This window comes from Podarcis cretensis (assembly GCF_951804945.1).
Source record: "Podarcis cretensis genome assembly, chromosome: 8".
Classification (NCBI taxonomy): Eukaryota; Metazoa; Chordata; class Lepidosauria; order Squamata; family Lacertidae; genus Podarcis; species Podarcis cretensis.
In genome coordinates this window covers 20347899-20488908 of record NC_137177.1, presented here as the reverse complement: position 1 = coordinate 20488908, position 141010 = coordinate 20347899, and the positions used below count along the sequence as shown (strand labels likewise).

The following is a 141010-nucleotide window of genomic DNA, read 5'->3' as shown; positions in this document are numbered from 1 at the left end:
AAGCGTTCGACAACCAAGGTTCCACTGTATTGCCCTTTTTATTTATATATTGTTTTTATTCTTACATTTCAGTTCCTTCTGAGTTGATATGATTTTATTATTTTCTGCAGTGATTTAAATAAATTTTTATGACATATCATTCTTACTTTTGTTCTGACTCAGGTCCTTTCTTGTTACCACTGCTAACTCACCCAAGGCCGAGGCAGAAATTTGATTCAGTCACATTTAAAGCTGAATTTATCAAATCCACACTTTCTGAAACAATATGAGAACCAAAAAAACAACTGTCCTTCAAAATTCACACTTAACCAAATTTGGCAAACGCAGTTCATACACAATGTTAATAAAAATGCATATATTAGGGCAAATTGTGCATAAAAATGAATATATTTGTGAAAATAACATACAAAATGCATTATATTATGGGGAAATGCTTGCAAAAATGCACACACCAGTCAAAAGTGTATATTAAAATCTGTTTTTAGGAGAAATTCACACTAAAATGCTGAAGCAAGCTCAATAGAGCTAAATATAGGGTTTCTAAAATAATAATAATAATAATAAATATTTGAATGGTTTAAAATGGAGGTGCTCCTTTGTAGACAAAAGCGCCACACAGAAAAACATGATCTTTGTGACCTATGTGTGCAATAACATACTTGTGTATACACTGCTTTAGTCTTTAAGGTACCACAAAACTGTTTCCCCACACTGCCACGGATAACAATTTTATATCTGACGTCCATTGCTTGACTATTTTTCAGTTGATAATAATACAGTGTTCATCACAAACAATGCAGTTAAGTATTAATGTAACTAATGGGTCACTGAAGAGTCAGCCTTGTTATTGTCAGCTCAGGATTGCTTCTACACAATATAATTCGACAAAATCCATTTTTGTGATTTTTGTTGTTGTTTTCCAAAGGAGAAACTATGGTGTAATTGCCTACATCTCTGCTCAGAAATAAGTTGAAAATAAGCAGATCTGCAGTCCTTGTGTACAGTGGTGCCGCGCAAGACGAAATTAATCCGTTCTGTGAGGCTCTTCGTATAGCGTTTTTTTCGTCTTGCGAAGCAAGCCCATTGACAGCTTAGCGGATTAGCGCTATTAGCAGTTTAGCGGCTTTTAGCGGATCAGCTGATAAGCGGCTTATCAGCGGATCAGCTGATAAGCAGCTTAGGGCTTAGGAAAAGGGGGGGAAGGGGGAAAACCCCACAGGAACTCGCAAGACATTTTCGTCTTGCGAAGCAAGCCCATAGGGAAATTCGTTTTGCGAAGCGCCTCCAAAACGGAAAACCCTTTCGTCTAGCGGGTTTTCCGTCTTGCGAGGCATTCGTCTTGCGGGGCACCACTGTATTAAGAAAGACCAGCCGCCCACAGAGAAATATGCTCCTTTTAGAAGTCTCTGGCCTTCCAGGCATGTAGGACCTCAGCAACGTTTGTTTCCACCTTCCCGCTGGGCATCTTCAGATCATCAGAGCTGTCGTCATTGAAGTTTCCACATGGGGCACACAGCTTCCCTGCGAGGGACTTCCTGACTTTCACTCTCACCTCTCCACTGGGATGAAGGAAAACCTGCACCTGAGAGGCCTGGTCAATCTGCATCCCATCGTGAACTTTGCTCACAGACACCTCTTTAGAGACCTTGTATGGCAGGCTTACTGGACGTCCATTTACCTGGAACACGTAAAGATTGGGGCATGAGATCTTGTTTTGATGAAGGCCAAGAAGCCAGCAAGAACCTCAGAATTCACACTGACTAATAAAGGCAAAAGCCAATTAACATGTAGAATACACCAGAGGCTAACTTTGCATTAAGCATCTAAAGTCAGCAAAACATTGGAACCAACTCTAAATAAACTTAAGCTACATCTACTAAATAACAACACCAAGTCAACTTCACCATTCACTTATTAGTAACTCCCTAGGTATTCACAACCAGAGTTAAATAATGGTAAAGGGCTCCATAATCACTGCAGATGGTGACAGCAGTCACAACATTAAAAGACGCCTGCTTCTTGGGAGAAAAGCAATGACAAACCTAGACAGCATCTTAAAAAGAGACATCACCTTGCCGACAAAGGTCCATATAGTTAAAGCTATGGTTTTTCCAGTAGTGATGTATGAAAGTGAGAGCTGGACCATAAAGAAGTCTGATGGCCGAAGAATTGATGCTTTTGAATTATGGTGTTGGAGGAGACTCTTGAGAGTCCCATGGACTGCAAGAAGATCAAACCTATCCATTCTTAAGGAAATCAGCCCTGAGTGCTCACTGGAAGGACAGATCGTGAAGCTGAGGCTCCAATACTTTGGCCACCTCATGAGAAGAGAAGACTCCCTGGAAAAGACCCTGATGTTGGGAAAGATTGAGGGCACAAGGAGAAGGAGACAACAGAGGACGAGATGGCTGGACAGTATTCTCGAAGCTACAAACATGAGTTTGACCAAACTGCGGGAGGCAGTGGAAGACAGAAGTGCCTGGCATGCTCTGGTCCATGGGGTCATGAAGAGTCAGACATGACTAAACGACTAAACAACAACAACCACAAAAGGATAGATTGCCCCAACTCTTTGACTGGCAGGAATGCAGGTATTCTTCTTATGAATGAGAGCACAGAACTGGGGACACGTAGTTATTCTGCAGTCGTCCTTTAATCTCAATTAAAAGATCACAAAGGTATATGTGGAGAAGCCGAATTTCATCCACCGTTGAAGAGCAAAGGAATCAGCAAAGAAATCATCATAACCCTATGGCCTTTCAGATGCTGGCCTTCAACTTCCATCAGCCCAAGCCAGCATGGCCAATGAATCATGAGAGCTGCAGTACAACAACATCTGGAAGCTATCTCTGCTTTAGCCTTCCACTGTTGAATGAGATGGATGATTTCTTGAGAAATACGCCCTTTTGGTTGAATTAGGCCCTGTGCCTTAACAGCTGCTAAGCGGGCAAAAATTGATGAAAAATGTAATTCTCCATCAAGGAGGTGCAGTGATGGAAAACCTCCGGCGATCCAAAAATGATGCTTTCCTGTCATAAACCATGAGATTGCCCCCATTACTCTTCAGCAGCATATTGTTAATAATGAGCAGGCACTGAGCGATTTCATTTTTCGCATTGGCAGGGGACTCTGTCTTGTGAGTGCCTCTAAAAATAGTCTTGGAAAGATCAGAGGTAAACGATTTAAGAGGACCTACCTTAATCTTCCAGCTAGTCAGACTGCGCAACCTTTAATTATTTCCATGAATTAATTACCGTATACTTCCCCAACCAAGCAAATGCCAATTAGTATATAAAAAGGGGTTGTGTAATAGTCCAGAGAATCTCTTTTATGATGGGAAGCAGCCAATCCGCTTGGCAACATAGGAAGGTGACTTAGACCAAGTCAGGCCATTGGGGACATCTAGTTCATTATTGTCCACAATGACTGGCAGAAGCTCACCAGGGTTTCAGGCAGGGAATATTCCCAGTTCTAACTCAGACTGGACCTGGGACATTTTGCATGCCAAGCAAATGCTCTGCCACTGTCAGGGATTGTACTGAAGAAGAGGAAGAATGGTAGAAATCTTTCCCCCCCCCCCTTCTCCTGTAGCTTCCAGAGAGGAGGAAGGCAGCCTTGAATTACAGCAGGGCTTTGAGGAAGACAGCAGCTCAGAGACAGGCAAACAGCAGAGATATGTTGTGTTAGGAGAAGGAGGGATGGAGGCAGAGAAACTAGCTGACACATCACTGGACAGCATACCCAACCCCCCCTCCCAAAATGCAGTGTTTGTTAAGAGTGCTAGAACAAAGAGCACATGGACAATTGTCCATGGACAGACGCTGTAGAAGCAGGTGTTGTTGCAAGAGAGGGAAGGGGGAGGAGCTCAGTGCGAGCAGCTCCATTATGACCGAAATTCTTTGTCTTTTACCGTTATGACTGAATAAATCATACATAATAACTTTCTTGTTTTCTCCCTGCCCCTTGGTGCCATTGGGGGGAGGGGAGGATTCCTCAAGCCTGACAGCCACTGAGCTGTGGTCCTGCACTTTATTGTGAAGGAAGCCTCAAGTAGGATTATTGTAAACAAGGAATACTTTGAATTATCATTGGCTATTTCAGGGGCTGTGGCTTCAGAGGTATACCACGTGACAATTGGCTGAGGTCATTTTGAAAATACTGTGAATTTCCTGCAAGTTCTAACTCCCCAAACTATTGTGGATACGTCCCAGGGACATCCCATCAACCCCAGTTAACAAAGCAAATGGTCAGGGATGATGCAAGTTGTCACCCCGTAACATCTGGAGGGCCACAGATCTGCCATCCCTGATGTATACTTTCAGACTTCACAAACAATCAAAGTTGAACAACTGACTTTTAAAAACTAAGACATTTAAGGGGGGTCCAAGTTATTTGAGGGCTTCTTCCTCTCTGTTTACAGCAGCCTATGATAAGCCCACGCATCATGGAAGCAAATAATAAGCTGCAGTGACTAGTAGTGAGCACATAGACAAGTCATAAGAAGATATATATATATTATTAGGACCTAGATATATTTTTCCCCATGGCATACTCCATCCTGAACTCTACTTACCCATGTCCTGTTGTTCTTTTTGACAGTAATGGCTGCATCAGGGAAGAAAACGTAGACTGCTCTTCCAGCTACCAAGCCATCCTCATTGTCCTTTCCAATGCTCACGGACACCCTGAACCAGAAGGGGGCACTTTTGTCACAAACAGAGGCCAAATCATAAACTCCATCGCAGAAGTACTTCCCTGAGGCACCATCAAATGAACTGAGCTGGGCTCCAGGGGTGAGTTTGCACTCGCCCTCCAGATGTTCCATGCTCTCACAGGCACGACGACCATCCTTAAGTGCGCAGGTGTCTATTTGGCAGCTGCTGTTAACGCAGGTAAGTTTGCCCAAATCACCGCAGGTGCATTTCTCCATGCAACTGCTTGAGAATTTGCTCTCTCCAGCCTGTTGGGAAATCCCCGGATAAAGAAATAAAGTTAGGGGAGTTGGAAAATAATGCAAACATTCCAACAGCAATTTCTTTTTATTTAATGGTGTTGGCTTATTTAGATTGTTCACATGCTGATTCCCCATGTAAGAGATGCACAAGTTTATTTCTGACCTAAGGAAAATGAACCCAGTGTACGTTACCCCTATTCCAAACTCCACTCAGTAGCAAGGCTACTGATGGCTGAGCTGGCCTGAGATTGACAGAGAGAAAACAAGACTTTGAAGCAGAGTTTCATTTACACCACCCTTTTTGTCAACTTAAGTTGCACAGGGTTACACTAGTCATGTGACTGACCAGGTGGCACTGGGAAGTTTTATCTCAAGCAGCAAAATGTTCTAGCCAGCCCTGGGCTTAGCCGAGGCTCAGCTGGAGATCTGCCTATTCTGAATTCACTCATCCAAATGGATCCTGGGTTTAGATTGTGCCTTGAAGAGGGTTTTCAGCATTGGATCCACAGCGACCTTCTTCAGACCAGTAACAACTACTTCATCTTATAAAAATGTGTTTTATTTATTTAAGAATGTAAGATCACTACTAGATTAAAGGACTATCTTGTCCAGCATTCTGTTCTCACAGTGGCCAACCAAATGCCCACAGGAAAGCCATAAGAATGACATGAGCGCAGTCGCAATTATCCCTTCCATTAGAAGTATGTGTGTTATTTGTAAAATCATATCCTTCATTGTTGATCAATCTGTTTCGGTTTCTCTCCATTTCCCAATCAGTTCTCCACACTTCCACATGTCTTTGTGAATGTTTATTATAAAAGGCCTTGTGAAAATTCATCAGCGTTTTAGTGAAAATTTCTCCTTATACATTTTTAACACAGTTTTGCCTAATATATACAACTTTGCAAAGCATGCATCTTGCATGTGGTTTTCACAAATATGTGCATTTCTATACACACATTATTTGGCCGGGGAACTACATTGCAAAATTCAGAGAAGCGCGAATTTCAAAAGATTGCAATGTTTCAGTTCTCATATTGTCTTGGAAAGTAGGTTCACCTTTATATGCGAACTGAATCAAATTTCTCTCCCATCCTTATAAACCACTTGCACTGGCCCCTCTATATGGGAACCCCGATAACTAGGATACAAAGACTTACTTTGAGATAGAGACCATCATGCACGCAGCCACATTTGTCTGTAGGCACACATGTGTCCCCATCAAACAAGTAGCCATCATCACATTGACAGCCTTCAAAGCATTTTCTGGTGCACTGGAGTGGAGTGGATAAGCTGGCACAGCTGAAATCGCAAACTGGTTTTGTACATGTCTCATAGTGACTATTGGCTGGACAGGTGAGGGCTACAGAGAGAGAGAGAGAGCAGAAAAAGTAATGTTTGACAAACATGGAATAGGGAGGCTTTCCAAAATGAAAACAATTATTTTCAACCATTTTGCTTCATCAGTATTATGGCACAGAAGCTTCTGACACTATAGTTGACTTGGAAATGTTCGCAAACATTCCAACCTCTCAGGGAATAAATATGTAAATCAAAAATATTGGTAATATTAGGTAATTGTTGTTTTGAGGTATCCTATGTTGGGTTGAGATATCCCATGCCAGGCAGAGTGCCAATGTGCATTACTTAACAATGTGAACCAGAGCTGCTGCATTTATAGGCCCTCTCACAAGGAACTCAGAGTCAAGAAAGATTGCAAAATAAGGCAGCGGGTTGAAAAACAGGAACCCCATAGAAAGATAAGAGGGAGAAAAAGTTTGAGGAAAAAGGTGAGAGAACAAGTGATTACATAGCACTGAAACTTACATAACTCAACCAATAGCTCAGATTACTTTGGGTTTGGGGGGGGACTCACTACTGAAAAGGCAGAGATGAAGAAACCTTTACATCCAACTTACGACAGAAGGACTTTGTTCTCCAGGCTCCAACCTTGACTCCAGCAGACTGGCATGCAGCTGCATAGGCTTGAAGGCTCCGGCAGAGATACTCCTGCTCCCCTTTGGCCGCAGTCAAGTCATACAGGCATTGCTCAAGATAATCCGAGGGGCTTACTAATGAGGAGCAGTCTTTGAATGGCCCTGTCTCTGACGTGATCATTCCACAGGAGTCATCATTCTCATATGGTGCTGTCTGGACTGTATCAAAAGTGGGGCATTCCTCACCACAGCCATTGGAGCAGATGGCACCATCCAGAGGGACCTGCCAGGAGGCCCCAAACTCATCCACCGTTTGTGCAGATTCCCCACTAGGCAGCATTAAATCATCCCTCTCATCACCATTGAAATTGCCACCCAAACCACACATGTGTCCCTGGTAAGTACTGGGGACAGACACACGGACGTAGGAAGAGGTATCATAAAGGACTGTGAGGCCAAAGGATGCATGGACAATTATATTGATTCCCTCCTGAGTGATCCAGAGTTTCCCCTCGTCTCTATTCACTGGCAAAGTGCAGAATTCTTCATCCATCTGCATGAGCCAAGAAGAAAGAAGCATATTCATGGGGTCAGCTCTGAGCACACGCAAATTCTCAAGCACACACAAATACAAAAGACACATACATCCTTTTGCACATGCTGTTTTTCATTCCAGTGATCTAAATAAATGTCATCATTTTTTTTTAAAAAAACACCAATTTAATTATTACACCAAATGCGTTTCCTGTAATTTTATGACTGCAAGCTGCCCTGGACTCTCTATGCATAAGAAGGACATGTTATTAATTTGAAATAATAGGTAAAGGTAAAGGACCCCTAGACGGTTGAGTGCAGTCAAAGGTGACTATGGGGTGTGGCGCTCATCTTGCTTTCAATCCAAGGGAGTCGGCGTTTGTCCACGGACAGCTTTCCGGGTCATGTGGCCAGCATGACTAAACTGCTTCTGGCACAACTGGACACTGTGACGGAAACCAGAGCACACAGAAACTTCGTTTACCTATTTGCACTGTGTACTTTCGAACTGTTAGGTTGGCAGGAGTTGGGACAGGGCAACGGAAGCTCACTCCACCAAGCGGATTCAAACCGCTGCCCTTCCAATCGGAAGCCCAAGAGCCTCAGTGGTTTAGACCTCAGCGCCATCCGCATCCCTTTTATTTCAAATAATATGATATGAGTAGCCCATACATACCATAGCTATCCATTTACTTCCCCTTTCAAGGACAATAGTGTGCTGATGAACAGAGATCACAACCTTCCTTATCTGAGCAAGGTGTCCATTTCCAAGCTTCTCATTCTCCACCAAAATGGAGAAATTCTGTAGCCGAGGCTCTGTGCTGCAGACTTTGGCTAAGGTGTAAGCGCAGGAGCCATGAAAGCGAAAACTTTGTCCATCAAAGGAAATATAAAGGGGGTCACCAAGTGCTATAGCTGTACCATATCCCACAGGGTGACAGCCTTGGATGCCGTTCTCCACCCTGCACTCCTCATGCGCTCCACAGGAGAACTGCTGGCACTTGGTGGCTCCATTGTCCAGGCAGCGGCACTTCTCCTGGCAGGAGCTACTGGGATAAAACTCCTCTCCCTTTTTGTAGTATCTGCCCTGGTGCACACAGCCACACTCTGCAAGACGCACGCACTGATCCCCACTGAGCACGAATCCAGGATCACAAAAGCACCCTTCAGTACATGGTGCATCGCATGGTCCACCACACTTTATGATGGAGGAACGGTTCTGGCATGTGCTGGGACAACCGTTTCCACAGAGCTCATAGTGGGAATTGGGTTGACAGGGAAGTCCTGGAAGTAAAGAATAAAGACAATTATACCAGCCTTTGGAATATAACTAAGACTCAGCAAAAGTACCATCAAAGTGTTATTATGTGAAGACTTTTGGGCACCATGTGGTTCAAAATGTTCTCTTAACACACACACTGCAAAAAAAAATACATGTGATTTGCTTATTCTAGTGCTTATTCTGTTTCATCTGAGTCAGGAGGGGCTGTGACTGTTATGAACTGGTGCCTAGATTCAGTGGTGGGCTGGATGAGGGACAAAAAACGTAGGTTTGTCATGAAGTAGTGATCCTGTGAGCAAGTATCGCTGGGTGGGGCCCCTCAGGCAGGTGGTAACAATTAGTTCCCAAAGTCGGAGCATTTGAAGGGGCTGGCTTTTTGCCAGCATTCCCCAAACCCTATAAATCTTTGAGTTAACCTTCCAGCTAAGGGAGAGAACATGCCATGTTTTCAACTTGCTGTTTGATGTTCTGTGGCTGGTGCCAAAGCAGAAACCAATAAAGCCTGGCAACCTGTTCAGTGCCTGTGTGTGATTGATTAGTAGCTTGGAGGGAGGACTTGGGAAAGTGACCCCCTCCTTGACACTCATTTCTGGAGATGAGTGAAAATGAAGCACCCCTATGTATTTGGGAGAATGGTAACTGCTAATTTAACAATGCAATACCTTCTTTGTGCTCATGCAGCAGGTCAAGAAATGTTTTTAACAGGGTGAAATGTTTTTAACAGGGAGAAATGTAAAGTATTGCACTTGGGCAAAAAAAAAAAGAGAGGCACAAATACAAGATGGGTGACAGCTGGCTTGAGAGCAGTACATGTGAAAAGGATCTAGGAGTCTTGGTTGACCACAAACTTGACATGACCCAACATTGTGACGCAGCAGCTAAAAAAGCCAATGCAATTCTGGGCTGCATCAATAGGAGTATAGCATCTAGATCAAGGGAAGTAATAGTGCCACTGTATTCTGCTCTGGTCAGACCTCACCTGGAGTACTGTGTCCAGTTCTGGGCACCACAGTTCAAGAAGGACACTGACAAACTGGAACGTGTCCAGAGGAGGGCAACCAAAATGGTCAAAGGCCTGGAAACGATGCCTTATGAGGAACGGCTAAGGGAGCTGGGCATGTTTAGCCTGGAGAAGAGGAGGTTAAGGGGTGATATGATAGCCATGTTCAAATATATAAAATGATGTCACATAGAGGAGGGAGAAAGGTTGTTTTCTGCTGCTCCAGAGAAGCGGACACGGAGCAATGGTTCCAAACTACAAGAAAGAAGATTCCACCTAAATATTAGGAAGAACTTCCTGACAGTAAGAGCTGTTTGACAGTGGAATTTGCTGCCAAGGAGTGTGGTGGAGTCTCCTTCTTTGGAGGTCTTTAAGCAGAGGCTTGACAACCATATGTCAGGAGTGCTCTGATGGTGTTTCCTGCTTGGCAGGGGGTTGGACTCGATGGTCCTTGTGGTCTCTTCCAACTCTATGATTCTATGATTCTAAGAGATCTTTCATTTTTTTTTAAAAAAAAAAACATACTCCCATTCGATTTGGCATTGGAAAATAATGTGCACAAACTGGGCATCTTGGGATGTGCAGAACTAAATCATTGTGCTAGTGCAATGCCTGCTAGGACAATGGGACTTTTCTCCATTCTCCTCCCCCTGCATGCCACCACACTCTCCCCAAATCTTTTCTAGGGAGTTGGGAAAACTCTGGGGCAAAGAAGTGAGATCATTCCATCAAGCTGACGTGACGGTCTCCTTAATGCTATGTAGAATACAGTGGTACCTCGGGTTACAGACGCTTCAGGTTACAGATGCTTCTGGTTACAGACTCTGCTAACCCAGAAATAGTACCTCAGGTTAAGAACTTTGCCTCAGGATGAGAACAGAAATCGTGTTCCGGCGATGCGGAAGCAGGAGGAGGTCCCATTAGCTAAAGTGGTGCTTTAGGTTAAGAACAGTTTCAGGTTAAGAACGGACCTCCGGAATGAATTAAGTTCTTAACCTGAGGTACCACTGTACAGCCCCAGGTCTGTGAGGCACTACAGGAAAGAACCAAAGCACAGGGAGTCATTCCACCTAGTATTCCTGCAGAGTTGCAACTCTCTAAGCAATCCTTGATACAATGTTGTCTTTTACACAGTACCCTGAAATCCTTATCAAATGATTCATGGTGGGTTGGTTTTTTTTCCAAATGCTAAGACTGCATTGCGGCCATCAACACCCAATATTTAACTGAACTCAGATCCATATTCAGAAAGTAATACAGTACTTACTGCAGAAAGAGGCTGATCTCCATTTCCCAACCTCAATGTCCAAAGATTGGCAGGCTGTCACGTAGGCACTGATGGCACTGCAGAGAGTGTCGTGATGACCCTTGTATTGGCAGGTGTCGAAAACACAATCATCAAAGTAAGGTGTTGGGTCAATGGTCTCATGGCACTGCCTGAATGGCCCATCCCTTCTCTTGAGGATCCCACAGAACTGGTCCCCCTTGTAGGTCTGCTTCTCTGCCTCACTGCATACTGGGCAGTCACTGCATCCTGCAGAGCATCCTGGGACCTCCTTCAACTTCCAGCTGTCTGCAAACTGGATTTCATCTGTTGTCTGAGCTCCATCCTTCATAGCAAAGTCATCACTGGGGTCCTGGTTGGCATTGCCACACAGTCCGCACACAGCATTGGCGTAAGTGTTGGGAATAATGACCCTGGCATAACTGTACCAGTCAAAGCTGACTCTCAGATCAAAGTCTGTTTTGATGAAGCCATGGACTCCGCTGATGTAGACCTTCAGTTTATTTTCGTAGGAGAAGGGCAGGTCCACAAAGACTCCATTCACCTGGAAAATATATGGAAGTGACCGTCACACTGAGAGTTCAGCAAATTCGGGGGGGGGGGGGAACCAACATGCACATGTTTTCACTAGCGAAAAAAATCCCTGCGGGATTTGACATCTTTCCGCATTGCAGCTGCAAGACAGAGCTGTTCCACCAGGCCTTTGGTCAGGGCGCAGCCTGACTCTCTCCTTGTCAATCTTTACAAAACTTAATCTTAATGGTTGTCATCAATTTGATTTTAATTAATTTTTATAATGAAATGTTTTTAGAATGTGGCACTATTTTATTGTTGTTAGCCGCCCTGAGCCCGGCTTTGGCTGGGGAGGGTGGGATAATAATAATAATAAATTTTATTTATATCCCGCCCTCCCCGGCCGAAGCCGGGCTCAGGGCGGCTAACAACACTAAAACAGTGCAACATTATAAAAACATTATAAAAATTAATTAAAATCAAAATTGATGGCAACCATAAACTAAAGTTTTGTAAAGATTGCCAAGGAGGGAGTCAGGCTGCGCCCTGACCAAAGGCCTGGTAGAACAGCTCTGTCTTGCAGGCCCTGCGGAAAGATGTCAAGTCCTGCAGGGCCCTTGTCTCTTGTGACAGAGCGTTCCACCAGGTTGGAGCCGCAGCCGAAAAAGCCCTGGCTCTAGTTGAGGCCAGCCTAACCTCTCTGTGGCCTGGGACCTTCAAGATGTTTTTATTTCACCTTTAAATGTGAACTAATTCAAACCATTTCTGCATCCCTAGGTGCTACCGCCTTGTATCCTTCTTCTTTGTTGCTGGTATCCAGTATAACACAATACAGAACACAATTTCCTCATTCAGCACATTTGCCTGTCCTAGCCTCACATCCTTTAGCCTTGTAAACCACAACAGAAAGACTGTTGGCATTCTAACATTAAGAATCAGATGCAATGGCTCTGCCTGAGGACCTCGTTGCACGTTGAGGTGCTGGTTGAACCAAAAATCAAGTGCTGAAGTTAAATCTGCCCCAATCTTCTTATCACCCAGCATATGTACCTTAATCTTCTGTGGATGTTCTTGGCTCAGACTGATTGTCATGTTGTAGACCTCTAGTGTCACCACTTTGGTGAAGGACACTGCCTTGCTGCCTCGGTTGTTGTTCTCCACCGTGACCAAAAACGGGGTGAGAGTGGGGTCCTTGGAGCAGACTCCGGCCATTTGATAAATGCAGGTTCCCATGAAGTCAAATCTCTTTCCATCAAAGGTGGTGTAGTGAGGGTCTCCAGTTCCTATGCAGGTGGAATAGCTGATGGGATGACAGCCCCAAATGCCATTCACTAGGGCACATCTCTCTCTGGCCTTACAGGAGGACTTGGTGCACGTAACCTTTCCTAATTTGGAGTCACACTTGCAGCGAGTACGACAGCCTTCATCAGCCCAGAACTCCTCTCCTGCGCTGTAGCGCACCCCTTTGTAAATGCAAGGGCACGTCTCCACTGGGATGCAGGCTTCAGCACTAAGGACGTAGCCCTCATCACACTGACAGGCCGCCACACAGGTATCATTGCACGTTTCGGGAGCAGTTTTGTCGGAACAGGTAGCTGGGCATGGAGTTCCACAGGACACAAAGTGGCTGTTTTCAGGGCAGGGTACTGGGGCTGGGGTGGGAACTGGAGGAATAAGAATGATCAAAGCTGGTCAGGTGTGATTTTAAAAAGTTAAGGAAAAACAAAGCTTATTCAAGGCTGCAGTCAGGAATGAAATGGTTCTGGGGCACACACTCTCTGCAGCAAATTTCCAAGTCAACCCTTTTATTATACAGTCATACCTTGGATCCCAAACGCCTTGCGAGTTGAACTTTTTGGCTCCTGAATGCTGAAAACCCAGAATTGAGTGTTCCAGTTTGCAAATGTTATTTGTGACCTGAATGTCTGATGCAGCTTCCACAGCTTCCAACTGTGTGCAGAAAGCTCCTGCAGCCAATCGGAAGCTGCACCTCGGTTGTCGAACATTTTCAGAAGTCGAACAGACTTCTGGAATGGATTCTGTTCCACAACCAAGGTACAACTGTACTGCAATCATCTAGTTACAGATAGGTAGCCGTGTTGGTCTGCCATAGTCAAAACAAAAAAAATTCCTTCCAGTAGCACCTTAAAGACCAACTAAGTCAGTTCTTGGTATGAGCTTTCGTGTGCATGCACACTTCTTCAGATACCTTCTTCCAAGTCCCTTAAAGCTCCATTAGTAGGGTCTTTTTTGTTGTGGCACCTGCCTTATTAAATGGCTTGTCGAGGAAGTTCCATTAGGTCCCATCGCTCTACTGTGTCAGGCAAGAGGTAAGAACCTGGCTTTTATATTAGGCCATTGAAAATACTACGTAAAATTTCCTAGCACCATTCTACATTGTTTTGGGGTTATTGAGATTTGTTAAAAGGGTTGCTAATTTATTAACTGGAATGAATATTAGGAATTTTGTTCTGCTCTGTTTCTTGTATTGTTTCTTAGGCTTCTTGGGTCTCTTTGGAGAAATAGGTGGGATAGATTTTTAATGCATAATAGTGTTCTAGTTGCCGTGTCGCAAAAGGGCCATCCTGGAGCAAGGAAAAGGACAAAAAGCGGCAGCTGAAACGGTTGAACTGTCAGAAGTACAGTGGTACCTCGGGTTAAGTACTTAATTCGTTCCGGAGGTCCGTTCTAACCTGAAACTGTTCTTAACCTGAAGCACCACTTTAGCTAATGGGGCCTCCTGCTGCCGCCACGCTGCCGGAGCACGATTTCTGTTCTCATCCTGAAGCAAAGTTCTTAACCCGAGGTACTATTTTTGGGTTAGCGGAGTCTGTAACCTGAAGCGTATGTAACCCGAGGTACCACTGGACCTTGCATATGAGGACATGATATATTTGGTATTTTTAAAATGCAGGGAAAGTGGGGAGAAAAAAATATCTCCCATGTTAGTGAAACTAGGCCTTCTCAATGAAATTGATTTGCATGTGGCTCAGGACTGTAAAAAAAAACACAATTAGATTTAGGCAGGGATGGTGGAATGCCTATTGCTTTATTCACCTGTGGTCACAGAACACCACAATCTCCATGCATCAGACAGATGTTCATACCTTACTCATGGAGGTTGGGGACAGGGGAAGCCATGTGACCTCAGGGACAGGGGCATGAGTTGACATCTTCCCAAAATGAAGCCTGTTGACCTTGGAAGGAGATGGGATTTGCAAGAAAAGGTTGCATCTTCACCCACAGAATGACCTCAAAGTTGATTCCTTTTTGCCACCCACAAAACCCTTGCATGCAGTTGCTGCTCTAATTAAGGATGGCAGGGTGAAAAAGTCCTTTGTGTCTTGGTTCGCGAGGCAGCAACTGAGTTGAAAACGTGAGAGCCAGTGGTATCAAGCTAAATTGCAGGCTAGGCTTGACACCCGCAAGGGCTCAATTTGGCCTCACTTGATTCTCTGAACACCTCAATCTGCGCCTCTCCTAACCCAGCTCTGGCAGCAGAGCTACTTCTGAATGCTCACAGCCTCCATCCCTTACAGTGCCTGAGGCTTTTCTTCTTGGCCTCACAAAAAGTCTTTCTGTACACAACCGTCCCTCATTTGGGGTAGCAATTGCAAATAATGTGACAGTCTTCATCAGCCCAGAACTCTTGCCCTGCATTGCAGTCCATACCTGTCGAAGTGCTGGGGCAGCTCTTGACTGGGACGCATTTCTCATCATTAAGGAGGTATCCCTCATCGCACTGGCATATTTCCACACAGGCATCTGTGCATTCATCGGGAGCAGTTCTGTCTGAACATGTGGCTGGGCAGGGATTCCCACAGGTCTCGAAGTGGCTGTTCTCAGGACAGTCTATTGGGGGGTCAGTGGGACCTGAAGAAACGCAATTTTCAAAAGTAGTCAGGTGTGATTACATATTTTAAAAATCAAGAAAAGCAAAGTAATTCAAGGCTCCAGTAAGGACGGAAAAGTTTGAGGGAGTAAAAGTCCCTCTTTCCTTCCAGTCAATAATTGTTGTTGTTGTTGTTGTTGTTGTTGTTGTTGTTGTTGTTTATACACCCCACCCATCTGAGTGGGTTGCCCCAGCCACTCTGGGCAGCTTCCAGCATATATAAAAACATAATTAAACATTAAACCTTAAAAAGCTTCCCTATACAGGGCTGCCTTCAGATGTTTCCTAAATGTTATGTAATTACTCATCTCCTTAACATCAGATGGGAGGGCATTCCACAGGGCGGGCGCCACCACCAAGAAGGCCCTCTACTTGGTTCCCTGTAAGCTTCTTTTCTTGCAGGGAGGGAACTGCCAGAAGGCCCTCGGAGCTGGACCTCAGTGTCTGGGCTGAACTACGGGGGAGAAGACACTCCTTCAGGTATACAAGGCTGAGGCTGTTTAGGGCTTTAAAGGTCAACACCAACACTTTGAATTGTGCTAGGAAATGTACTGGGAGCCAATGTAGGTCTTTCAAGACTGGTGTTATATGGTCTCAGCAGTCAAATGTTGTACTCCCTATGTAATTTGGCGTAACGCTTGCAGAGAGTCTGGCCGTCTTCATGAGCCCAGGACTCCCGCCCTGCATTGCAGTTCATACCCATAGAAGTGTTGGCGCAGCTCTCCACTGGGATGCACTTCTCATCGCTGAGGACGTAGCCTCTATTGCACTGGCAGATTTCCACACAGGTCTCTGTGCACTCAGAGGGAGCAGTTCTGTGAGAGCAGGTGGCTGGGCAAGCACTTCCACAGGCCTCAAAGTGGCTGTTCTCAGGGCAGGATAATGGAGCCACGGTTGTGTCTGGATCAAACACTGATAAAAAAAAAAGGTCAGGTGTGTTCTCAGGTCAATTAATGATTCAAAATTCCTTCACTTCTGAGGAACATTTTTCTATTGACATATTGGCTTGTACAGTGGTACCTCAGGATGCGAACAGGATCCGTTCTGGAGCCCCGTTCGCATCCAGAAGCAAACGTAACTAGTGACGGTACGTCTGTGCATGCGCGTGTTGCTTTTCGCCACTTCTGCGCATGCGCGTGATGTCGTTTTGAGTGTCTACGCATGCGTGAGCGGTGAAACCCGGAAGTAACACGCTCTGTTACTTCCAGGTTGCCGCAGAGCGCAACTCGAACACACTCAACATGAAGCATATTCAACCGAGGTATGACTGTAGTTTTGTGCCCCAGCACTTTAATTCATTGTAGCCCAGTGGCACAGGAAATAAACTGGGTACAAACAGGAACTGCCAGATGGGTTCCAATTAGCAGTCATCAAATGTGACATTAGCCTTATTTTTATGTCATTTGTGCTTTTGTGGCATGGGAATATTTGTGGCAACTGTTTGGACAGCTCACTGTACATTTTTCATCCTTAGTATTATGATGTAAATTTGGTCACATTTTCCACAGAACCTAGCTACAAACAAAGGTTTCGGGAATGATACTGTATCACCAAAAGCATGTGTACACTTCTGTGTACAGTTAACCCTATGCATTTTTGTAAACATGTGTTGGTTGGGGGACTGCAATGCAAAATCTGAAGAAGTGTGAATTTCAATGGGTAGTTGTGTTTTCGTTCATGTATTGTTCCGGAAAGTGTAAATTATGTGGGTTCATCTTTGAGTGTGATCAAATTGAATTTCTCCCCCCCATCCCTAGTTCAAATGTGGCAATAATTTCATCTGTGGGATTCCAAAGTGAAGGAGCCACATACAGATTACAGTCAAGAATAGGGCAGGAAAAGAAAAGAGTTGCAGTAGAAGGGAGAAGCAGTGGCTGTGGGGGGCATTTCTGAGGCAGAAAAACAACACAGAATTTTTTGCAAGTATGCCTATCCAAGAGTCATGACCAGGCTTCCTCAACCTCAGCCCTCCAGTTGTTTTGAGACTACAATTCCCATCATCCCTGACCACTGGTCCTGCTAGCTAGGAATCATGGGAGTTGTAGGCCAAAACATCTGAAGGGCCAAGGTTGAAGAAGCCTGGTCAAGACTATTGTCAACTATTTGTTCATTCCCTAGTAGCCTATTCAATACTTACCAGATGAGCAAAGGGCTATGGAGCCATAGCCATCACGAAATGAGCCTCCAAAAATGAAGAGTCCAAAAGGAGTGCTGGGGTGCTCCAGGGAGAGGGAACTAGCTTTTCTGCCCAAGCTGAGCTGAGCAGAGGAGTATTCTGTGGCTGGGATTGGTCTCCACTGGATATTTTCAACAGCCCTCTTCTCTAATGTGATCTCGCTGGTTTCTGAGGTTTTGGCTATAATAACTGCATAATTATCAAACCCGGCCATTCCCGCAATGCGGTATGACCTACAGTAGCTTGTCAGTGGAGGAATATTGATGAGGAATGGGTCATAGATTGTGCGTCCTCTTGATGCACCAGCAAAGAAGAAAAGGACTTGGATTCCTCTGCCAGCTGAGATGTAAAGTGCCCGAGAGGGCTGGATGCTCAACTGAATAGCTTCTCCAGCTCTCATATTATAGTTTCCTGCTGTGGGTCCGGATTGATATGTGACTGAAGTGTTTTGGGATGCAACGATATACGCCATATCGTATCTGCTCTGGAAGGACACTGGGGGCACAAGGAAGGTGGCACCCCAGCGTGAAACGGGCAGGAGCTGCTCAACAACATGGTCACAGTGTGTGTGGCTCTTGGCACAGCTGTGCCCACTCAAGACAGCCACAGGTTCACTTGATTCAACCTTGGTGCCAGATAGATCCTGCAAGCTTTGCAGCTGGATTGCTTCGAAGGCCTTGAGGTTAACAACCAGAATGCTCCCGGCGGGATAAACACGTCCTTTGAATGTCACAGAGCCCGTCAAACGGATGTCAACCCTAGTGGCTGCTTGATAGGCCACAACTGCAAACTCCTTGAAAGTGTCTGCCATTTCACCCACTGGGGTTACCACATAATACAACGTGCCCAGCTGCTTGACTGGGTACACTACCATGGCACCAGTTGAATAGTCCTTGTGGCTGCGGGAAAAGACAGAGATGTCATGGTTTGCTCGGATCGTCACAGCCCTGTCAAAGGTGTCTGTCCCCACCATCTCTGTGGAAGCTGGAAGCTCAATGGACACAGTTTCCCCTTCATTGACAGGAACGGTGTTTTGGAATGTAGCTTTGTTTGATGTGACCGTGACGGTGGTTGCAGGATGGTACCCAGTGATGAGCAACTCAAGCTTAGTATTGCGTCGATTCTGTTTGATGTTGAGCATGAAGGCTGTGACAAATTCCTTTCCTTGGGAACTTGCTGTACATGGCCCTGAGAGGAGGAAAATAGAAACAGATTGAAAATAGTATCGCAAGTCTCGTTCACAAATATATACGGAATGGTGTGGCCACATTTGGAATAATATATACTGGGGAAGAACCCCATACAGCTATGAGCATCTGAATAATCACATGGAGAAAGTGGATAGTGAAATTTACTTCCCTCTCTCATGAAACTAGGACCTAGGCTTGTCGTGAGAGATAGCTCAGTTGGTAGAGTGTGAGATTCTTACTCTCAGGCCCATGGGTTTGAACCCCATGGTGGCAGCCAGTAATAATAATAATAATAATAAATTTTATTTATATCCTGCCCTCCCCAGCCGAAGCCGGGCTCAGGGCGGCTAACAACACTAAAACAGTATGACATTATAAAACATTATAAAAATGAATTAAAATCAAAATTGATGGCAACCATAAACTAAAGCTTTGCAAAGATTGCCAGAGGAGGGGGTCAGGCTGCGCCCTGACCAAATGCCAGGTGGAACAGCTCTGTCTTGCAGGCCCTGCGGAAAGATGTCAAGTCCTGCAGGGCCCTTGTCTCTTGTGACAGAGCGTTCCACCAGGTTGGAGCCGCAGCCGAAAAAGCCCTGGCTCTAGTTGAGGCCAGCCTAACCTCTCTGAGGCCTGGGACCCTCAAGGTGTTTTTATTTGAAGATCGTAAGTTCCTCTGTGGGGCATACCAGGAGAGGCGGTCCCGTAGGTACGAGGGCCCTAGGCCGTATAGGGCTTTGAAGGTTAAAACCAGCACCTTAAACCTGATCCTGTACTCCACCGGGAGCCAGTGCAGCTGGTATAGCACCGGATGAATGTGATCTCTAAGCGAAGACCCCGTAAGGAGTCTCGCTGCGGCATTCTGCACCCGCTGGAGTTTCTGGGTCAGTCTCAAGGGCAGCCCCACGTAGAGCGAGTTACAATAATCCAGTCTGGAGGTGACCGTCGCGTGGATCACAGTGGCTAGGTCAGGGCGAGAGAGGTAAGGAGCCAACTGCTTAGCTTGGCGGAGATGAAAAAATGCCGCCTTTGTTATAGCTGCAATCTGCGCCTCCATGGAGAGGGAGGTATCGGTGCAACAAATTAGTATAAACAATAAGAGGGGACGGTTAATGCAAATGTCTTTCAATGATGACTGTGTAGCTCTATATAAGAAATATTTTTTTAAAAAAATTAAATAACTTTTAAGGAAGTGGCTCATACTGAACGTATACCAGCATCCCCTTTCACATCCATTTGTGTAGTAAATTTTCACCGTGCCAGGCCATATGAAAGCACATGCTCCCTTACTGGCCATCCCCAAAATAAGGAGGTGGCCTTTGGTCGAGTTTACTTACCACTCAATAGTGCCAGACCAGTCAAGAGGAACAATAACCTCATTGCCATAGCTGCAAAAGAATATAGGAAAGAAGTAAGACAGATTGTTTTATGCAACTCTAAATACAAATCCGACCACGTTGCCTTTCCTACAACATGAAACGCAGGGCAGTTTCCAAAGCACTTCCTCCGTCGCCACACGGATTTATGTTTGTGCAACCAAACTCTCCCCTCCTCCCCACAAATCTGCCCTAGAGGTTTGGATGAATGCCTAGAACAGATTTGTGAGGGATGGGGCAGGGGCAGGAGAGGGGGGGAAATGTTCCCTTGCACAAGCAGAAAGCCTTGCACTGATAGGATATTCACGTAACACTGCTTTGAATTCTACTGGGAACTTCCAACTATGCAGTTGCAACAATAACTTTTCAGAAACTTGATAAGAGTGTGAACTGTCCTTTAACCGTCCTTTTTCAGAACACTATGCGTCAGGCGTTCATTCGGTGGCAAACTTTGGGCTCTCAAATTTCAGTGGCGCCCTTTGTAGTGCTAAGATTTGGTGCCCCCCACCTCTCATGCTCAATTTGATATCATTGTTGCGGATCCGTGCCCTGCCCCCCCCCCCCGTGGCACCTGCAACCCAGTGCATCCAAACCAGTCCTACTGCCCTAAAACTGCCTCTGATTCATTAACCTACTGCAATGCGTTGAATGAAGGGAACTGGAGTTGGTTCAAAATTAAGCCACCATGCTCAGCAGATGGCAACATTTTGTGACTGTGTGTAAACAATAACAGTGGCTCCCAGTCTGGTTTGTGGCACAATTCCAATAGTGCAGCTTGCCTTTAAAGCACCAAACAGTTTGGAACCTAGAGGCATTCCTGAAGGACTACTTTGCCCAACTTTGTTCTGCCTCTTCTCAGATAAAGTCTTCTAAGCCCTCGCTATCTGTGCTAAAGCAAATGGTGACTAGAGAAAAGTTTTCTTGGTGGCTCACCCCAGAGAGGCTTGCACCCAGACGCCTTTTAAAATAGCAAAGCAGAAGATACAGCAATCAGAGCTGGCAGATCTTATTTCCCCTAAAGCAGCTTTTTGAAGGCCTGCCCACCCACTGCAACCCCTCTTCAGTTAAATGTCTTCTGGACTAACTAGTACCAGTGCAGGAATGGGGGAGAAGTTCGATTCAGTTTGCATTTATGGGTGACTAAATTGTCACTCTCCAAAACAATACATGATACAAAGCACAACCATTCTTTGAATTTTGCACTTCTCTAGCTAAGGGGCATGTACAAAAAAATGCATATACTTGGATAAAGTGTACATAAGAATAGCATAAATTAGTGAAAATAAGATACAAAAGTGCACTGCATTAAGGAAAATGTATATGAGGCAGAACTGCATTCAAGCATCTGTATATTCGAGGGAAATTGCATTAAAATAAAACCTTTCATGAAGATTTTTTTAAAAAGAAAGAGAAACAAAAATTGATAAATTCATCCAACACTATACTAGCAGCACCAAAATCACAAAAGGCAAGAAGGATCCTTGTTTATCTCAAACAGATCCTTCCCTTGATCAGCAGCGGATTAGAATCACAAGGCACTGTTCAAAACAATATCTTACCTTGTGCCCCTAAGTAAGCTTGTCTTGGCTGGATGAAGAAGAATTTGGTCCTCTCTCCTTTTCTCTCAGCTGCTCTTTCCCTTTTTATAGGCTGAAGGAGTTAAAGCCCATCTCCCAATTAACTATTAGGAAAGCAGCAACAGTCCATAAGGGTTGGGCTTTGGGAAAATGCAAGAGTCAAATAAAAAAACAGAGAAACTTTGCCTATCCTCTCAGCCCCAGAAAAAAAATTGCAACTGACTGGATTGGGCAATGTGCCTTATAGGTTAGCATTTAACAAATGTTTCTAAAATGTATTTGAATCTTGAAATAGGTGAAGCCAAACTTTTCCTCCTGTTTGCTGTTGTAGTTCTTAATAATTAGCAGGACATCGATGAAAGAGGCAGCTTTATCTAGACATTATTCTGTAAGAATTATGGTACTTGCTATCAACAAAACCTGGCAAGCTAGACAGCAAGTTTTTTCCTGTTTGTGCAGTTCTGCTGCTCAGGGGCAGAAGACTGAAGTGTCCTTGACCTGACTTGTTGTTTGGATAGGAAACTAACATGTTGTGGATCTTACTGCCAGGCAGATGTATTAGCAAGTTCCAGAGAAGTAGAGTTTGGCCTCTGGGAATTTTCTTCATAATCAGAAAAAAGAAAGTGTAACTGACCTTGGAATGCTCTTCTCGGCCAAAATCCAGAGAGCTAGTTCAGGGAACAGTTCAATTGGACATTTTAGTTTCCCGCTTTGAACAGCTTATCTCCATATCCGAGACTGCTTTTGAAACTTCTCTGAGTTGGGAACTGGAAACTGCTGTTTGCAAAAGAGGAAGGCCAATGCACCACTGGGCATGTGGAGCTAACTGCATGTTCTCTGGGCCATGCCCAGTTCAGTTTAAGGCTGTCCGGGAAGCCTGGGTTAAAATCAGTGCTATTTACTAGCAGGGATATTTTGCATGACACAGAATGAAGCATGCTGCTTCAGTGGCAGATCTAGACCCCCTGCGAGTGGCGGCGGATCCACCCATTGCTGCCTCTGCCATAGCTGCCTCTTCCTCTGTCTGTGAGCTCTCCTGTGCGCATCCTTTACTGCTTGCCTACTCCCTGCCTGTCAGCTCATGGAGAGGGTGCCTTCGCTTGTACATTTCCCCCCCTATCAATAATCATGTGGCCTAGGTTAGGCTAAGGCTGCAATTGGCACAAGGCGACCATGTGAGCTTTACAAGCTGGGATTTGAACCTGATATCTGAGCGTGTTATTGGGTGCATTGGGTAGGTGGGGTGGGTCTGAAAATTGGAATGCTAAAAGCAGGTGACTTCTTGAAAGTTCCTGAGGGCACGAAACACTACAGCTTGACTTTTGTGTGCTTCATTGTGTGCTGGCTACAGAGTGGTGTGCACTGGAGTTGTGCTCAGAAGTCTGGCTTTGTACTTTTTTCAGATAAAGCAAATTTCTTCCACACCATCACCTGCATCTCACCCTAACATACTTGTCAATATTTCCCTTTTTAAAAGGGAAATTCCCTTATTCCAAATAGAATTCCTCGCAAGAAAAGGGAAAAGTTGACAACTATGCATCCTAAACTGAGGGGTGGGAGAGGCGTGATTCTGTAGTTCGCCTCAGGTGCCAAAATGTATTGGGCCTGCCTGTTGGAGAAATCTGACAAAAATTGAAATGGCAGTTGAAAATGCTAATTTTCGCCTATTCATCCTATATCCATCAACCATCCTAGCTGTGAGTCCTGGAAGATCTGTTCCCTGCCTTGCTAGCCTTTTCTCACCTGGTCTGGGAGGACAGGGCATTGACTGACTGCAGCTACAAAAGCTCAACACACTCTTGGGCTGGGGTACTACTGAGGGAGTTATTGATATATTGTTGTTATTTATATATATTCTTTTATTTTTAAGTGTTGCTATGATTTATATGGAAATGGTTTGATTTTGCTGTGTACTTTTTGATGTGTCTTATTTATTTTATGGCTACTTTTGTAATAATGTAAATCTTTGTCTGCTGTAAGCCACCTTCAACATAGCTTTGTTGTTGTTGTTGTTTAGTAGTTTAGTCGTGTCCGACTCTTCGTGACCCCATGGACCAGAGCACGCCAGGCACTCCTGTCTTCCACTGCCTCCCGCAGTTTGGTCAGATTCATGTTTGTAGCTTCGAGAACACTGTCCAACCATCTCGTCCTCTGTTGTCCCCTTCTCCTTGTGCCCTCCATCTTTCCCAACATCAGGGTCTTTTCCAGGGAGTCTTCTCTTCTCATGAGGTGGCCAAAGTATTGGAGCCTCAACTTCATGATCTGTCCTTCCAGTGAGCATTGAGGGCTGATTTCCTTAAGAATGGACAGGTTTGATCTTCTTGCAGTCCATGGGACTCTCAAGAGTTCCTCCAGCACCATAATTCAAAAGCATCAATTCTTTGGTGATCAGCCTTCTTTATGGTCCAGCTCTCACTTCCATACATCACTACTGGGAAAACCATGGCTATACGGACCTTTGTTGGCAAGGTGATGTCTCTGCTTTTTAAGATGCTGTCTAGGTTTGCCATCGCCTTTCTCCCAAGGAGCAGGCGTCTTTTAATTTCGTGACTGCTGTCACCATCTGTAGTGATCATGGAGCCCAAAAAAGTAAAATCTCTCTCTGCCTCCATTTCTTCCCCTTCTATTTGCCAGGAGGTGATGGGACCAGTGGCCATGATCTTCATTTTTTTGATGTTGAGCTTCAGACCATATTTTGCGCTCTCCTCTTTCACCCTCATTAAAAGGTTCTTTAATTCCTCCTCACTTTCTGCTATCAAGGTTGTGTCATCTGCATATCTGAGGTTGTTGATATTTCTTCCGGCAATCTTAATTCCGGCTTGGGATTCATCCAGTCCAGCCTTTCGCACGATGAATTCTGCATATAAGTTAAATAAGCAGGGAGACAATATACAGCCTTGTCGTACTCCTTTCCCAATTTTGAACCAATCAGTTGTTCCATATCCAGTTCTAACTGTAGCTTCTTGTCCCACATAGAGATTTCTCAGGAGACAGATGAGGTGATCAGGCACTCCCATTTCTTTAAGAACTTGCCATAGTTTGCCATGGTCGACACAGTCAAAGGCTTTTGCATAGTCAATGAAGCAGAAGTAGATGTCTTTCTGGAACTCTCTAGCTTTAGCAATGGGAAAGCAGCTTATAAAGAAAACGATGGTGATAGCTGGAAGAGAAATCAATCCAGCAAACATGACTGGTATTTGCTGTTGCTGTTGCTTTGAGTCTGAAAGTGATATATAATTGATTGTGTATTTTCCCCCATTTGCATTGCCTTTCTTTTCATTGAATGGACTTTGATAAGGACTTAGACAAAGTAACTTCCATAATTATGTAAGACAAATAACAGGGCTTTTGTGCAGGGCTTTTTTCCAGTCTGAACTCAAGTTCTGGCACCTCTCGGGTGGGCACCATTGCCATTATAAGAGAACAAGGGAGGACTTCTGGCGCAGCCGCCATGGCAAACTGCCAATCCCATGGTAGCGGATGCCAGCCATGCAGTTAATTAAGGATAATTTGGGAGTAATTATCCTTGCAAGCCCCCGCTCCCAATTCAGGGAAGGAGGGCTTTCTCTTGCAGATCATCCAACTGCCTCTCGCTCCGATGGAATGTGGGGGCAGGAATGCAGAGTGAATGCACATATTGGAAGCTCCCCAATGTGGTCGCCATGAGCAGACATATCTGTTTCTTCTAAGATATATCTGAATTTGGACTTCGGAAACAGACCTGTTTTGGAAGAAAGAGAAAAAGAACCTGCAAAATGAATCAGCCACTGAGCGCCAAGGTTTTGATCTGGAGAGCACTCTTGTCGTCATAATTGGAATGCTATGTAAGTGCTATGTTGTTCTGTCTTTACATTATTTTTTGCTGTGCTATGAATCGGCAGGCCTTCACTGAGAAAGAATCAATTATTAATGGAGTGAAATTATTAATGGATTACAGCTGTGTATGGAATGCAGATGGATTTAACAAGATCTTATGGTTTTCTTTACGGAATGCTTGAAAGAACAGACTGTGCGAAATTCTGTGATGACTTGTAACATTGCCAATTAAAGAGAGCTCTAAAAGGTAAAGGGGCCCCTGACCGTTAGGTCCAGTCGTGGACGATTCTGGGGTTGTGGCGCTCATCTTGCTTTACTGGCCGAGGGAGCCAGCGTACAGCTTCCGAGTCATGTGGCCAGCATGACTAAGCCGCTTCTAGCGAACCAGAGCAGTGCATGGAAACGCCGTTTACCTTCCCACCAGAGCGGTACCTATTTATCTACCTGCACTTTGATGTGCTTTCGAACTGCTAGGTTGGCAGGATCAGGGACCGAGCAGCAGGAGCTCACCCCATCGCAGGGATTCGAACCCCCGCTGACCTTCTGATCTGCAAGCCCTAGGCTCTGTGGTTTAGACCACAGCGCCACCCAAAGAGAGCTCTAGTTCTGATTTATTACAGTTTGGGTGAGATGCCAGCTTGTTAGAAGATACAAGGAGATAAACACTGGAAGTGGTCCAGAAGTCTCGGCTGGGCCCTGGATTGCTTTCGGTTTCAAAGCAAAATGGAGAAGTTATGGCGTACTTATAAATGAGTTCTCAAAGGAGGGGCAATGTTGAAGAAAGTTGACTGGTTGCAACATGAAGCAAAGAAGAAGGTAAACAAATATTTCACACAGCTACAGGCTATAAATTTCCTCTGCAGGTTAATGGATATGGATTTATAAAAATATGATCAATAGTCATTACATCAGTGGCTGCTAGAACAAAGGAGTAAGATCAGAATTGTGGAACTTGGACTAATTAAGAGAATTGGCACAGGATCAAGAAATAACATCAACTCCTGATAGCCGGAACACGGGAAGTCATCCAAAAATGTTTAATTTGGAACTGTTTAATTGGCACTTTTCGCTGTATTGTGATTTGGCATGATTTGGCATTGTATTCATGTGGCCTCCATTGGATTGTTATTAATGAAAAATTAATAAAAATTATGTAAAAAAAATAAGAGAGAGAGAGAGAGAGAACGAACAAGGGAGGCGTTCTTGGTGAGTTCTGGCACCTCTTTTTCTAGGAAAAATAGCACTGCTTTTGTGGAAGATGCACAGTAGCAGTGTTGCAAGTGATGAATACAGAGTGGAAAGTAAATTCTTATCAACATCCTTACTTGCTAGAAGGACAGGGGTCTCATCCAGAAAAGCAGAGTCCCATTCAGTAGGGCTGAGTTGAGTCACCCTAAGTAGGATCACAACAGGCAAGGAAAGCGTAGTTGGAAAAAACACTGGACCAATACAGGGGATATATTCTTTATTGCAGCTGGGACTGAGGAAGGTGTCTGGTTTTGCTATTAGAAATTGGGGGTAGACCCACTGGAATTAAAGGATCTAAGTTAGTTGTGTCCATTAATTTCAGTGGGTATGTACTGAGTAGGACTGGCATTCGAAACAACCATTTGGGATCTACACAACACTTCACAACATATTTGTTTGTTTTTCATATATTTTTATTAAAGATTTCTCAGTTTACAAAAGTATGTGCATTTGTCTTTTTTTCCAAGGTGCATTTTCTACATATCAGTTTTATTAGTGTTACATTGGGAAGAAAAGGGGAGAAGAGGTGGAGGGGGCAATGAGAGTGGGGTGGCGTAGAGTGGCAATGCTTTTATTCTACTTAGTGTATGTGTGGGGTTTTGTGTCAGCGTCACTTGTGTGGATTCTCTTTACTATTCGCTTGTTGTATTTCTTTGGTGATGAGAGAGGTTGAGGGTGGCCTAGGCCTAGAGTGTGGCTGGTTGTCTTTGATTGGCTGTAGTGAAATTTGTTTTCATGTTTGTGTGTTTGGATCAGTTTAGCCAGATTGATTTGTATGCTGTTGGCGGTTTCTTGTTGTCTTGTTGTCTGTTTGTCCCCGTGTCAGTTTCAGTTTGTTGGTTAGTTTTTCTAATAAGGCTGTTTCTATGTGATACCATTGGTCCGATCCATGCTTACTCCTGACAGGTCTCTCCAGTGTCTGGCTATGATGCTTCTGGGTGCTGAGAGTAGGTGGGTTATGAGCTCTTTGTGATGTGAGTGGGATGTTTAGTAGGGCCAGTTCTGGGGTGATTTCTAATACTTGCTTAGTTATTTTGCATATTTCTTGTATGATTGATGGCCGGAAGAGTTGGATTTTGGGGCACTCCCACCACATGTGGAGGTATTCACAACACATTTGTTGAATTAAGAATGTGCCTCCAATTAATCATGCCATTAAAAAAAGAGTTTAAAATGTTAATTTTTTAAAATCTAAGTCCAATAAATCTATGGGTGGCAGACATCGCCTCAGCAGAGGTCTGCCTGCTTCTCCCAGATGGAAGGGAATACCTCTTTTGAGGTCCATGCATCTTCTGAAACTAAAACACCTTTTAAAACTATCTGTTGTTTCTTGTATGCAAATACAGTTAATAAAAATGATAAAGTTTTTAGCAATGATTTTTTAAAAAATAGAATTACAGTCTGTTTGCAAACAGTGGTAATTATTTAGCAGGCAATTTGCTGCCATGGGTTATTTTTGTGGAAAATCAGAACAATGCAGCTGAAGGCCTTGGGGCCCCAAGATGACCCAAAACATTAAAAGTTGAAAAGACGACAAGGTCCCTACAGAGTGGATTGGCAGACTAAACTACTGGACTATGCAGAGATGGCGAGAATGACTGGGAAAATCAGAAACCAGGAGGGTCAAAACTTCAACAAAGAATGGGAGAAATTTACATTATATTTGACAGACTACTGTAAATATCTGAACTCTTTGGAAGGCCTTAAATAACTCTTGCAATGTTACATAGACTTTGGATACAATGGAGGCCTGAAATTTAGGAGGATTTATGGTATGCAGTTGAAAAAGTTAACCAAAGAACCCATGGAGGGGAGGGGAGAAGTCCCGAGATTCAGAAGAATCTTGTGTAATTTTCATTATTTTTGATTTTGGATGTGAATGAATTTGTAAAATCAAATACCAATTTTTAAAAAAAAACAGCACAAAACATTAAAGGTCTTTGCAGTTTTCTGCACTGCTACTAATAGCTCCAGACTATTTTATTTCTGTTGTTTGGAGGCTAACTTTTCTCCTTTATTGCATTCAGATATTTGCTGTTGCCCTTGAAATGCCATAATGTCCCAGAAATGATGCTCTTGGGACAAAATTATCCATTCCAGTGGATGGCTGGTAAGTTCACAGTTTGAGAACTTTATGGCTTCTGATATTTTATTCTTCAGTTTGCAGGAGCATTAATAATCTTCTTTTCCATACAGCAGCATCCAGGGGGCTGAGGCGAGCAAGAATGTGATGATTACTGGTTTAGAATAATTTCCCTGCTCCTGTGATTACGCTGAACAAAATGGCGTCCCTTCACTCTGCTTTGTGTGTTGGACTCAGGAGATAGGTCCAGGTCAGAGAAGAGGGTGGGAAATGAGTATGGAATCATTCCAGGATGCAGCAGTTCTGGAATTCACAAAGAAAGGAGATTTTAAAAGGCTTACAGCTTGATCCTATACGCTGGCTTACACTGCCTATACTGTTTTGGCTTATACTGCCCAAAAACAAAGGTTGTCTTCATGCTGACATGTCTACACACCTTTGAAGGTGGGCAGTGTTGGGACCAGACCACGGGCCAGGCTAGTGAACTGGCAGCTGGGTGGGCTACAATGGGGCTGCCAACCAATAACCTGTGGACATTCGTTAGGGGTCAGGCCCAGCTGGCCAATGAGTACTGGCTGGGCCCACTCCCGGGGGAATACATTGTGGCTGATACATTGTGGCTGTAGAAACCAATGCGGGAGAGACATTACACATCATAGTACATTGTGAGCTAGTGGTGTTCTGGTGCCCAATTGCTCCAACTTTACCCTCTGCTGGCTTGAGCAGGATAAATAAACCAGGAAACTTTGACTTCCTATAACATCCAATTCAGCTGTCATCGTTTGTTGTTCTCCAGTAAGCCACAACCACTAGCCAAACACAAACCATGACTTGCCGTTCTCTTACTAAGTGTGGGAGCAACAAACCACAATCCCTGATTTGAACGTTAATAGGAAGCCCAGATTTTCTGGCTGGTTTACCCCATTCTCACCAGTGGAAAAGCAAAGCAGGAGTGACTGGGCCATGGGCACCCACATCCTCTTTTTGATCTAAACCACAACAAACCAGAAATTCAGACGTATTGTGATGTGCAAGCTCTGCCACTCTAAACATACATATGTGAAAGCAACTCCAGCTGAAATCATTCCGAATAAACATGACTAGGCTTGGGCTATGAAACAGCCTCCTCCAGTAGATGATGGATGGATGAAAGCAGGAAAGGTTCTGGGGCAAGAGAGAGAGAGAGAGAGAGAGAGAGAGAGAGAGAGAGAGAGAGAGAGAGCGCACTCAGACTTGGAGCTTTAAAGCACAGAGCTGTACCTGGAAAGCACAAGGCAAAAGGTAAGCGTGGCTCAGTCCTTCCCCTCTGTTGCCCAGTAAGGGAATTAAGATCAACAAATGGAACTTGTCTAGCCCAGTAATTATCAGCTTGTGATGACTAGGAGGTGGGTTTCACTGGCTGCATTGGCATTGTGGAATGAACTCCCTGCTTAAATATGACAGACCCAATTGTCCTGGCACTCTGCCAGCTTTTCAAAAGACACCTGTTTACACAGGCATTCCTTTAATCTCATCGCCTGGGCCTCCTGCTTTAATTGCTGCGTTGTTTTAATGTGTTTGCCTCGCTGCATATGCATACTGTTCATTTTTTTCATTTCAAAAACCGGGACACACATCTTCCGGGACACACTCCCAGGTGAGTCACTTGACCCTTGCCACAACTTCACCCTGGAAAAAGCCCTTTTTCACAGTGCATTTTGGGATGCTGCATGAGAGCACAACATGAAAGCGTGGGAGATCACAGCACCCAAAATGGCTATTGCGATCACCCACAAAAAATGGGATGTCCTGTTTTTTCCTGCACACTTAGAGGGTATCCATATGCTAATCATACATCATTAAAACAAAGAATAATTAAAAATACACCATAATTAAAACCAAAAAGAAAGAAAAATCCCATTAATTATAAATGTCCATGATTAGCACATTTATCTAAAGATTGTAGATGTGCTAATCATGGACATTTATATTTAATGGGATTTTTTTTCTTTTAGGTTTTAATTACAGTGTATTTTTAATTATTCTTTATTTTAATGATGCAGTACAATGTAGGTTCTCATGGGCAGATCTACACTTGTGGTTTTTCACTTTAAGGAAGGGTTTCAATGATGTTTTTGGACATATGATGTCCTACTTTTAATGTTCATAATGTGCTATTAAAATGCGACACCGGAAGGCACTGCAGAGCAACCAGCAACCAGCAGTAGGGAGACAGTGTTTTGACCAAAAAAAAGGGTTAAAAATGCTTTAATTTACAAGTATGCCCTGTGATGTTTTAGAACAACATATCTATAATCATTCTAATACAATGGTACCTCGGGTTCAGTACTTAATTCGTTCCGGAGGTCCGTTCTTAACCTGAAACTGTTCTTAACCTGAAGCACCACTTTAGCTAATGGGGCCTCCTGCTGCTGCTGCGCAAGCAGAGCACGATTTCTGTTCTCATCCTGAAGCAAAGTTCTTAACCCGAGGTGCTATTTGTGGGTGAGTGGAGTCTGTAACCTGAAGCATATGTAACCTGAAGCGTATGTAACCTGAAGCGTATGTAACCTGAGGTACCACGGTAACATTAAACAGGTCAGTGCAGATCCAGCCTAAGTTTGGCAAATCTCTTTGAAGCCATCTTGGCATTAAGTAGCATATCAATTAAAATATAAAAGGTAAAGGTACCCCTGCCCGTACGGGCCAGTTGTGTCCGACTCTAGGGTTGCGCGCTCATCTCGCTTAAGAGTGACTAAGCGGCATCTGGCAAGCCAGCACCAGCGCCGCACACGGAAACGCCGTTTACCTTCCCGCTTAGGGGTGCTTTCGAACTGCTAGGTGGGCAGGAGCAGGGACCGAACGACGGGAGCTCACCCCGCGGGGATTCAAACTGCCGACCTTGCGATCAGCAAGTCCTAGGCACTGAGGTTTTACCCACAGCGCCACCCGTGTTCCTAATTAAAATATAATAATAATAATAATAATAATAATAATAATAATAATAATAATAATACAGTCACAGCGATCTTACTAATATTAGAAGTCTTTGGCCTCCCAGGCATGTAGGAGCTCAGCAGTGTTTGTCTCGACCATCCCATTGGGCAGCTTCAAGTCATCAGAGCTGTTCCCATTGAAGTTTCCGCATGGGGCACACAGCTTTCCTGCGAGGGTCTTCTTGACTCCCACCGTCACCTCCCCATCAGAGCGAAGGTGAACCTGCACCTGAGAGGCCTGGTTAATTAGGATCCCGTCCTGAGTTTCGCTCACAGATATGGTTTGGGAAATCCTGTATGGCAGCCTTACCAGGCGTCCATTTACCTGGAACACATAAAGAATGGGACATGAGATCTGGCACCGAGTAAATGCCAAGAAGCCAGCAGCAGCCTGAGAACCAAAATCCATGCCAACCCCACATGCTATCAGATGGAACACCCCAGAGGCTGTCAAACTTTGCAACTGGAAGTCAAAAAACAGGGGAGCCTGTTATGAATAAACGGAAGTTGCATGCTCTAGCTCAGGTAATATTAAATGAATACAATGAAGAGAAACTGCCAATGGATGCTGCCTTTGAATTCCCACAGAAGTTGGTCTTGGAGAGATGAGACGAAAAGTTCTGAGAACAAAAGTCTTATATGATTATGAATTCTCCCCACTGATTCGCTTTAGCACTGCTGCAGAGCAAAAGAGCTAATGTCAACGATGCAGAGATCCTTCCAAGAGTCATAGGGCAACTCAGAGGCACAGAATCTGCTGGTGCCCCATTAGTCCATGCATTGGATGAAGAAGCAAGCACAACACTTGATTACAATAAAGAAGAAATGCTTCTTTAAAAAATGAGGGTTTCTCAGCAGTTCTGAATCTACAGCCCTGGCATAAACTATCAGGAGATTCCTCCCACACTGGACCAGTTCCCATGTAATGCTAAACTGTGCTCAGATCTTTTAAGCCTCATGTTGAAGTGTTACCCTCTTCTCCCCACATTCATTCAGGAGAAGGAATAAATTCACCTGCAATTTCCACTACCAGGAATTGAGATTCATTAAACAAGCCAGCTTCATCATCCATTGTTTGAAATTGGCATGTTTTGCAATTGCCAAGAATCTTTTTCTTAAGCAAAAATATATTGATCCCCAATTAGTACATAATGAGAGGCCGGGCACAGCAGGACATACAACTGAATCAAGGTTTATTCCTCTTCCTGGCTGTGCAGAAACGGGAGGGGACAGCAATCGAGCCCAATACTTTACTAATGGCTCTCAGAGCTTAACACACTGTTCCTCCTGACTTTCTCTTACCCATGTCCTGTGGTCCCTTTTAAGAGTGATGGATGCATTCTGGAAGAAAACATGGACCGCTCTCCCAACTACCAAGACATTGTCACTGTCCTTTCCGATGCTCACTGACACCCTGAACCAGTAGGGGACACTTTCATCACAAACGGTGGCAATGTCATAAACCCCACTGCAGAGGTACTTGCGCAAAGCACCATCGAAGGTAGAGAGTTGGGCTCCTGGAGTGAGTTTGCACTGGTATTCCTTGCTTTCACAGCTGCGCACACCATTTCTAAGCATGCATATCTCTTCAGCCTGGCATCTGGTTTTCTCATAAACAAGTTGACCTGTGGCATTGCAAGTTATTTTTTCCGTGCAGTTGCTTGAGAAGATGTCCTCTCCAACCTGTAGGGAAATCCCAGAACAAGGGACATAGCTGTGAGATCTGGAAAAGACTGAACATTCAAATACACTGCTTTTTTGTTGTTGTTTATTTTATTTATTTGTGAAAATTAGCTTGCTGTCCTTCCAAGATCTACATGTAGGAATAGAAAGAGACAGTGATCTAATTCCAGCAAATGCTTGTACCATAGGCACACCAGTTTTCTTTCAACATTCATGATGCTCCACCAGCAAAGCTGGCCTTACCTTAATGTACAGACCGTTATGCACACAGCCGCATTTGTTCATAGGCACACATGCATCCCCATCAGACACATAGCCGTCATTGCACTGGCAGCCTTCAAAGCAGTTCTTTGAGCACTGCACAACAGTGGACAAGCTGGCACAGGTGAAATCGCAAGATCCAGTGCAAGTCTCATAGTGGCTATTGGCTGGGCAGGTGAGGGCTGAGAAGACAAATCAAAGCCATGTTTACCAGACATTCTTCATTACATAGAATAGGAAAGAGTCTTCTTAAGAAGCAGGTTTTCTTTTCAGCTATTTTCTGTTCTCTGTATTGTGTTGTTATACATGCACACAACACTTCCCCAAGTTATGAGAAGTTCCAGGAACAGCAGGTTTCCTTTGAAGGAGAGGTCACCAAATATTTATGGCTTTTAAATAATAGTTGGGTTTCTTTACAAATATGCACGTCAAGCATAGGTGAAGTCAGAGACAGCAAAGTCTTTGTAAAAAGCTGGAAATCCACTGCCCTCATCAGATATCCAGTGAGGTATGCAATCCCTGCAAGATGTCACTAGACTTCCAAACCTCAAAGCTCTGTCTCTCACTTTTCCTTTCTCCTTTGTTGCTTCTTATCAGGGATGGGGAACCTTCTCCAGATGTTGCTCCACTACAATGCCCACCAGACACAGAAAGGATGGCCAATACATGGGGATGGTGGGAGGTGTAGTCCAGCAACATCTTGAGAACTTAACATTCCTCACATTGGGTTTTAATATACTCATCTATTTTGTGTCCTCTCCATGGATGGAAAGATAAGTGGGAGAGAAAGGCTTGAGGAAACAATGCAGAAGACAAGTAAACTCATAGCACTGAAACCAACATAGCTCAATCAAAGACTCATACTACTATGGGTATTGGAGAGACTCACTACCGAAAAGGCAGAAATGAAGAAACTTTTTCATCCAACTTACAACAGAAGGATTTTGTTCTCCAGGCTCCAATCTTGACTCCAGCAGACTGGCATGCAGCTGCATAGGCTTGAAGGCTTCGGCAGAGATATTCCTGCTCCCCTTTGGCCGCGGTCAAGTCATACAGGCATTGCTCAAGGTAATCTGAGGGGCTTACTAATGAGGAGCAGTCTTTGAATGGCCCTGTCTCTGACGTGATCATTCCACAGGAGTCATCATTCTCATACGGTGCTGTCTGGACTGTATCAAAAGTGGGGCATTCCTCACCACAGCCATTGGAGCAGATGGCACCATCCAGAGGGACCTGCCAGGAGGCCCCAAACTCATCCACCGTTTGTGCAGATTCCCCACTAGGCAGCATGAAATCGTCCCTCTCGTCACCATTGAAATTGCCACCCAGGCCACACATGTGTCCCTGGTAGGTGCTGGGGACAGACACACGGACGTAGGAAGAGGTATCATAAAGGACTGTGAGGCCAAAGGATGCATGGACAATTATATTGATCCCCTCCTGAGTGATCCAGAGTTTCCCCTCGTCTCTATTCACTGGCAAAGTGCAGAATTCTTCATCCACCTGCATGAGCCAAGAAGAAAGAAGCAAATTCATGGGGTCAGCTCTGAGCACACGCAAATTCTCAAGCACACACAAATACAAAAGACACACACATATCCTTTTGCACATGCTGTTTTTCATTCCAGTGATCTAAAGAAATGTCACCATTATTTAAAAGCAATTTAATTATTATACCAAATGGTTTTCCTGTAATTTTATGACTGCAAGCTGCCCTGGACTCTCTTTGCATAAGAAGGACATGTTATTCATTTGAAATAATAGGTAAAAGGTAAAGGACCCCTGGACGGTTGAGTGCAGCCAAAGGCGACAATGTGGTGTTGAGCTTTTTTTGCTTTCAGGCCAAGGGAGCCAGAGTTTGTCCACAGACTGCTTTCCGGGTCATGTGGCCAGCATGACTAAACCACTTCTGGCACAACGGGAAACCATGACGGAAACCAGAGCACACAGAAACGCCATTTACCTTCCTGCCTATTTATCTACTTGCACTGGCGTGCTTTCGAACTGCTAGGTTGGCAGGAGCTGGGACAGAGCAATGGGAGCTCACCCTATTGCAGAGATTCAAACCGCCAATCTTCCGATCAGCAAGCCAAGAGGCTCAGTGGTTTAGACCTCAGCACCACCCGCGTCCCTTTTATTTCAAATAATATGATATGAGTAGCCCATACATACCATAGCTATCCATTTCCTTCCCCTTTCAAGGACAATAGTGTGCTGATGAACAGAGATCACAACCTTCCTTATCTGAGCAAGGTGTCCATTTCCAAGCTTCTCATTCTCCACCAAAATGGAGAAATTCTGTAGCCGAGGCTCTGTGCTGCAGACTTTGGCTAAGGTGTAAGCACAGGAGCCATGAAAGCGAAAACTTTGTCCATCAAAGGAAATATAAAGGGGGTCCCCAAGTGCTATAGCTGTACCATATCCCACAGGGTGACAGCCTTGGATGCCGTTCTCCACCCTGCACTCCTCATGCGCTCCACAGGAGAACTGCTGGCACTTGGTGGCTCCATTGTCCAGGCAGCGGCACTTCTCCTGGCAGGAGCTACTGGGATAAAACTCCTCTCCCTTTTTGTAGTATCTGCCCTGGTGCACACAGCCACACTCTGCAAGACGCACGCACTGATCCCCACTGAGCACGAATCCAGGATCACAGGCACACCCTTCGGTACATGCAGCATCACACATTATTGGGGAGGAGACGCTCCCACATGTATCAGAGCAGGCATTTCCACAGAGTTCATAGTGGGAATTGCGTGGACAGGAAAAGCCTGGAAGGAGAGCATGAGTAGAGAGGTGTGTTATTTTCTTTCCCCCTGACCATTGTAATATACAGTGGTACCTCTGGATGCGAACAGGATCCGTTCCAGAGCCCTGTTCGCATCCTGAAGCGAATGCAATCCGTGTATGCACGTGACATCATTTTGAGCGTCTGCGCATGCGCGAGTGGCGAAACCCAGAAGTAACACACTCTGTTACTTCCGGGTCACTGCAGAGCGCAACCTGGAAATGCTCAACCTGAAGCTACTTTAACTCGAGGTATGACTGTAATACAAACTGCCTCGTATCTGCCAAGCCATGGCTACTAAGCACTGTGGCTCTATTGTACCTCTACTGTCAGAGTGTCGGGATACTGTCAGCGGCTCCCAGAAGGCTGCTCAGGAAGGTATAAAGGAAAGGAAAGGTATCTTACCCTCCTTTTTTATTTCAGTATTACACAGAGCTGCTATAAAGCCCAGTCGCTTGGATAATGCTGTTGTCCTGAGTGAATCTCCCCCTCCCCCCCACCTCTCCCACTTCCTCATTTGTCACTTCTATGGGTGCTGCTACATGCCCTCTGTCTTTGAGCTCTTTGCTCTCCTACTTTTAAGGCTTGCTGGGTTCTGGGAGATGGGGGGGGTGGTAGTCTCCACCATTTCTCCTCTGCCCAGTCCCTGACACAGAGACAGTGTACATTGCTGGGAATCACAAGTGGGGAGATGCTACTGCATTCAAGTCCTACTTTAGAGTGTCCCATAGGTGCATGACTGCAAAAAGAGGAAGCTGGACTGGATGGGCCATTGGCCGGCTCCATCATGCTCTTCTTACATTCCTATGAGCCAGTCCACTGATCCATCTAGCTCTGCAGTGTCTACCCAGACTGGCAAAAATACTCTAGGATTTCAAGCACGGTTCTCCCCCAGTGGTACCTGGAGATGCTGGGAATTGAACCTGGGATCTTCTCTATACAAAGGACAAGCTCTACTGTGGAGCTACGGTCCTTTTCCAAGAGCTTAGGGAGCTAGACAAGCCATTAATTTTACCCCGCTCTCACAGTAGCCACTTGAAGAAAGCTCCCCACGTAGAAGGAGCAACAGGATGATTCTGCTTGCCCAATTTCTGCTGTCGTCTGGGTCCCTTGAAATGCCCTGAAATCCATGCATTCTGTCTGTGCAGAATATCTGCACAGAGGATGCCCACACTCATTTCTGGAGCAAAAATGAAACTGAGATTCAGGAAGTAATACTTACTGCAGAAAGAGTCTGATCTCCATTTCTCAACCTCGATGCCCAGAGCTTGGCAAGCTGTCACATAGGCACTGATGGCACTGCAGAGAGTGTCATGATGACCCTTGTATTGACATGTGTCGAAAACACAATCATCAAAGTAAGGTGTTGGGTCAATGGTCTCATGGCACTGCCTGAATGGCCCATCCCTTCTCTTGAGGATCCCACAGAACTGGTCCCCCTTGTAGGTCTGCTTCTCTGCCTCACTGCATACTGGGCAGTCACTGCATCCTGCAGAGCATCCTGGGACTTCCTTCAACTTCCAGCTGTCTGCAAACTGGATTTCATCTGACGTCTGAGCTCCATCCTTCATAGCAAAGTCATCGCTGGGGTCCTGGTTGGCATTGCCACACAGTCCACACACAGCATTGGCATAAGTGCTGGGAATAATGACCCTGGCGTAACTGTACCAGTCAAAGCTGACTCTCAGATCAAAGTCTGTTTTGATGAAGCCATGGACTCCGCTGATGTAGACCTTCAGTTTATTTTCATAGGAGAAAGGCAGTTCCACAAAGACTCCATTCACCTGGAAAACATGGAAGTGACCATCCAGGGATTTTCAGTTAAATCAGAAAAGGATGGTGATTAACTGATATACAAATGTAGAATTATGTTATACAGGGTTTCAAAGCTGGTGAAAGAGATTAGTTGCCAGATGAGAGGGCTAAAATTATGGGCACAAGGAAAAACACATTTCTCCTATGGACAGTTAAAACAAATCTATTGCATGAAGGCAGCGCCTCTATGTTCCACTGGCTTTTAGGCAGACTTGGCCATCTCTTCTTAAATCCTCTACTGTGCTCCCCTTGGGTCAGGCTCTGCACCAGATGCCAGGGGTGGTAGCTATCCTGCCTACAGCCCAAACAGCATTGCCATTTCGGCCACTCAGCTGCATTGCAGCTGCAAAGTCCTGCTCACTCATCCTCCTCCCCTCTTGGTCCTATGCTCACTCATCCTCTTGCTCCTATGCTCACTCATCCTCTTGGTCCTTGCTCACTCATCCTCCTCCCCTCTTGGTCCTATGTAGATGGCTGCAGAGACACTTTTAGATAGGAGCTGAGTGACATCCAGCATTGCATGTGTATGAGATATAACATAGCAGCCACTCAGCACAGAGTAATTCTTCAGCTCCCATCCCTAAACTGTTGCCAGGGAAACGAGTCTGCAAGGGTGGAGGGAGGAGGGAGGAGAATGATTGGTGATGAATGAATGACTCCCTACCCTTGTACCAGCTGGTCCTCTCAAAGCAAAGTATGTAATCAACAGTTCCCCCAATCTTCTCTTGTCGCCTAGCATATATACCTTAATCTTGCGTGGATGCTCTTGGCTCAGGCTGATGGTCATGCCATAGACCTCTAATGTCACCACTTTGGTAAAGGACACTGCCTTGCTGCCTCGGTTGTTGTTCTCCACCGTGACTAAAAACGGGGTGAGAGTGGGGTCCTTGGAGCAGACTCCAGCCATTTGATAAATGCAGGTTCCCATGAAGTCAAATCTCTTTCCATCAAAGGTGGTGTAGTGAGGGTCTCCAGTTCCTATGCAGGTGGAATAGCTGATGGTATGACAGCCCCAGTTCCCATTAACTAGGGCACATCTCTCTCTGGCCTTACAGGAATCCTGCAGGCACACAGCCCTCCCTAATCTGGGGTTACATTTGCAGCGACTACGGCAGCTTTCATCAGTCCAAAACTCCTCCCCAGGACCATAGATCTTGTCGTTATAGGTACAGTTGCAGTTCTCCACTGGGATGCACGTTTCATCATTGAGGATGTAGCCCTCGTCACACTGGCAGATCGGCACACAGGTGTCATCACACGTTTCGGGAGCGGTTCGGTCAGAACAGGTGGCTGGGCAGGCATTTCCGCAGGACTCATAGTGGCTGTTCTCAGGGCAGGATATTGGAGCCAGTTCAGAATCTGATTGAAACAAGGATTAAAACCCATTCAAGTCATTTCTCAGGCCTGTAGGTCTATCAAGATGTCGTTGCTAACTGAGATAAGTAAAGGGAATAGGTAAGCGATCCCTGGATGGTTAAGTCCAGTCAAAGATGACTATGGAGTTCCGGCACTCATCTCGCTTTCAGGCCAAGGGAGCCGGCGTTTGTCCAGTTCATGTGGCCAGCATGACTAAACTACATCTGGAGCAACTGGACACCGTGACAGAAACCAGAGTGCATGGCAACGCCATTTACCTTCCCGCTGCAGCGGTACCTATTTATCTACTCGCACTGGTGTGCTTTTGAACTGCTAGGTTGGCAGGAGCTGAGACAGAACAACAGGAGCTCATCCAATTGCAGGGATTTGAACCACCAACCTTCTGATTGGCAAGCCCAAGAGGCCCAGTGGTTTAGACCTCAGAGGCACCCGCATCCTGAGATAAATGCACTCAAAGAGGGAATGAATTGTTTTATTGTCAACTGACCTGGAATTAAGTGATAGGACCACCAAATGGGATGTCAGGCCAACATGGCTACCCACAGGCCCTTTTGATAATTTGCTATTCTTTTATGGTTTCATTTTATGTATGGTTGCCGTTACGTATACTGCTTCAAAATACCAAGAGTTAAGTGGAATATAAATGCATCAAATAAATAAAATCACTGAAAAGCAATCTTATTGTAAACACTCCCATCCCAAAAACTTCAGAGAGTCACGTATGCTTTGATACATCTGTATCAGAGGACTCATTTGTGTGCCCACCTGTGACAGAAATAAAATTGCTAGGCATATGGGGCAGGGTCTTCTTGGTGGTGGCCACACATCAGTGGAATTTGCTTCCAAGTGAGATCTCTACAAATTTTTCAGTGGGCCCTAGAGGTACATTTGTTCTATATCACTTTTATGGAGTGATTTTAAGCAGGTTATTGGCTTGCAGCTGCTACTGCTTTTATTCTGTTGATAATTGTGATTTTATGACAGATTATTGTTTCTATTTCTAATGTATTTAGAGGTGTTTTTTTAAGTGCTGTTTTAAATTACCTTATGCTACATTTGCTATGTGACAAGTTTTTCCTAAAAAGTAAAATTTTAGAAAAACTATCCTAAATACACAAACAAATTTGCAATGTTACAGTTAGGCAATCAAGAAGAAAGAAGTGGGGGGGGGGATAGCAAAACTGCCAGATTATGATGAGCTTTTCTGGAGGAGACGCAAATATACACATTCACCCCTGCATGGAGATAGATGTGGGAGGGACCTGTCTATAGTGATGCTTTAAGATTGGCTTAGGTGTTGTAGCATAAGGTGTTGTGCAAAGAGATGATTGGCCATAGCACAAGAGATCACTGTAAAAGGAACTTATACTGGATAGGTGGCAGATGCAGTTTAAGAATCTCCTGGAGAAATTATCCTTGCAAGCTGGTTCCCCACCAACCCCAATACATCTACTTAGGATGTAAACCCAATATGAAACTTAAATTACCTGATAAGACAAAAGGTGGTGGAGCAAAGCCATAGCCTTCATAGTTTCGGCCACCAAAGACCAAGACGCCAAAAGGAGTTTGAGGATGTGCTACAGATATGGACTGATGCCTGGGGCCCAAGTTGTATACAGCCCATGAATAAGGTGACCTGGGAATCATTCTCCATTGAACGCCTGTGATAGCGGTCTCATCTCGGGTAATCCTCTGGGTTTCAGAGCTTTTTGCTATGATAACAACATAGTTCTCAAAATTCTTTATCCCATCAACGTGGTAGGATAGGCCATAAGCTGTTATGGCTGGGATGTTGATGAGGAATGGGTCATAGCCTGTGTTTCCCGACTTGAGGCCAGTGAAGAAGAAGAGGACCTGGATCCCAGCATTAGCAGAGATGTAAAAGGCATTGGGGAACTGGATCTCAAACTGCCTAACTTCGCCAGCCACCATGTCTTGAGAGCCTTTCTGTGCTCCCAGCTGATAGTCAACATGAGTGTCCTGGGAAGCCACCACATACACAATGTCAGGATTGGTCTGGAAAAACACCGGGGGGACGACAAAGGTGCTGCCCCAGCTGGAGACCGGCAGCAGCTGCTCGACAACATGGTCACACTGGTAATTTTGCACCACACAGACATGACCACTCAAGACAGCCACGGGTGTTGATGACTCGATCCTGGTGCCCGACAAATCATTTGAGCTTTGCAGCTGGGCAACCTGGAATGCCCGGAGATAAACTGTGATTCTTGTCCCTGCGGCGTATGATGTCCCACCAAAGATCACATTCCCTTTTAGGTAAATACGAACTGTGGCGGGAGACTGTGAGGCTATGACTGCAAATTCTTTTAAGTAGATGGGCAGTTTGGTACTTGACGGGGTTATGACATAATAGGTTGTGCCAAGCTCATGGGATGGATACAGAGCTGTGGTTGCCACGGAATACAACTTCCGGTACAGTAAGACAGCAGAAATGTCCTTGTCAGCCTGAATCAGAACAGACTGGTCGAATGTGGTGCTGCCTTTCATCTCTGCAGTCTCTGGGATCTGAACAGGCACCATTTCACCTTCTGCAACTGAATAACTTTTCCGGAAGGCCGATCGACTCACTGACACAGTTACCTCAGTCAGGTTGTGGTGGCCAGTGAGGAGCAGCTGAAAGTTTGTTTCGGAGGCTCGACTCGTCTCAAAATTTTGCATGAAGGCCGTGACAAATAGTTTCCCATAGTGCCTTGCGCTGGCGTGACCTGAAGAGGTTAGGACATAAAATACACAAAGCGATTTTGGCAAACGATAGCAATGGAATATCAAAGCAAAAAAGAAATCAGATGAAAAGAAAACTTATATATCAGGGATGCTGTTGGACTGCAATTCCCATTGCCTCTGACCATTAGACATACTGGCTGGGTTTCGATGGGAATTTGAGCCCATCTGCATTTGAAAAGACACGGGCTCCCCACCTTTGGTTCAAGTGCAAAACATTTGACCTACTATCTGCTCCATGGCACCACATTCTGCTTGGCAGCAAAACCTCCCTGGTTCTGCTTGGTTTTCTTTCAGTCTATTCTTTGGATTAGGAGAAAACCCACATGCCAATCATATGATGTCATTATGACATCACCATTGGCAGGCGAGTTGTCCTGCCTATCTGTCAAAATCCCTTGCGCAGGGTTCTGAAGTGCCCAACAGTGAACTGGCTGTCATGCGCATGGGGAGTGCAGTGAAAGGGGCATTGCCAACCCTATGCTCTGTGTTTTGGAAAATGCCCAGCATGGGATTGGAAAAGTGATTCTTTCTCACCTCCCCATCAACTGATGTGGGCAGAGGGTGGGGGGAGGGGAAAAAACCTGCTATTTGTGAGAAATCATTCTTTCAGCCAATGCATGTGGGAAAACATCTCTGCTTCCTTTGGTTGCACTCGCCTGTTCCTGGTTTGTTTTAAGTGTTTTAATGTTGAATTTTAGATTCTTGCAACCTGCCCTGGGACCTGCTGGTGAAAGGCAGGCTATAGATTGCATTGTTGTTGTTGCTTGTCTTTTTAAAAATAGGGTGCAGATTCAGAAATAAATGCATCCCCAGTCTGGATATGAATGTTCTGTATGTGCATCATCAGCACATGAGAAAGAAGCAGGAGCAATATGGGTGCTCTATGTGCAGTTTCCTAAGCTATAGGAGAGAGAGAGAGAGAGAGAGAGAGAGAGAGAGAGAACACCCAGCAGCTGAAGTGAGGAATGCATATACATCTTAATTGCTTTTGTACTAATGTCGGTCACCCCTTTTGCAAAAAAGGGGGGGTGGGCATTGACTGACTAGATTCTGTCCTCGTGATTTCTTCCTCTAAAAAAAGTGCATGATGTGGAATTGAAAGTCCGGCACGCTTCAGCTGAGCCTCAGCTCTGCTCTGGACGTATAGCAGAGTGTTGCGATCAGCGGTGTGTGCTTTGTGTGGAGGAATCTCAGGCGTGCAGAAAAACACTCCATACACAGCTTCTTTCTAATCTAAGAAGCTTTATTTATAGCGGAGAAAATAAATCAGCAGTCCGGGAGAGCGAGCAGACATGCTGTTTCTCCCTTCATAGCAAAAACAAAAGTAATCTCAGCTCACATAACAAAGTGTCAAAACCGCATATGTGCATATGTGCACACCCCCATGGACAGGACATCACTCCATGAGCTATTAACCCTGTGAGCTTTGCTTCTCCTCACACACGACTGTGCATGCACTGCTGCTGGGTACAATGGAAGGTTCTCCCTCTCCCCCCCTCCCAACCTCACCTAAATTTGTTAGGGGCTCCCTGAACCCTCCTGAGCAGATTTGGGGAAGGCACAGGTTCAGAGCAAGGAGAGAGGGGGTGTTCCATTGCACAAGGGTAAATCCTTGCGCTAATGGAACAAGTGAATTGGATACCACCTAGGGGCTGTAAGTGGGCTAAACCAGTGTATTGTCTCACACTTCTATACCCAGCCCATCATTGTGGTCTGTGAGAGGGGGCCTCTTGCAGAGAAGATCTCACCAGAAGCTCTGCACCATGTAATATAGGAAGTGGGCATTTGCCGTGTTGGCACCAACCGTCTTGAACTCACTCCTGTTACCTATCAGACAAACATCTCTATTGTCTCATTAGGGCCTAATGGAGAGCTTCTTGTTCCAGCAAGTTTTTCTAGTGCAGTCTCTCTCTCCACCCCATTGCAGTCAGTCTCTGTACTGGACTTGAAATTGTTGCTGCTTATTATTGTTAAATCACCGTGGAGTGTTTATGGGAAGTGAAGTAAATAAAACAGGCCACTGCTGTATGTGCTTAAGTTGTGGCCAGATTCAGGTACATCCAGTGGCTACAGCGGATTACTCAGTGCCAGGAAACTGTTCAAAGGTTTTCGGTGGAAGAATAGATTTCACAATATTTGCGGAATTCTGGTAGTGATTAAACAAATGCATTCAGCAGAGATAAGGGTGATGTAGGGAGGGAGGCATCTTGATAAAACTGCTTCTTTCTACAAAATATTTTGATTCTCATTGTGGTGCATCTGTTTTTACTAATTGCAGTGAAGGCCATAGCTTGCTTTTTTCTGAGTTAATGTGTAATACTGTATTTAATGTGGGATGTTTGGCCATTAGGTCTAGGCAACCTGTGACCCCTCTAGACGTTACTGGACTCCTATTCCCATCAGCCTCAGCCAGCATGGCAAATGGTGAGAGATGATGGGAGCTGTAGTCTAGTAAATATATGGAGCGTGATCCTCATTGCTGTGCTGCCTAACAATGCATACTGATAACTGCATGTGTAACCTGAAGAGGAAAAGGGATCTGATCCCAGGTTACTCACCGCTCAGGAGCATCAAACCAGCCAGAAGGGTGAGGAGCCTCAGCATCGCCATGGCTGCAAAACAAGGAATTTTGGAATAAATATTAAACAATATTTCAGGACCAGGGTTTTCTCGATTCAGAAAGCTATGGTAGCAATGATGGAGATTTTTGAAGAAACATAACCTTTGAGCTGAAGTAGGCACTACACCTATAACAAAAATCAACAGCAGCAGCATTTCCCAGTATGGAGGTGCAGTGATGGAAAAGGACTTTGTTTCTTGCAAGAACTCCAAAGGCCCATATAGCAGCAGTGGACCATATAGATATGCAGTGGAAGGGCAAGGGGCTCCTCTCTTCTGATTGCTTAACTGCAATAACAAAATAATTTGCCACCCCTCCCTAAATGGACTGCTGAAATGAAGAAAGATAGCCAGGAGGGGACTTCCGCCAGAAAGGACTGTGAGCTCAGCTCAGTTCAGGTACTGAAAACAAATCCCTAGGTTCATAATGTGCTTATACAGTAAGCACCCTGTTCTTTTAATTCTGACTGTATGTCTTTTGCAGCTGGCTGTGGTTGGTATAGCTTGAGGTTCTATTAAAAACTGGGCGATGGTCAGGCAAGGGTACTTAAGTCTAAGTGTAGGAGTGGCCAATTGTTGCTCCAACACTCCAGCTCAGAGCATAAGCCCAGGGAGGTGCGACAGCTACTTAGATACCAGAAGTGTTTGTGGTTCATTATGCACGCGCGTGTGTGTATGTGCGCTTAGTGCACCTCAGGAGCTACTGTAAGTTCGTGGTTAGTCGATAAAGAATTAAAGAATTAAACTACCAGCCATTTGTCCTCCTGGAGCTGGGTGTGCTCAGGCCAGTTAAATACCTTAAAAGACTTTTAGGAAGGCAAATTGTTATCAGATGGAGACCTGAACTGGCCACTAGATTGGAAACTAGATTGGAGGGGGAAATTAAGGCGCTCCTCTGTATACAATCTAGGTAATTTAGAATGTCTTTTGAACCTTGCTAAATCCACTAGAGGATTCTTTTTCTTTCTTTTCAAACCGTAATAGCTCATATAATAGAACTGGTTATTTAATAAGTTCATTGGATTTTATTGCAAATATTAAGCAGGTTTCAATGGGACCAATAGTAATCTCTGGTCCCAGTACGCTAGATGCTACCCTGCACTACCAACTAGAAACAAAACAGAGATCTACTTGGAGACTTAACCCACTCCTACTCCAAAAGAGAGAGATACTAGACAGAAGCAAACTAAAAAATGGGACATTCTATGTACATAATGGCCCCTTACAATATGCAGAGGCTCTATTATGTTGACATACTAAAGGCAGATGCAAATTTATTAGTCAAAACAGCTGGTGCAGAATTCAGTGGCGAAGTTGCTCACTGGGGCAAGACTGCTCATTTTGACTGAACAGGCATGCACAGCCAAACTTCCTTCTTCCTGCCCAATGCCTTGACCCTTGACAGCCTCAAATCACTCTGGGAGGCTCAGCCAAGGGGGCTGTTTGATGTGACCAAAGTACAGATCTCACCAAATTGGCCTGATTCAGTTCAAGTGTCAGACTTCAGACTTCTGCCAAATCCAGTGTACAGCCCTATTTTTGATGTGAACCTGCCTAATTTGCACTTCCCCTAAATAATCAAATCACAGCTCCCTGTTGAAATTTGTACCTCTGAATTTTGCATTGAAGTTCTCCAACCAAACAAAGTGTAATAAAAAAATGCATATGTTAGGGGAATTGCATATATTAGTGAAAATAACATGCAAAAATGTATTATATATGGGGAAACTGCATGCAAAATGGTGTATAAAAAATTGCACTGAAATGCTGCCGAATTTTAATGGGAACTTACAAAAAATAAACTAAAATTGCACACTGATCCAGAAATGTGGAGAGCAGAAGACCAGAAAACTAAGAGAAACCAGAATTGACAGATTCATCCACCCCTAGAAAGACTCACTCTGCCAAACCCCCCTCACAGGATTGTAGTGAGGGTAAAATGGGACGATGGAGAAGAATAAGGTACCTGAGCTCCTTAGAGGAATAACAGGGGAGAAATGGAAGAAAATGATCAGAATAAAAACACTCTGAATCCAAAGCAGCCTCTTACCTTCCACTTTTCAGCAATTCTAACTTGGCTTGCTGTAGGAGAGAGGAAAACTCTTTCTCTGCTGCTGTTCCCCTTTATATAGAGAGAAGGACTCAAAAAGTGAAATTCCACAGAACTGGTCTGAAAGCTCTGTCTGTGCCAGGAAGGCAGCTGCAGTTATTTTATCTGTTTGTTTTGTTTGATTTTCTCCCCCACTCCCCCTCCCAAAGGAGCCAAGCGAGAGACGGTGAGCTACAACTATATAAATCTGTATTTCTGGCTCCTCTGATTGATTTATGCAACTCTCAAGAACAGCTTGAGAGTTTTGAAAGACTGAAGTCCTCCAGATTCCACCTGACTGTAAGTTCTTGAAGAACTGCCTCCCTGCTCCTCCATCCACCTCATCCATCTGACCTAAACACATGCAGGCCCTGCGTGATTCCAGCTTCAAGAAGTCACTTCTTCTCCAGAAGAAGGGTACCAGGAGCCAGCAGCCTGTCAAGAGATAAGCTGCTCAGTATTAATTTAAACAGCCAACCTCTTGGAAAGCTTATCCCAATACAATACAGTGGTACCTCAACTTACATACGCTTCAGGTTACAGACACTGCTAACCCAGAAATAGTACCTCGGGTTAAGAACTTTACTTCAGGATGAGAACAGAAATCGCGCAGCGGCAACGCGGTGGCAGCAGGAGGCCCCATTAGCTAAAGTGGTATCTCAGGTTAAGAACAGTTTCAGGTTAAGAACGGACCTCCGGAACAAATTAAGTTCTTAACCAGAGGTACCACTGCATGTTGTTGTTGTTTAGTCGTGTCTGACTCTTCGTGACCCCATGGACCAGAGCACGCCAGTCACTTCTGTCTTCCACTGTCTCCCGCAGTTTGGTCAGACTCATGTTTGTAGCTTCGAGAACACTGTCCAACCATCTCGTCCTCTGTCGTCCCCTTCTCCTTGTGCCCTCCATCTTTCCCAGCATCAGGGTCTTTTCCAGGGAGTCTTCTCTTCTCATGAGGTGGCCAAAGTATTGGAGCCTCAGCTTCATGATCTGTCCTTCCAGTGAGCACTCAGGGCTGACCACTGCGTATCATAGTGTATATATTCGATGACAACAACAACAAGGTCTTCTGTAGTTGCAGATTCTAAACCATTCACCATGGCGGCCAACCTTTCACAAAACACATCTTCAGGGGCCGAAACTGATCTTGTGTATGTTTAGCCCAAGGTAAATACCTGCAGATCACTATTCAGATGTTATCAGAAGCCTTCTGATTTGCAGGCTGTTATACATCTTAGAAATCTAATTTATGCATTTATAAAACAGTAACTCTCTTGTAAGGTAAAAAAAAGAAAAGATAAAAGACCCCTGGACAGTTAAGTCCAGTCAAAGGTGACTATGGTGTTGTGGCGCTCATCTCGCTTTCAGGTCAAGGGCGCTGGTGTTTGTCCACAGACAGCTTTCTGGGTTATGTAGCCAGCATGACTAAAACATTTCTGGTGCAACGGAACACTGTGACGGAAACCAGAGCACATGGAAACACCGTTTATCTTCCTGCAATGGCACCTATTTATCTACTTGCACTGGTGTGCTTTTGAACTGCTAGGTTGGCAGGAACTGGGACAGAGCAACGGGAGCTCACCCCGTTATGGGGATTCAAACCACCGACCTTCTGATCGGCAAGCCCAAGAGGCTCAGTGGTTTAGACCTCAGCGCCACCTGCATCTCTCTCTTGTAAGGGCCAACCCTGTGTGTGTGTGTGTGGTCAACCTGCACACTTCCATCTGCAAAACAGGAAACTAAACAATGCCACCTGAAAGAAGAGAGATCATAGCAACACTGGTAAATGCTCCAGGCTAGATCCACACTAAGTTCATTGAGCTTTGTTCCCGTTGCAACATATGGGGCTTATGTCACAACTCACTTACCATATCAATTACAGTGGGAACTGAGTTCAACTTTTGGTGAACCAGGAAGCTGCCTTACACCAAGACAGGCCTACCTGAAGCTGCTGGGGACTGAACCTGGGTACTTTGTCATGGAAATCAGCTGCTCTACCTCTAAATGATTACCCTTCCTCTTAATCTGGATCCAACCCTCCTACAGCACCCATAGCAAGTCTGTCATAAGGCACTAGCCATTGTTTTGCACCCTCACACTATGCATGCATGGGAGTCACTGAAGTGCCCACTGGTGGCTAAACAATCCTGACATCACCTTTCACTGGCTTTCTCCAACTCCTGATGTTTGCAACTATAACTCACATAATCTCTGGCCATGGGCTGTGTCCTGTCCTATACAGTGGTACCTAGGGTTAAGAACTTAATTCGTTCTGGAGGTCCGTTCTTAACCTGAAACTGTTCTTAACCTGAAGCACCACTTTAGCTAATGGGGCCTCCTGCTGCTGCTGCGCCGCCGGAGCACCATTTCTGTTCTCATCCTGAAGCAAAGTTCTTAACCCGAGGTACTATTTCTGGGTTAGCGGAGTCTGTAACCTGAAACCTATGTAACCTGAAGCGTATGTAACCCGAGGTACCACTGTAAGGTAAAGGTAAAGGTACCCCTGCCCGTACGGGCCAGTCTTGACAGACTCTGGGGTTGTGCGCCCATCTCACTTAAGAGGCCAGGGGCCAGCGCTATCCGGAGACACTTCCGGGTCACGTGGCCAGCGTGACATCGCTGCTCTGGCCACAGCCAGAGCCAGAGCCACACACGGAAACGCCGTTTACCTTCCCGCTGGTAAGCGGTCCCTATTTATCTACTTGCACCCGGAGGTGCTTTCGAACTGCTAGGTTGGCAGGCGCTGGGACCGAGCAGCGGGAGCGCACCCCGCCGCAGGGATTCGAACCGCCGACCTTTCGATCGGCAAGCCCTAGGCGCTGAGGCTTTAACCCACAGCGCCACCTGCACTGTATTGTACACTTAACACGTGATCTCATCTATGCAAAATTTTGGGGCAAAATTCAGGTTTCCTGGACAGCAAATGAGCAACAAGGCACCAGGTTAGAATTTCAAGTACCTGAATGCATGTCATATTGCCAATATAGGCAATAAAAGACATGTTGAGCATTCAGAAGCAACGCAAAGCTACAATATCAAGCACACTTGGCAAACTACAATTCCTAAGATTCTCTGGGGAAAATAAGTGCTTTAAAAGTGCACTGGGCATCCTTTAAATGGATCGTGCAGATGGTGTAAAAAAAACCAAAAAACAGTGGGGATATAATAAAGACAGAAGAGGGAGAGGGAGAGGAGCTTAATGGAAACCAAGAAAAAACATTTTTTAACAGCCTCCTTCAGGTTTGATCCAGAGTCCGTAGAAAGGAGCTATTGCTCAAGAGGTGCGAAGTGGACCTCAACCGAGATCTCTCGAACATAGGAATGTGGGGATTTGACTGGGAGGGTGGGAAATGGAAGAGGGGCTCTTATGAAGGGCAAGCAGGAACTTTGGAGGTGAAAAATAACAAAGGGGAATTCTTGTGCAACAAAGCAGTTGTTGAGATTAGAGTACAAATCTTTAAGTGGTCCTTGGTGGGGGATTTCCCCAGCTGCTTAATAGGAAAGCTTTTGTTTTCCCCTTGGCAAATAGAAGGAGCAGGAGTTTCTCAGGAATTGTAGTGTTTCCCTTTCCCCACCATGGGTGTTGAGTACAAATGTGTGTGGGGTGAGGCACGGAAAAGGGGGGTTATGGTGTATCCTTTTTCGGGGGGCATGACCTTAATATAGGGGTACAGAACTCTTTTTCATCCTGAGTGCCACATTCCATCACAGGCAGATGGGAATGCACTGGCAAAGCAGCACCCAGCAGGACTGAACCTCCTGCTCTCCACAGTACATTTGATGGGCTGGGGGACCATACGTCTGACAAACCGTTAGAGCTGTGCGCCGGACTTGCCCGAGTCCCAAACCAAATCGGGCAGGTTTGGGGTGATCTGGGTGTTGGCCAACTCAGACTGAGACAGCCCTGGAGCACTGTAGGTCAGGCTGGGTACCCAGAGTGATCTGGGACTCTCATAAGGCAGGAAGGAGAAGTTAGGAAGAAAGGAGAAACCACAAGAGGTCAGCTGTGTCTTCTCTGGAGGTGGGTTGAGGCGGGTGGTGGTGGATGCTTTAGATATGGGAGACAGGGTGCTCTCTTCCGCCTGACCTCTCCTTTTTCCTGCCTGATGCCACTAGAGACTCCTTCCTCTGCAATGCCCCACCCCTGAAGCAGCACCTATTGGCCTTGATGCCTTTGCACAACAGCTGCTGGACAGGGAAGAAGAAGAAGAAGAAGAAGAAGAAGAAGAAGAAGAAGAAGAAGAAGAAGAAGAAGAAGAAGAGGAGGAGGAGGAGGAGGAGGAGGAGGTGTTTGGACTTGATATCTCACTTTATCACTACCCTAAGGAGTCTCAAAGCGGCTAACATTCTCCTTTTCCCTTCCTCCCCCACAACAAACACACTGTGAGGTAAATGAGGCTGAGAGACTTAAGAGAAGTGTGACTAGACCAAGGTCACCCAGCAGCTGCATATGAAGGAGCGGGGAATCGAACCCGGTTCACCAGATTACGAGTCCACTGCTCTTAACCACTACACCACACTGGCACACAGGGTATTCAACACTGCAGGAATGAACTTTCCCACCCTGCTCTCAAGTTGATGGCCCACCCTCACCGGCAGAGGAAGGGGGTGAAGTGGGTGTGGCCTGCCCCGAGTGTCATTAGCCCCTCCCCCACAAATGGCTAGCCCCACCCCCAGGTGCACAGCATGTGCACCACTCCAGGTGCCGGAGCAGTTAGCTTCGCTTCTGCTCACCCTCTGTTAGCTATGCATGGGGTCACCCATTTGTCAATGCCATTCATATAGTGTCAGGTGTCAAGGGATGGACTTAGGAGGAATGGTGGGAACCATGCCCCCCTTCCTGCACCTTCACAAGAAGAGGAGGACAGTATAGATTTAGAACAGTGGTCTGCAGAAGGGCATAGTTCAGAGGCTGCAGAGGGGAGGAGCTGGGAAATATTGGGAGAGCAGCAGGAAGAAGGAGACCAGGGGAGAGACAGCTAACAGACTCAGTGTCTCTTGAAAGCATTCCTGACGCCCTCCCCTCCCAGAACAAGGCGTGACTTGAGAGTAACAGAACAGAAAACTCAGAGGCAGAAAGCACAGATCAGCCAGTGCAGGGGTGATGTAGAATAGGAGGGATGGAGGGGGTAGGACTTTACTTGGAGCAACGCCATTATCTAAGAGAGACAGCATTCCTTCATCTCTCTCTCTCTGTGAATATTGAATAAACTACATGGTAAGAACTCTTCTTGTTATTCTGCTTCTTGGCATCCCACCGTGAGAGGGACAGGGTCCCCTGAAGCCTTGACATCAGGTGAGTCGACTTCAAAGGAAGCATCTGGCGTGGACTCCAGCTGCACTCCAAATTCTGCCTTTGCAGTCCTGGCTTGAAGTCAAGCTGTGGCAGCATAGATTCCTGATGAAAGCAGGGCATCAGCTGCACTGTGCAGCAATGGGCTCCACTTGGAAGTTTCAATGGGGAATTTCTAGCTCCCCTTGGTATCTATTGAACTACAACGCTCCCTGGCTCCAGCCAGCATGGCCAACTGCAAGGGATGACAGGCCTTGTCATCCACAAGATCTGGAGGACAATATATTCATGCCCCACCCCCCAGATTTGTGCACATTTCAATAAAAGAGTTGTGCCATTTTACTGCAGTTTGCAAGGTAGGATTTGCATAGGCACAAGTCCCTAGGACACAGTGTGCATTGGAAAACACCTCTGATTTCAGTTCTTTGCAACATCGGGGGTTGCTCAATCCATTGCTTGAAAAGGACTGGCATGGTTTTAGGGAACTGTACATTATGGAGATGAAGCAACTTTAGGCAGCTGTGGTTCATTTCGATCTGTGGTTCAATTTTGGGGAACTGTGGTGTCCGTTTCAGGAGTGTGTTGCAATGGATTGCGGTTGTGCTTCTCCACGGCACGGCACATGCTTAGCATGCAGAAAGTCCCAGGTTCCGTTCATGATATCACCACATAGGGTGGAAAGAGACACCCCGCCTGACAGGAGCAACTCCCTGTCAGTGTGATCAATACTGAGCCATATGGACTAATGGCCTGACTGAGTATAAGGCATCTTCCTATCTTACTAAACTATTTTCTGGTACCTGCTTTGATTGTGGTCCCTACTTTGTCTTTGCCTGTGCATATTGACCTAGCAGTGTTTCATTTGCTGGAGATGTGAGGAGGAGGAAGACAGACTCAAAGACTGAGGTTGTCATCAATCCTCTTCCACTGTTGCTTCAGAGCTCTGCTGTACAACTAAATATTCTGTTTATCATCCTTAATTTTTCAAAATTGGAGGCTGATCTTCTCATTAGCATCTGCAGTGCAGGACAGTGCAGGACCGGGGGTTGCAGATGAAAGCAATACAGAATTTGAATTTGCACATTTTCATATGGTGCTTATCAGCAGGGTGAACCGTAGGGCATTGTGTAGTTCAAGTAAATGTTTCAGATTCCGTTGGCCTCTTGCAACATCAGAGTTTGTGCAAGTCCCTGTAAAGGGCTGGAGCAGTCTTAGGGGACCATGTCTCTCATGCAAAAGGGCTGATTCAGTTTTTGGCATTGTGCAACACCTTCAAAAGTGTGGTGTGGTTTGGGGAACGTGCTATATCCAGTTCAGAGGACTACTGTGTTATCGGGAACCTTTGCCATTTCTTAGGAAGAGACCAGGGACCTGAAGCCAAAGTTCTGGATGGTTAGTTCAAATCAAGATTAATTGTTGCATGATTATTTAAATTTGTATCCCAGCCTGACTCTCCCCAAGGTACATAACAATAATTAAACTACATAAAAGCAAGTAGTGTGTTTTTGGATGTGTTAAACTTGCCTCCTGGTCAGCACATTCCAGTTCGTTTATTTCTTGCATTTCTATCTCAGCTTTTTCTCCAAGGAGCTCAATATGGCATACATAATTCTCCCCCTCTTCATTTGATCCCCACAGCAACCCTGTGAGGTAGGTTAGGCTGAGAGGCAGAGACTGGCCCAGAGTCACCCAGGGAGCTTCATGGCTGAGTGGGGATTTGAACCCTGGACTCCCAGGTTCTAAGCCAACACTCTAACCACACCACCACACTGGCCAACGCAAGGGTGAGAAGCCTCAGGCTTTGGGTACCGATGCAGCCTTCTAGGCCTCTCATTCTGGCTCTATAGACTCTCCCCAAGTCACTTCCCTCACTGATTGTGCTTTATCTGCCTCCATTTCTTTTGCTTGGCTGGAACGTGTCCGTTGTAATAGTGCCTCTTACCTACATGGATGGCTGCGCATATTGACGCCTCCAACTCTTGCATGGCTGGTCTTCTGCATTAAAAGTTGCATCCATTGCCAACACACACCCAGAACGTTGCCCATGAGAAAACACAGCCCTCAGGCTGAGGATGTTCCCCCGTCCTTGCTGTGCCATACTGCAAAGAGCAGTTCATAGTGAAAAACCTTCATTAAAGTATCTTCCAGAAGCCTGGACAAATACAAAAATGTCTTGGCAGCTCTCCTGAGTGCAGTTAAAGAGGAGGGCTGCCACGTTTCCATAGCTAAAGGTAAAGGGACTCCTGACCATTAGGTCCAGTCGTGACCGACTCTGGGGTTGCGGCGCTCATGTCGCTTTATTGGCCGAGGGAGCCGGCGTACAGCTTCCGGGTCATGTGGCCAGCATGACTAAGCCGCTTCTGGTGAACAAGAGCAGCGCACGGAAACACCATTTACCTTCCTGCCAGAGCGGTATCTATTTATCTACTTGCACTTTGACGTGCTTTCGAACTGCTAGGTTGGCAGGAGCAGGGACCGAACAACGGGAGCTCACCCCGTCGCGGGGATTTGAACCGCCAACCTTCTGATCAGCAAGTCCTAGGCTCTGTGGTTTAACCCACAGTGCCACCCCTGTCCCTGGTGGCCACGTTTCCATAAGGAGTTCCATAATACGTTTCCCAAAGCATCATCAAGACATCATAGATATGTCACAGAACAGCTGTGGTCTCAGGTAGAACCTGAGATCCAGGCATACCCCTGTCACTCAAATATAGTCTTTCACACGTACTCCATCACAGTACAGTTGTACCTTGTATCTCGACCGCCTTATGAGTTGAACATTTTGGCTCCCAAACGTCACAAACCCAGAAGTGACTGTTCCAGTTTGCGGACGTTATTTGGAACCCGATCGTCCAAAGCAGCTTCCATGACTTCCAATTGGCTGCAGGAGCATTGGTTTCCAAATGTTTTGGAAGTTGAACAGACTTCTGGAACAGATTCTGTTCAACTTCCAAGATACCACTGTACAAAGGAAATCATTTACAGTTCCCTGCTCCCTGAGACACCCCTTTGTCTTGTCCTGGCTTCATCCCACTATGGGGTGGGTAGGCATTGTGATTGAGATGGTTGTCTGTCTGACACTCTTGGGGCAGGATATCACTGGACATGACTCCTTAGGAAGGCCCTGCCAAAGGGACTGTACATCTCAGGGATTATGGTGGGATCACTCACCCCTCCCCTTATACCTCACTTCCCTGGGTCCTAAATGCCATTGGAACTGAGATGATTGACACAATGATGTGATTTATTATAAATACAAAAAAATTAAAAAATTGTCCAATAGCACCTTAGAGACCAGCTAAGTTTGTTCTGGGTATAAGCTTTGGTGTGCATGCACACTTCTTCAGATACCTTCAGATTTCTTATGAATTTCTAAGGTTTTCTCATTGAGCCAGCACATAGACACATTTATCAGTGAATTGGTACATTTGGTAATGTGCAGCAAAGGCTCTTTGCCTTTGCCTCATAGTGTGGAGAGGCAAGGCTCGTGGGGGGGGAGGTCTCTCACCCCCCCCTTCCAATTTCATGGTAACAGTTTCCGGTTTTTTGTTTCTTTTTAGGAAGACTTCTGGAATAACCACATCTGTACTTTTCAGCAGTTCATCTCCTTCTGACCATCCCATGCACACTCTGTATATGTGCGCTTGTTTTGCAACTCAGGATTGTGCTTCATGCATCTGACTAAATGCGCTGCAGTCGTTGAAAGCTTACACCATGATAACTTTGTCGGTCTTTAAGGTGCCACTAGGAGTAGTGGAATAGGTTGGTTTTTGTTTTTCTTATTTCTCATTCTAAGTCCTCACTGAAATTTGTCAGCATTTGTTCACAAATTTGTTTTTTTAAAAAAATTCCCCCCCCCCCTTTTATTTCTTTTTTGCAATCTGGCCTAAGTTCCCCTAATATAATAGGGATATAGGCATTTTCAGGTGCACTTTCCCCTAATATACTGTTATAAGTTTGCAGGGGTGCCCTAAACCCTAGAAATTAATAAATGGTAGGATTTTGATTATTTGGGATGTGAAGGGAGAAATGAAAGCAGGAATTCCTGGGCTAGCCTATGCAAAAAAAAAAAAAAAAAATGACCTGGCCAAGCTAAACCCATTAAGAAACAATATAGGGCCACTGAGGGCCATTGGCAATACAAAAGAAATGTCCTTGCCCCCCCCCTTGCCCTGAGGTGTGAACAGTGATAGGGGGTTTAGAAGGTTGTCAGAGTAACTGGGCGTGAGGTGGCAGGAGAAAGAAGGTCATTTGGAAGGTGTGCTGGGAAGAAAAAGAGTTGAGAGCAACGACTGAGATCCATTTTGGGCAGGCTGGCTGAAGATTGTCTTGGACTCCAGTGCTGCACTGCTGTGGGGAACAAACCCCTCTTGAGACAACCATGCTGTAAGATCTGGACTCCCCTCCATCTAAACCCAGGTGTAACTACATGAATAAATCCTATTTCTTAAAGGTACGACAGCCTCCACCACATCTTCATTTCTCTAAAGGACCACAGTCCCTAGTTGAGGGCCAAGACCCCTGGAATCCCATACACGGCTTGGCAGGGATAGGGGTCACCAATCAAAATACTCATTTGCATATGCTTTCTTTGTTTGGAGAACTGCATCCCCCCAAAAAAATGTTTCCCTGTTCATATCTCGAAAGATAGCTGTGTTTAAGTTCGCGTATTGTTTCCAGGCTTGCAGATTAGGTAGGTTTGCATAAAAATGCGAACCAAACCAACTCTCTTTCCCCTGCCCACATCCCGCAAATGCTGTAGGACTCTCTGTTGGTTTTGCTGCAAGAGGCAAGCATGACAACCCGACAGAACAAAGGCTTGCAAGTTAACACAGAAATCTCAGGAGGAAAAGGAAGCAGGTGGGACAGATGGAGAGATAAGCTTGACAGAGTAGTGACATTATAAGGAGTCATTTATATCCCCTTATGGCCACTAGGCTCATCTTCTGATACTGGAGGTCTTGCTTGCCTTCTGGCTGCGGGCAGAGACTAGAGCTTTGGGGGGAGGGACTTTTTCATCCTATGATCCAAATGAAAAACTGAGGGGGGGGGACACTTGCCAGTGGTCCCAGAGGTGTGGCTAGAAGTGGGTGAAGCAATGAATGGGACTTTTTTCCCTTTGAGGAGTGGGCTACGTTCCAGCCAGGAACAAGCCAGAGCTTTCTCTCTCCCATCACACACTTAACTTCACTCTATCCTCTGCCAGGGCAAGCGAGAGGCTTTATCATAATTCAAGGATACATTCCATGAAGGCCAAAGAACTCAAGGATTGGGAGAGCATGTCTAGGGAAGGGAGGGGTCTGGACAGATATCAAAATGACTAGATAGAGGGGTCAGGAGTTCCCATCCCTGGACTAGCAGATACTTTTCTTCCATCAAGTTTTGTTTTCTGGTAGCGAGAGCAGAACTGGGAGGAAGAGAGAGAGGTGGGGAGGGAGAGGGAGGGAGGGAGGGAGGGAGGGAGAAAGTCCCTGCAGCTGATCCTTTTAAAAGTGACATCTTAAATTTATATCCCACCTTTCTTCTATATGGTTTCTCATGACTCCCAGCCAACTATGGACCGGGACATCTTAGTCTCTGCTTTGGCATGTTCTCCCTAGGAGCCGAGGTATATTGACTCCAGTAGCACCAATTTGAGTTAAATATTGGGGGGGGGGGGCCTGCAATCCCACCACCCCAGCCCGAAGGTCACTGGAAGTACAGATGGAGAGAGCAAATCCAGAGGGCCCCTGGCCCGGCAGAGGCTGCATCACTTTCCTCCCTCGTTTGGTGATTCTGAAGCCCAAGCAGTAGCGTCTGCACACAGGAGGTGATGCTTCCTGGGCTGGGTTCAGCGCTGAGGGGCTGATCCAGGGGGCTCGGATGATGGCAGGCCCAGCCCCCACATTGCCCCTCCTCTTCCTGCCCAGATGCCAGCAGGTGGTGGCAGCCAAGTCCCTTCCTTGGTGGGCTTGCAGGGTTTCAGATCCAGGCGAAGGCCACTTGAGGGGAGGAGAAGAGTGGGGGCACCCCAAGAGAGAGGGAGGCGGGTGGCTGATCGGGAGTCTTACCTGCGCTCCCATGCAGAAGAGGAGAAGGTGGGGGGGGTTGGCACAGTCAATTTGGGGCAAAGAGGACTGAGCCTGTTGGAGTTGACTCCTATCACTGACTCCCAGGTGGAATCTAGTCACATATAAAAAACGTTGTGAAAATGTTTTTTTTAAAAAAAAAAAAGTTTTGAAAAATACAGTGGTGCCTCAGGTTACAGACGCTTCAGGTTACAGACTCCGCTAACCCAGAAATATTACCTCGGGTTAAGAACTTTGCTTCAGGATTAGAACAGAAATCGTGCTCTAGCAGCGTGGCGGCAGCGGGAGGCCCCATTAGCTAAAGTGGTGCTTCAGGTTAAGAACAGTTTCAGGTTAAGAACGGACCTTCAGAATGAATTAAGTACTTAACCCGAGGTACCACTGTATATTGAATTTGCAATAGCTCACCATCACCATCTAGTGTCACATTTGTATAATGCACTTTCCAAACACATTTAAAATGTTCTATTTGCATATTGCTGGGTCTCCAGTGGCCCCTGCTGCCCTGGTCACTTGCAGAGGGCAGAGTGTGTCTCCCTTTGGTTCTGCAGTCCAAAGGCAGTTGGCCTTTCTGCAGAATTCTTCTGATTTGTGCTACTTTTCACTTTTATTTTGTCTGTTTCTGAACAGAGTGCCTGCAAAAGCTTGTTGCTTGCAATTAATGTTCCTGTAGGCCCGAAGTCCTTCAGGACATGAAATAAATGGACTTGGAGCAGCCAGGAGAGAGGAGAGACTTGCTGGAATAGTGCCATAGGTATATAAAAATGCAAATTTGGTAGATGCACCTTTGAATGCAAACTAAAACAAATTCCTTCCCCTTCACTTGTTATAAAGGTAAAGGGTAAAGGGACCCCTGACCATTAGGTGCAGTTGTAACCAACTCTGGGGTTGCAGCACTCATCTCGCTTTATTGGCCGAGAGAGCCAGCGTACAGCTTCCGGGTCATGTGGCCAGCAGGACTAAGCCGCTTCTGGCGAACCAGAGCAGCGCACGGAAACGCCGTTTAGCTTCCCGCAGGAGCGGTACCTATTTATCTACTTGCACTGTGATGTGCTTTCAAACTGCTAGGTTGGCAGGAGCAGGGACCAAGCCACGGGAGCTCACCCCGTCATGGGGATTCGAAATGCCAAACTTCTGATTGGCAAGTCCTAGGCTCTGTGGTTTAACCCACAGCGCCACCACGTCCCTTCACTGGTTATAAAGGTAAAGGTACCCCTGCCCGTACGGGCCAGTCTTGACAGACTCTGGGGTTGTGCGCCCATCTCACTTAAGAGGCCAGGGGCCAGCGCTGTCCGGAGACACTTCCGGGTCACGTGGCCAGCGTGACATCGCTGCTCTGGCGAGCCAGAGCCGCACACGGAAACGCCGTTTACCTTCCCGCTGGTAAGCGGTCCCTATTTATCTACTTGCACCCGGAGGTGCTTTCGAACTGCTAGGTTGGCAGGCACTGGGACCGAGCAGCGGGAGCGCACCCCGCCGCAGGGATTCGAACCGCCGACCTTTCGATCGGCAAGTCCTAGGCGCTGAGGCTTTAACCCACAGCACTATTCTAGTCTGCATCAAAAAGTATAGTGTCCAGATCAAGAGAAGTAATAGTACCACTCTCTTCTGCCTTAGCCAGACCACACCTGGAGTACTGTGTCTATTTCTGGGCACCACAATTTAAGAAGGATATTGACAAGCTGGAACATGTGCAGAGAAAGGCAACCAAGATGACCAAGGGTCTGGAAACCAAGCCTTATGAGGAGCACTTGAAGGAGCTCGGTATGTTTAGCCTGGAGAAGAGGAGACTGAGAGGAGATATGATAGCCATCTTCAAATATCAAATATCTCAAAGACTGTCACATGGAAGAGGGAACAAACTTGTTTTCTCCTTCTCTTGAGGGTTGGACTTGAACCAATGGCTTCAAGTTACAAGAAGCTGTTTGGCAGTGGAACCATTTCCCTTGGGATGTTGTGGAGTCTCCTTCCTTGGAGGTTTTTAAGTAGAGGTTGGATGGCCATCTGTCGCGAATGATTCATTTTAGGTTCCTGTATTGCAGAGGGTTGGACTAAATGACCCTTGGTATCCCTTCCAATGCTACAATTCTATGATTCTGTAAAATGGACCTATTCATCCTTCCCAGTTCCTGATATGTAGTGGTGCATATGGTGCAAGAACGTCTATGAAGTACACCTACAATTTGAATTACAAATTACAAATATGGTAAAATGCAACATAAGAAATAAAAGAAGAAAGAGAAACACCATTAAAGATCATACAGCATCAAGCAGAGTGTGCCACAATTGCTACAACAGGCAGATCTGTCAAGGCACTCTGCAATTTTCAAGTAGCCTGTGGAGAAATTACAGGTTTTACTACTGACTGGTGCAACGGCACTTTTTCCCCTGGCACCCTTGGGCCCGTCCTCACTGAAATATAGTGCACCCACCTCACAGAACACCAATTCCACCAATTCCCACAAAGTACACCAGATTATTTTGTGGGGGACTTGTGTGAGGGGAAACTTAATAATTTGGAGTCTCAGGCAGGATGTGATCAAATAAAGAATAAATATTTTATTTAACAAAGGAAGTTTATGACACAAGTGGGCAAAACATAGGATACTTCAGATTATAATGTTATTTCACTTCAGCGCTTTCTCGGTTGTTGCACAGCTGTTGCCACTTAATACTTTGGTTCTTAAACAAGGTATTACTTCCTGTCAGTTACACACCCCTTAGACAACCCTACTCCTGAGGTACTCCAAGTAAGAGACCCAAGGGATCACTGGTATGGGAGTCTTATCTTTTTGTAGAAGAATCTCTCCCCTCTTGACTGGAATGAGACCTAAGTAGATTGTATCTTTCCAGCTTCTACTTCTCCTGGCTCATGCTCAGCCTCCCAGTTAATTCCTGGCCTAATTACCCTAATAGGACACCACACACTGTCCTTCACACTAAGCTCAGAGACTCCTTTCTCTAGCTTGTGATATATTCCTCAGAGTGGATGCTTCTACCCAGAATCAACTCTCTGTATCTCCCAACCTACAAAACTGTCTCTCAAAATCCTCTCCTTTTCAACTCCCCCTCCTGGAACCCCGCTCAATCATAAGCTGCCATTCGTTAACGATTTGCTGGCAGGGAAAAAGAAAAAGAAAGGTGTTACGTACTGAGTTGAATAGGATCCAAAATGCAGCAATCTGATTGGTCCTAGAAAAATAGGATCCAAAATGAAGCAGTCTGATTGGTCCTAGAACAATAGGATTCAGAATGCAGCAGTCTGATTGGTCCTAGAACAATGCAGCAGTATGATTGGTCCGCAGGAGCCACCCAGTCCAGCTCCAGGGGGAAGTGAATCCACAACCTGATTGGCCTACAGGAGAATCCCGGAATTAGCCAATCACGTGCAGCCCATTGTGTAAATAATGTATATAAAGCAGATATTTTGGGGGAACATTCATTCCTCCTCACCACTATGAGCTGAATAAAGAGCATGAAATCCACTCTCGACTCTGAGTACAGTGGTACCTCGGGTTAAGTACTTAATTCGTTCTGGAGGTCCATATGTAACCTGAAACTGTTCTTAACCTGAAGCACCACTTTAGCTAATGGGGCCTCCTGCTGCCGCCGCGCCGCCGGAGCACGATTTGTGTTCTCATCCTGAAGCAAAGTTCTTAATCTGAAGCACTATTTCTAGGTTAGCGGAGTCTGTAACCTGAAGCGTATGTAACCCGAGGTACCACTGTATATTTCAAAAACACTTGGTGAACCAACCTGCCCAGCAAAAACAAACTTTTCCATCACAACTGGTAGCAGCTCTGTGGGGTTTTTGACAGGAACCTTCCTCAGCCTAACCTGGTGATGTCATTTACTGGACTCTCTGCATGCAAAACCTCCTATGACTCGGGCAAGGAGACATCATGGCATTTGGGGGATAAAGGCACATCTATCACCCTGCAAGAATTAGGGAAATGTTGGTTAATATTAGCATAAAGGTTTTGAGGCTCAGCATAGATAAGGTCCACTGATTTTCATGGTGTTCAATTGGATTTGCATTAAGGGCTAACCGAAGAACAAGCTGGGGATTGAAGTCCAGGTGTCAGGTGAGACATGAGGACAAAAACTTCACTGATGACTAAGAATGTGTCAACACATGCGATGACATGATCAAACAAGCTTCATTTTTCTTTCTTTGAAAAGAAAGCAGGCAAATTTGCTTTCCTGGCAAATAGATCCAGATGATAGAAACGACTAGACAGGATCCTCAAATGTAAAGCTCTAGGCTGATGATAAATAAAGATAAAACTCTTTGCATTACCAAACCTGCTAGCTGTTTCACAAATTTGCATGGGTTTTTGTTGTTGTTGTTGTTGTTTTAGTAAATTTAGGGTCATTTTGCATTTGGGTGTTGACTCCATTGCAGTGCTACAGAAGCAGAAGAACAAAGATCCATGACTTTTTTCCAAGCAGGAGTGATGTTGTCATCTGCTTTTGCTCCAGTATTTGGGAGATGTTCTGGCACGTGAATGAAGTGTCCCTATTTTCCAGGGACAGTCCCAGAATTACAGAAGCCATCCTGGTTTCTGATTTCATCCCGGAATGTCTGGTTTTTTCCTTTTTCCTCCCCTCCACGTTTTGGAGAACAATTAAAAGTGGTATGTGGAGGTGCAAAAGTGGAGTCCTGATTTTACTGAAAATAAAATACTTGCAATGAATGAAGGAAATAGTGAAGCTGGCACAGAAACCCCTTCCAATCATTTTGAAGGAAAACATCACCAATCCACTTTAAATTCTCTAATTGCAATGCTTCAGCGGCCAGCAATCTTTTAGGAAACACGTGGAGTGTTGATTCCTTTCTTGTAAATGGAGCCTTACACTGTCTACTCAGAAGGAAGCCCAACTGTATTCAATGTAGTTTACTGCCAGGTAACTGCATAAAGACTAGGCAGCCTGCTTACACAGCAATCCTAAGCATTTTTACTCAGAACTAAGTCCCATTGAGTTCAATAGGATTTACTCTCTAGTTTGTTCCTGATCATGCTCCCAGTTTCTATTATTATTATTATTATTATTATTATTATTATTATTCCGCCTTTTTCCCTGACAGGGACTCAAGATAGCTTACAGCTAAAAAAATTATTTCATTCCATTTATCTGTCAAAGGTGTTGAGCATTATCCCTTTCCTTTCATATTCTTTTCTTTACAACAATCCTGCGAGGTAAGGGAGGCAGAAAGGTTGTCATTGGCTCAAGGTGACATGTATATGACATGTATGTGTGCAGCGAGATCAAACTCAGGAGAAGCTTCCTGATGTGGAATAGGATATCCCTATCTTCACTGGAGAAATGTTGGAGAGTATGGTTTCACTATGGTTTAGGTAAAAAAAAGGTAAATGTAAAGGACCCCTGGACAGTTACCGGTAAGTCCAGTCAAAGGCAACTATGGGGCTGTGGCGCACACCTCGCTTCAGGCCGAGGGAGCCGATATTTGTCCACAGACAGCTTTCTGGGTCATGAGGCCAGCATGTCTAAACTGCGTCTGGCACAATGGAACAGTGACGGAAATCAGAACACACAGAAACACCGTTTACCTTCCCGCCACAGCTGAACCTATTTATCTACTTGCACTGGCATGCTTTCGAACTGCTAGGTTGGCAGGCACTGGCAGTGGCGTAGCGTGGGGGGTGCAGGGGGGGCCGGCCGCACCGGGCGCAACATCTGGGGGTTAGGGTTAGGGGGCGCAAATCCACGGGTTAGGGGCGCAAATCCACGGGTTAGGGGGTGCAAATTACTTGCCTTGCCCCGGGTGCTGACAACCCACGCTACGCCACTGGGCACTGGGACGGAGCAGCAGGAGCTCACCCTGTCATGGGGATTTGAACCGCTGACCTTGCGTTCGGCAAGCCCAAGAGGCTCTGTGGTTTGGACCACAGCACCACCCGCTAAACCTGTGGTTTAGGGCAGATTAGTGTAGAGGAAGTCAGAGAATTGAGAAAACACATTCAAATAACCCGTATGTTGAGCCTCCAAACTTAGCTGGGGTGGGATGTAAGTCTGTGTGGCATCCCTGTTCCAAACACTACTTCATCACCCATCATTATTCTGCCCATCAAAAATAAACCGGATGCTCAAATGCTCTGCATCATTTTGCCACACTGAGCAGCACCTAGAACATTCTTGGTGCTAGGTTTGTTTGCCTATGCACACAATTGTGGACGTATCCCACCCCCCCATTCCGACTCCACCCAGGAGACTATTGTGCCTTTTGTGGTGTTGGCCCATTTCTCACCAAAAAACAAGTTGTGCAAAGAAATTCAATGGGATTAGACTGTTGAAATGGCCTGCTATTTGATTAAGGTCCCCTTTCCTTATGAGAACTGTTTGTTCTCTTTTTGTCAAGCTAGGTGTGGAAGGCAGGGTCAAGATAAATATCAGGTGTAGATTCACCCCACACATCCTTTCTTGGCTGGAGGAGGCATAGAAGGCACCTGAAATACGCTTAAGACGCTGCAGTTCCAGGGCAAAGGAGCAGCCAGGATGGAAATTATATCTGTTTTCCTTCTGCTGGCAGTGGGTAAGTAGGAGACTCAGAAGCCAGCTCTTTGCTTTGGGCTGTTTTCTCCGTTAATGGCAGATCAAGCCTCATCTTAACTTATTGTAAAAGTAGGTTCAATTTTGGGTTGACGTGACCTTGTAGCAGCAGTCTACTACAGCTACCTTCACAATGCGTGGAGGAATATTAAAAGCTTGTTGTTTCATTCAATGTTTGTGCTGTGCTTTTCAGTTAAAAATAGACAAGGTGACTTATAATTATCAATTTATTTTGAGAAGAACAATTTTACAAAAAGGAAATGCAGCAATTGTGGAAGTGGCTGGGGGTGGGGGTGGGGATATTGTACAAAATCAGGAGTACAGAAACCAAGTTGTGGGGGACTTTTTCAGCCCGGTGGGCCAATTCCTTAGCTCCCCCACTCCTGGAATGCATGACAGGCACCTAAGGTCACCAAAATGTCCAGTGAGACATTTCTTCCTTTGCAATGTGGTGGAGCAGTTGATCCCAGTGGGGCTCGAAGACCCAGTGGGTCTAGAAGCTGGCACTAAATTCAAACCATGCTTTTATGGCAGGGATCATCTCCACTCCAGAGCTCTGATCAGAAGCTGCTGAGTGTGGAACCAATCCCGGTTGGCCTTGCAATTGGTGCCAGACTTAAAAGGACTTGAATACAAGCCCTGCTTTTCATGGAACTATTGGGAACACATTTCAAGTCTCCTGGTTGTTCTTTCCTATCTGCATCTTTACTTGCCCCCCACCCGCAGGGGGGCCAAGTGTCTTTAGCCTCCTTAAAATCTCTGGGCAAGGGGCTGGGCCTTCTCAATGTCTGTCAGCCTTCCTGACTGCTGACTTTCTCCACAAGCCCAGAGCACCAGTGCCAGATGCAAAGGCATGTTGTGCTCATCAGCAGGATTGAGCCAAGGTGCTGGACTTTCAGCACTCTGGCGTGATCCTGCTGACAAGCCCATATAGTTTTGTGTCTCAGATCAAATCATTTGATAAAGGTAGGTCTTCTTTAAACCCTGTGAAGGATGGGGCTCTTGTTATCATTTCATTTTATAGAATCATAGAATTGAACCATTGGAAGGGACTGCGAGGGTCACCAGCTCCCTGCAACGCAGGACTCTTTTTGCCCAATGTGGGGCTCAGATTTACAATCCCGAGATTAACAGTCTCATGCTGTACGGACTGAGCTATCCCTTCCAATACAACATCCCCAAAAGTTTTAACCACAAAAACATCATCAATAATAAATATATATATAAACACTATTTCAAAACCGTGGTAAGAATTTACAGGTACATTCTTACCACAAAATTAAGAAAGGGTAGAAATAGCCATTGAAAAATCTTGCTGGGAAAGGGTCGAAAAGACAATTAACAACAGCATCTGTCTGATGGGAGTTCCAATAGGTAGGTGAAACTGCACTAAAGACCAATTCTTTTTTCATGTGTTAATTGTTTGTTTTATTGTATTTTGATGTTTTGTGTATGTTTACATATTTTGTGTTTTTCTTCATGTAACCTTTTTCTTTGATAAAACTTAATAAAATATTATTTAAAAAGATAAAAATAAATAAAGACCAATTCCTAACTATTATGGAATGGGCTTCCTGATGAGATAATATTTGCAAAGGCCCTCTCCTGCAAAGTACAGAGGCCAGTTTGGGTATATAAGGGGTGAGACAATGTTTTAGGTATCTGAATCATATGTCCCACAGTTGTGAAGTACACTGAAAATGTTCTCTTGCCAGCCATGGTAGCTTGGGCTTCACTGATTTGTTACAGGTATACATGTGGCTAGATGGCTGTGTTGTCTTCTGACAAGCCTTGGATGAGATAGCATATTCAGTAGTGGGGGCATCAATCTTATTGCTACTGTTTACCAGCAGAGAGAGGAAGAGGAGGAACAGGGGGGCAGAAAGGTCAGGGTGGTGGAAATGCACCAGCAGACGCACAGTACATTCTAGATAGCATTGGGGCTCTCTCTCTCTCTCTCTCTCTCTCTCTCTCTCTCTCTTGCTGCCACATCACCCTGTTGACTTAGTTTGTGGTCAACTAAGACCCCCTAGATCAAATCTCGATTTGAAACTCAATGGAACACTTCTGGAATCTGCATAAAAAACTCTTGTCTCTCCCTGCGTATGCCTGTAAACATGAAACAGATCTGATGGCTTCTCTCTTGCTGCTCTTTAGGGTCAACCCTGACCTCTCCAGCCGATGCCTCCAATGGTAAGATCTACTTGACTTGTGGGCCTGAATTTGGGCTGAGGATTTGCCTTGAACAAATGAATGGCAGTGCACTTATAAAACATTCAGGCATTACTCCACCAAACATTGCAAGAATGTGTGGTGGAGGATTCCAGGCACCTTAAGACCTCCACTCCCACTGATTCCACCCCCAATTCCCATGTTCAGTGGGAAGGTTTGAAGGAGAATTTTGCAGGCTTCCTGATCCTGGGGGAGATCCTAAGCGTTCAGGCTGTATACATGCCGTATGTTAAAGCACATGGTTTCCCCCAAAGAATCCTGGGAATGGCAGTTCACCCCCTTGCAGGGCTAGTTCCCAGCACCCTTAACAAACCATAGTTCCCAAGATCCTTTGGGTGACGTTTGTGCGCTTTATGCAGCCTCAGACCCAGATAGAGGGAGGAGAGGCTGGCCAAACACATAGCCCTCCCTCCTCCCCAGGGGGCCTTCTGTAAAATGAGTTGCTGGCTTGGGCTCTAACAAGATGCTCCCTTCTCCTCTAGAATCATTGATGTACCCTTATGGGACTGCACAGGGTGACACAAAGAACCCCAAGTCAGATGATGGGACATCTACAAAGATCATCACTGCAGTGCCCTTCAGCTTCTATGGCAAAAAGTACAGCTTACTCTACGTACGTAATGCCTGGCCAAAGCCCCAGTCTACATGTTTCTTGACTAGAAGGGCAGGTGGTACAGAACTCTGCTCACCTGTGATTGAGATCTAGCAGGCTGCCTTGTACTGGCCCATCTTCAGTCTTGCTATCTAATCTAGTTGTCCATCTGTGCATCCATCCATTGCTGATTCCAGGTTTCAAGGAACCTTGGGCAACGTTCTACCTCCTCACCATCACTGTCGCCGCCTACTTATTCTCCTCATTTCTGAGGTCAAGGTTGGCAGGTGTTCAATTACACCAACCAGGGGTGCCAACTTGAATAAAATATTGGGGGGGGGGGGGAGTAAGCCCCATCCTGCATGATAAATCACATGATGTCACATACACACACACACCATTTGAATGGCAATGTCCATCAACTTTGGGGGAGTCCAAGCCCCTCAAATATTTTAATGAGGGGCTGAAGGGACCTCAGCTTCTAGGAGTTGACTCCTATGATGCCAACCCTATATCTCTCGGTCTACCTACCTGCTGTCATTCACACCTGTATCTCTCGCCTTTCTTCAGGTCAACAACAACGGGGTGGTCTCCTTTGGTGTGAATGTCTCACAGTACACACCCGACCCTTTCCCGCTGGATTTAGGGTCGCCCTTTGTCGCCCCCTATTGGGGGGATGTTGACAATACTAGAGGCGGGGATGTCCTCTGGAGACAGACTCAGGACTCTGCAGTGCTTAGCCGTTGCACCACTGACATCAACCAGTACTTCCCAGAGATGTCTTTCACGGCTGTCTGGGCCTTGGTTGCTACCTGGGACCGTGTCGCCTACTTTGGAAGTGCTTCAAAAAAGGTAGGCCTCTCTCTGACCTAGGGTAGCCAGCTGCAGGAGATGATAGGGCCCTGGGTGGAGCAAAAAAGGGACTTTCAGCAGATGAAACATACAAGCAACACTTGCCAAAAATGCCTCTACTCTCCCTGACCACTCAGCATTGTCCCACCACCATCCCTCTGACCCTTTTCGCCTTGGGGGTTCCCCATCTGGTGCCTCCCACCATTCCTCTGCATCCAGCCAGTCCATGACACATCCACACAAAAGTCAGAGGTTTGTAACATTCAGTCCCTGGATCTGAGGTCCCCCCCCCCTGCCCTAACCCTTAATATGCAATGTGAAAATGTGGTAACAAGAGGAACTTATGGGAAACCTGTTGTTGGGCTCCAGCCACCATCATCCACAGCCAGTGTGGTCAATGGGGTGGCAACATCTGGAAAACTGCAGGTTCCTCTGTCCCTAATCTACATGGTTTCCCTATCATTCTCGATGAAGAGCAAGACTCCCCCATGGCGCCCTCCTACTTTGTGTTCCCCAGAGACAGAGCTGCATCTCTTTGTACTGTCCGTAGCTCCACAGTCCCATGTCTCTTTCCTTTTTGCTGCAGACCAACACTTTCCAGGCTGTCTTGACCACCAATAATGAAATAGCTTTCATCATTTTGAATTATGCTGATATCCAGTGGACAACCGGGATAGCAAGCGGTGGGCATCCCAGGACAGGCCTTGGGGGAACCCCTGCACAGGTATTTGATCTGAATAGGAACACTGAGGGAATCTGACCTTTGCAGATTCCGATATGAAACTGACCTGGTCTCTGACCTCCCAGACCAGCATGTGGTTCGGAACATCCTTTGGGTTTCATGCTTCTCCAGAGCTTTTGGCCAAAACCAAAAGTATCAAAATATGTGTTCTAAATTGAGATTAAAACAAAACCAAACCACATTTGTTTTGTGACAAAAGGTGTTTGGGATAATCATTATGGGCTGTATCCAATGTTCTCTGTCTGCACAAGCAGGTGGGCGAGTTTTCATTCTGTGCAATGGAGGACTCCGCAACACAAGGGAGAACTCCAGTGCAACAGTTGCGTCAGTGAGAATTCATTGCTCAACAAAATTACCAGCAACCTGCTTCTGCGTTCTCTTGTGCAACAATTTCCTCCTGCTGCAGAATATTTTGCCTGGGGAACAAGTATACAGCCAAGTGACTTTGACTTGGATACAACCCTTAAGTATGAATTGGGGAGGGAGAGTTTTTTTCCTTTTCCTTTTCTTAATGGACAGATTAAGAGCTCGTCCACATTCCTGCTTCTCCCATGCCTAGGAAGCATAAGTCTGAGCTGTTTTCTGCTTATCTCACATTTTCTAGGCATGCATCCAAGTGGTTGTGCCTTTGCCCCAAAGCTCCCCCCACCCCACCAAGAAAACCCTGTATTTAGCACTAAATCAGAACAAACAAAAATCCATGGAAAACCTGTCCTTTGTTCCAATTCAGCAGTGGAGTAAACGGGAGTGTGGCTAAGCCCTTAGCGTGTAACTTCAGAATCATAGAATTGTAGAGTTGGAAGGGACCCAACTCCCTGCAAAGGATGCTTCACCATGATATCCAGATATGCTTTGTATGCATCTGAGCCGATTCTGCTCTTAAGCAGGCCTGGCTTTGTAAGCGATCAGATGGGAGAAACCACCTGGGGATGATGGGTATAAGCTGCCTTGCTGAAATCAGAAACAGCAGGCTATCCATGTACAGAGTTAAACTGCCATGTGAACAGTCCAACAGATCAATATTTCCATCCAGAGTGATTTCATGAATGTCGAAATTGTACTGTAAGGTGCAATGCATAACCTACAGCAGCTTTCCGCCAACTTGGTGTCCTCCGCCTGCCACTAGACTACAGCCCCCATCATCCCTGATCACTGGCCATGTGGCCTGGAGCTGATGGGAGTTGCGATCCAAAAGCAGCTGGAGGGCACCAGGTTAAGGAAGGCTGTCTTAAAATACTATCTGAATGTCAGCCCATTAACTCACTAATTGGAAAGAAATTGGAGATGTTAATGTATTTTTCTTCCACTTATATCAGCAGTTATGGCAAATATTGGCCCAGCACTAATTGCTGATATCTGGGGGGCGGGTCCTGGATTTTCATTGTGATGGGTTTTTTGGCAAGGGAGGGGTCTCTACTGCCAGGGCTTTACTTTTCCTGTGCTAAGTCCAATAACTATTTTGCACAGGGCATGGCATTTCTGACCTCTGATCGCTGGAAATCTGATTCATTAATGCTTCTAGCTTTTGAAATGTGCAAAGCTTTGCTTGAACAATTTCAGGAAGCAGGCATCCAACAATAAGGGAAGTTGAGGGTTTGCTTGTGGTGTTTCTATGTTTTCTAAATGAAAGCTGAAATTCTCGGTAACCGAATTCTGCAGCTAGTTCCATATTCCTGTGGCTATAACGTGCTTTAGGGCTATTTCACAGCAACCACACAATCACATCTGGCTATTGCTAAATCAGCTTTCAGTTGCCAGTGCAAAAACAAACAAACCTAAAAACCCACTCTTGAAGATTCTGCTGCAGTTATTCCGCCATCATACAGATATTTGCCCTGATCTGAAGCCTGGGTGGTTGTTATTTACAGATATGTCCTGCCCTTCTCCCAAGCTGCTCAACATGACATTCCAGATTCTCTATCCCTGTTTGAGGCAATGATGGCCACCAACTTTGATGGCTTTCAAAGAGTGTCTAATCCTCATTCTTTTGAGGACCCCTCAATAATATTTTTTTTTTAAATTCAGGGGCTGAGGGAGGCCAGTCATGTCTCCTCCTCCTCCTCCTTTTTTAAAAGAAATTTTATTTTTCAATTTTTGAAATTGTTAACAATCATACAATCATACAAATTAAATAAGTTTTCCAATAAAACCACATAGTATGACTTCCCTCCCCACTCCTTCTGTGGTTTCTTATGCTTTGATTTTCATTACTGCACCTCCCAATTGTTGTTGTTGTTGTTTAGTCGTTTAGTCGTGTCCGACTCTTCGTGACCGCATGGACCAGAGCACGCCAGAGTCTTCCACTGCCTCCCACAGTTTAGTCAAACTCATGCTGGTAGCATGCACCTCCCAATTAATTCTATTGATTAGTTACTCCCTGTGTTTTCCTTAACAAATACATCCACCCCCATTGTTCTGACCGGACACTGAGGTCCAGTGCCAAGGGCGTTCTGACGGTTCCCTCGCTACGAGAAGCCAAGTTACAGGGAACCAGGCAGAGGGCCTTCTTGGTTGTGGCACCCGCCCTGTGGAACGCCCTCCCACCAGATGTAAAGAGAAAAACAACTATCAGACTTTTTAAAGACATCTGAAGGCAGCCCTGTTTAGGGAAGCTTTTAATATTTAATAGGTCATTGTATTTTAATATTCTGTTGCAAGCCGTCCAGAGTAGCTGGGGAAACCCAGCCAGATGGGCGGGGTATAAATAATAAATTATTATTATATAATATTATTATTTAAATTAATCCTGCTAATGAGCTTTGTTGTTTACAAAGGTTTTTCAGATAGTCCATGAATCTTCCCCATTCTTTATTAAAAGTTGTTTCTCCGTGGTTTCCTATTCTTCCAGTAAATTTTGTCATTTCAGCATAATCCATTAATTTAATCTGCCACTCCTCTTTGGTTGGGACTCTTCTCCTCCTGCTGCTGCAGAGGAGGAGGAGAAGGCGGGGGGAAGCAGCCCCCAGCCACTGGCGGCAGTCGGAAGAGGAGGAGGAGGAGGAGGCTGAGCACCAGAGAGGAGGAGCCACTGGCCAGTGATGCCACACTGCCACCACATTTAGCTCCACCTCCTAGCTCCTCCCAACATCCTGACATCACATGCATGCATCATCGCCCCCCTCCAAATCTCCTTCACAAGTTGGCCTCTGATGGAGAGCAAAGCCATCAGCAACTCTCCTAAGCCTGATGGCTATTTTCTACCTCCACTTCATGCTTCCAAAGACCAGTTTGTGGGAACTGCAGGTGCTGTGTGCTGAGGACCTGCTTGCTGGCTTCCCATAGACATCTGGTTGGCCAGTGTGATAACATTTTGCTGGACTTGATGAGCCACTGACCTTACATTCTTATGCATACGGGTAGTACGTCTGAGCCGTGAGGTGGGAAAAAGGCAGCGGCAGGGGTTAACAGTTTAAAATATATATATATATACATTTGGTTTTTCAACTTAAAATTTTACAAAAATATATCAAACATAAAAACAAGATTCCAAGGAATCTCCTGGACTTCCATCCTCCCCTTGGTGGGTCTTATTATTAATCCTTTCCTCCCATATCTTTTATGATAAGCCAAATCTTTTACCTCTCCATTATGTGTAGCATTCAACCTTAAACTACAAGTGATATTCCAATCCTACTAACGACTTTAACTGTTTACAATGGTCTTTAAGATAAATTATAAATTTTCCCAATTTCTTATTGAAATTTTCATCTTCCTGATTTCTGACTCTTCCGGTCATTTTACCCATTTCAGCATAGTCCATTAACTTCATCTACCATTCTTCTCTGGTAGGAACTTTATCTTCTTTCCATCTCTGGGCCAGTAACATCCGCACAGCCATGGCCGCATACATAAATAGCCTTTTCTGCTCCTGTGGGATTTCAGCACCTCGAATTCCTAAAAGGAAGGCTTCAGGATTTTTTTAACAAAGGTTATTTTAAATATTTTTTTTCAACTCATTATATACCGTTTCCCAAAATCCTTTTGCTACCTTACAATTCCACCACATATGATAAAAGGTGCTTTCTTTTTCCTTACATTTCCAGCAATGTTTTATACATTTTTGCGAATTTACTAGGAGTTAAAGTCAACCAAACATTTGCACACATACATGAATATGCAGAAAGGGATCGAGACTGAGGAGAATGTTTCCTATTCTGTGGGGTTGGACAGTACATTGCTTTTATCCTTTCTCCACTCCCTAGGCTGGATTTGACAGTGGAGACAAGAAAAACTTTTACAACATCCCAGCATCACGCACCCCCAGTGTCCTCAATATCACACAAACCACCAACGTGCAGTTTCCGGGGCGATGGGTGTTCCAAGTGGATGAGATTGTGATCGGAGACACAACGGAGAAGAGCAAATGCTTGGAGTAAGTGCCAGAGTGTCCTTTGAGAGGGGTGTTTTTGTGTGGGTTGTTTTAATAATACTTATATTACACCAGGGCCTGATTTAGGTTTGATGAGGGCCTAAGCTACTGAAGGTAATAGGGTCCTTTATATCTGCAGCTGTCCTTTGTCAACAACAAATTGTCGCTGTTTTTTGTTGTTCTTGTTGAATATATGCTATATGGTAATTTGTGGACCTAATAGGTATCTAAAGCCATTTGCACATAACAAAGTTTATCAAAGTAATTGTTGAACTGAAATACAATTAAGCATTTTCATAGTGAAATACAATTAAGATGTATGCTAACAGTGAAATAATTATGAAGCTCTAACTTAAAACGATTTTTTTATTCATAACAAACTTAATAATGCAAACACACTGGCATTTGGCAATAACAAAAGTTCCTTTAGAAACACAGTTTACAAAGACTCATAATCAAGTCTCTAGAAACTTGCTATAAGATGAAATAATAATAGGTGTAAATATATGATGCAAACTGCTAATAATTATAAATAGCAGAATGTAGGCACCCTATATAGAGAAATGAGTGACATTTTAGGGAGCAGGCTAGCAGGCGGGGCCCATTACTTACATCACAGGAGCCTACACAACACAAAAGACTGTTGCTGTATGTAGGTTTTATTTTATTTGTTTGTTTATCTTATATTTTGGAAATGTACATCCAGGTTTTTTTTCCCTTTATTTTTTTAGGGAGTCCCCAAGAGAGTGAGGTCCTAAGCTATAGCTTGTTTAGCTTATACGTAAATCCGGCACTGTATTACATTTTTTAAAAGATCCCTACACACATGCACTGTTCTTTATGGACAAGGATACTGGAAGCTGCCTCTACCGGGTCAGGGGACATGCTCATTCTAGACTGGTGTTTTAATCTTTCAAGCTGTCACAATGTTCCCTTAATAATGTGTGGGTGGGGATGTGGCAGAGGCTGTTAAGAAAAAATTAGCAAGTTGCTAAAACGGGCAGGAGTAGGGATCTGCTGTTCAGTACAAATGTTTCTGTCTCTTTTTGCTAGATGAGACCACCTGCAACTCAAGAGAGCCCCCTCCTCATCCACCAGTGTCAAGACAGGATGTACTCAAATCTTTGCAAAGATCCCTCTGCTGCCCCCTATAGGCTTGGAGCCATGGCTGATTATGGCGTACCAATAAAATGGCTGTGCTCTCGTTGCTACTCTCCTTTGTCTGTTCCCTGAGTGACTGGAGCTGAACGTGCTTTTTGAAGTCAAGAAATGCAGGAATGTGTGTGTGCATGTGTGTGTGCATGTGTGTGTGCATGTGTGCCTTTGATGAACAGAGGGTCTAAGGCTTAATCTTACATGAAAGTCATGCCTTCTGAATCTTGACCCCCTTCACTGTCACAGCGGAAAGCAAAGACTCTTCTGGCAGTGCCCTGATGCCTCAAGCAGCAGCAGCCTCAGCAGCAGAAATACAGACCATGGCGCTTTCCTCTCAACACTGCTATGCATATTTTCCATGTGTTGGGGAAGCTGCACCTGTTGAGCTTCTGCCTGTCATGCAGAGCAGACAATGCCATTTGGGGTGTGAAAGACCCAGTTCCTTCCAGGTTATGAACTCTGGCTTCGAAAACTGGTTCCAGGTCCTGAGTCAGCCCCACCAGCATCTGCAAACTCAAATCATTGTGCTCCAGTTGAATTGGATGTGTGGCCTCTGTGTGTGTTTTAAAGTCACCAGTGTGCTAACATTTACATTGCAGAGCATGTAAAGATTAAGCAGGATGTGCAACTGCTGTGTAAAGATCAGAGACGAGGTGCATGAGATAAATAATGAGCCACACCTCACATGTTTAAAGCCAGTGGCAGATATTATGTTGTCAGCTGCTGTTCTCTGCAAAGAGAGTCTGTTGTTGTTGTTGTTGTTGTCAATAATAATAATAATAATAATAATAATAATAATAATAATGCATTTTTGCAAGTTAAAGAAACACCAAACAATATTCATCATTATCTCTTATCCTCAGACTTTCAAATCCATCTCTCCATGGCATTCTGGGTAGTCTTTTGTCTGCTGCATAATCTATTATTCTACCCATTTTCATCTCAAATCCTCCTCTATTTAATGTTATCTGCTGCTCACATGTTCATTCCTACTTGTAGGTTAAAGTGACTATTATACCCTCTGAGATACTCTTCAAAACACTTCCACTCATCTCTGATCTGTGACTCATCCTTATTTCTTAGCAAAGAGAGTCTTTTGGGGAAAGCAGTTTGTTGCACAAGACCTCTCCTTCAACTCTAATTCTGTGGCCTGAATTTATTTATATACATACATACCATACATACATACATACCATATTTTTCTTCCATTTGCCATTATGTGATTGAATCCCACCCCAAAATAGTGACAGTCTGAATGGAAGCACCTACAACAGGGGTCAGCAAGGCTTATTGGGCATGGGCCAGATCACTCCTGCCGAGATCCTCTGTGGGCCGGGCCAGCGCAGCACGACACTGGAAATCATGTGCTCTTGTCCATGGGATCACAAAGAGTTGGACACGACTAAATGACTAAACAACAACAAGGTGCTGCTGGAAGGAATTTTTTTTATTTTGTTCCAGCTACAATTTATCTCTGATGCAACAGCGCCACTGCCTGGGTACCGGTGAGAAACACACTGTGGGAAATGGGAGGCGTCATGTGATCTCGATTGGTTGCCACACAAGGCAATGATGGTAACGTTTTGTCCTGATCATCCCAGGCAGAAGTCCACACTTTAACACTCTGTGTCCAAGCATTCAGACCCAGACCCAGGTCCCGCTTTTAACCCATACATAGATTTCCCATATTTCAAAAGGTAAAAATCCAGATCCCACCACAAATTTGTTGAGCTTTTCTTAGGAGGCCCACCCCAAAAAGTTGTTCAGACTAACCCCTGCACCACCACCAATTGCACCACCAACACAGCACCCAAACCCAGACATTAACTACAGTTTTATTTTTTAAAAAACCCGCCACCAAAAGGAACCAAATTCAGGACTCCTCTGGGATATATGGCAACTCTACCCAAACATGCACTTGGGGACCCAATTCTTAACCTTTTACCCTATATTCACTTGGTGGTAGTGCTCCAATCATGTTGCAAACCAACTTGGATAAGGCTGCGATGTTCTAGTGGGTCCCAATCCATCAGTTGAAGACCAGTGCTTGAAGGGCAGCCATGATTGTTTGAAGTGCTATGATACTGCTTTAAGTGCATATCTCTGATGGGACCACACACTTCTCCCACCAGGCAAATAAGAGGCATTATCAAAGTTCAGAGACACATTCCAGCCAGGCAAAAAGACCTTGCAAGGCAGGACTGGTGACTGGCATGATGCAGGAGGAGGATAGTAGCCTGGGAAAACTGAGGGCCAGTTTCAAAGCCCTGGGGGGCCACATCAGGCTACAGACCAGACGTTCCTCACCTCTGTTCTAGCATGTCAGAAGCCCTGGAAACGCACTAAGCTACCATATATGAAAACAGAAGACCAGAAATTTTGAGTAATGTATAATATCGTTATATAATATTTCTTGTTTTGCATTCATATCTTGCTGAAAGATATCTAGTGCAATTAGGGGGATCTTTATTGGCCCAGTCAACCCACATCCTGCTTGCAGTTTTTCTTTTTCTTTTTCTTATTCTCATGTGAGTCCTAGTTCAGCAACATTATATTTGCTATACAGTCAAGTCATACCTTGGGTTACACACGCTTCAGGTTGCGCGTTTTCGGGTTGTACACCATGCTGAACCCGGAAATACTGGAACAGGTTACTTCCCGGTTTCGGCGCTTTGCACATGCACAGAAGCACCAAATTGTGACCCACGCATGTGCAGACATGGCGCTGCGGGTTGCAAACACTGCAGGTTGTGAACGTGCCTCCCATACGGATCACGTTCACAACCCGAGCGTCCACTGTAGTTTCTTTTGGAAATCTTTTTCATTATTTTTGTTTAAGATGGTCCTATTCATTTTCAGGGCTTCCATTGATTGGCTTCTTACATTTCCCCTGATCTACTTTTAAAATGTTGCTCTTAACTTAAAAGTTGCCAGTCTTCCTAACAAACAACAGGCCACACCGCCTTATCAAAATCCCAGTGTTTTATTTGCATGGGTCATGATAGACATAGATTTCTTCAAAGATGATCTAGGATGAGCCAAGAAACCTCTTTGGTGCCTAAGTGCACATTTAGTATTTTTTACTCATAACATTGGAAATGGCAGTCAAGGAGGATGGGATGAAGGAACAGCAAGTCAGAGAGATCTGGGATCCTTGCAAGCATCTGGAAGAGCAACAGAGTCGCCTGGGCTCACGTTCTGGTAAACCACCACAACCTGCAGGAAAAGAACACCCCAGGAGAAAAATCAGTCTTGCTGTGCATTTACAGTGCTGCTCAGCTCCTGAGCAACTAACTCTGCTTGCTATCAGTATTAAGGGATGAGCTCTAGACCATTGAACTTAGAGGGAGACTTCTAGCCCCAAGGTGAAATGCTGTTTTGACAACAAACACCTTATTTGGGGAGCAAGGAAGCAGGCCCCACCCCGGAATATCTTTGTCTACCATGGTCACCAAACTCCACTCTCTTCAGTGTTACCGTTTCGGTGTAGTTGTCCTGGCAAACAGTCTTGCACCCGAACGCAGCGGTGGAAATAGTGATGCAAAACTCAAGGACGTTGAATACCAGGAAGACAGCCGTGATTCCATACAATATGCCCTGTCAATGAAGCAGAGAGCCCAGCAAAGGGGATTACTCTCCATTTATAAATGTGTGTGTATGTGAGAAGAACAGAGTTTGAATCAGACCAGTGGACCAGATAGTCCAGCACCCTGTTCCCATTGCTGACAACCAGATGCCTCTTTGGGTTGTTGTGAGGATGCAAAACAACATAATAATGCGCACAGACACCCAGTGCCCCTTGGACACTGGGAGACCAGGCAGAGCTTGGCTGCCCCCCGAAGTGTTCAAGGGCTCCCCTTGCTTAAAAGACCTTCAGTCAAAGCCAGGGGTCAGCAAACTTACTGTGCCTTGGGCTGGTGTCTCCAGCGCTGATTGCGCAGTGGGCCAGAGGGCAGGGAAGCACGTGCCCATACACATGCACACACGTTATTTCTGGTGTACTTCTGGGTCGGAGGAGCACCGGAAATAGCTTGTGCGCATGTGAATGGGCCTCCTCCGACCCAGATGTGCACTGGAAATAACGTTTGCACATTCGCAATTAACACTTGCTCATGTGCACAAGCTATTTCCAGTGCTCCTCCAACCCGGAAGTGGGCAGTGGCACAGCGCAGCGCTGGTAAGAGCAAGCGATGGCAGTGGGAGATGGGGGTCTCTGCAGGCTGGATAAATGAGTCCCTCAGGCCTTATCGGGCCTGCGGGCCTTAGTTTGGGGACCCCTGGTCAAAGCCAAAGGCAGCAGACTTAAGCAATTCAAGTAATCTGTTTATGTCAAAGCGCCGCTCTACTCACACCATGACTTGCTCTGTTCATCCTCCCATCCTGTCCTGCCGAGGTTGTCTAAACACACTTTCTGGTGCATTTTCCAGTCATTTCCCTTATCCAAAAAGGGTCTGTTTTTAGCAGGGGAGTGTGTTTCTTGCACAAGGGCGTATCGAATCCACTTCAATCTCACAACCTGGATTTGCCAGGATGCAATTGGAATCCCGCCCCAAAATAGCAACAGTCTGGAAGTGCCCTCACTATGATGAGACCAGCACTTACCCAAGAGAACACTGGGGATTTATTACACCCACTATACTTTTTCGGATGATGCTCATTACACCTCTCTCACCTGCCTAAGCAAATGGTAGCTACCCAGTGAAAAACAGAGGAAAATGATTCCAATGCCGGCTGCTACAGAACTCACGACGTTCATTCCCAGCATGCCTTTCACCTAACAGTGGGGAGAAACAATCAGATATTATGCCTTCATTGAGCAATCCTGAAGCAACTGCCTGGTATAAACCTCTCCGGGAGCTGTAATTCTGTGAGGGGACTAGAGGTCTCCTAACATCTCTCAGCACCCTGAATGACAGTTCTCATGTGTCTTTGGAGAGAAGTCACAATTGTCTAAAGTGCTTTGATGCAGCTTTAAATGTATAGTGCAGAACGGACTTCTGGGGACATCCAATGATGTCATAATACACAGAGGCAGAGCACTACCCCTTGAGTTTCACAAATTCAAGCTATATATAGAGTTAAATAACTATTGGATTCTAACCAGCCATATCTCAATTGATGCATGATTTTGGACATGGTAGCTGCAGACCAATATGGTTCATGGCCTGAGTTGAGATGATAAACCCCTTAAGAGATACACAGAACTTCCTCTGGAAAATGCATGAGGTTGGACAGGATAACTTCAGACCAGGAATTCTAGGAGGGACCCTTAAATGGCAAGCAGCAGGCGCCATGAATTCTGCGCTCCATCTTTCATCACACATTTCCCAACAAGCAAATTAGTTACCAGTGGTATTTTGGGGTTCCTGGCAGCTGCCACAGAGAGGGATCCTGAAATGATGTACTGTAAGAGAAGGAAAAGGAAGCCAGAAGCTAGGAACAAGACTCCAAGGGATTTTTCTCACATATTGCCTTCCAGTCTATTAGGTCATAACCAGAAAACGATATTAAGGGTGCATTACTTGATGTTTCTCAAGCAAAAGTACTGAAGCAAAGATACCCTTTTTGCTGGACAGCTCCATAACTATCGTGGGATTTGTCCATACAAATTCTGCCCAACAGACTCTCTTTGAGGGAGGAGGTCCAGGGCACAAGGGGCCTCCAAGGCTGGATCTAGCACTGTTGCTGTGCCTTCCCTGCTCCCTAGAATGGTCACCCCATCACAACCACCTCCAAGGCCCCATGTCAGCACTGCATATACACTCTGAAATAGGATCCGAGGGTGTGCAAAGTTGCACAGACAGTTAGCTTCCACAAGCAATGTGGAAGGGCAAAGGCCTATGCAGAACAATGAAGCCCCCATCCCATAATGACTGGAACACCTCTTCAGCCATTCTCCAGCTTCTGACATTTTCACCAGCTATCCCATATACATGCCATCTTCATCTCTCCTGAGGATGAGAAACTGTCTATCCCCTCTCCAAAAAAAGCTGAACTTCTCAATAGTAGTGCCTGATGGGAAGTGGCAGGACTGCACTCAATTTCCTGGCAAAGGAGTCCCTGCCTCTTACTGGGAGAGTGAGGTCAGGTGGTATGGAGATTGGCACTGTGCAGAGCCAATCCTGTGCTCCTGGCGTTGCACCCACATGCCACTAACACCCCAGAACACACGCCCAATTAAGCAGCACTGACTCTCTGCCCACAGGTCAGGTGTGTGGTTTCCCCCTCCCCAGTGGCTTCTATTTTCCACTTACTTCGTGAGGCATAATTCTGAGTCCCCCCTCCCTTTACACAATAGCAGTTGTGGGATTTTTGAGTGATGCTCAGCCTTGGTCGGTGTTGCCTTCTGGTCTTCAACTGTTGCAGAGCTTTGAGATCTTCAGCCCTAGAGATTTTGCTGAACTACAACTCCAATCACCCCTGAACTTTAGCCAGGCAGGCAGGGGCTGATGGGAGTTGCAGTCCAATCACCCAGGGACATTCCCAACCTCTCCATCTCTCCCTTAGTCTAAGCTGAATCCCAAAGGAACTTTTATTTTTCTTTTTTTACACAAAGATGTGTGTTGGATTACCAAGATTCCGCTCCAGATTGGTACTTCAATTACAATGTAAGAGTAATAATAATAATAAGGCACAGTGTGAAAGGCAGCTCCAAGACCAACTTGCATAATTCCGATGAGTATCTGCGTGATCTGCAAAGACAGCATAAAACCAAGTCTCATTATCACCACACATTCTAGCTGCAGACCAACTGAAAGTTACTTCAAATATGGTGGGGGTGGGCACATGTTGAGGTGAGCAGGGCTGAAGGCCTAAATGGGTGGAGCCAATGCAATGCTATCCAATAGTAAACCATTGCTATGCTCAGGACCAAATTTAGGTTTGATGAGGCCCAAAGCTACTGAAGGTAATGGGGCCCTTTATATGTCCAGCTGTCCTTTGTCAACAACAAATTGTCACTGTTTCTTGGTTGAATATATGCTATATGGTAATTTATAGACCTAATAGGTATCTAAAGCCATTTGCACATAACAAAATATGTATTTTATCAAAGTAATTGTTGAACTGAAATACAGTCAAGAAGAAGTATATTAATAATGAAATACAATTAAGAAGAAGTATATTAATAGTGAAATAATTATTAAGCTCTAGCTTAAATTGTTTTTTTATTCATAACAAACTTAATAATGCAAACACATTGGAAATAACAAAAGTTCCTTTAGAAACACAGTTTGCAAAGACTCATAATCTAGTCTCTAGGAACTTGCTATAACATGAAATACGGTAATAATAGGTGTGAATATATGGTGCAAACTGCTAATAATAATAGCTTTATTAATATGAAATTAGGTGTTTTAACCTGTACAATGCAATTGTAGTTGATACAATGCATTTTTAATATAATATCAATATCCCCACAGTAGTCCACACTGTTCATTGAGACAGCAGACCTTTGTACCCTGTTACACTTAGTGAGTGTAAAAGACGGTATTTATTTCTTTCTTTTGGTATAATGGGGGGTGAGAGAGTGGGGCCCTGAGCTATAGCTTGTTTACCTTATACGTAAATCGGCACTGGATATGCTCAAGGTCTTGCCTCCAGGAAAGAAGCAAAGGAAACCAATGTATGCAGAGATGTCAGGCATGGTTATGGCTGCACACAGCCATTCAACATGCAAGCTGTGAGTATGTGGAGTGTTGCTTATTTCTTGGCTGCAGGGCTTTTTGTCAAGGGAAACTCATAGGAACTGAGGTATTCATGGTGAGTTCTGGAAGTTATTTTTCTAGAAAAACAGCACTGCTGGGCTGCATGTCCTCAGAACATGGCAGACATGCATCTTGCTGCAACTGTTGACGCTTGCTTATTTTTCAGAATATCACCAGAGAGAGAATAAGAGGCAGAGAATATAGTTTGCGGTCTGAACCTCAGATGAAGAAGAAGAGGAGGAGGAGTTTGGAGTTAATATCCTGCCTTTAACTCCCCCTTAAGGAGTCTCAAAGTGGATAACCATTTCCTTTCCCTTCCTCTCCCACAACAAACACTCTGTGAGGTGAGTGAGGCTGAGAGACTTCAGAGAAGTGTGACTAGCCCAAGGTCACCCAGCAGCTGCATGTGGAGGAGCAGGGAAGCGAACCCAGTTCACCAGATTAGGAGTCCACCGCTCTTAACCACTATACCACGCAAGGTATCATCCCAACTTCTTTAAAAATCTCTTTGGATAGGCATAGAAATGACAGGAAGAGTGTGACTAGCCCTCTCCTCATAGCAGTGGTTCTGCCTTCCCTGGGGACCCTGACAAACTTAACTTATTTATGTTATTTAAAATACTTGTATGTGGGAGGGCAGGAGATAGGGACCTGTCTTGCACAACTCTACGCACATCCACTCAAAAGCCATTCCCACTGAGTTCAGTGAGATTTACTCCTATGTATACAAACTGAATTTTCTTCCTGCAGTATAGAAATGAATAGAATAGATCATGATGCAGTCAACATTTAAGCACTTCAAAAATCCAAAGGTTTCATTCAGAAAGAGGAGTATGTATTTCGATGAAACCAATCAGGCATTAGAATGTAGGATGCTAAACTCCAGACATTTCTGAACTACAGCTCCCATGTTAGCTGGAGCTACACAAGGTGCAGAAGAGAAGACAGAACTGACTTCAGAAGCAGGGCTGGGAAGCTGAGTAGAGGGCTTTGCAGTTGCCTAAGGGTAGGCAGGTCTAAAATGTTATGGGGAAGGAAGTGGGAGGGCTCTCAAATAGAGCAGGCAGGGGAACAAAGACCCTCTAGGTTTCCCCTATATTCCATACTCACCCCCAGTGCCAATGGCTCACCCCGATAAAACCTCTTCATTGCTTTTGGCATGTAAGCATCCAACTCATCTCTCGAGAAGGATCGGGGGGTCAGTGGTGCGATCGGATTGGAATCCATGATGGCGTTTGGGGAGTGGTTTTGTAAAACAGCAACTGTATCGGGAAGAGGAGATCTAAATGGGGCAAGGGAAGATAGTGTGGGGATGTGTATAGAAATTAGGAAAGGATATATTACCCTTCCTTACACTCGTTTGTGAGTTTAGCAGAGCACACCCCTTTTGCGACAAAATTAGGAAGCTGCTGTTTCAGTTTGTTGCAGCCTTTTTGATGAAGCAATCCAGGATGCCTTGATGTGTAGGCTGGGTTTTCCTGATGTTTCCCCCTTTAATCCCCCTTAAAACAACAGCAGCACACACACAAAAACCAGTCTTCTTTGAATAAAATACAGTTTACTCACAGTTCACATGCAGTAGCAATCTGGAGGCAGTCTTAGGCTGCAGTTACAGGTGCATTTGTATATACAAAAGGACCATGGAGTCTGAGGCTGAATCTAGACACATCAAAGAAGCGTTTCAGTTAAAGGCCTGGTAAATTTAAACAGGGAAAACAGGTAGAGAAATAAATGGGAGTACACAGCACCATCTGGTGGCACAATGTTATATCACCTATAAAAAGGTAAAGGGACCCCTGGCCATTAGGTCCAGTTGTGACCGACTCTGGGGTTGCGGCGCTCATCTCACTTTATTGGCCGAGGGAGCTGGCATACAGCTTCCGGGTCATGTGGCCAGCATGACTAAGCCGCTACTGGTGAACCAGAGCAGCGCATGGAAACACCGTTTACCTTCCCGCCGGAGAGGTGCCTATTAATCTACTTGCACTTTGACGTGCTTTCGAACTGCTAGGTTGGCAGGAGCAGGGACCGAGCAACGGGTTGCGGGGATTCGAACCGCTGACCTTCTGATCGGCAAGTCCTAGGCTCTGTGGTTTAACCCACAGCGCCACCCACGTTGTATTGCCTATACAACACATATAAATTGCTTTTTCTCTACCAATCTAGCTGAGTCCTGAGACTTTGGACTTCAGACTCAACAACTCGCTACATCTCTGTAGAGTAGAGATGCAGTGGTAGAAGATGCACGACTATGGCAAGTGAGCAAGCTGGAGTAAGTGAGAGATGCGGATGTGATCAGTATCACAGTTTACAGGTAAGTTATGCCCAGAAGTCCTCCCTGCTAGATCCACATTTCGCTGGGTGCCCATTCCAGCAAACAGAAAATGTTGAAGCTGACTCCTCTTTCTGGATTTCCCACAAAGAGGGGAGGGAGAGGGGGGAGTGTGAATTATTGCCCCCTTTTGGAAGGAAAGGACGTCCCAACTCTGTGCTTCCAGGACATACTTGCAAATTTCAGTAATGGAATTAAACTGGGTTTGGCAAGCTTGCCCAAGAAAACTGATTTCAGATCATAAGAATCTTACATTTCACAGTAAGGAAAGTGATGGAAAATGCACTGGAAAGTCCAGAGTAACAACTGCAAAATTATTTGTGGGGAGCTCATACAAGAGAGTGGGAATGATTGCTAAACAGCAGGCATCTGACTCCTTTGAAAACTTGATGCAATCAAATCAGGATGAAATCTCAAGAAATAGGTCAGCTGGGAATAAACTAATTAGGGAGCTGTCCTAGAGGAAGACGCACAGGGATGTAGGATCCAGAGGATCCCTTGTTGTCCTGCCAATTTCCCAGCACACCTGGGCTATGCTCCCTAAGTAAGAGAAATGGAGGTGCCTTGAAACTGAACGGGAGAATCCAAACGCCACAATATAGCGATAACTATGTTACTATGTACCAAGTAAAATGTCCCAAAGTTTGTGAGCAAACTTTTGAGTTCCACAGAATTCTTTCTCGGCCTGAATGAGGTTGGTGTGGCAGGAACAATTGGGGCTAATGAACAGGCTTGCAGATTATTAAAAAAAATAAAAATAAAAACTTTTCAGAGGGTGTCCAAAACAGCACAGCGAGGGCACCAATGGCTCGTGTTGCTTTTAACATCTCACGCAGCGTGGGTTGAAGTCGTGCTGCGCACTCGGCTTCAGATCCCAGTTGTGGGAGCGCCCTGCCAGCCGGGGCAGAGTGTCGTGTGCGCGCACAGCCATTGCCTAACCTTCGCGCGCGAGCTTTGTGCAAACGCATCAGGATTTGTGCTCCATAAAACGACTCGTTCAGAAGTGACCTTTAACGGCTCGTGCTGAATTTACGACAGGCTGAAAACTTGGTGCCATCAAATCAGGATGATTTCTCAGTCAACGGCTGGAAAGGACCTCAAGAGGAAGCGATCCTGCAGAAAGACGCGCCGCCGCCCCTCGGGATGAGCAGGGTTAGGAACCAGAAGATTTCGCATTGCGCTGGGGATTTCCCTAAATTTACTACAGTTGAAAATAGTGGCAGGCTGGAAGTGTCCTAAATTGGCATCCCAATGGCGAGGGATGGAAACAGGAGACGTTCTCCCTCCCTTCCCTTACTGGGGAGCGGAAAGACTTAGAGCAGCAGGCGCACTTGGCACAACTAACATAAATCCTGGCTACGCCCATGACAGCTAACCCGGGACTCCAAACTGCCCGTCCTCCTCCTCAGCAACAGGTTCTTCCTTCTGCCTCGGAGAAAAAGGAGTGGGAAAGAGCTGGTCCCTCTGGCTGGGACCCGGTTCCCCTCTAGGCAAAGGCAACCACCCGTCAAGGCTGCTACACAGAATACAGACCGTGGTGCATGCATCCCTCGCCTCCTCTGGCCCCAAGAGCGCGAAAAGACGTCCCTGCGCCGCTGGGATCTGCGGGATGGTCGAGGAGTCCCGGCCAAACGGGATGATGGTTAACTAGCGGGGCTGAACTTTGGGGAGAAGATTGGGGAGGGGCGGAGGGGAATGGGGGGAAGTGCGAACTTGTCACGGACCTGCTCAGAAAGAGATCTCGCTTGCAATTCTTGCTTCGCAGCTACCGCTCCTTTCCTGATGGTGCAGTCCTAGGGGTGCCTACTAGAAAGAAGTGTCAGCTGATCTCATCAGAGCTTGCAGAAATGGATGTGGAAAGATATTGGGTAACAGTTTAGATTTTGCTGAATTCCAGTTTGATGGGAACGCGGGCTTTTAATTGGCTCTGTTTGTTCACGTCAACGTTTCCTCTCCGGATACTCCGACTCCGCCCCACTCTATCCCCGCTGCATCACACATCAAGATTCAAAGCACTTTGCATTTGTCCAGTTAAGGGTTATAAGGGTCTCCCTTATTTTGCTCGATTTTGCCTCGTTTAGTCCGGTTTTGTTAGCTGTGGGGAGGAAAGGGGTCTGCGGAACTCTGAGGTCCTGTTCCCCAACTACAGGAAAAGTTAGAGGGGCCACCCTTCTGGTTTCTGAAGATTCCTCCTGTATTGGCTGGACTCCACCCAGTGTTTCTCTCTCTCTCTCTCTCTCTCTCTCTCTCTCTCCCAACAAAACAAGAAGCTTGCTTTTCATTTTCAAAAAGAAAGAAGGAAATATTCTTAGGAAGGTGTATTTCATGCACAAGACCACATTCAATACCCGTATGCTATTTGGGAGCACATAGCACCCTGCTTAAATCTAGAAATGTGGTCAGAGCGCTGTTGTGTTGTAACCAATGGGAAAAAATGGTATCAGATTTTATACGGGATGAGGGGATTAGAACTCCAAATATAATTCAGAACAAAGGAAGGAAGGTAGATATAGTATCTATTCGCAACATTAACAGTTATTAGTAATAGCAACTTATTCACCCTATTTAAGTGCATGTTGTTGTTGTTGTTGTTCTTTAGTCGTTTAGTCATGTCCGACTCTTCATGACCCATGGACCAGAGCACGCCAGGCACTCCTGTCTTCCACTGCCTCCCGCAGTTTGGTCAGACTCATGTTCGTAGCTTCGAGAACACTGTCCAACCATCTTGTCCTCTGTCGTCCCCTTCTCCTTGTGCCCTCCATCTTTCCCAACATCAGGGTCTTTTCCAGGGAGTCTTCTCTTCTCATGAGGTGGCCAAAGTATTGGAGCCTCAGCTTCAGGATCTGTCCTGAATGCATGGATAAGTTAAATAGATTTCCTAAGCCAAAGCTGCCACGTTATTTTAGAATCATGAAGAGAGAAGAAACGGCATGACTGGCACATCAACATACCTACTGAGGACATGTTTAAAAAATATTTACTAAGCTCCCGCACAACCACCTCAGATTGGTTTTTAGGACTTAGCCCACAATGTTATTCAGCCTGAGGGCTGCATTTCATGGTGGGGGATCTTCCATGGGCCTCCTGCCCATTGTGGGCAGGGCCAGACACAAAAATGGGCAGACTTCCTTGTGGCCCTGCAAATGCTGGAGCTTTCCATGTGCACATACAACTCCCTTTCCCCGTCCTCCATCCAGTCAAGCTACAGAAATTATTACAATAAGATATGCTGTGAGCCAGGCAAAAGCACTCAAGGAGAGTGGAGAACACAGCTCCTAACCAGTGCTCTCTGGGATGAGGCATGGATGCTTAAACCCCTCTGGGAATTGTAGCTCAGACCCAAACATGCATCTGGGGACCAATTTCTGAATCTTGTTTACCATATTGTTATAGATTTAGGGCAAGCCCTAGAAATTAATAAAATGTATTTTTATCTGAACATCAAAACCCAAACAGTAAACCTTCTTAAACAGCAATAAAAAACCCTATAACCCTGAGAAATCACCCCAAAGGAACAATTCCAAAGACACAATTCCCCCACTAGAACTTCACCCACATACAGCACCAGATCCAGCCATAGGGAACTTCAACAGCATTTGGGCCATCATCCTTATCCTCTCTGACTACTTTGTACCTGCCCCAAGCAGATGGGGCTGGATGTCTCCCTAGCCACCACCTGTGCAAATTAGGGCTCCTAATCTGGACAGTCGAGCCCCAGCTGGGCCTCCCTCAAGGGCAGGGGTGCTCCAGCGAGGACTCACAGGAAGGGTTGACTGTGCAAGACAAAATCTGTGATTTTGGTTATTTGTGATATGAAAGGAGAATGCAAGCTGCAAAGGAATTCCTGTGGCTGAGCTATAAATGATAGGGAGCAATTGAGGGACATTAACAATACAAGGAAATTCCTTCCCCTCTTGCTTCAGGTGTGAACAGAGACGGGGGATTTGGGAGGTGGCCTGGGTAACTGCTCTAGGGGAGGGAAGAGGGTTTGGGGGAAGAAGAAGGGGTAGGGAGAGCAGAGGTCGATCATGGGAGAGGCTGGCTGCAGTCAGATTAGACTGATGCCTCTTGGAATGACTGTGCCATAAGAGCTGGACTGGCTCCATGCACACTGAAGGTGTAAATAGGTGAATGAAGCAAATTTTTTAAAGCCACAATGGTCTCTGTTGCATCTTCCATTCTCCAAAGGGACATAGACCCTGTGTGGGTGCCTGGGCCCCACGGGCTTTTGCCACCGCTAGGCAGAGAGAGGGGCACCCAACTTCGGGAACAATATATTTGCATGGTGTTCGCAGGCTGCAAAGTGCTACTATGCTCCATTAAATACATAGTGCAGACGGGATCACACAGAGGCAATAACAAAGCTCCAAGGCAGAGGTCAGCAATCTAAGGCCCATGGACCAGAAGTGGCCCATGAGGGTAGCTTAACTGGCCCATGAGCTGCCCCCAAACTGAGCTGCCCGCTCGGCGAGTCTCCACACGCTGCACTAAACCGGTGCAGCGTGGCATTGGGACTCTCTTCCACGGCTCCGGAAATCACTTCTGCTCATGCCCAGACACCGGAAATCATGTCTGCACATGTCCATGGCACCGGAAATCGCTTCTGCCTATGCCCAGATGCCGAAAATCGCTTCTGTGCAGGCACAGTTTTCATGTCTGGGCATGTGCAGAAGTGATTTCTGGTGCCATGGACATGCGCAGACATGATTTCTGGTGTCGCGCTGCACAGGTCCGGCCCACGGAGGATCTTCGCGAGAGTGATCTGGCCCATGCCCGGTAAGCCTTGCCGACCCCTGCTGTCACATTCCAGCCAGACAAAAACACTCTGCAAGGCCGGGCTGAAGCTGAGGGTGATGTAGGAAGAGAGGAGGGGAGGAGTAGCCTGGGGAAAGTCCTGAGGGCCAGATTCAAAGCTCTGGTGGACTACATCAGCCTACAGACCAGAGCTTCCACACCTCTGTTCTAGCATGTCAGAAACCCTGTGTTAGATGCTGGGAACACACAAAGCTATCTGAAAACAGAAGACCAGAAACAGTGAACAAAGCATAATACGTTTGTATAATATTTCCTTTTCCCATTCATATCTTGCTGCAAGACATCTAGTGCAATTTCAATGGTATTTATTCCTCCAATCAGCCCACATCTTATTTGCAATCTTTCTTCTTCTTCTTCTTCTCCTCAGGTGATGGATAGTTAGGCAATGCAACATTTGCTATAGTTTGTTTTGAAAATCCTTACTACTGTATTTGTTAAAAATGACCCCATTTGTTTTAAGGGCTCCCATTGACTGGTTTCTTATAGTCTCCTGATCTACTTTTAAAAGGTCAGTTCAAAGTTATAAAACCGCCCTTCTATCAAAAAAGAAATGTCCACGCCGCATTATCAAAATAGTTCCATTGTATTCCTCTGGTTACGAAGACCATCTTGTTCTAGCCAGTAAAGCTGCTTGGTGCATAAGTACATATTCATCCTTTTTTGTTCTTGACATTGCAGAAGGAGATGGCAGTCAAGGAGGGTGGAACAGGAAGCAAATCAGCGGGAATCGGGATCCTTGCAAGCAGCTGGAAGACCAAGAGCATCGCCTGGGGTCGCATTCTGGTAAACCACCACAACCTGCAGAAAAGAACACCCCAGGAGTAAAATCAGCCTTGCTGTGCATTTACTGTGATGCTCAGCTTCTGAATAACAACAACAAAGTTTGGCTCTTGATAAATAAGGGAAGGGCTGTGGGGGGTTGGACTTGGGACCTCCTAGATGCAAAGCAGATGCTGTATCACTGAGCCACAGCCCTTCCACCCACAATTAGCACCTAGGGAGGCTGTCAGGGTGAGTCTGCTAGCTCAGCCCTCAGCTCCATCACTGTTTCAGCTGCCTTCAAGGTAACCATCTGCAGCAGGAAGCCTTTTGCATCCTTGGAGGCTCCCCGGGTATTTCAGGATCCTGATGGTGCAGCTAGGTGGTTTTCTAATCCATAGTGCTGACAGCAAACCAATTCTTTCTAGCTAGATACATCTGTTTCACCCTGCAATGGGAGCTTAGGTGCTGTTATGTACTAAGCTTGGATCCTAGAACAATAGGCAAGTAGGATCCTAGAATGCAACAACTGATTGGCTTGCAGGAGAAGACCAATCAGGCTCCAGGAAGAAGTTAATCAGCCTGTTAGGCTGGTAGGATTGTAGAATGCAACAACTGATTGGCCTACAAGAAAAGACCAATCAGGCTCCAGGAGGGAAGCAGAATCAGCCAATCAGACGGGACTCGTTGTGTAAATAATGTATATAAAAGCCTGAGGTTTGGGGGGCAATTCAATCACTGTTTTACAAGCTGCAATAAAGAGCTTGTAAAATCACTACAGGACTCTGAGTATATTTCAGGAAGTGAGCTAAGAGTTTTAGAGGCAGACTTCCAGCCCCAACATGGAATATTGTTATTCTACAATACCCCTTATTTTACGCCCCTGTCCCTGAATCTCTTTGCCTGCTCTGGTTACCAAACCCCACTCTCTTTTCAATGTTACCGTTTCAGTGTAGTTGTCCTGGCAAACAGTCTTGCACCCGAATGCAGTGGTGGAGATAGCAATGCAAAACTCAAGGATGTTGAATACCAGGAAGACAGCCAGGATTCCATACAACATGTTCTGTCGATGAAGCAGAGAGCCCAGCAAAGGGAATTACCCTCCAGCAAGGTGTATGCTTGTCTATAGGTGTATTTCAAAGAGTCTCAGGCTAGGACCTGGCAGTCCAGGGTTCAAATCCCCACTTGCCAGGTGCCTTTGGGCAAGTCATCTCTTTCAGCCCAGCCCTTCAACCCCACAGGGTTGTTGTGAGGATGAAGATCACCTCGAGCTCCTTGGAGACCTGAAGGAGCGTCTCCACCTCCATCATTCTGCCCAGACACTGAGGTCCAGCGCCGATGGCCTTCAGGCGGTTCCCTCCCTGTGAGAAGCCAAGTTACAGGGAACCAGGCAGAAGACCTTCTCGGTAGTGGCACCCACCCTCCCACCAGATGTCAAAGAGAAAAATAACTACCAAACTTTTAGAAGACTTCTGAAGGAAGCCCTGTTTAGGGAAGCTTTTAATGTTGAATAGGTTGTTGTATTTTAGTGTTTTGTTGGAAGCCGCCCAGAGTGGCTGGGGAAACCCAGTCAGATGGGCGGGGTATAAATAATAAATTATTATTATTATTATTATTATTATTATTATTATTATTATTATTTTATTAGTGATCAGGTGGGATACAAGAGCAAAAATAATAATGCACACAGATACCCAGTGCCCCCGGACACCGGGGGGCAGCAAACTAACTTGGCTCCCTAACTTGGCTGCCTACCTCAAGAACCCACAAGGGTTGCAATTGCTTAAGTGTCGCTGGGACAATGCAAAATGCACCAAACGTACGTAATTCCAAGATCAAAGTAATCACTATTCCCCATTTGTTGTTCTGGTTATTTCAAAGCCAGTGCTGTAGCTACAGGGCGGTGAGCCAGGTTTGTTTAAGCCACCAGAGGCTCCCAGCCTGTGTGTGTAAACAAATGCATGTGGGGTCTGTGTGTGCCAAACTGGGTCTTTGACCCGGGTGAAAGAAAGCCTAGTTTCACCTCTGCTAGTGATTACGAGAGATTATATTAGTGACACAAATTACTTCCTCTCTTCACGGACAGGACCCTCCAGGAGCTAAGGCACACTGTTTCACCCTGTTCTGTGTCCCTCCTCCTCCCTTTGAAGGGAGATTGGACAATGTTGGCCATTTATTCAGCATTCACTCAAACTTTGCCTCAAGCAAGTGTTTCCCCACACTTCCCAGTACGTTTATCCATTGCTTTCCTTCTTGCAAAATATCATATTTGGAGGAAGTGGGTTTGTGGCCTATGAACTCTAAATCCACTTTAATGGTACAACCTCAATTGGCCGGGGTGCTTCTGGAATATCACCCCCAAATAACAATGGTTTGCTAGCACCCTCAGTATTGGTGAGACCTGCACTTACCCAAGGGAGTATGTGAGTTTTAATGCACTCTGACAGTGTAGTATTGCCTGAATACTCATAATGGCAAAAGTATTCTGCTTCCCATCCTGGTATGTAAAATTCCAATTGGAAACAGAGCGACACAATTCCAATGCCGGCTGCCACAGAACTCACCACGTTCATTCCAAGCATGCCTTTCACCTAAAAATGGTGACATATAACATTATTTCATTAATCCAAGAGTCCCTCAGACCATGTGGTGGGCCGGACTATATTTTGCGGGGGAAAAGAGAACGAATTCCTATGCCCCATAAATAACCCAGAGATGCATTTTAAATAAAAGCATACATTCTACTCATGTAAAAACACCAAGCAGGCCCCACAAATAACCCAGAGATGCATTTTAAATAAAAGGACACATTCTACTCATGTAACAACACACTGATTCCCGGACAATCCGCGGGCCGGATTTAAAAGGCGATTGGGCCGCATCGGGCCCCTGGACCTTAGGTTGCCTACTCCTGCATTAAGCATTTCTAGCTCTGTTGACCTCTACAATGGTGACAATAGCCCTGAGAGGCTCCAATACTTTGGCCACCTCATGAGAAGAGAAGACTCCCTGGAAAAGACCCTGATGTTGGGAAAGATGGAGGGCACAAGGAGAAGGGGAAGACAGAGGACGAGATGGTTGGACAGTGTTCTCGAAGCTACCAGCATGAGTTTGACCAAACTGCAGGAGGCAGTGGAAGACAGGAATGCCTGGCGTGCTAAGGTCCATGGGGTCACGAAGAGTCGGACACGACTAAATGCCTAAACAACAATCTGCCTGGTATTATATCTCCTCTTATCCAGACTAAACACACCCAACTCCCTCAAAAGACTTGGTTTCCAGACCCTTGATCATCTTGGTTGCCCTCCTCTGCACATGTTCCAGCTTGTCAATATCCTTCTTAAATTGTGGTGCCCAGAACAGGACACAGATGGGGCTTCTGGGGACATCCTATGGTGTTGCAATACACTGATGCAGAGCCCCACCCCTTGAGTTTCACATGAGGTGGGGAGGGCAGGTTCCATTGTGGGACAATAGCACCCATTTCAGCTTTGGACATATATGGGTAAATATCATTTGCTTTGGAAATATCCCACAATATTTTTTTAAAAAAATGTTAAAAACTATCAGATTCTAACCAGCTGCAGCTGGCCAGCTATGAGTTGTCTGAGATCGGGGCAGGATTTCGTTTTTTAAGTGTGTAGTTGAACCCAAAATATGGAGTAGAGGGAAATCATTGTTTGCGATTGAAAAGCTGATAATGTCCTAATATCTTCATCTTTATGCACATTCTCCTAAGAAATGCATTTTCGTAAACTCTGGGTGGTTGGAGAAGCGCACTGCAAAATTCAACTAAGTGCAGATTTAAAAGGATATCTGTAGCTTTCAAATGCATATCATTTCAGAAAGTGCTGATTTTATACATTCAGCTTTTGGTGCATACTGAATCAAATTTCCTCTCCGTTTCTAACGTTGTGTCAATCCAATTTGACGCTTGGCCTGAGCCAAGATCCTAAACCTCTTAAAGTAATCCACAGAACTTCCTCAGGGAAAACGCATGAGGTTGGGCACGATAGCTTCAGACCAGGAATTCCAGGAGGGAGCCTTAAATGGCTAGCAGAAGACGTCACCAACTGTGCGCTTCACCTCCCATCATGTCACACAAATGTGTGTGCCCAAAAACAAATTAGTTACCATTGGCACTTTGGGGTTCCTGGCAGCTGCCACAGACAGAGATCCCGAAATGATGTACTGTAAGACATGGGAGAGGAAGACAGAAACAATGAACAAGATTACAAGGCATTTTCTCATATGTAGAAGGTAAGTTGAATGCAAACCACAGTTTCCCAGTCTTAGTGTAACACACTAATCACTGTGGCAGGGAGGCTCTTGTAGTTTGCAGTTCCCCATTGTGGGCCTTTTCCAATCTCTCTCTGCCTCTAACTCAGCACACTATTGATGCCTTACACAGCAGGCATCAATAGCTGGCATCAAGCGTTGGCAAGTTCAGGCATCTGCCAAGAGCTCTTATCTTAGCAGGGGTCATGTCGGAACAAGGCCCCTGGACCTCCTCCTCCTCACCACTGCTGCATCTGGCTAGTTCCCCTACCTGTCACATTGGACCAAACAACAGGGAGTGAGAGAGGGTGGAGCACCAGATGCCACTGCCTGCTTCTTCATTGGGTCCCTGCCTAGAAAGCAAGATGTAAGTAACCAAACAAACCCCTGTGTTGCAAAGAGAACGTCAGCAATGTCTAGGCAACACAATGACCATGTACATACACATTAGTCAATCTTTTATAGAATTCCTTCAAACCATAACAAGTCCAAAATGAAATCTTTAGTCTCAAAGTCTCTGAAAACCTTTAAATGAAGTGAAGAACAGTGATTCCGGATATTGACTACTGTTTCATAGAATTCTTCGTCAGCGTGGTGGGAAGATATAGAATTGCTTCATAAACTCAACTTATTTCAAATGAATATGTAAATGAAAATATCAAATGCTGTGGAACAGTGCTCATGTAATATTGTAGTCACTGATATTTTCATCTCTGCCTTACTCTCGGGTGAATCCTGAAAGAACTCTTTTGCTTTTTTAGGTTGCTGGGGTTTTTTAACACACAGAGATATTATATGTAGAATTACCAAGATTCCAGCCCAGAGTGGTTGTTCTATAGCAATGTAAGATCCTCTGTGATCGCCCATTAGGTTAAACACAACTCCAAATGCAATGTGCGTGATTCCGAGGAAGATCTGTGTGATCTGCAAAGAAAACATAAAACCAGGTTTTAGCATCACCACACTTTCTACCCACAGAGCAAATAAAGATCACTTCAGATCTTGATGTTTTTCTGGCATGAATGCCTTCTCCAAGGGGTGCAGAAGAGGCGTGAATCTTCTTCTTCTTTGTGAATGCTACCTGCTCGTCTGCCCATAGGATAACTAACCTACAGGGTGCCTATAAACATCAATGGACTCCAGCAATATCCTTATAATCATCACATATCTACAACTGTGAGCTTCCAAGGGCCAAACCAGAGGCAGCCCGCAAAGGATGCTGCAACAATAACAAGCCATGGAAGATGAGAGGCAGCAGGGAGCTGAATTTTAGCATCACACAGGGCGACACTGAAATTTTAAAGGCCAAAGTTTGCCACTGGATAAACTTAACATAACGTGTAAGGTAGTCATGAGTCTTTGGAACAAAACAGAAATGCTTAAAGGAGCCACCTACAGTTCATGGACAGAGAAAGCAGGACCAAAGTCTGCAATCCTCAATGTACTTACTTGGGAGGAAGTCCCTCTGAACTCAGTCTGAGGAGACAGGCAGTAGATTTTTTGGACTTCCTGGTGGTTGCAGTTCAAACATCAGACAGGGGAAGGCAAATAAACAGGCTCATGAGGACAGCTCTGGGGTGTGGTGGTTGGTAGGTGGTTGGTAGGGCAGAAGGTGGAAAGGCCACAGCAGGTGAAGGCAGGATCACAGAATCGTAGAGTTGGAAGGGAGCCTGAAAGTCATCTATTCCAACCTTGCACAGAGCCAATGGCAGGCAGAGCCAACTCATTCCAGATTGGGTTTTTAGGGGGTATCCTAAACCCTTAAAATGTCACAAGTTGCTTACTAAGACACACAGGTTGCCAGTCCACTGTCCATCAGACCTTGTGGGGGGCCGGACTATATTTTTTTGGGGGGGGATGAATGAATTCCTATGCCCCACAAATAACCCAGAGATGCATTTTAAATCAAAGGACACATTCTACTCATGTAAAAACACACTGATTCCCGGACCATCCACGGGCCAGATTGAGAAGGTGAGTGGGCCGGATCCAGCCCCCGGGCCTTAGTTTGCCTACCCATGATTTAGGCAGCCACTGGCTCCAGGCTTCAAATTATCCCCTGTACTGATGTTAGCCTTGAAGATGAGGGGAGTGGTGGAGATGCAAATTTCCAATCATGCAGGGTCACCCTTGGTAGCAGCTGCCCCAAAGCCAAAAAGGGAGGGAGGGAAGCGCTTGGTGGCTGTGTGAAGCAAAAGACAGGAAGATAAGGAGGGAATTTCCGCTCAGAAACGGAAACAGAGGCACTGGTCTAATAGCCAGGGTGGCAGGGCTGAGCGCTCTTACAAGCTTTGCCAAATTAGGAACAGGACTGTCTCAGACATTGGCTGAATTGCTGGGGCAGTTACTGAGGTCACAGGTCCACTACAAACCCACCAGTGTTTGACCTAAGTTTGACCCCTGCCTGTCCTTCAGTATTTTTAAGCTTCATTAAGTCTTTTGTGCTTCATTATGCAGCAGTGGACAGTCGTCAGCTGTAACTGTGGTCATAGCGAAATGTACCAGGGTCAGGGCAGAATTATTATTATTATTATTATTATTATTATTATTATTATTATTATTAAAAGCAACATATACAGCAACTGCAGTGGAGCACCTTTCTAGCCCATTTCTCAGACTCAGGTTCTCGATTGACTCGTTACATGGAAGGATTATTCGTTCCGGCATAAAGAAGCACCATACATTTGAAGCCAAGTTGAAGAGTGCAGGGAATTATAGTTCTGTGACAGCGTTCAAAGCTCCCATTGTTCTAGGCGCATTCCGTGACATGGAATTTCATTAGCATGAGCAGTTTCTGAGCTCTGGGCACAGTATCGTGCCTAAAATAACGGATTAAAACTGCAAAGTGGAAGGAAAGGAGGAACTTTTTCTGCCTCCCCACTTCCAGCTACTGCACTCTCTGAAGACTGGGGAAGAGACTCTCTTAAGAATATCAGGGTGGTGGGAAGAAGGGGAAGGACTAGACCATGTGAAAAATGAGCACAAAATTTTAGCTGCAGTTCATCTTTGGCTTTGAATTCTTGTTATAAAAAAGGCATCTAGGCATTTCATTCTTGCGTCCATAACCTAGGTTTAAGGTGCCATTTAGCGCCTAGCTTTCATATCTCAATTTCTAATGCTGTTCTGTGAGAGGTAAACCATATTTCTCAGGATATATATTTTTTTTGGGGGGGGGGGCGGGGGGAGAACAATGGCACTAGTGGAAGCCAGTGCAGGGACTCCCACGAATACAATGGGGTTTTCTTCTGCCCACTCAGATGATAATAATAATAATACCCCCGTCCATCTGACTGGGCTTCCCCAGCCACTCTGGGCGGCTTCCAACAAAATATCAAAATGCAGTAATGCATCAGATTGGGAAGAGTGCAGTGCTGCATTGTCCCATAAATGCACGATGTGTATTTAACCACATAGACCAAATAGTGCCACATCTCTGCGTTTAAAGAAGGGGTGGGGCTATTCATGTATGCCTCAACTGCAGCAAGGATTTTAATAGCAAGAGAGTGGAAAAGTGACATCATCCCCTCAAAGATCGAATCGCAAGCCAAATTGAGAGAGTACTTACAATTAGCAAGGAGAACGGGCTCAGTAAGAGGAAACGCAATACAAGAAGTAAATAAGGGTTGGTTTATAATTAAGGAATATCTCAAAGGGTACTGCAATAGTAAAGGTTTTCTGGCAGATATTGAATGAGCCTTGTAATCCAAAGTACATGTTAGATATAGTTAAATTAAGTTAACGAAAAAGTGTTGTGTAAATAAAAGTTTATTTGAAAATTAGTACAATGGGTATAGTCGGAAGTTTCTTTTCTTTGCTGACTGAAATATGAGATATTACTATGTTTTTTACTCTATTCATACTTTTATTCTTCTTTCTTTTCTTTTTCTTTCTCTCCCTCCCTTTTTCTTTTTTGCTTTATTTTTGTTCTTTTGTATGTATATTCTCAACAATTTCTATGTTTGCTGGTATTGCATGTATTTTAAGACACTGCTTGTTCAATTGAATTTTTAAAAAAGCAGGAGTGGGGAACCCTATAAACTTTTATGTTGCCTCAGGATTAATATGCCTAAGGAAGGCTTATGTCAAAACGATATCTTTCTTCTTTTTAATGTTCATGTAGGCTGCAGTCCAATCCCCATTTACCTGTGAGCATGTCACGTAGAACTCAGCAGACGTTAATTTTTGTTAATAATCTTTGTTAATAACCACATAAGAAGTAGCATAAACATAGCTGAAGCTTAAGGTTTATAACTATGTAAGAAAAGACAAGTATATGTTTTGTGTGTGTGTGCGCGCACGCATGTATATGATTGAAATCTCAACTCTATGAGATATACTATATATATGTACAGTCATACCTCGGGTTGCAGACTCTTCAGGTTGTGTTTTTTCGGGTTGTGGACTGCTGAAACCTGGAAATACTGGAATGGGTTACTTCCGGGTTTCGGTGGTCGCACATGCGCAAAAGCGCTAAATCACGCTTTGCACATACACAGAAGCACCGAATCGCAACCCAGGGGTGCGCAGACGCGGGTTGCGACTGCTGTGGGTTGCGGACATCCACTGTAATGTATTGTAAGACTATTAATAAAGCTTATTACACTGCAAAAAGAAAAAAGAAAGCAGACTTTTGTGTAGACAGCAACTCATACAACAACAGCAGGACTTCTGATATGGCATGTGGAAGGAAGTGCCAAAGGAGGCAGGCAGTCATGAGCTAGCCACTGTATATTCAAATATGATCTCCCCACCCATCCACCCGCTATATTCTGTACTCACCCCCAGTGCCAATGGCTCACCCCGATAAAACTTCTTCACTGATTTTGGCACAGAAGCATCAGACTCATCCCTCGAGGAGGGCCATGGTGGCGCAGTCAGAGTTGAATCCATGATGGTGTTTGTGGAGTGGGCTTCTGTAGACTTTCAAAACAGCAACTGTGTCAGGAAGAGGAGATCAAAAGGGAGAAAGAGAAAATAAGAGAGGGAGAGCAGGGAGTGAATTATTGCCCCCTTTTGGAATAATAATAATAATAATAATAATAATAATAATAATAATAATAATAATAAATAATGGAGAGCAGTGATAACAAGAGCATCAACTGAACTTAGCACTCTCCTCCCAAGCAAACTGGGGAGTCCAAACTGCCCATTATCCTTCTGCTCTTAATGCTCAAAAACAGGATATTCATTCTGCTTGGGGTGAGGGCAGGGGGTGCTGAATGATAAAGGCTTTGCGATATTGCAGATTTGGAATTCTCCCATTCTGTTTCCAGGCACCTGCATTTCTCTGACTTGGATGCAATCCTGCACGCCAGAAGCTGGAGTAATCAAGCTGGTGTTTAAGTTCTCTGGGATCCAAAATGAAGAAGCAAACAGGGCGGGCAGAGACTCCTCTTGGCAAAACCACCCACCTGCCTTCCCCTGCAGCCAAGGCACTGTTTTGCTGACCCTACCAATGCTGACACACACACACACACACACACCCCTCGAGCTGATCCCATACCTCTTTCTGGATTACACCCAGGGGCACCAATTGTGTCAGAGGACACCAGGAATGCTGTGATCAATGAAAAAGGAGTCCTGGCCAAGTGGGCTGCTGGTTAGCTAGCAGGACTGAGCCTGAAGAAGAAGAAGAAGAAGAAGAAGAAGAAGAAGAAGAAGAAGAAGAAGAAGAAGAAGAAGAAGGGGGGAAAGGGAAGTGAAAGGGAGCCCAGAGCAACATTTCCCCTAGCACGAGACAAAAGAGCTATACAGCAGCTCACATCCAGAAGCTTGCAATTCTTGGAAATGAAAAGCTCCATCAAGGGCAGCAATTCTTAGAAATGAAAAGGGCCATCGAGGGCAACCAGTTTTGGCTCCTTATCTTCTGCCTGCCAGTCCCACAGCTTGACTGAAGCTGGTGGCACAGTCCTATGGGTGCCTACTCAAAAGGAAGTCCCAAGTGAGCCCCTCGGAGCTTACAGACCAGATCCGGACAGATGTTGAGCAATAGATGTTGAGAATATAATCATAGAATCTGTAGTCCAACCCGAAGGAATATCAGATACAACATCCAGGACAGATGGCTATCCAACTTCTGCTGGTTGGAAGGAGAGTCCACCACCTCTTGTGGGAGTCTGTTCCACTGTCGAACAGCTCTTGATGTCAAAAAGTGCAAGGGGGGTGGTAGCTGGGTACACTTGCCCTGGGCTTTGGAGGGCCAAGCCAGCAAGGGACTATCTGCTTTTTTGTTTGAGTTTATAACTTTATTCTAACAAGACCCCACCCACCTCAGGCCTCACACAAGCTCTACACAGGCCTAGCACTGGATTGAAAATGGCTCTTGTTTATTGAAGCAAACATATACCCATGGGACATGAGCAGACACTGGCTTATTCTCCTGTTTAACTTTCCCAGCTGCATCACATTAAGATGCAACATTCTTTTCACTGCTCCAGTTCATTGAAACCTTAACTTCTATAAGGGTCTCCCTTATTTTGCACGATTTGCCACCCACCCACAGCATTTTGCATCATTCATTCTGGTTTTTGTCAGTTGTGGGAAGGAGAAAGGGTCTTCGGGACTCCGAGGTCCTGTTCCACAGCTGCAGGAAATGTGAGAGAACCCACCCTTCTGGTTTCAGCTGTTATTGGCAGCACATCACCCAGTCTCTCTCTCTCTCTCTCTCTCTCTCTCTCTGTGTGTGTGTGTGTGTGTGTGTGTGTGTGTGTCTCAGCCAACAGAACTAGAAGCTTCTTCCTCTTTACCCAGAAAAGAACAATGTGTAAAATTATTGCGAAGGTTCATTTGTGCACAACACTATATTCGGCACTCTTGTGTAATTTGGGCTTACGTAGCATCGTGCTTCAATCCCAAAATGTGGCCAGCTGTGTGTCATGTTGCAACCAACTTTCCATTAGAAATGCAGAAGTGAAACCAGGGACATGGGGTCGGGGGAGAGAAGCTAGAGTTTGGGAGGCAAAGCAAAATGGGACCGATTGTGGTAGAGCCATCTGCTTTGCATAGAATCATAGATCTGTAGAGTTGGAAGCAACCCCAGGATCATCTAGGATCAACCCCCTGCAATACATGCAGAATGTCCCGGGTTGAGTCCTTGGCCACTCCATGTAAGGCTGAGAGATCCCTGTTGGAAACCCTTTGAGAACCACTGGCAGTCTCTTCTGGTCTCTACTCATCTGACTCAGTATAAGGTAGCTAACAGAACATAAGAAGAGGCTGTTGCATCAGGGCAATGGCCATGGCCTATCCAGTCCAGCATCCTGCTCTTGCAGTGGCCAACCAGGTGGGAGCAGGATTCAAGCACAAGAGCACTTCCCCTCCTGTGGTTTCCAGCCACTGGTATTCAGAAGCTTTGCCGCCTCCAACTATAGCCATTGTGGTTAGTAGCCATTGCTAGAGCTCTCCCTCTACGAATTTGGCCCTTGCAAGAATGTTACTTGCCCACAGCTGGAAAGAAGCAGGTGTCCCAGTAAAGGAAGAATGGATACAAAAACTTGTGGAATACAGTGGTACCTCAGGTTACATATGCAGGTTACAGACGCTTCAGGTTACAGACTCCGCTGACCAAGAAATAGTGCTTCAGGTTAAGAACTTTGCTTCAGGGTGAACAGAAATCGTGCTCCAGCGACAAGGCAGCAGCAGGAAGCCCCGTTAGTTAAAGTGGTGCTTCAGGTTAAGAACAGTTTCAGGTTAAGTACGGACCTCCGGAATGAATTAAGTACTTAATCTGAGGTACCACTGTGTGCAGAAATAGCAAAAACTTACTGGAAGAATAAGAAATCAAGATAACGCCAGCAGAGTTATTGTAATATCCTGTAGTTTTATAAGAGTATCTATTTACAGTAGATAATTAAATGAGCGAGTTAAATGAATTTGGATATGCAGAAGACATTAAAAAATAAATTTAAGGAACTGCAGAAGGAGGGGGAGCGAAGTCAAATTTTGAAATGTTAAATTGATTTGTAAAATGAATGAAATGTATAAATTTGAAAAGTATAAATAAAACCTTTTTTTAAAAAAAGAATTTTCCCTCTGTTCCTGGGAGTCATTCCACTGGTCCTTGTAGCTGAGGGATGGGCAACTGCTCCTGTCTGCTCCCCCCCCCCCCAGGTGCTGCTGGACTAGAACCTCCTTCCCACCTGACAAATGAGCATGTTGGCTGGGACTGGGGAGAGCTGGAGTCCAGCAACAGGTGTGCCTGACAAATGGGGCTAGGAAGAACTGCCTTGGTGCTCACTGCAAATTACTTGCCAGGTAGAGTCTGCAGGCAGCTGGAGGAGAAGGAGAGGACACTGGAGGAAGAAAGAGCTGCGAGTGGAAGGGGGCCCTCTTCCCATCCTTCTTACTCCCTGGAAAACTGAACAAACCTGCCACACCTAGAACTGGGTGTTGAGGGTGGAGCTGAATGGGGCACAGCTGTGGGCCAGCTAAGGAAGTACCATCCACCTTTGGGCTGCCCATAAAAATGCACTGTTTCCAGTAGCAATTCTCATTTTGAGACTTGTGGGTGAGCTGAGAGTTTGTTTGGAGCCTAAGTGAGAACCCAGAGGCCAAGAGAGAGGATGTGTGTCAGAAGGAAAATGAATATATGTTAGTAACTTGCCGATCAGAAGGTTGGCGGTTCGAATCCCCGCGATGGGGTGAGCTCCCGTTGCTCGGTCCCTGCTCCTGCCAACCTAGCAGTTTGAAAGCATGTCAAAGTGCAAGTAGCTAAATAGGTACCGCTCCAGTGGGAAAGTAAACGGCGTTTCCGTGCACTGCTCTGGTTCGCCAGAAGCGGCTTAGTCATACTGGCCACATGACCCGGAGCTGTACGCTGGCACCCTCGGCCAATAAAGCGAGAGTTGGCCACGACTGGACCTAATGGTCAGGGGTCCCTTTACCTTTACAGTGGTGCCTCGCAAGACGAAATTAATCCGTTCCGTGAGGCTCTTCGTATAGCGGTTTTTTCGTCTTGCGAAGCAAGCCCATTGACAGCTTAGTGGATTAGCGCTATTCGCGGTTTAGTGGCTTTTAGCGATCAGCTGTTAAGCGGCTTATCAGCGGATCAGCTGATAAGCGGCTTAGCAGCTTAGGGAAAGGGGGGAAAAACCCGCAGGAACTCGCAAGACATTTTCGTCTTGCGAAGCAAGCCCATAGGGAAATTCGTTTTGCGAAGCGCCTCCAAAATGGAAAACCCTTTCGTCTAGCGGGTTTTCTGTCTTGCGAGGCGTTCGTGTTGCGGGGCACCACTGTACTTTTATACGTAACTGCATTTTTGTAATATCTTAAGTTGTCTGTTGCTGCTTCCGTTTTCTGTACATCGCTTATAGGTATATTTTTTACTAATTAAGTTGCATAGAAATGGATTATTTGATGGCCTTCAGCCTGGAGAGCTTAGTTAGTAGAGCATGGTGCTGATGACACCAAGGTTATAGGTTCGAGCCCCATATGGGACAAACTGCATATTCCTGTATTTCAGGGTGTTGGACTAATTGATCCTCAGGGCCCCTTCCAACTCTACAATTCTATGATTATTTGTTCAATCAACTCCTGGAGGGCCACAGGTCAATCATCTCTGTTGGGGAGGGGGGAAAGAAGCCATCAAAGACAGCTGCATCTGCAGGACTAGCAAGGGATGGGTGATTCCCATCATCCCTGGTCATTCCTGTTGTTGGCATCTATCTGTCTCAGGAGACAATGGAAGGATGTACCTTTGAGGATGAAGCTGGAGAGTTACAATGCCTGCTGTGGCTGTAGAGACCAAAACAGGAGAGACCTATTTCATTGCAGGCAAGGCAGATGAAGGTGTCCAATTCTGCTGCTACAGGAGCACCATGGCCTTCTGGACTCCTCCCAGCCGTTGTTCCTCTGCTGTGGATATATGACCTGAATGTCTCCACTTCCAGTCCTACCCCTGGTCTAATGATTTATCACAGCGATGGGGTAAAAATGAAGAGGGGGGCGGCGAGAAGCCGACGAAACGCAAACCAACAAAACTATGGTTGAGGTCAAAGTCACAGGGGCCAGAACAAAAAGTTGGCAACTGTGTTGGTCGTCCTGGTATCTGGGAGGCCAGAGATTTTCCCCTGGCAAGGCTAAGTGTAGAAACGGGCAGGAGGAGAGATGCTGTCCTTGTTTTTTCCTCCGGCTGGTGGGAGGATTCAGACGCGAGAAGGGAAATCGGGGGTGGGCAAAGCCGACTCACCGCTCCGCAAGCCCCCACCCCCTTTGCACGCACCTCCCAGCCCTCCTCTGAGCCGGACCCCACCGGAGACCAAGGGTGATTGACAGAAGAGAGGTCTGATCTGCTTCTCCGCCCGCGACGCCCATGGTCAAGCTCACGTCACGTGTGCGGAGGACCCAGAGCGCAAGAGCTGCGGCTGCTACTCTTCTGCCAGCACATTCCTCCTGGCAAGTGGGCATTATTATTAACTGATTCGTTGCCGGAAGAAATCGTAGACGGCATCGTAAATCGGGAGCTGGTCAGGAGGTGGAGGGTGGGAGGGAAATCCCGATCCAGTGATTAGGACGACCCCTGCGCAATTTGAGGCAGGTCGCAGCAAAAGTTGCCGGCTCTCACATGCCCAACGACAGCAGCAGCAGCAGCAACGGCCCCACCTCCTCACTGAAAACTAAGCAGCTCAAAAGAGGAGACTGGGGGGAGGACGAGACTGGCTTTCTGCGTGGGAGAACTCTGAACGGAGTTTTGCAAACGAACCGGTTCTAAGGGTGCCGTTTACATCAGCAGCTTAAAAGGTCGTGGACCCCCCTGCTCCTGTTTAAAAAACTGCATCTGCACGGTGTTATTCACATCAGAGGGGGAGTGGGGATGGCTTCACCTGACCCATGTGACCTTTTCGGATTCTGGGCCCTGCAATGCCCACCCCACCCCCAAAAAACTCCTTTTCATGAAGCTGTCTGCCCCTGACTCAAATGTCATTCTTAGAAAGTGTTCACATCACAGTTTACTCCACATCCAGTTTCCTAGTCAGATTGATGTTTTGAGGTGGAGGGACGGGGGGGGGGGGAGAGAGAGACAGGATCAGACAGAAGTCTTTGTGAAGAAACTACAGGATGACTATGATGACTGTAACTAGCATGATGGGAATGTGATTTCAAAAATCAACAGCAGGAGAAGATTGGATGCGGAATAAATGGTAATGTGAACACACTTTCATATACCACTTTTTTTAAAAAAACACACCGTCAAGCAGTATATATAGATTTTATGAAACCCTGAGAATTAAGAGATATAGTACTTTTTCACTTGCTCTGACTCAATTCTCTCCCCATCCTGCATCATCACAATGTTTTCTCAAAGCAACCTCATGCTGCCCTTGCCTTTAGAATCTTGAAAAACAGCCAATGAAAACAGAGTGGTGACACCTTCCAATTTTATTATATAGTAAGATATGATATGCAACTTATTCACAATATTTGAGTGGATAAATAAAATCATATACAGAAATAAATCCTCTCCATCAAATCTACAGGGTTTTTTTTAGTATCAAACATAGAGAAAGAAGAAATGACAGCAATGACATATGAGCAAATTTACTGGGGTCATAGGTTTGTTAACAGTTTGTGAGCAAGGCTTCTCAACAATGGTGACCCTCAAAAAACACCTCCCTGCAATGGAATTTGGAAGAAGAAACATGCCCAAGTGTCCCACTGAAATTGTGATTGAGACTTTATAAAATATAGCAGTGGTGTCAAGGTAACACTATGTATATTCCTCCTAATTACCATTTTCAGATTAGTAATGTCAGTACTACTGAGAATCTATCAAAAGTCAATTGCTAAGGGTTCCAGACAGCTTGCAAAACAGAAAACCACTTTTGCCTAGATCCCTTTGGTAGATATGAATTGATTTTAAAGATTCCCATTCATCCCTAGCTGGGCTTTAGGCATGTCATATATCACACCAAGTTTAGATTTTGATCCAAAATTTTTAAGTTCTGCTGGCTCAAGGCCATTCCCCATTGTCATCAGGGTTCTCCATGCCTATTTATCTTAGTTCATCGTATACGTTGTCTTGGGCAGGTTATCCTTTTCATTGGAGATCTGTTAAGAAGCCTATTTGGAATATATGTACATACGGATGAAAAAGTCTGACTCTTTCTGCTCTTGATTTTGAGACAGGACTCCAGGACCATTGCATGGAGGAAGTGACAATTCAGGTGTTCTCTGCATCCTTGCCAGAAGCCGGGAGATTGGCAGCATTAGCACTGTCCAGAATCGTGTTCTGGTAAACCACCACAACCTGAAGAAAGGAAGAAAATCAGCCTGGGAGAGTGTCGGTCCGCTGCTCAGCTTGTGAATAAAGGGGCAGAGTTTGGTAAACTATCTAAGGATAACAGGGTTGCTTAGTAGGGGCAGGGGCAGGCTATGTAGCCCAAATAGTGTCGGGGACCATGCTGAGGAGGTCTGTACTGAGGAGAAATGGTGGAAGCATCCCCCTGCTCCTGCTCCTGATCCGGATCCTGAATCTTCCCAAGAGCAGGAGGACAGAATAGATTTGGAACAGTGGTTTGCAGAGGGACATAGTTCAGAAGGCAGAAGCTGGGAAATACTGGATGGGGAAGAGCTAGGAGAAGAAACACTGGGGGGGAGACAGAGAGAGAGTTAACAGATTCACTGTCCCTGGAAAGCATTCCTCTGCTCAGCCCAAGGTCAAGAAGAGCTAAGAAAGTGGCAGAGCAGAAAGCACACAAAGCACAGAGGGTGCAAGATCAGATTACAAGAAGTAGAAGTGACGTGGTTTAATAGGGATGAAAGGGGGTGGGATCCTTAATTGGGAGCACTGCCATTTCTAGGAGATGGGATTTTTGTTCTCTCGCTGTGATTATTAAAGTTTCTAACTGGTAAGAAGACTCCTTTCCCTTTGTTCTGCTTATCTACTGCCAAGGTGGAGAGGAAGCTGATTCCCTGAAGGCTGACAAATAGCTATGTCCTCCAATACCTCACCGTCACCCACCAGCCCTGAATATCATATTTGACATCATGTGTAAATCTCAGAGCTGGTATCCAGACTATGGACTCTGCCTTTTTGCCCCCTAAAAGGTCTAAATTCTGAATGATGATGTTGCACAATTTCTTAGGTTTTGTATAGTATTGTGCAGTTTTCCATAATTTTTGCTATTCATGGGGAGAGGCAAGGGACTAGGGAGGGTATCCCACCTCTGAACACCAGAAATGTTGTTGAACCTCATTTCTGGCCTCAACATTTTTTTAAGCATTACTCACACACCATCAGTCTTATCTAAGCAGCTTTATGAGCTAAAAAAGGGGTGACAAACTGCATCCTTACCTCTCCCACCCCATTGGGCAGAGTTTGACAGGTGAGCGAGGTAACCCACCTGTCAATGGCATGATGTCAAAATGTCAGGTGACCCATTTTTGCCTGCTTGGACAATTTGGACAATCAGCTGATCATGAAGATTTGCAAAGCTCTGCATGTGGAACTGTTCAAGCCCGACAATCAACTGATTGCCCAGAATAGCAACAGCCTAGAAAGCTGCCTGCAGAGGAGTCATTCACTCAGAGGTTTGGCTCAAATATTGTTTCCCCTACAATGAGGAACTGGGAAGTGCAATCTGAAATGCCTTCATTTTAACTGAACAATTGTCGTTTCCAAAATGTGTGCAAATAGACACATGTCCCAGAGTACAGGTGGGAGGATTTAAGTTCCACAGTTCTGAGAATAAAGTCATTAATTTCTGGTTAAATGCTAGCTTCTCCACAGTGGCAAGCTGGTTGTGAGCATCCCAGATGAAGAATTGCAACCCTGATGTGGAATACTATTTGGACAACAACCCCTACCCCTTACGAGACAGGAGAGCAAGCAATCCCACCTCCAGAATCCCCACTCGTTTGCTTGGATTGCCAAACTCCACTCCCTTTCTAATGTTACCGTTTCTGTGTGGGTTTTCAAGCACACCGTCTTGCACCCAAAGGCAGCAGTGGAGATGGAGATGCAGAATTCGAGGATGGTGAATGCCAGGTGAACAGCCATCATTCCAGACAGTATATTCTGTGAATGAAAGATATGTCCCAATCGTAAGAAATTGCTCTTCTTTACCACATATATCTAGGTAAATAAAGAGGCAGGCAGGTGGAGGCTGGCTGAGGACAAAGTCAGGCTGGTGGGCCGGTGCTTTGTTCCACTTAATGGACCAGCTTCCATTGATCCCCCACTTGCTCCTCGGCCATGTTACTGTGAGTTTTTGAACTAGAAACACCATATTGAATGCTTCCTGTTCCACCTCGGCCCCTTGCACCTTTCTTTCAGGGTGCAAATGGCCTGCAAGTGGTTCTGAAGTTTTTAATATTTGATGTTTTATCTCATTTTTAACATTCTGTTGGGAGCCTCCCAGAGTGAAACCCAGACAGATGGGCACGGTATCAATATTATTATTATTATTATTATTATTATTATTATTATTATTATTATTTTCTTTTCTTCATCATCATCTTGCCAGGACGTGTCCTCACCTCAGGGATGACTTTGGTTTCGTAACACCTACGAGCCAGTTTTGTATCAAGGTTCCTGCACCAATACCTGGCATGAAACTCCAGGCCTGAAATAGCCAAAGATGAAGAAAGGATGATAATCCCAAGGCCAGCAGCTATGGCACTCACCACATTCAATCCCAGCATGCTCTTCACCTACAGATGGAGAAGAAAAACCATTGTGTCTCTGGCCAAAGACCCTGATGAGAGTGAGCACCTTTAAGAACGGCCTTCAAGATGAGGTCCCCACTGTGCCCTCAAGACACAGATTGTATTTTTTTTACAGTTAGGTTCTTTGGCCTATTGTTCACTGAGGGATGGAACAGGGCTGTCTGTTCCCCCCAGCACTCAGTTTTATTTGTTTGCAGGGTATACATACACTGACTGTTGTTTAGGGCCTTCTCAGTAGTGGCACCCTCCCTGTGGAACACCCTCCCTTCGGATGCCAAGGAGATAAATGATTACACAACTTTTAGAAGACATCTGAAGGCAACACTGTATCGGAAGGTTTTTAATGCTTGATGTTAATATTGTGTTTGTAGACATGCTGTAAGCCACCCAGGGTGGCTGGGGAAACCCAGCGAGATGGGCGGGGTCTAAATAATGAAATTGTTGTCGTTGTTGTTTAGGGCCAGAATTCTGAGCATCGCCAGCGTTTCTGTGAGATGGGTACTTTGTGGTGTTCACGACAGTTTCTTGTATTTTCAAGTGTGCTCCCAGGCCCCAAAAAGGTTGGCAACCCAAGCCTTAAGGTACTTAACCCAGGCCCGTTCTTTGTGTGTGCCAGGAGGATTTCAAAGAAGATCCCTCTGGTTCCTGGCTTATAAAAACTTGGGGGAGATCTTTTGGCATCTGAACCCTTTAAACTGGTTTTCTTATATAGCCAGCCTATTTGCATATGCATGAACGCGAGTCTTTATCTGGAACAATCTCTGGGTGTTCTGTATGTCACGGTGGGGGAGGATAATATGTTGTCACTCAACGCAACACATCACTCCTGATGAGTGGCTGTTGGGCTGGTGGCAGTTGAAGTCCAGGAACATTGGGGATGGAGACACAGATTCCCCATCCTTGACCTGTATAACTCCAACATGTCTCTTTGGCCCACCCCAGTTGCCAGGCCCCATTAAGATAGCAACCTCTAAGCAATGAACTGCATTTTACAAGGCAGCCTCAGAACCCCAAGTCTAGGAAGTGTCCTTAAACGGCAAGCAACACAGGTCACAAATTCTCTATTTCTTTTTCATCAGACTCCTCACATCACACCATCCCATAAGAGGTTAGTCACCAGCGGCTTCTTGGGGTTGCTAGCAGCTGCCACAGACAGGGATCCTGAAATGATGTACTGCAAGAGACAGATGGAGAGACAGAAATAAGGGGCAATGAACGAATCTCAAATGGACTGACTGTCTGGTTCTGTCTACTAGATCATAATCAGAGGCACTTGCAGAGGAAGGGGTGCGGTGGGTGTCATCCCTGGGGGGGGGGTACATCGCCACACCGCCACCCCTAGGATGCTCGCCCCGCCCCTGGGTGCACAACATGCACGCTGCTCCGGGTGCCAGAGCAGCTAGCTCTGCCTCTGATCAGAGGACTGTTAGATTGGGCATCATCTGACTTTCTTCAAATGAAAAGCACTGTTTGGGTGAACAGATCCACTTAAATCAGGAGATTTTTCCATCAGGGGTCTGTGTTCAACAAAACAACTGTTTCCATGCTCTCTGGTAACTGCTGCAATGCTTGTGAAAGCCTGGCAGAAACTTCAGCTGTTCTAAAAGAATGTTGTTCTGATGCTGGATGGTTGACCAGGACTAGCCAAACAGAACATATTGCACCCTTCTTAACAAGCTGTGGATCTACACATGGGGCGAGGGGGTGCTATAAATATTTTTCGCCCTATAGGACGCACTTTTTCCCCTCCAAAAATGAAGGGGAAATGTGTGTGTGTCCTATGGGCCAATGCAGGCTTTCGCTGAAGCACCGACCCCTCTCGCTCTTCAGCCTTCAGGAAGCTATCCGCAAGCCAGGCGCGCAAGGCTTGCAGGCAGCAGCCTGCAGCCCAAAACACGGGGCAAGCTGCGGAGCCCGCCCCGTGCTTCGGGCAGATGTCGGCAAGCCTTGCGCGCCGGGCTCACAAGGCTTGCAGGCAGCAGCCTGTTCTGGGGGCTGGGGTCGGGGGAAGCTCGTCCTGAGGGGGGGAAATAAAAAAAAATCTTTATTTCTCCCCCCAAAAAACTGGGGCGGTGCGTCCTATGGGGCGAAAAATACGGTAAGTCAGAAATTACAGGGGCCTGCAAACTTTTTCAGCAGGGGGCCAGCCCACTGTTCCTCAGACCTAGTGGGGGCCATATGGGGGGATGAACGATTAGACCATATGGGGGGATGAACGAATTCCTATGCCCCACAAATAACCCAGAGATGCATTTTAAATAAAAACACACATTCTACTCATGTGAAAACACACTGGTTCCCGAACCGTCTGCAGGCCGGATTTAGAAGGCGATTGGGCCGCATCCAGCCCCCAGGCCTTAGTTTGCCTATCCATGAATTAGATCATTATAACAAGGGGGGAAGGGACGCGGGTGGCGCTGTGGGTAAAAGCCTCAGCGCCTAGGGCTTGCCGATCGAAAGGTCGGCGGTTCGAATCCCCTCGGCGGGGTGCGCTCCCACTGCTCAGTCCCAGCGCCTGCCAACCTAGCAGTTCGAAAGCACCCCCGGGTGCAAGTAGATAAATAGGGACCACTTACTGGTGGGAAGGTAAACGGCGTTTCCGTGTGCTGCGCTGGCTCGCCAGATGCAGCTTTGTCACGCTGGCCACGTGATCCAGACAGCGCTGGCCCCCGGCCTCTTGAGTGAGATGGGCGCACAACCCCAGAGTCTGTCAAGACTGGCCCGTACGGGCAGGGGTACCTTTACCTTTACCTTTACCTTTAACAAGGGGGGAGGACTATGGAAAATCATATTTAAATATTTCCTGCTCTCTGGCACCATCTGGTGTTGAATGTTTATAGCGCATTCAAATCATTGTTTCTTTACTAATATAGCTGAGTTCAATGACCAAGCACAGTTTGAAGTGTTGGTTCTTAAGGCCCTAATGGTTTGAGACTCAAGCATCCAACAGCCATTGCCTCCATGACCTGCTTGCAGGCTTCCCAGAGGCATCTCGTTGGCCAGTGTGGCAAACAGGACACTGGACTGGATAGGCTTTTGGTCTGACCCAGCACACTCTTCCTATGTCCTTAGTTAGACCTGCCTGCTTTGGGCAGCCATTCAGCAAACGCGGAGAAATGGGCAGGTTTCAAAACACAGCACTAGCACAGGAATTATTTGACAGAGCAAAGGCGAATCCTGTCAAAATTCTCTTAGGCACAAATATGAAGAATTACCGGGATTCCTGTCCAATACGGGGTCATTATGACTGCATAAAGCAAGAAGTCATTAGATGCAACATTCATCACAAGCCCAAAAGCCATTCCTGTGATGCCTATGAGTATCTGAGTGATCTGCAAAGAGAGAATTAAACATGATGTTACCCTGATCTTGTTCATCCTTGACGATATAAGTACAATTTGCCCATGACAAGTTCCCTAAATGATGATAAACTTCAGCAGGTGGGGGGGGGGTGGGTGACATTTTCCCTTTTGAAATATGGAAACATTTTTTGACTAGTGGAATCTTAAAGGCTCAACACTTTTATTATGGCATAGGGTAAATTAAATAGTTTTAATGCAACTGTCCCTCTGAAAATGATCTGATTTGCTGCAAGAAAACAGATTCAGATCCTGTACAGATTTAGCAGGATGTTAGCAGCAGGTCACCTTAACTGAGGTCTGTTTTGTGCATTTTGTTACCTATCACAGTGGATACGTTGATGTTCATATCAGCCTTTGCTCACACAACAATTGCTCACCAATTGTCCCAGTGGCATATTAGCTGCTTGGCTACGGTCAAGGTACTGATACCAGGAGACCTAAAGGATTGCCCCGCCCATTATATACCAAACCAATCACTGCATTCTGCATTCTGCTCCTGCGAGTACCATCAAACCTGGAGATCTTCCAAATCATGTACAGATCAAAGCTTTAGTGTGTCGGCACTTCCCTTTGGAACTTCCTCCCATTAAATATCAGTCGGGCACCATCCCTAGGGCCTTTTCAGGAGCTTCTGAGGACCTTCATTTCCCTTTTTTAATTTTTAATTTCATTTTCCAACAAACCTTTTAGAATGAGATTCCCACCGCACCCTTTACAGTGGTACCTCTGGTTACGAACTTAATTCGTTCCAGAGCTCCGCTCCTAACCTGAAACTGATCTTAACCTGAGGTACCACTTTAGCTAATGGGGCCTCCCGCTGCCACCACGCTGCTAGCTCACAATTTCTGTTCTCATCCTGAGGTAAAGTTCTTAACCCGAGGTACTACTTCTGAGTTAGCAGAGACTGTAACCTGAAGTGTCTGTAACCCGAAGCGTTTGTAACCCGAGGTACCACTGTATCTGTATTGCATTTGGAATTGCTTTACAATGTTTTGCTGCTGTTTTTTTGATGATTTTATTATCCATCGCTTTGGGATGTTTCATGGGAAATGATGATAATTTATTACTTGTACCCTGCCCATCAGACTGGGTTGCCTCAGCTGCTGTGGGCAATGCCACCATAGACAAAGCCAAATAAATAAAATGCACACATTGGAAACCAAATTGAGGACTGTGCATTTGACAGTCTGAATATTGGGCAAAGGAAGCAAAGGAGCACAGCCATGTTGTTTGCCTTCCACCTTGTTCTCTCACCCCCTTGGGTGAACAGGCATATTTTCATGGGGCTCCACCCCAACCTTCAAATTTAGTACAGTCATACCTCTTGTTACGTTTGCTTCAGGTTAAATCTCTGCAGGTTGCATCCCGCAGCAACCCAGAAGTACCGGAAAGGGTTACTTCCAGGTTTCACCACTCACACATGCACAGATGCTCAAAATGACGTCACGCGCATGCACAGAAGCAGCGAATCATGACCTGCGCAGATGCGGGTTGTGTTCTGTTCATGTTGCAAACGGGGCTCCGGAACGGATCCCATTCGCAACCACAGGTACCACTGTATTTTGCCCCACAGACAGATAACTCTGCAAGCTCTGTTCCCACAACTCTCAGCCCACCCCTTTACGGAACCCTAAAACTTATAAGGAGTGGGAATAATTGGCTCCATTCCCTAAGCCGGAGGGCTATTCCCCCTGCTGATGCCAAAATGTTCCTTTTCATGAATGGGCAGGCCCACCTCTTAGCAGTGCCCTCATTGCATGTTGGGATGCACATGCTTCCCTTCCATTAAGTCAAGGCTGGGAAACCTGCAGCCCTCCAGACATTGCTGGACTCCAACACCCATCAGCACGTCAGCATGACCAATGGCCAGAATAATGGAAGTTCCAGTCCAGCAAAATCTGGATGGTCCACAATCCAGTTTTACACATTCTCAGCAGTGCTGCAAGCTAATTCACCATTCTGATCTTACTCCAGAGGAACCCAAAGGTGCCCTGGATACTGTCTGAGAAGCATCACTCTCAAGCTGATAGGGGAAGAAACCCCCAAAAGAGACAGTTATTGGCGCAGGGCAGACATGGTAGACTCAAACACTGCCGCTCCTGTTTGTTTGCACTCACCCCCAGTGCCAGCGGCTCCCCGGCATAAAATTTCTTCAGTGGCCTCTGCAGAGAAGGACTGGCCCCAATGCTGGAGAAAATCTGAGGTTGTTGGGTCACAATCTGAGTCGGAGGCCCTGCTCCAGAGCCCTCTGGACCTATGGTTGTCTCAGAAAGCTTGTGGGGCACGATCTGAGTTGAAATAATAGTTCTCGAGCCCCCTGGATCCATGGAGGCCAATTTCTAGTCTTAACTGCCTCTCTGGGAAACAGAGAAGATAAAGAGACATGAGGATAGAGTGGGAAAGGAGAGCAAGGCACACAGAAAGAAATGGTGAAGAGTCACATTTTGGAAGCGGCAGAGTATTTAGAGCCTGGATCTAGAAAAGCAGTGGTTCAGCTTTTCTCCAGATGGAGATGCAAAGTGCATCATTATGGCTTCTGGAAATGTTTCTAGAACAATTTGTACCTAGGTCCCAGCTTTCCTCCTAGGCCCACATGAACTACTACTACAGTGGTACCTCGGGTTAAGAACTTAATTCATTCTGGAGGTCCGTTCTTATCCTGAAACTGTTCTTAACCTGAAGCACCACTTTAGCTAATGGGGCCTCCTGCTGCTGCCGCGCCACCGGAGCACGATTTCTGTTCTCATCCTGAAGCAAAGTTCTTAACCTGAGGTACTATTTCTGGGCTAGCGGAGTCTGTAACCTGAAGAGTATGTAACCCGAAGCACCACTGTACTACTACTACTACTACTATACCCCACTCACCTGGCTTGTTTCTCATGGATTTGCATTTTCAAAGAATCATAGATTTGTTGAGTTGGAAGGGACCCGAGGGTCATCTAGTCCAACCCCAGCAATAAATTTGTTCCGAAATAGAGCTAAAGAGCCGGTTTTCCCTGGGAAAGGAGCAGGGCAAGGGGGAAACCATTCTTTCTAGTCACAGGACAAGCGGAAGTCCATCATTTCCATCATTTAAAAAAGTGCGCCTCAAATCATCTACACGCTGTGCAAAGAGTGAGGTGGCTGCTTGGCAACCCAGGATGTTTGAGCGTTTCGTAGAAACAGGAAGGTCGTGGCTTTGTCTCCCCCGCCCCAAAGCCGGCACAAATCATCCCAGCCTCCGGCACCTTCCTCTTTCCCCCTAGTAAGCCCCAAGGCTTCTGTAGCGCCTCCCTTAACTGTGCGTTACTCCTTTTGCCAGAAGTTGGGGCTAAGAAGCAAGCGGGATTATGGAAGAGAATCCGGGAGACAGTTCCTTCATCTTGCAAAAGCCAGGGACGAAACCCCTACAAATTGCACCCCGGCGCGCCCTGAGCTTTGGGCACCCCGTTCCCTTCCCTTACCACCTCCGGGTCGTGTCAGCAGACGCGGATCTTGGAGAGGCTGCACGAAGCGAGCGAGCTGAAAAGCTGCCTCGGCCAAATAGGCTGCTGCTGGCTGAACGTTGCAACAGCAGAGACAGAGACAGAAAGACAGGATCAACATCTTAGCCACCTCCCTTGAAAGCATGTAGTTAGGGAATTTAAGCGTCTGCCTTTAATGGCTTTGTAGATGATACAGGGATGGCCCCCAGAGGCGCGCGTAGCCTGTATGGGAATAGAGGCTTTTAGTGTCGGTGCTCCAGCTCTCTGGAATGAATTGCCAGCCAAAATCCTCATAAGGCTTGGTTTCCAGACCCTTGATCGTCTTCGTCACCCTTCTCTGCACACGTTCCAGTTTGTCAACATCCTTCTTAAATTGTGGTGCCCAGAATTGGACACAGTATTCCAGGTTTGGTCTGACCAAGGCAGAATAGAGTGGTACTATTAGTTCCCTTGATCTGGACACTACAGTGGTATCTCGGGTTAAGAACTTAATTCATTCCAGAGGTCTGTTCTTAACCTGAAACTGTTCTTAACCTGAGGTACCACTTTAACTAATGGGGCCTCCCGCTGCTGCCGCGCCACCGATTTCTGTTCTCATGCTGAAGCAAAGTTCTTAACCTGAGGTACTATTTCTGGGTTAGTGGAGTCTGTAACCTGAAGCGTCTGTAACCTGAAGCATCTGTAACCCGAGGTACCACTGTATACTTCTGTTGATGCAGCCTAGTATAGCATTAGGTTTTTTTGCTGCTGTATTGACTCTTGTTAAGCTTGTGGTCTGTTAAGACCACTAGGTACTTTTCATTACTGGCATTCCAGGTATCCCCATCTTATATTTGTGCAGCTGCTTATTCCTGCCTAAGTGTAGAAATTTAACATTTGTTCCTGTTGAAATTCATTTAGTTAGTTTTGCCCTGTTCTTCAATCTGTTAAGGTCATCTTGAATCCCAATTCTGTCTTCTGTGGCATTAGCTACCCCTCCCAGTTTGGGAGTCAACAATGGATTTACTTGGTCAGATTATTCTTAAAATAAAATAAGCCCTACCCTTTTCACAGGCAGTAAGGCGAGCAAATTTTCTGCACAAAGTCCCGCCTTTGCTACTAACTTTGAAGGGTATGCTAAAATCCTACCTTTCTCCTTTTCTTTTCTTTTCTTTTCTTTTCTTTTCCAATTTCATTTTGCTTTGTTATACTTACTTACAACTATACAACATAAAATTGAGTTCATTGTCACCATTTGTTTAATATTAAATTACAGACAATTATATCATTCTCTTTTTGTATGAATTGTTTACAGAGGTTATTCAAAGGCTATTACAGAATTTAAATCACAACAAATGTTCTCAAGATATTTCTTGAGAACTCCCCAATCCTTTCTCCTTTTCTTGCTCCCACCAGGGGGAGACAAAAAGGTGTCAAGTAACCAAAATATCCCATCTTTTCGCAAGGAATTACCGGTATCACTGTTTTTCAAGTTGTGCTTTCCCAAGCAGCCTCGAGAGGGAGTGCTCCAGTCAGGATGGATGCATTTTCCTGCATCAATGCCTCCCGCCCCCCCCCCCATAGTCAGTTGCCTTCTTTCTTCAGCTCCTTTGTTCACAGCCTTGAATGTTTACAGCACTGGATGAAGAAGGGGGAGACTAAGGTTCAAATCCCCACTCGGGATCAACCCACTGGGTGATATTGGGCTAGTAGCTGTCTCTCAGCCTCATCTGCTTTACATAGTTCTTATGAGAATGATCTAGATGCCACCTAGAGCTCTGGGGAGGATAGAAATGCAGTAATAATGGAAGCGAATAAATAATAAAAGTAAGTGATTAAGAAAGCAAACACAAGCAGCAGCATATTTTATCATATGTGGTGGAACTGTAAAGTGATAAAGGAATTCTGGGAAATTATATAGAATGAACTGGGGGGGGGATGTTTAAAATAACTTTTGTTAAAAAGCCAGAAGCCTTTTTGTTAGGAATTATAGGTGCAGAGATACTGGAGGAACTAAAAAGACTGTTTATGTACGCTACAACAACCACAAGGATGATTCTTGCCCAGAGTTGGAAAGTCAACAAGATATCTACTAGGGCGGACTGGCAGATGAAATTATTGGACTATGCAGAGATGGCAAGATTAACTGGGGAAATCAGAAATCAGGAGAATCAAGATTTCAATAAGGAATGGAACAAATTTATATTGCATTTGAAAGACCACTGTAAACACTTGAACTCTTTGGCAGGCTTTAAATAACGCTTGCAATGATACAGAGATTTTGGATATAATGGAGGATGGTAAATTAGATGGACTTATAATGTACAGGGTTTTTTTTTTTTTTAAAAAAAAAAAGTTATTTAAAGAACCCATGGAGTGCAGGAGGGAAGTCTTGAGATTCAGAAGAATCATATGCAAATTTTAATACTTGTAATGATATTATTGTGCGAATCATTTTGTAAAATCAAATAAAATCTATTTAAAATAAACAATATCTCTCTCTCTCGCCAAAGAACAAAAAAAAAAAAAAAGCAGCAGCAATGTAATGTTGGTCTTTACAAAGCCAGGAAATTGGGTCCTCACAAGTAAATGGAGCCAGTTGCAACACCATGAATATTTTGCTGACAGTTCATGGCACCGGGGGCAGCAATATCCCTCTGGCATGATGACTTCTCTTAGAACATGACTGCATATAACACGCCAGCGAAAGCATGAAATCAAATATAGCCAGCAAACGTAGAAAAAACAAGCCACGCCAAAAATTTATTGCAAGTACAGAATTTGAGACTTCTTGGCGCAGATGGAGGACCGTAGGGTTTTTCTTGGCCTGGAGTGTTGACAGTCAGGCCCTTAGATCCAGGCAGCATCTCCCTCCCCGGCCTCAGGACGCACAAGGGAAAGAACAAAGAATTCACAAATGTTCTTGTTCTACAGCGAGGCTGGTTTAATGTAATGAAAACACAACTTTTGTTGCAGTTGTAACACGAGAAAAGGCAATGCTTCTTGTAGGCCAAGAAAAATGGACGGAGGTTGTGGGAGCAAGTGGAGGACAAACCAGGATGTGTCAGGCAGAGGATGGATGGATTTGGGGTGAGGGAGCTAAGGGAGTGCTCCCCTATTGGGGGATAACAGGTTACATTACGATCTGTCAAAGCAGATCTGTCAATCAAAGCAGCCCCACCCACCCCACCCTGCTCCTCCCAATCAGTGCAGTCCTCCAGAGGATAGGAGATGCCTTCAGGCTGGTGTCACGTCGTAGTTCCTGTAAAGAAAGGAAACAGGGATCAGGGCAAGGAATATGAGAATACACGTTAGGCTCCTTGGGGTGATCTATTTACTAAGTATTCATCCTGATTCTCTTGCACAAAGCATACACAGAGGTTCAGGCACTTTCAAGCAGTAATTTCATTGAACATGCCTCCTGATTTGTTTACAGGGAGAGGAGGGCAACCAAAATGGTCAAAGGCCTGGAAACGATGCCTTATGAGGAACGACTAAGGGAGCTGGGCATGTTTAGCCTGGAGAAGAGGAGGTTAAGGGGTGATATGATAGCCATGTTCAAATATATAAAAGGATGTCACATAGAGGAGGGAGAAAGGTTGTTTTCTGCTGCTCCAGAGAAGCGGACACGGAGCAATGGTTCCAAACTACAAGAAAGAAGATTCCACCTAAACACTAGGAAGAACTTCCTGACAGTAAGAGCTGTTCGACAGTGGAATTTGCTGCCAAGGAGTGTGGTGGAGTCTCCTTCTTTGGAGGTCTTTAAGCAGAGGCTTGGCAACCATATGTCAGGAGTGCTCTGATGGTGTTTCCTGCTTGGCAGGGGGTTGGACTTGATGGCCCTTGTGGTCTCTTCTAACTCTATGATTCTATGATTCTATGAGATGGCATTGGCTATTTAACGAGCTTTTGTTCTGATCTGTGTGCAGCAATGTTAGATAATGTTGCGCCCATTGGTTATGGGTGTCCATTGGGACTGGGGGAGCAGAAAGCAGGGAGTCCAACTTTAGGTTGCCCCACAGCTAATGACAGGCCAAGCCAACTCATTCTAGAATTAATGGAGACCAAGGGCTTGTCTTTTCTGCAAAATCCACACACAATCTAGATCGATTGCGGATTTCTTTGCGCTTCTTGAGAAACTGCTTTCATTCTGAAAATAAAAGCTTGTTGCAGACTGATTTTTCACTTCCTGTTCATTTAAAAAAACAGATGCAGATGGTTCCAGCAATGGGGAGATGGGTGTCTCTCCCCCCCCCCCCCCCCGACCAATGACAGTGTTGGTGGACCAGAGTGAACATGATGACAATCACCAGTTTCTTCTTTTTTCACCTGGGGTATGGGCAGGGAGAAAAGGCTTGGATAACCTAATGAAGGGGAGAGTTTTCAAATGCATATCAAGTAGCCACAACCACTCTTGTAGATCTAGAATCAAACTAGATAAATATAAGATTAGTGTGTAGGCAGCCCCAAAGTTCCAGTATGCATTTTGATCCCTCCCACAAATAGTGACACCTTAATTACAAATATGTAGGCTGCATTCATATTCCAGCATCTGGACTTTCACAAGATGGAATTAAATAGAGATAAGGAAACAGGAATGGGTGGGTGGGAAGGCGTTGCTCACCTTGTCCGCTTCTTCCCTCTGCATCGAGATTTTCCATGTTTACCACCTGGAAGTGGAGAGAGAACAAACCGTTTTCTGAACTCTTCCTCCTAGAGTAAAGGCCCATTTTCTGAACCCAGCCCTTCAGCCTCCCCTCTCTAGCCCCCTCCTAAGATCCACTAGATCCTGCTGTCAGAAACAAAAGGCATACCATTAGAATGGGGGCGGGCAGGGCTGGAGGAAGCACAGTGCCTCTAAGCAGCTGTTGAGTGAAGGATTTGCTTTGAGTTTTGCAGATCCCAATTATCAATCGTGCACTTATTACTTAGGGCTTGTCCACACTTCAACTTCCCCCACCACTTTCCCCTCGGGAAACCTGCTCTTTACTGCTGAATCGAAGCAAACGTCCGTCAGGTTTTCTGTGGATTGATATTTGCTCCGATTCAGTGGTAAAGAGCAGGTTTTCCCACGGAAGGCAGCAGGGCGAACAGAAAACCACTTGGACCCATGTCTAGAAAGAATGGGACATGCAGAAAACTGTGTGGTCTTCTGCTTTCTAGGCTTGGGTGTGGATGAGCCCTTAATAAGATCTCAGATGAGGAGAGGAAAGATTATGTGAATAGGTAAAGGTAAAGGGACCCCTGACCATTAGGTCCAGTCGTGGCCGACTCTGGGGTTGTGGTGCTCATCTCGCTTTACTGGCCGAGGGAGCCGGCGTACAGCTTCCGGGTCATGTGGCCAGCATGACTAAGCTGCTTCTGGCGAACCAGAGCAGCGCACGGAAATGCCGTTTACCTTCCCGCTGGAGTGGTATCTATTTATCTACTTGCACTTTAACGTGCTTTCGAACTGCTAGGTTGGCAGGAGCAGGGACCGAGCAATGGGAGCTCACCCTGTCGCGGGGATTCGAACTGCCGACCTTCTGATCGGCAAGCCCTAGACTCTGTGGTTTAACCCACAGTGCCACCCGCGTCCCTTACGATTATGTGAATATCCAGGCACAATTACACTTCTACTTCTCCACTCTTTTGCCACCCACATTTAGGGAGAGAACTCAAAGCAGCTCCACTCATCCCAGTTGCTCATACTTACAGGTGAGAATGAGAATGCCAAGGATGAAGAGAATGGCAGCAGCTATCAAGCCCCCTTTGCGTAGGGAATAGTAATCTGCAAGAGTATGGAGAAAAGCAGACATTTAATGCAAGCCTGAAGTACACACTAAAGCTGTGTACAAATTAGCAGCTCAAAATACAGCAAGGTTGTTCTTTTTCTCAATTAGGATCAAAGCTGGTGGGGGGCAGGAAGGAACCAAAATATAGTACAACAGCAGTGCCCCCCCCCCCTGAAAAAGAAGTGCTGGAACTCACCATGGAATCCTCCCTAGTTCTACTGAGTTCCTGTGAGTTCCCCCTGAAAAAGCCATGTGCAACAGTGTACACACTCCTGTTTAATCTGCAGCCAGCACCTTTCCGATTCTTTTGGGAAATGGTGTACACACAATGTAAGCCAAAGTAGCAGTGGGAGTGCACTGGGCGTAAACAGGAATGGGTACATCGCCATTCCTTCACTCTATTTCCAGAGTTCAGAGATGAGTGTTGTTCCTTTAAGTAGCCAAAACTGCACTAGCCACAAACAAGAGGATCAAGGAGGTTTGGGAGAACCCCCAAGGTTTCCATAAATACAAAAAGAACGTAGGGGTGAGCAAACCCTAAACAGACCAGTGAAAACTGAGCATGCTCAGTGACCATGGAATGTTGGCTACAGCTGTGTGCAAACTATTCTTCTAAGGAAATTTCAAAGCACATTCTTTCCCTCAAAGAATTCTGGGCACCATAATTCACCTCTCACAGAGTTGCAGTTCCCAGCAACCCTTGACAAACTGGTACCCATAATTATCTGAGGCGCGGAAATGTACTTGAATGTGTTGCAAAGGTGTACTGTGTACACAACCAGATAATGGAATTTAAGAGAGCTCAAAGGAGAGAGACACCTCTTCCTATGGTGTACACCCCTATTTCTTTTGTCCCACTGTTTCCTCTGTTCAGATGAGTTGTGCAAGTTTTCCAAAGGTGAGAAAGTCTGCATTACCTCTCAATGGATGACAATAGTGAGATGAGTAAACATCTCAGGAGAAACCAACTTTCATTGAAAGCCCCTTTTAAGTATCTGAAAATGTATCTATTGTTATGAGTTTGATGGGGAGGAAGTAGGCTGTCTGCGAGATCCTTCTAACCCCTGGATTCAGCAAGTGTTAATATATAAGCCAGGCTGGCTTCCTGTGTTGGGGTGATCACCTGGGTGATGGGCCATTAAGAGAACAAAAGAAGGGGGCTCTTTGCGAGAAGACAAATGGGTGATATCAGAGATAGTTAGTTAGAAAGTTAGATACAGATAGGTAGCCGTGTTGGTCTGCCATAGTCAAAACAAAATAAAAAAATTCCTTCCAGTAGCACCTTAAAGACCAACTAAGTTAGTTCTTGGTATGAGCTTTCGTGTGCATGCACACTTCTTCAGATACACAGAAAGTTAGATAGTTAGACAGTTAGAAAGACAAAGCCTGAGTCTGGAGTTGAGTTTGCAGTGATGTAACCTCCCTCCAGTTTGTAAAGCAACAAACTGGAGGGAGGATCAGAGGGAAATGTTTCATTTCTGTTTAAATCGAAGGCTGTGGCCATAGGAGAAACAAGACCCTTCTGGGCTGTTAATGCTGTGAACCCTTCCAGTGTTGTATACATGTGTAAGCAAACCATATATGATAAAGACACCACAGTTTCTGCTGTGCATCATTCCCAAAAGGAAACACAAGTCCTGGATTAGCACCTGGAACCCCTAGAATCCCCACCGCTCGGAGATGGGGGTGGCATGCAACACAATGGTCTGTTTCCAGCTTGTTGAGACTCACCATAATGGAAAACATTCTCTTGGTAATCTACCTTCCAAACATCTGTTAAAAAAGAAGGAATGTGAGGTAGTTGAGAAACATGCCCAGCTTGCCACTATGAGGAAGAAGAGGTCATGTCTGATCCTCCTGCTACAGCAGAGGTGGGGAAACTCAGACCTATAGGCAAAATGTGCCCCTCCAAGCCCCTCAATCTGGCCCTCTTCTAGGCCACACCCCGTCCCGTCCCGCCCCTGCTCTGCACCCTGCATAAGTACTTTTGTCCGCTTCAGATTGTCTGTCCTTGAAATGTGATAATGTCTCTTGCTTGCCTGGTGGAAGGATGGAGAAAAGTGTTTGCAGTGCATGAGGAAATCTCTAGCTTTTGTGTGGCTGAGCTATAGCCTTCTGTACGGAAGTGAGAGTCACACCCGTGACAGTCCACTTTTGCTTCTGGCCCCACCCACTCTTAACTCCAGCCCTGCCCACCGCTGGCCTGCAGTTCCTTGAAGGCATTGGTTTCATCTTGGCAAAATCCCTGATATTTGCAGAAGTTTGTGTACTTAAAAATTATATTCCTGTAATATGGGGATTAATGGCAGGAGAGCAGAATGAGGGGACTGCTCAAGCAGCAAATACTGGCAAAGGGCACCTTCCTGAACCACTGGCCATAGCCTTTGGTTGGGGGACAGAACTGTGTGTGCCACATAGCCTGTCCTGCACCCTCATAATTATCCTGCTGCCCTCACTTAAAGGACACTATTCTGTTGTTGGTGTTGAATTAAGGTTCATCTTCCAGTCCCTCAACTTCTGTACACGGAACATGGATTTGTCTTTTGCCTTCTACATACCTGTTCTCCTCCTCTGGTCTACAGATGGCTGCTGAGCTTGAGTAACTTCTGGAAAAGAAAACGCAGAAGGAGACAGGTGAGCTGGTTCCATTCTTTTGGATGTGGCAAAGCAAACTCTTTCTGATTGTTCCCTCTCTCTGCCCACCTCCCCTCATGGGTGGTCCATGGTTCTTATGCTCACCTGTAGCACTGGTGAAGCTCACACTGCTAGGGGCGATGCCTTTAGTTGTCTCCACTTCAGCTACAGATGTCTCTTCTACTGCATATTAAGAAAAGAGTGTTACATTGGAGCTAGGATGAAATCCCCTTGTAGATAATTTCAGTCTCCTGGCCCTACAACTTTCCTGCCAGTTCTGATGTTGCTAGCTTCCTCATGAGACCAGTCTGGCAATGGCTCGCTGGGGGTGGGTCATGAAGAACCAAAAGGCTGATAATGGCCTGGTTTGTTTGATAATGGTGAGACATTGGCAAAACATAAGACCCTTTGCCCAGCAGCTTTTGGGGGTAAATGGTCACCCTACCCCAAAAGCTATTGGGAAGAATGTTTTATGCCTTATTCGATGGGCTTGAGGAACTGAGGTTGCCAGGGGCAGGTTGGGAATGTTGTTTGAACTGTTGGGAGAATTCTGCCCCATCCATGGAGAATTGTCAAGTTGGAAGGGACCCAAAGGTCCCTAAGATTTTTCCTTCCTGCTTTCAAGCAAGTTGTTTATTGAGCATTCATCCTGGTTTCACTACTGGGAGATTAGACGGGGTGTTGGGTATTTAGTGACCATTCATTCTGATTTGTTTGCAGGGAGGTTTTGTGAGCTTGTTTTGTGAGCACCACAGCACAACTAATAAATTGGAATGGTGTGTGAATGCTTCAGTATAAATCTACCTTTATTGCACTATTTTTTTGCAACAGTGATATGCTGCAGAACACAACTGCAAAAAAGAAAAACCCACTCCAGTCTGGAGAAGCCCTATGTATTTCCATATATATATATACACACAGTCATCCTTCATGCCAATAGGGAGGAATTAAACATCCTTTTAAATTTGACAATATTTGCAGGTAGACGTTCTGGTCTTGTCTTATTTATCTTGCACAAATATCCATGGAATTATGGAAGGATTCCAACCCAAGGAAGTTCTCAGCCACATACCTCCTAGTGATGCATTCTCTCGTTGCTGGAAATTCAGAGGGCTTGTCGTCATACTTTCAGCCTCTGGCTCCTCTGCTATAGAAGACCAGGATATAGAGAAGAAATGTTGGGTTAGAAAGATCTACAAGTCCTCTCCCTTGAGTGCTACACTGCTACTACCGATTGCAGGTGGCCAGCTGTCAACATGGAGGGCAGAACTCCTGTGTTTTTATAAAAACAAATTGAAGCTGGTGGTTTTCACACACATCCCATTTATGCCTCTGGCCAAACAAGTTCTGCAGACTTTAATAGTGTTTCAAGAACCTTCCAAAAACCGCCGGGCCCACAGCGACAATGGGATGGGCGAATATGTTCAGTTCTCCCACATTTCCACAATACCTTGCAATTTGTTTTCTGCATGAATCCCAGGCTTCGGTTATGGGAGAAGCAATATCTTCTTGGGGTGTAAATGCCATGATCCCCTCCATCATAGGCTCAGGTTGTCAATATGTGTAAATAAACCATGTCTTCTAAAGACTGTCCCTCATTTTAAGGAAACCAGTTGGGGTTGCGTGCAACAATAAATACGTTGTTATAAATTAGGTATGTTTTGCAAGTTGCGAGTCCACAGTAAGAATCAACAAGCAGCCGTAACAAAGTTGACAAGCAATTGAAACAAAATGTACCAAGGTATTTTCCTCTTGAAGTGCAAATCAGTTATGCAACCAAGACTTGTAACATTCCAAATTTCACTTTCTTTACATGTAAACAAAACCCACAAAGCTTTAGGAGGATGGGGAAACATTGTAAATTGCATTTGGTATATATGCAAGGTAATGAAATGATAAAAGCAAGTATAAGCAATAAAATTAATTCTAACCAAACTGGTCAACAACAAATTTGTTGTCTGTGTTTTTTCAGTTGATTTAGGACGAATCTGATGCGCTGAATCCAAAAATCACATTGGTTTTGCTCAATCAGGTCAAGTTTTTGAGCTATGGCCGCATGTCTTTTTTTACGTTTTTGTTCACATGTACGCTTGTGTGGAGCATTTTAGAAGAAGTTGGTGGGGGTAAAATGCCATGTCAAATAATTGTTTTGATTGGAAATGATTATTTTAATGAGAAGAAGTATTCAGGTCCGATAGTTCTGGGTGATTATGTCAAAAAGGGATCAGTTTGAAGTCATAAAACCTCGAAATCTTCCATAAATTGATGCAGCAAAGCATAAAGTTGGGGGATCAAAACTAAGTTAATGGGGCAGCCACCCCACGAAGTGTATAGGAAACTCCACCCATGCATGCGCCAACTTATGACTAATTTGTACCTAGTTTTGTTTTGCAGGTGAATGAGATGACTTCGGCCAGAAGATCGTGCAGAAATAAGCCCGACATGTTCTGCTACATATGTGGAGAATACACCATTACTCCTAATAGGAAACCAGTCACAAGTTTCATAAGGCGTGCTTACCATGCTTATTTTGGTATTAAACTTGGTGACCAGGATAAAGCTTGGGCGCCACACATGGTGTGCAAGGCATGCACCAAGACTCTACGTGGGTGGACCAATGGCAAGAGGAGTCTGAACTTTGGAATTCCCATGGTTTGGAGGGAGCCGACAAACCATGTCACTGACTGCTACTTCTGTGCTGTTGATGTGACTGGGATCAACAGAAAGAACCGGAGCACCCTCAAGTATCCTGATCTTCAATCAGCACGTTGTCCTGTAGCTCATTGTGATGAAATTCCAGTGCCTATCTTCAGAGAACTTCCTGACATTAGTGACAAAGATGCCTCCAGTGTTGAAGAACATGAAGAAGAAGAAGTGGTTCTTGAAGATGATGCTCCACATCCATTTTCCCAAAAGGAGTTGAATGATCTAGTTCGCGACCTCAGATTGTCAAAGGACTCTGCCGAACTGTTGGCATCCAGATTGAAGGAAAAAAACCTCCTCTCTGACAGTGCTCGCATCAGCTTCTTCCGCAACAGGCATCAAGAGTACCTCCGTTTTTTCTCGGAAGAGAAGGACTTGGTGTACTGTGCAGATATTGCACAGCTTCTGCTCAACCTTGGAGTGCCACAGTACGAACCCAAAGATTGAAGACTGTTCATTGACAGCAGCAAGCGATCACTGAAATGTGTTCTGCTACACAACGGCAACCAGTTTGCCTCTATACCCCTGGCTCACTCGAGTACACTGAAGGAGAACTATGAAGCGGTGAAGTATGTGCTGGAGAAAATTGGTTATGATCAGCATAAGTGGTTTATTTGTGTTGACCTGAAGATGGTGAACTTTTTGTTGGGACAACAGTCTGGCTTCACCAAGTACCCATGTTTTCTGTGCATGTGGGATAATAGGGACAGTGCTCAGCATTACACTAAGAAGGACTGGCCTGTGCAGGAGGAATTGGTGCCTTGCAGAAAAAGGAACGTCATCAACGACCCTCTGGTGGACAGAGACAGAATACTTTTCCCACCGCAGCACATCAAGCTCGGCTTAATCAAGCAGTTCACCAAGGCTCTGGACAAGGATGGTGACTGCTTCACTTACTTGTGCCAGGCTTTTCCAGGATTGACCATGGAGAAGTTGAAAGCTGGCATATTTGACAGTCCTCAGATCCGTCAGCTCATCAGCGATCCAGAGTTCGGAAACTCAATGAACGAAATGGAACTGGAAGCGTGGAAGGCATTTGTTCTGGTAGTGAAGAACTTTCTTGGCAACAATAAGGCCAGAAACTACGCAGAACTTGGCAACAACATGCTGACTGCTTTCAGAAACCTGGGCTGCAACATGAGCGTCAAGATGCACTACCTATTTTCACATCTGGACCGGTTTCCTGAGAACCTGGGTTCAATGAGTGACGAGCAGGGGGAGAGATTCCATCAGGACATGAAAGAGATGGAGACCAGGTATCAGGGTCACTGGGACGCAGTCATGATGGCTGAAAACTGTTGGACTCTGAAGAGAGACCTCCCTGCCGCTGAGCATTCCAGGAGTACCAAGAAACGGAAGTTCAAGCCCTGAAGTCTGAAAAATGGTGAAGCAACATGCAATTTACGCGTACTTACCTTTATCAATGCCCACCATTCAGTTTACAGTAATCGATGTTTCTATCAGGTAATCAATATATGTTGTTGGAAAAACATTTTTTTCTCTTAAAAACATATTTAGGATGATATGTGTTGACAAAAATCAGCTGATAATGCAACAAAAATGTAATCGATTTTGTCACAAGATCTGATTTTTTTCAAATCAACATAACACAAAAACCTGACCTGATGGAGAGAAACGGATGCCATTTCCTGATTCAGCAGTGCAAAAATACCCTAAATCAGTTGTAGAAATCTAGACAACAATCAAAAAGAAAAAAAAATGTTGCCCAGTGAATCAGAAAAATCCAAATAGTCAATCATTTCAATACTTCGTAAAGCCATGGTATGTATTTGGGAACAGCAAGTTTTCCTTACAGTGCTCAGTAAAGGAGGTCAAGTTTCTTATTACTTACCATCTCCCCTTCCTGCCTTCAGCTCTAATATAAAGTATTAACTAACTTAACCCTTGAAACGAACACCTACACTTCCTCCTTATCTATTTATCTATGCTTTTATATGATAGGACTGTAATGGCTGGTAATAAATGTAATAGAAGAAGAAGAGGAGGAGGAGGAGGAGGAGGAGGAGGAGGTCCTTCTCAGAAGACTATTTAGTCAAGAGTCTAAAATTACAACACTGCACCATTGTTGGTTGCATTTATTTATTTATTTATTTATTTATTTTAATAACATGAAAAGCAGCTTTGGGAGAGGGGAATTTAGAATGGAGAAGGAGCTTCGGAAGGGAGCCTTTAACCCTTGCCCTGCCTGCTATTTTTCTCTGTTCAAAGTCACACATACTACATTAGCTTTATTTCCCTCCCAGGGGCAGGGGGTTCAAAACTGATACTGCTGACCTTTAACTAATAAAGAACTGCTTGTGAAGGGGCAGGCAGATGTTAGCAGCAAAGTGATTTGCTGTTTGTTTGGTTTTTTTTGGCTGCATTATGAATGCATCACCACGCCTTTTGGGAAGGTCCAGGTATGGCTAGTCATTTGCAGAACTGTAAAACTTACCTGTCCTATCCTATCAAACCTATCCACTCTTCAGGAAATCAGCCCTGAGTGCTTGCTGGAAGGACAGATCCTGAAGCTGAGGCTCCAATGCTTTGGCCACCTCATGAGAAGAGAAGACTCTCTGGAAAAGACCCAGATATTGGGAAGGATTGAGAGCACAAGGAGAAGGGGACGACAGAGGACGAGATGGTTGGACAGTGTTCTCGAAGCTACCAGCATGAGTTTGACCAAACTGCGGGAGGCAATGGAAGACAGGAGTGTCCAGCATGCTCTGGTCCAGGGGGTCACGAAGAGTCAGACACAACTAAATGACTAAACAAACAAAACTTACCTGTGGAAGGCAAAAAGGACTCAGTTGTGGTTCTATCACCATCTGCCTCCTGCCCCACAAGTGGGGATGAGGTACCTGAAACCAAAGCCACAAGCTCACATAAATATCCTTCTGAGCAAGCAGAGATAGCCTGATGATGTGTCAGCATAGCTAGGGAATCTGGGGCCCCTCCAGATGTTGTTCAATTCCAACTCCCATCATCCACAGTCAGCATGCTCAAAGGTCAGGGATGATGGGAGTTGGAGTCCAACCAACTGGCTGACATCAGTTTAAGCAAAATCTAAAATCTTAAGGGCCAAGGGCTGTGTTCAACAAAACAAAGACTGGTTTTCAGACTTCAAGTTTTTGATGACCGACCAAAAGGGAAATGCACAAATTTTTGTTTGAAAGTGCATGCTTCTCAGCAAAATCCAAACCCAAGATCCATTTCATTTGCTGGAATGAAAGCAAGAATGCAGTGGGTTGAAGTCCTTTCCGTGCATGAACAGCAAAATCTTTCTTTTGTACATGTTTATCCCAGACTTTCTTCAAGAAGCTCGCAGAAGTGGTGTCCCCCCCCCCCGCACTCCATTTTATCCTTGCAACAGCCCTGTGAGGTAGACTAAGTGACTGGCCCAATATCATCCAGCAGGCTTCTATGCTGAGATTTTTGTACATGATACTTGGCTGGAGAACTGCATTGCAAAATCAAGATAAATGTGAATTTTGAAAGATGGCTGGTTTTTGGTTCCCATATTGTTTCAGAAAATATGAATCAGTTAAGTTTGCCTTTAATTGCAAACTGAATCCAGATTCTCCCTGCTCCCTAGGCAGAAGCCAGCCACGGTCTGGATCCTCCAGGTGTTTTTCGGCAATGTTTTCAAGTCAGCCCACGCAATTGAACATGGCAAGGCATTACTATATCTCTCTGCTTTCCTCACCGCAAACACTTTGCAACGATAATAAATAAAGGCACTTGACTGGTTTCAAAATAGCATAAAGTAACATAAAGTAACAGCTACAAGATAAAACTTAAGAACTAAAACAGGGGTATCCAACATTTTTGGACTACAATCCCCATCAGCCAACATGGCCAGTGGTGGGCACTGATGGGAGATGTAATCCCAGATTTCAGATGGGCACCATATTGGTGTGTGAATGTTGAGGAAAGGTAGGAGAAGATATGTTGTTTAAATATTATCTCTCCTCACTCACGTTTGTGAGTAAGTAGCAGAGCATGTTCCCTTGCACATTGCTGGAAGCTAGCTGATGGATTTGTGAGAATCATTTGAGTTAAGCAATCCAGTCTGGTTTGTCCAGTCTGGATTGTTCCTGGTCAGTTTCCTCTTATGTTTCCCTCTTAAAACAATAATACAACAGTCTTCATTAAAGGTAACAGTAAAGTTTGCTTACATTCAGTTCACAGTATTGTCCTGAAGGCAGGCTTTATCTTGTAGTTACATTTACAGTTGTAGAGAAAAGAAGTCTGAGCTAGGCCTCAGACTTTCCACCTTGTGGCTTACATCCTTTGAAAGGATGAGCCACTTGCTGCTGGCTAAGAGCCAGCAGAAGATGGTAAAAGAGCAAAAGAGAAGCAAAGGAGCAAAACAGCCAAAAGAGGAAGATGGCTGCATGACTAGCCCTTTTATAGGGTCTGCCAGGGTCACACCCATCTACCTGGTCACACAGGTGTGACAGGAAGTCCTCCTGGCCGGAGCAACATTCTCCTGTGTGTCCATTCTGGGCAAACAGGAAATGTTGTATTTGACTGCTTCAGTTATGTTACACCCCACAATTGGCATTCCCTGAACTTTAATGATTTGTTCTCACACGTCATTTATTTAATAATAATAATAAATAAATTTTTATTTATATCCTGCCCTTCCCAGTTCAGAAAACTGGGCTCAGGGCAGCTAAAAACAAATTTAAAACACTTAATTGATGCAACAAAAAACAGCATAAAATACAGTATAAAACATGAATGACAATAAATTCAGAATTCAAAAATCAATTTGGGGGGGAATCCATCCAATAAACAATAGATGATCACCAGGGCTAGCTGGCTAAATGAGTCCTATTTGGGCCAGCGAGGAAACCATGGGAGAATTAGCTGTGGGATCCAGAGCGGGTAATCTTCATAAAAAGGGGAGGGGGAGGGAAGATTAGCTTTTGTTCTCCCTCACCCTGGATTACAGAACTCGAAAACCGCCAGGAGCACCGTCTGAGGAGGTCCTTCCAGAAGGATCAGTGCCTACTTCAAGGCCCAAACCTAGCTTGGAGCACCTTTATTGACACATTCAGATAATGGAAGCTAAGCTTAGAGGAAGTCGTCGCTCTTGGCAGTTCCCTTAAGCAGCTTGTTGCAATTTGCAGCGACTGAAAGCGCCCAAGCAGCTGGAGGGTCTGTTGCTCTGCCTCCGCAGCACATGCAGGAAGGGATGACTGGGCTGAGAAACAGTCGCCATGGCATTTCTGGATTCTTGGAAATGCCGGCATATGTTTTGCCTTATTTGAGGATAATTATTTTTAATTGGCAGGGGAAAATATTTCACAACAGTATTTCTTCGCTACGTTTGCCCAAATGTCCCAGTCATTTGTCTCCAAAAGATAGGGGTGGCACTAATGTTGAAATCTGCCAGCTGATGGGCAAAGTGGGAAAGGATGGCTTCCATATTCTAGGAGGCACTTGTGTCTCCAGACCAGGGGTAGGCAATGGGGTGCTCTGAAGGTGCTGATGGACCTCAGTTCCCATAAACCCCAACCAATGTAGGCAACGGGCAGAAATGATGAATTTGCTAAACCATAACTCCAGATGACTTGTGCATTTCTGCTAGGACAGCCTTCCCCAATCTGATGCCCTCCATATAATGTTGGACTACAGCTCCCTTCTTCTCTGGCCATACTAGTTGGGGATGGTGGGAACTGTAGTTCAAAACGCCTAGAGGACACTAGGTACTAAGGTGGAAAGGTTGCAGTTCATAGAGAACTTTGGGGGTGTGAACTCACAACTGGTTAATGTCACAGAGGCAGAAGTTGGAATGCACACCTGGACTAATACACTGAAGAGGGAGAATCTTACCTTGAGCATCTACAGGACCACTGAGGCTCACACAGATAAGCAGCAGAAAGACAAAGAGCTGGAAAAGACAGACACAAATTCAGCCATCATGACCCTAGTTCAGATTGTGTCCCATAGCGCCAACACTGAATGCTCTGAGTAGCAACTACTTCTCCACTGTGTGAACCAAAATAGTCACAGCTGGAACTGATGCACAGATCCCTCAGCCAACAAAACGCTGAATCAATTACCCTTACAGAGGCCAAGGAAACCATACCAGTGTTTGAGAGGCATGTGTCTGGGCACGTGTGTTCATTGCTCTTGTGGTGAGGCTTGATTGATGGACTGTAGAAGATTCAATGCTACTACTACTACTACTATGCATTTAGCATTCCAGTGAACCAGGATCTAATTCCATAAAAAGCACACAGCCTTCTCTAGATCTATTGCCATTTATTTTCATTATTTTCACTGTTGGCCATAGCTTCTTTAAGCCATAGAATCAGACTCAGGATTCTATCATTTCTCCAGCTTAAAATCAACTCCCACGTTATTTTTCATACAACAGAGATAATTACAGTGGTACATCGGGTTAAGTACTTAATTCGTTCCAGAGGTCCGTACTTAACCTGAAACTGTTCTTAACCTGAAGCACCACTTTAGCTAATGGGGCCTCCTGCTGCTGCTGCGCCACCGGAGCACCATTTCTGTTCTCATCCTGAAGCAAAGTTCTTAACCCGAGGTACTATTTCTGGGTTAGCGGAGTCTGTAACCTGAAGCGTATGTAACCTGAAGTGTATGTAACCCAAGGTACCACTGTATAGCAACCAACCTGGGGGAAAATGATACAACCCTGAGTGCTGCGGTGGCTTAATAGGCAACTTATGCTGTGTACTCTCTATACCTATAAAATGCCTTTGGAAGATGTACTTTCCTTCAAGGAGTTTTGAGCATTGTAGTTGACCGTAGTCACAGAGTTGCAACTCCCAGCACCCCTTAGCAAACTACAGTGGCCAGAAATCTTTGAGGGCAAGAAGGTGCTTCAAACAGGCTTTAAAGGGAGAGTGTGTACACATTCATAATTTGACATTAGAATTGTCCCCACTAAGTTTCAGGCAGCAAGTTAGAACTGTTTTATTTCAGGAGGTTTTTGCACTATGAGAGCTGTTCTGATGCTTTCTCCCCCAACGCTTCTAATTTATGTTTTGAAGTTTGTAGACCTTACATTTTTATTCTGTATAACCTGCTTTGAGACCCAGATGAAGTGAAAAGCAGAGCATATGTTTCTTTAAACAAATAAATGCCATCTTGTGCGTGTTTAAAACTGATTTATTGTTATTTCTTTCCTCTGCTAATTTATATAGCACTTCATATTTCAAAGATACAGTGGTACCTCGGGTTACATACGCTTCAGGTTACATATGCTTCAGGTTATAGACTCCGCTAACCCAGAAATAGTGCTTCAGATTAAGAACTTTGCTTCAGGATGAGAACAGAAATCGTGCTCCGGTGGCACGGCGGCACCTGAAGTGGTGCTTCAGGTTAAGAACAGTTTCAGGTTAAGAACCGACCTCCAGAACGAATTAAATACTTAACCCGAGGTACCACTGTAATCGCTAAGCGGTTCACAAACGCCCACAAATATAAACGTCCATTACAAAAGATAGTTTTTTTAAAAAATAAAAAATCTCACATTTTAGACCAGCACTGATAACAATTAGATACATCAATATAAACGTTAGCAACTTTAGCAATATAAACTTTACCATATGGGCCCATGATAATGGCAATTTAGATCTCTCAGTAAAACAGCCACAGAGTATAGGGGAAATGTATTCTCCTGTAACAGCATAAACAAATTCAATTATCTCTCCCTCCTGCCCAATTTTTAAGATTTCACTGCAGCAGCACCAAATACAAATGAAATGTCCTGACCCAATTATTGAAAATAATTGATAAAAAGGCCTCAGGGAATAAAACAACAACACAAACACCACACCCAGAGAGAGAAAGAACCCTACATGTTGTCCACCACTGTTTTAGATTCAGAAGCTCTGCTGAGGTTTTGAGGCCTCTCAACATCCCGTCTGTGGAGCTGGAAATATACAGGCATTTCCCCTCCAACTGCCGAAGACCTTGTGGCTTGTGCTCCCACTGCTCCAAAGGATGAAAAAGCCATGATGCAGCCGTCTGAGGAGGCAGCTCTGAGCTGTCAGCCCGCCAACGTCCTACAGAGGAGCCTATTGGGAGTTTACCAAAAACCTAGCGGGGGGGGGGGGGCTCTCACTCCATCTGCGTCCCAAGCCTGGCTTGGGGTGTTTGTTTTTGAAGTCTCTCCTCCTGGATCCTTTCCAATCCACTGTAGTCCCAACATCACTGAAGCGGACAACCTTCCCCACTCTTTCAGCTTTGTCTCGGGGAAGCCTAATTCTTTTTTGTTGTTGTTTGTTTCTCTTCCGCAGTCACGCACGCACACATGCCAAAACTCCAAAAGTCTGATGCTTTCCGGCCAGTCTCAGACTTCTGCTTCTGAGAACCACAGCTTTGAAAGCCGGACATCCCTGGCCACACAGGCAGGCAGCTTGCTAACTATATAAGGCAAAGTCCGTAGAGCAAAGAAGTGTTTTTTTAAAAAAATAAACCCTTCCTGAGATGCAAACAAAGATGGAGTGAAAAAGGCAAACTGGTGAAAACTAGGAAAAGGTGTCCGCTTGCCTGTCTGGATTCTGGACTATAAATCCCAAGCCTTTCGCTGACCGTTGAGACCATCTCCCTTCCTCCCGACTCTTGTTTTTTTGCCATGTGGCTTTCATTTCCCCTGAGCCAGAGGGTCTGGTTCTCCTGGCAACTCCAACACCCCAAAGGGTTAATCCCTGGTAGGAATTTTTTTCTGGCCAGCAAATTGTTCCAGAGACAGGATGCAGGGGGAGAAAAGCTTCTTATGACAAAAAAGGGGGAGAGCTGGGTGGTCTATGCTGGAGAGTTGGAGGGGGGGAATCACTCACCTTCATGGCGGATGCTACAGTCCACCAGGCGTTCCGTTTGCCGGGCATCTGCAAGCAAGCGAAAGGCCCCAACAGTCATTTCCTCCTCTTGCCACTTCCTGGCCCTGGGGAGCGGTGTGAGTCATGGGCACGTGTTCCTACATTTCTGAGTGTGTGGGTATATATACGTCGAGTCCATCGGCGTGTGTGTGTGTGTGTGTTTCAAACTTTGATGGCGAACTCCCTTAGAAGTAACAGGCTCCTCTGTAAAATGACGACACGGTAACCGAACCCAGAGCAGCAAATGAGGAACGAAAGAAACCACAACCCAGACTTTTATTTTTATTTTTTTGTTCTGCACGGCTAGGAGAGCGGTGAGACAAAGGCCGTGGCTCCTTCACGGACATTAATTCACATAATTTGCCCAGAATATTGTGCCAACTTGGAGGGGCAGAACGTTTCAAAAAGGAACTTGAGAACATTGAGAACAGTTAGCCTGGCAGAGAAATTCTTAGGTTCTCTTTTTTGAAATGGGCGTGGGTCACTCATGGCAGGAAAAGTATAGAACGGTAACAAATTTCCCAGGTTTGGTCCCCGGCAACTTCTGGCAGAGCTAGGACTGGAGAGGCCCATGGCTGAAATCCTCTGTCAGTCAATGAAAGCAATACTGAGCAAGTTATGTATTGCTATAAGTTTGTAGGTGCAAATTCCTGATCAAGCTAGGGTTACAATTCAACTAAGGTCTGTTTGTTAAAACTGTGTGTCGGACTCATGTTAGAATCTAATCAAGATGTGCAGACCCTCCAAGTGTCCCTGTTTTCCAGGGACAGTCCTGGACTTACAGAAGCTGTCCTGGTTTCTGATTTTATCCTGGAATGTCCCACTTGAGAGGTCCCTATTTAATGTTGGAGGGTAAGCCGTTATGCAACCCCTGAATGAAGGAGATAATAACTATACAGTACAACCTTTAGAAGACATCTGAAGGCAGTCCTGTATAGGGAAGATTTTAAATGTTTAATGTTTTATTATGTTTTTATATGTGTACCATATTTTTCCGTGTATAAGACGCCCCCATGTATAAAACGACCCCTATTTTTGAGCCCAAAACTAAGAAATAATTAATTGCTACATTCCGTGTATAAGACGACCCCCCAATTTTAAACTTTAGAAATGTGGGGGAAATACAGTATGGTCTTATACACAGAAAAATACAGTATGTTGGAAGCTGCCCAGATTGGCTGGGGCAACCCAGTCAGATGGGTGACCTATTAATATTACTATTATTATTATTATTATATAAAAGGTAAAAGTAAAGGACCCTTGACCATTAAGTCCAGTCATGGACAACTCTGGGGTTGCGGTGCTCATCTCGCTTTACTGGCTGAGGGAGCTGGCGTTTGTCCGCAGACAGCTTCCGGGTCATGTGGCCAGCATGACTAAGCCGCTTCTCGCGAAACCAGAGCAGTGCACGGAGATGCTGTTTACTTTCCCACCGGAGTGGTACCTAATTATCTACTTGCACTTTGATGTGCTTTCGAACTGCTAGGTTGGCAGGAGCTGGGACCGAACAACGGGAGCTCACCCCATCACGGGGATTCGAACCACCGACCTTCTGATCGGCAAGCCCTAGGCTCTGTGGTTTAGACCACAGCACCACCAGTGTCCCTATTATTATTAAATAGGACATCCCTATTTTCACTGGAGAAATATCGGAGGGTATGGACCCATGTATATTAAGCTGTGCATCAGACACCTCTTATAGTCCTAGGGAATCATCATGTTTTAATAGCTAATTAAGTCAGGCTAATTTTCTTTTGAAGCGATTGCCTGGGGATGAGCCTTTAGGACAACACAAAGGATCAAGGGCAAATCTTATCTGCAAAGGAGTGTGTGCCCTCAACTGACAGTTGGCTTAAAAGACATTGCAAGTGTTTTAGTTTAGAGTTTTAGGATTGCAGTTAGGAGTTTGCAACAGAGTTAATAAGCAGAGGGTTGCAGAGAGCAATGTTTGAGAGCAACAGCCGAGGTCTGCTTAAGACCATGGCTGCTGTGGCAATGGGAGAAGCCAGAACCTCTTGAGGTGTTCATGCTGTGAACCCTGCCATCGTAGGCTCAAGTTGTTGTTGTTGTTTAGTCGTTTAGTCGTGTCCGACTCTTCATGACCCCATGGACAAGAACACGCCAGGCACTCCTGTCTTCCACTGCCTCCCACAGTTTGGTCAAACTCATGCTGGTAACCTCGAAAACACTATCCAACCATCTCGTCCTCTGTCGTCCCCTTCTCCTTCTGCCCCCCATCTTTCCCAACATCAGGGTCTTTTCCAGGGAGTCTTCTCTTCTCATGAGGTGGCCAAAGTATTGGAGCCTCAGCTTCACGATCTGTCCTTCTAGTGAGCATTCAGGGCTGATTTCCTTAAGAATGGATAGGTTTGATCTTCTTGCAGTCCATAGGACCCTCAAGAGTCTCCTCCAGCACCATAATTCAAAAGCATCAATTCTTCGGCAATCAGCCTTCTTTATGGTCCAGGTCACACTTCCATACATCACTACTGGGAAAACCATAGCTTTAACTCTACAGGTTAATTCTACAGGTTGTAGAAATGTGTAAATAAACCATATATCATAAAGACACTGCAGTCTCTGCTGTGACTCATTTCCCAAAACCTCACTACAGGTGTATTTGACAGAGGCAACCCTCAGTTTGGCAGCTAGCTGACACAACACAAACCCGGGCAACCTTCTGGTAGGCTGCCCTGATCCGACACCATGCAGTGACCTTCCCCAGGCTGCTCCAGTCCATGTGATCCGTGCGGTGTCTCTAGAGGAGCAGGAGACTGAAGACAACAAAGGTAGGAGGGGGGAGGGGCATGCAAGCAGGTTGCAGTGGGGAGCAAGCAGGTGAGAGAGGAAGGGGTCAGCAGCAAGGGGGGTGTGAATGACAGGGTCAGTGATTGATCACAGGGTCCAGGCCACCATCAAGAGCAGATGGGTTAGAAGTTCCCTTTAAAACAAAGCAGTGGAGACTGCTGTCCTGTCGCCACTGCAATTGTGAGCTGGGTTGGCTTTTGAGCACAGAATGGGAAAGGGCGCCATCTCGTGGGCAAAATAGCCCCCGGATTTATTTGCATCTGTGTGTCATCTATATACAGTATGTTGCAAACTGCCTTGGCAGTGTGTGTGCGTGTGCATGGGCGCAGCCAGGATTTTGTGGGAGGGGGCAGAACTTCAGTTAGTTATGTATTCTTATTGATTATTGGGGGCATATCTCTGCCCCCCCCCGCTACGCCCGTGTATGCGTGTTGCTGTTATATAGCTAAATGTGTGGGATACTAGTCTGCTAAATAACTAAATATAAATGAGGCACAGCATGTAGCGGCAGCTTTAAAAACAGGAAAGCAGGGCTGGGGTACCTGTTGCCCTCTCGTTGCTGCTGAGCCCCTAACTCCCTCCCAGCAACCCTACCCAGCAAAGCCAATAACCAGGGGTCATGGGAATTGTAGTCTAGCAACGCTTTTTCGGGCCACAATCCCGCCCTCCCTGCAATAAAGACTCCGGCACCCCATGAATCTGGTGTTGGCTGAAAAGAAGTAACCCAATAAACAAAGCTGTAAAGGCGGGGGGGGGGGGAGAGGCATAGATGCTCCTGCCCGAGGCTAGGAAAGAAGCGTGGGGGCGGAGGAGAGCAAAACAGGACATCTCAAATTTCCAGGCAGCGCCACGTGCTCCTCCGGGGCGACTGAAAGGCGAGGAGAAAATCTCAACCTCCGGCGCCCGTGCAGGTCGCCAAAGGCGTTGCGCTGGAAAAGGAGAGAGATTCCCGTCCTTGCAATGGGTTCAGAGCGCGGCTGGGAAGCCAGAACCCCTGTCGCAGGTTATAATCTCTCTCTCCCGCTTCCCCTCCTCTTTGTTCCAGGACTTTAAACAAGGGAATGTGGAAGCTGCATCACCGCAGCGCTCCCCCGTATCTGCGCGGGGAGCTCCAATGGCGCAGAAGAACTTTGCACGTATTGCTCCTCCTAGTCCCGGGACTTCCAGAAGAGGAGATCCACCCATCACCCGCTCTCCCAGTTCTAGGCTTTCTGATTGTCCCGGAGAAGGACCCTCTGCGGTGGGATTTCGGGCGAGGAGACGGCGGTCGAAAAAGGTCAGCGGGGGTGCCTTTTGCTCCAAGAAATCGGCACTCGCCCAGGTTGGTGCGTCTTGGCTGGGGAATCTTTTGGGATAGGATCCAAACCAGGGTTTCCAGCTGTTTTTGGACTACAACTCCCATCACCCGTAGCTAGCAGGACCAGAGGATGATGGGAATTGTAGTCCAAAAACAGGTGGCGACCCAAGTTTAGGAAGCCCTGATCCAATCGACAACTTCCCCCAAAGGATCATTGGAATTGTAGTTTGTGAGGGGTGCTGAGAGTTGTGAGGAAGAGAGTACTATTCTCTGCACACTCTGGGAATGGTAGCTGGGCAGGGGAGTGGAGGTGGGGACTGGGGTCTCCTCACAACTCTCAGGACCTGCCACAAACTACGGGGCCCAGGAATCTTTGGGGGAAGCCGGGAATGTTTAAAGTGGTATTTTAAAGTGTATAGTGCACAAGGGGCCAGAGAAAGAAATGACTTCATCTTCCAAGCCTGCCTTGAAACGGAGAAATGGACC

The 141010-nt window shown here is 45.5% G+C and overlaps 6 protein-coding genes across 20 annotated transcripts; 1 reads left to right on the top strand and 5 right to left on the bottom strand.

The window, feature by feature from the left end:
- Nucleotides 1-1334: 1334 nt before the first annotated feature.
- Nucleotides 1335-47441, bottom strand: LOC307223408 (IgGFc-binding protein-like). The gene is made up of 22 exons (XM_079989376.1): nt 47171-47441; nt 45060-45113; nt 41244-42482; nt 39125-39738; nt 37787-38348; nt 35952-36547; nt 34712-35282; nt 33762-33961; nt 33138-33518; nt 31882-32160; nt 21696-21786; nt 20098-20148; nt 17535-18761; nt 16097-16309; nt 15178-15378; nt 12556-13169; nt 10975-11536; nt 8102-8709; nt 6874-7444; nt 6115-6317; nt 4574-4960; nt 1335-1678 (listed from the first exon to the last, which is right to left on the bottom strand). Exons 2-22 carry the CDS (start codon nt 45109-45111, stop codon nt 1397-1399), a joined length of 9504 nt encoding a protein of 3167 aa, XP_079845502.1. The 5' UTR covers nt 45112-45113; nt 47171-47441; the 3' UTR covers nt 1335-1396.
- A 17558-nt stretch (nt 47442-64999) lies between these two features.
- On the top strand, nt 65000-75134 carry LOC307221637 (sushi, nidogen and EGF-like domain-containing protein 1). Its single transcript, XM_079986347.1, has 7 exons — nt 65000-65123; nt 67298-67333; nt 67855-67985; nt 68535-68816; nt 69403-69540; nt 73761-73930; nt 74981-75134. The coding sequence occupies exons 1-7, from the start codon at nt 65087-65089 to the stop codon at nt 74982-74984; spliced, it is 798 nt and encodes a 265-aa protein (XP_079842473.1). The 5' UTR covers nt 65000-65086; the 3' UTR covers nt 74985-75134.
- Nucleotides 75135-78046: 2912 nt separating this feature from the next.
- LOC307221701 (membrane-spanning 4-domains subfamily A member 4A-like) lies at nt 78047-87107 on the bottom strand. 5 transcript variants are annotated; one of them, XM_079986464.1, is made up of 8 exons: nt 86845-87107; nt 84355-84447; nt 83899-84050; nt 81655-81774; nt 80430-80486; nt 79755-79856; nt 78560-78679; nt 78047-78298 (listed from the first exon to the last, which is right to left on the bottom strand). In XM_079986464.1, exons 3-8 carry the CDS (start codon nt 84013-84015, stop codon nt 78218-78220), a joined length of 597 nt encoding a protein of 198 aa, XP_079842590.1. In that variant the 5' UTR covers nt 84016-84050; nt 84355-84447; nt 86845-87107; the 3' UTR covers nt 78047-78217. The 5 variants fall into 5 exon arrangements, with proteins under 5 accessions (XP_079842590.1, XP_079842589.1, XP_079842591.1 ...); XM_079986463.1 differs by having other exon boundaries at nt 83899-84070; nt 86845-87035; XM_079986465.1 differs by lacking the exon at nt 86845-87107 and adding an exon at nt 86654-86803 and having other exon boundaries at nt 83899-84070.
- Nucleotides 87108-90499: 3392 nt separating this feature from the next.
- LOC307221668 (membrane-spanning 4-domains subfamily A member 4A-like) lies at nt 90500-105329 on the bottom strand. 8 transcript variants are annotated; one of them, XM_079986405.1, is made up of 9 exons: nt 105192-105318; nt 104665-104824; nt 100476-100591; nt 99752-99907; nt 95780-95896; nt 94829-94885; nt 93106-93285; nt 91638-91757; nt 90500-90733 (listed from the first exon to the last, which is right to left on the bottom strand). In XM_079986405.1, the coding sequence occupies exons 4-9, from the start codon at nt 99860-99862 to the stop codon at nt 90653-90655; spliced, it is 666 nt and encodes a 221-aa protein (XP_079842531.1). In that variant the 5' UTR covers nt 99863-99907; nt 100476-100591; nt 104665-104824; nt 105192-105318; the 3' UTR covers nt 90500-90652. The 8 variants fall into 8 exon arrangements, with proteins under 8 accessions (XP_079842531.1, XP_079842533.1, XP_079842532.1 ...); XM_079986407.1 differs by having other exon boundaries at nt 104665-104821; nt 105192-105317; XM_079986406.1 differs by lacking the exon at nt 104665-104824 and having other exon boundaries at nt 105192-105329.
- A 1001-nt stretch (nt 105330-106330) lies between these two features.
- On the bottom strand, nt 106331-116662 carry LOC307221643 (membrane-spanning 4-domains subfamily A member 4A-like). Its single transcript, XM_079986365.1, has 7 exons — nt 116442-116662; nt 115116-115355; nt 112852-112968; nt 110754-110810; nt 109448-109621; nt 108867-108986; nt 106331-107216 (listed from the first exon to the last, which is right to left on the bottom strand). The coding sequence occupies exons 2-7, from the start codon at nt 115323-115325 to the stop codon at nt 107130-107132; spliced, it is 765 nt and encodes a 254-aa protein (XP_079842491.1). The 5' UTR covers nt 115326-115355; nt 116442-116662; the 3' UTR covers nt 106331-107129.
- A 2699-nt stretch (nt 116663-119361) lies between these two features.
- Nucleotides 119362-136621, bottom strand: LOC307221708 (uncharacterized protein). 4 transcript variants are annotated; one of them, XM_079986483.1, is made up of 10 exons: nt 136381-136621; nt 133397-133454; nt 130339-130413; nt 125922-125993; nt 124955-125029; nt 124774-124821; nt 123947-123988; nt 122137-122211; nt 121066-121111; nt 119362-119703 (listed from the first exon to the last, which is right to left on the bottom strand). In XM_079986483.1, exons 1-10 carry the CDS (start codon nt 136426-136428, stop codon nt 119679-119681), a joined length of 564 nt encoding a protein of 187 aa, XP_079842609.1. In that variant the 5' UTR covers nt 136429-136621; the 3' UTR covers nt 119362-119678. The 4 variants fall into 4 exon arrangements, with proteins under 4 accessions (XP_079842609.1, XP_079842608.1, XP_079842607.1 ...); XM_079986482.1 differs by having other exon boundaries at nt 124955-125032; nt 136381-136620; XM_079986481.1 differs by having other exon boundaries at nt 125922-125996; nt 136381-136615.
- Nucleotides 136622-141010: the final 4389 nt, after the last annotated feature.

What these genes read in the sequence shown, in the direction of transcription:
- LOC307223408 (XM_079989376.1), bottom strand. Translation starts at nt 45,111, where the DNA reads ATGGCGATGCTGAGGCTCCTCACCCTTCTGGCTGGTTTGATGCTCCTG. An exon ending in TGGTTTGATGCTCCTGAGCG is followed by an intron (nt 42,483 to 45,059) that starts GTGAGTAACCTG and finishes TAACCTCTTCAG; the next exon opens with GTCACGCCAGCGCAAGGCAC. An exon ending in GAGAACAAAGTCCTTCTGTC is followed by an intron (nt 6,318 to 6,873) that starts GTAAGTTGGATG and finishes CTCTCTCTGTAG; the next exon opens with CCCTCACCTGTCCAGCCAAT.
- LOC307221668 (XM_079986406.1), bottom strand. Translation starts at nt 99,862, where the DNA reads ATGGATTCAACTCTGACTGCGCCACCATGGCCCTCCTCGAGGGATGAG. An exon ending in GGAACCCCAAAGTGCCAATG is followed by an intron (nt 93,286 to 94,828) that starts GTAACTAATTTG and finishes CACCATTTTTAG; the next exon opens with GTGAAAGGCATGCTTGGAAT. An exon ending in AGGACAACTACACTGAAACG is followed by an intron (nt 90,734 to 91,637) that starts GTAACATTGAAA and finishes TCTTTTCTGCAG; the next exon opens with GTTGTGGTGGTTTACCAGAA.
- LOC307221637 (XM_079986347.1), top strand. Translation starts at nt 65,087, where the DNA reads ATGGAAATTATATCTGTTTTCCTTCTGCTGGCAGTGG. An exon ending in AAAAGTACAGCTTACTCTAC is followed by an intron (nt 67,986 to 68,534) that starts GTACGTAATGCC and finishes GCCTTTCTTCAG; the next exon opens with GTCAACAACAACGGGGTGGT. An exon ending in TTGGGGGAACCCCTGCACAG is followed by an intron (nt 69,541 to 73,760) that starts GTATTTGATCTG and finishes TCCACTCCCTAG; the next exon opens with GCTGGATTTGACAGTGGAGA.
- LOC307221643 (XM_079986365.1), bottom strand. Translation starts at nt 115,325, where the DNA reads ATGGATCCAGGGGGCTCGAGAACTATTATTTCAACTCAGATCGTGCCC. An exon ending in CGTATTGGACAGGAATCCCG is followed by an intron (nt 110,811 to 112,851) that starts GTAATTCTTCAT and finishes TGTCTCTTGCAG; the next exon opens with TACATCATTTCAGGATCCCT. An exon ending in AAACCAAAGTCATCCCTGAG is followed by an intron (nt 108,987 to 109,447) that starts GTGAGGACACGT and finishes TTTCATTCACAG; the next exon opens with AATATACTGTCTGGAATGAT.
- LOC307221701 (XM_079986464.1), bottom strand. Translation starts at nt 84,015, where the DNA reads ATGGATTCCAATCCGATCGCACCACTGACCCCCCGATCCTTCTCGAGA. An exon ending in GCTACCATTTGCTTAGGCAG is followed by an intron (nt 78,680 to 79,754) that starts GTGAGAGAGGTG and finishes CTTCATTGACAG; the next exon opens with GGCATATTGTATGGAATCAC. An exon ending in AGGACAACTACACCGAAACG is followed by an intron (nt 78,299 to 78,559) that starts GTAACACTGAAG and finishes CTTTTCCTGCAG; the next exon opens with GTTGTGGTGGTTTACCAGAA.
- LOC307221708 (XM_079986480.1), bottom strand. Translation starts at nt 136,428, where the DNA reads ATGCCCGGCAAACGGAACGCCTGGTGGACTGTAGCATCCGCCATGAAG. An exon ending in TGGTCCTGTAGATGCTCAAG is followed by an intron (nt 130,414 to 133,396) that starts GTAAGATTCTCC and finishes CTTTGGTTTCAG; the next exon opens with GTACCTCATCCCCACTTGTG. An exon ending in AGAGGGAAGAAGCGGACAAG is followed by an intron (nt 119,704 to 121,065) that starts GTGAGCAACGCC and finishes CTTTCTTTACAG; the next exon opens with GAACTACGACGTGACACCAG.